This window comes from Pinus tabuliformis, chromosome 9 (genome assembly GCF_031772625.1).
Source record: "Pinus tabuliformis cultivar Carrire ecotype Pingquan chromosome 9, CPIR1, whole genome shotgun sequence".
In the NCBI taxonomy this organism is placed as follows: domain Eukaryota; kingdom Viridiplantae; phylum Streptophyta; class Pinopsida; order Pinales; family Pinaceae; genus Pinus; species Pinus tabuliformis.
The window spans coordinates 964,738,452-964,882,630 of record NC_142307.1 but is presented as its reverse complement, the minus strand read 5'-3'; the positions used below and the strand labels follow the sequence as shown (position 1 = coordinate 964,882,630).

General features: G+C 37.6%; 1 protein-coding gene across 2 annotated transcripts; it reads right to left on the bottom strand.

The window, feature by feature from the left end:
• Nucleotides 1-28,610: 28,610 nt before the first annotated feature.
• Nucleotides 28,611-125,959, bottom strand: LOC149151938 (putative proline transporter 2). 2 transcript variants are annotated; one of them, XM_089440144.1, is made up of 3 exons: nt 125,499-125,959; nt 125,199-125,423; nt 28,611-29,950 (listed from the first exon to the last, which is right to left on the bottom strand). In XM_089440144.1, exons 1-3 carry the CDS (start codon nt 125,518-125,520, stop codon nt 29,937-29,939), a joined length of 261 nt encoding a protein of 86 aa, XP_089296270.1. In that variant the 5' UTR covers nt 125,521-125,959; the 3' UTR covers nt 28,611-29,936. The 2 variants fall into 2 exon arrangements, with proteins under 2 accessions (XP_089296270.1, XP_089296269.1); XM_089440143.1 differs by lacking the exons at nt 125,199-125,423; nt 125,499-125,959 and adding exons at nt 34,180-34,414; nt 34,569-35,086.
• Nucleotides 125,960-144,179: the final 18,220 nt, after the last annotated feature.

The window sequence follows — 144,179 nt, the reverse complement described above, 5'->3', positions numbered from 1 at the left end:
AACACCTGTATCATAATGCCAACAATCTTCCCCTTTGGACTTGATGGCAACAACAACACCAAGACACTCTCCCCCTTTGACATCAAAGGCAAAGGTTAGACCAAGATATTCTCCCCCTTTGATATACATTATGTTGTCCATGCCCCCCCTAAGTACATGTTGAATTATCTGATTAAGCTCCCCCTTTGTACATGCTGAGATGCACTAAACCGTCCATGCTCCTCCTGAGAACATGCAGAGTCTGCAAAAATATTTTCCAAAAGAATAACATGACTCTATAACTCAACTATGTGAGTATTATCTTCCTATCATCAATGACTCATACATACATCAATATCCCAACCAAGTGGGGATATACCAAATGTTTATACATGACTGAAAATAGAAATTATTACATCATCCTTCCCATGCATAGTGGGGTTACAAATTAGGTATTTTCATGACCTTTACATCAAATGATATACATGACATTTATAACAAGGACCAACAATATAAGCAGGACCATGATAGTCATCAACAACTATCATACACCATATATGATCTACACCATCAACATTTGTCATCAGCATCAAGATCAACAACCTGTATATCTCCATCATCAAAAGAGTCACCTAAATCAAAACAACTATGTGGATCAAGCAAATGTAAGCATCTTCATGTTCCAAGATCTTCTAACATAATGCCAACAATGCATTATTAGAAGCATATGCTCCCCCTAAACCTGTGCCAACTGTTCATTGTCAAATCTGATCATTGCAAATATCAGTAAGAATCATCAAGGCATCATCATCAATCAGATATACATCAACTTTTTAACAGCTTATGAGGACCAACACATTTCCACATATCATCAGCAGATTGTAACCATCATCAAACAGAGCAGATAATTGATTGAACCATATCAAACCCCTTTTCCTGAGTCTGTCCCACTGCTTTTTCCTCAAACCAACATATACATGACTGTGCAGCTTCGAACTCGCGTATATACGCGACTTGTCTTCATGAAAATTGCATATGGGATTTAGAACACTGAAGTTTCACACTTTTAGCTCCCCCTGAGTCTGTTATGTCTGTACACTGTGTTATGCCACATCTTTCTTACTGTACTTCCTTCTTCTTCCATATCTTTGAGTGTGATGATGTTTTCTCCTTTTGGTATGGTGCCCAAAATTTTCTCCTGCATTCCTTTGCTATATGTCCAAACTTGTTACATGCATAACATCTTACATGTTTCATATTCCTTCTATAGCATTCAATGGCTTTGTGACCAAACATATTGCAATAAAAACAATATCCCTTAAAGTACCTGGAAGTTGATGATCTTTCTGTGTGACGGTCTTGAACCATTCTACTTCTGCATCTTGCTGCAACATGTCCAAAATTATGACATATAAAACATTCAACATTATTCATTAGAGGAAATAATTGACTATCACTTCCACAGTTAGGAGTAAAAGATTTTCTTTGAAGACTTTCTTTCCTTGGTTGTTGGTGGGGTTGACCTCTCATCTCCTTGTTGAGCATTTCATATTTTGCATTAAATTTCCTTGCCTCATCTTGTGAGCTAGATTCACCTTCAACAAATTCATGAAAACCAAGACCAGTTTTGATGGTAGGAGACCTTTGACTACTAATAACATTATCCAAAATCTTAGTATTGTCTTGAAATCGTAACAGTTTATCCTTTTCTTCTAATTTACCTTTTCAGATATTTACCTCACCCTGATATTGCTCTTCCTTTTCTAGATATTGCTTCTTCAAGAGTTCTTCAGTGTTTCTTCCTTCTGCCACTTGTTGTCTTAATTTGAGAATCTCATTTTCTTGTTCTTCATTTGCTTGAGGTAGTTCTTCATTCTACTTATTTTCAAGATCTTCTTTTAAAGAGAGTATCTTAGATTTAAGACTTTCATATTAACTGGATCTATCTTTAAGTCTCTTGATTGTTGTACTTTTTTCATTTACTTCATTTCATAATGATGTCACTTCATCCTGTAGCTTTTGACATTGATCTTCCTTTTCCTTGTATTTCTTCATTACTTCGTTTCCTTCCTCCAACTGAGCTTTTAGTCTAGTAACTTCTTCTTTGAAGGCACACTCCCTTTTGTTAAATAGATCTTGTTGACTTCTGATTTTATCTGCGATTCTTTTAACTTCCGCCTCTATGTTTCTTTCACGATCATTTCCAATATCTTCATTATTGCATGAACAAAGAAGAGTATCACTAGAAGACCAAAAATTTGTACCCGATACTTCATTTTCCTGTTCATCTTCAATCTGAGGTGATTCTGAATCTGAATACTTTCTTCCACCTAATGGCCAATTGTCTCTCCTGTTGTCACTGTTCCTTTGAGATGTCTTCTTCTTCCGAGGCACTTTCTTCTTTAGCTTCTTTCCCATTGTTTCTACAAATCTCCTTCAAGCAACCAATATTCTACCAAAGGACCTACTTTGATACCAATTGTTGGAAATAATACTAAGAGGGGGGATAAATCAATATTAGTCAAATCAATAACTTTTTCTTTTCGTACTCTGATTTATATACGCTACTTCAATGAAGGTAACTCGCATGTGCACGCAACTGTATTTAAGGCAACACGCATATATCCAAAAAACTTATGATTCAGTTAATTCATCAAATGTTGATCTTTAATCAGTGCATCAGTACTTCATTAACCATATAAACAGTAACCATGTGCATTAATAACAGAACAAACCATCACACATAAGAAACACACATGAACACCAAGATTTAAGGTGGAAACCCAATGCGGGACAAAAACCACCTATTGTTGTCTTCTTTTAATATAAGAAAAACCTGTTTAAAATCTTGTACTGGTGAAGACTCATACCATTACACAAACACCCACCTATAGAAGGCTACAATCTTCTCTCGTTCTCCAACTTCTACTGGAAGGGAGCTACAACCCCTTGGCTCTTGTACTAACCAATCTATTTACTAGTGTTGAAAATAGCAACAAGAAATGATAAAAATAGAAATGCTAAAAATATCATTGCTATAAATAGAATTTCAGGATATACTCCAAATCTATTGAAAATAACATCAAAAAATGATAAAAATAGAAATGCTAAAAATAACATTTCAGGATATATTCCAATTTTGATTTGTCCTTGAATCAAAATTGAGAATTAAAATACGAATTTAGTCTTAGCAGTTGTTTGAAAAATAATTAATTAATTCATATTGAGTTAATTAGTTGGAGAAAATCAAACATGAAGTCTTTGTGAAGACATGCAACAATTATCCCTTTGATTGAGGAAGTTATCCCTTAATTAAGGAGATAAGTATGAGTTGTATTTGATTTGAAATTAGTTAGCTCAGTTAATTGAGTTAAGTCTAGTTAAATTAGTTCCAAACAGTTTGTGGAACTAATTGTGAGTTTAGTCAATTAATGCATGCAACTAGTGTTCTCCAGATAACTAAATATTCTCTCATAAATAACTCATGCTTGTCAGTTTAGACAAAGACCCAGTTGATATTAAAGGAAGGGACAATGTACTATCAGTTGCAAGAATTTTGCTATAAGAAAATCTCTTACATGCAGAAGGAATTCATTCCTTCAGGATTGCACAGTTACTACAGAGGTCAGAGCAGTGTGTGAGGTGAGAATCACACAGGTGGGAGCTGGAGGACCCAGGAGAAACTGCGCAAGGAAATAGGAGGCTTGGAGGACTGAAGGAAGGCATATGTGTTGTCTATTCTATCTATGAGCAACAGTGAGGAATTGTACTGAGAGCTAAAGCTTTGTGTAATCTTGAGATATTTCCACTTGTATGATAATACAGATAACGGGGTTTTTAGCTGAGGCTTTCCCCGAAGTATTCTTTTATGTTTCATGCGTGATTGAATCTTCTTCTCTGTTATATGTGTTCTGGTTGATCTTGCTCAAAATCGATTACGCTTCTACAAGTTTGATAGTAGAAGTAGATCAAGTATTTTTCTTTAGTACATTGCATAATCAGTTTAATCTATAGTGAGAATTTCTACATGGTATCAGAGCTAGCTGATCTATATAGAAATTTCTACATGGTATCAAAGCAAAGGTGATCAAAGCAGAGAACATTATACAAAGAAGTTCGAAGTTCGAAGGTTAAAGTTCTTGATTGTAGGTACAGAATCAATTTCTTATCACATCTCAAAGTTCACCAATGGCTTGAGACTCGAGTATGCCTTGGATGGCAGCTTAAATTACATAGCTTGGAAGAATCGCATGGAAGTCGTATTAGAGGATAATGGTTTGAAGGACTTCATTGATCAAGAAGTATTGAAGCCAGCAGCAGCTAATGCCCAAGAATTGGCGAAATGGAAGAAATGTGTGATGAGAGCGAGGAGGATTCTTCTGGAGGGAGTTTGATACCATATTGTCTCGAGTCTCCATGGGAAGGAGACACCATTTTCAATGTGGAATACATTGAAGGATCTATATCAAAACAGTAGCGACCAGAGGAAGCTAGCTCTGAAGGACAAGCTTCAGAAAATCAAGTGTGAAAAGGGCGACACGATCTCTACATATCTGAACAAGCTCACCACATGCAGAGATGAGCCTGGAAGTGTAGGAATCACGACAGTTGATGATGACATGGTGAGTCTTTCTCTCCTTGATCTTCCTAAGAGCTGGCATAGCTACCAAGACTCAGTGAATGGAAGAGAGAAACTGCCAAATTGGGAACGACTGTGGTCGGATCTGATGCAGGAGGAGATCAAGAGGAGCACCAGAGATGGTTCTTCATCCAAGGAGGATGAAGAAAGTCTGGCCCTAGCGAGTAAGGCAAGGAAAGGGAAGGAGAAGGATTCTCATTCCAAATAGATTTCTTCCCATGGTGGGAAGAAGATTGACAAATCTAAAGTGTGATGTTTTAATTATCATGAGGTGGGCCATTATGCAACTAATTGTCCATTGAAGAAATCTAAGAAGGGATCCTCGGAAGGATTTGAAGGTGAGGCCCTAATCTCTCAGTTCGAATTGGATTTTACCCTCATCGCATGCATGGTTTCATCGATGATGGGTTGTGGTTGGTTTCTTGATAGTGGAGCCTCATTCCACATGACTAGCGATAAGAGTTTATTCAGTACCATGGAGGAGAAGGACCTCCAGATGTGCATCGAGATGGGCGATGATAAAATGTACCATGTTTCAGGTGAAGGTACGGTTGTGTTTCAGAGGGAGCATGGAGCTCCTCTCACCATGACTGATGTGAAGTATGTGCCTGGACTAAAGAAGAACTTGGTATCGATTGAGATGATGGAGGACAAAGGCTACGATGTTGTCTTCAGTAAGGGAAAGTTTTTCCTTAGACACATCACCATGGGTCAGGTGAAACAGATCGGTTCGCGGGTACAGACCCTGTATACTCTTGAGGTTCAAGATGCATGCAAGGCCTTGAGGAGCAAGGCAACTATTAGAGACTTGGTGGTTGAGAGGGAGAGTACATTACCTCTCAACATGAAGCCTCAGAAGAAGTCTCAGACAATTGTCGAGGAGCCACAATTGCTGAAGCAACTTCAAGAGGTTGTGGAGTAACCACAACTGGAGAAGCCGAGAGGAGATCAAGTGGAGGCATCCACTCATGCAGAGATCTCTAGTAGGGGGAAATTTCAATCCAAGTGGGCAGAAGGATCACATGTGGCCATACCTCCAGGTGTGAGGTGGGACGATGTGAAGAGATAGTCCCAAGAAGGTTGAAATAGGGGCAGGATCCTTGATGTACCCAACCTCTTTGACTAGACCTTGCTACGGGAGCCCTGACGAGGAGTAGCAAGACTGGCTGAGTGGGTAGAGACTGATGTAGATGGAGCGGCAGAGGGAGCTTCAGCATTAGAGGGTGTTTCTAGCCCAACAGGGAGGTCAGTTGGAAGATCAGTTACTTACTTCTCAGTAACTAAGTTGCAGTGCAACAGTGGGCAACACGATGCAACATGATGAGAGGAGGTGCAGTGCGGATGCATGCTGGGAGATAGGATCAGCATTAGCACGGATGCATTAGGAGGAATCAATGTGATTGATGCAGTCAGAGATCAAATTAACAGAGGCTAGAGCAGTCAAATACTGAAGAGCACAAAGGTGCAGAGTTTTTAGTCAATAGAGGCAATAGCAGTCAGAGACTTTGATGACAGAGGCATCATTTTGATTCAGGTTGGATATTTTTTTTGTTTCTGAGTTGCTTGAGCAACAACACTAGTGAGAAGTGTTTCATGCAGAACATTCCAAAGGTTCAGGATTGGGATCGAGTTGAATTCCTTTCTTGTTGAGAGGGAGTGTTGAAAATAACAATAAGAAATGATAAAAGTAGAAATGCTAAAAATAGCATTTAAGGATATACTCCAACTCTGTTGAAAATAGCATCAAGAAATGATAAAAATAGAAATGCTAAAAATAGCATTGCTATAGATATCATTTCAGGATATATTCCAATTTTGATTTGTCCTTGAATCAAAATTGAGAATTAAAATTCGAATTTAGTCTTAGCAGTTGTTTGAAAAATAATTAATTAATTCATCTTGAGTTAATTAGTTGGAGAAAATCAAACATGAAGTCTTTGTGAAGACATGCAACAGTTATCCCTTTGATTGAGGAAGTTATCCCTTAATTAAGGAGATAAGGATGAGTTGTAATTAGTTAGCTCAGTTAACTGAGTTAAGTCCAGTTAAATTAGTTCCAAATAGTTTGTGGAACTAATTGTGAGTTCAGTCAGTTAATGCATGCATGCATGCAACTATTGTTCTTCAGATAACTCAATATTCTCTCATAAATAACTCATGCATGTTAGTTTAGACAAAGACCCAGTTGCGATTAAAGGAAGGGACAATGTACTATTAGTTGCAAGAATTTTCCTATAAGAAAATATCTTGCATGCAGAAGGAATTCATTCCTTCAGGGCTGCATAGTTACTACAGAGGTTAGAGCAGTGTGTGAGGTGAGAATCACACAAGTGGCAGCTGGAGGACCCAGGAGAAACTGCGCAAGGAAATAGGAGGCTTGGAGGACTGAAGGAAGGCATATGTGTTGTCTATTCTGTCTATGAGCAGAAATGAGGGATTGTATTGAGAGCTGGATAGCTTGAGAGCTAAAGCTTTGTGTAATCCTGAGATATTTCCACTTGTATGATAATACAGATAGCGGGGTTTTTCACTAAGGCTTTCCCTAGAGTATTCTTTTGTGTTTCATGTGTGATTGAATCTTCTTCTTTGTTATATGTGTTCTGGTTGATCTTGCTCAAAATCGATTAAGCTTTTGCAAGTTTGATAGTAGAAGTAGATCAAGTATTTTACTTTAGTACATTGCATAATCAGTTTAATCTACAGTGATAATTTATACATGGTATCAGAGCTAGCTGATCTATAGAGAAATTTCTACAACTAGTATGTATACGCTAACCTACAGAAGGTTCCAACCTTCACTCATTTTCTAGTTGCTACTAGAAGGGAGCTCCAACCCCCTAGCTCTTGTACTAGCCGATCCATTTACTAGTACGTAGGTGTCAACCTACTGAAGGCTCCAACCTTCACTCATTTTCCGGCTGCTACTGGAAGGGAGCTCCAACCCCCTGGCTCTTGTATTGGCTGATATGTTTACTAGTACGTAGGCACTGGCCTACATAAGGCTATGACCTTCTCTCTTCCTCCAAGGACCACGTTTCATAAATTTTCACACTGGATACTCCTGGAACACAACACCACAATTTAAAGGTCTCGTTTCATCAAATTTTCATACTAGACCCATCAACAACATTGAAGCTCAAAATCATAACTGCAATACAACCATTAAATACATCTGCATCAACCAAACACTAAAACTCAATCATCACTCTCTGAATCAACCACAACTGAATCAATCAATCACTAAAAACCCATCATCACTGAAGAAAATCACAATCAATCAATTTGAACATTCAGAACACTGTCCTCAAAATACAGTCACTAGAACACAAAGCATAACCCAGAACTCTGCATCAACAACCAAAACCAACTGCAAGTTCAAACATCTTATTTCATAATGTATATGCTACTTCGATGTGTTGAACCAGCGTGTATACGTGCTTTTACCAATGCGAGCCAACGTACAGATCTGCAAATACTAACTTAAAACTTCATAACTATTCCAAACTTTAGTCATACCCAGATCATAACATTTACAAAATAAAACATGTGTCAGCATTCAGATTTAGACTATCCATGATCAAACCACATAATGATAATTCATTTTAGGCCTTATGATCCTGATCCATCATCCATCATCAACCACATAGGTGCATCCTTAGTTCAGATCAAGCAAAGCATCAAAAGCCCATAACCTACATATTTGATCTAACACTTCATAAGATATTCAATACTTGCACACTTTGGCCTAATGATATTCTCCTCCTTATATAGTTTTAGGCCTTTCTCAATACCTTGGACCAAAACCACTTAGGACCAATACCTTAGACCAAATACCTAGGGTCAATACCTCGGACCAAATACCTTGGATCAATACCTTGGACCAAAACCACTTAGGACCAATACCTTGGACCAAATAGCTAGGGTCAATACCTCGGACCAAATACCTTGGATCAATACTTTGGATTAATACCTTGGACTAAATGGCTTGGACCAAAACCTTGGTTTTCCATCCCATACGCGCTTTTCCTTCTGTGAGAGTGCATGTATATGTATACACTCCTTTTTTTTTGTTAACCCGAGTGTATACGCTACTTGGACAAATTGAACCAACGTATACTTCTTAAACTACTCTCTTTCTTCAATCTCTGGAGTATGATTTGTAATCCTTTGCTATTAACCTGTTGCACTGTGAATTGTCATTTGAGTGAGTTACCATCAAGGACAACACTTGTATCATAATTCCAACACTTATTTGGTGGTAGATTAATAAGGAAACCACATGGTGAGGCATTTAATTTTATGACTCCTCATTCCAACAATTCATTCAACTATGACTTCACTTCATCTTATTCTAATATGGTTTGTTTCTATAATTTTATTGTGTCTTGTAGTTCGAATCCTTCTTGGGTGGAATTCCTTTAAGCTCCCAAAACACATCTTTGTATCCCTATATAATATTTTCCATCTATTACTTATGTTCTTTCTTACATCCTCCGAAAGATGCCTTGACATTTGTTGACTCAATGCCTTTTTAATTATGTGTCAACTTTAGTATATACTTTTTTCTTGAGTTTATGAATCTCTTAGCTTCATCACCTTTCGTTGCAAAGATATTAAACTTCCCATCATATGAAATGATGAGAAAATATTTATCATGATTGAGCAAGAAATGTTGCTTTTCCTTTCTCATAAATATGGAATCTCTAATATATATGTAAGGGCCACTAAACATTACTCCACAAACATTAGAATGTACTATATTAACATCCATTTCATCAATAAATTCGCACTAAGAAAAAATCTATGATTACACTTCTTGGTGAATCTTTACTCTACATCCTTTATCACCCACCCCAAAAAGGTATGGATGAGGTTGATCATGTGTATTTAAATCAAACGTACTTACTAGTCCTTTGTAATGAGGTTTGCTTGTCAACCAAAATCAAATAGTGCATTAACCTTGTTCTTCTTGATATGAGTTTTGATATGGAAATTATTTGTAACCTCCTCCTTTTTATGATGGAGGTTAGTCAATTTCACTCATGTTTCCATTATTTTGTGTAAATTTTTATCATCCATGTCCATGCTTCCTTCTATATCCTTCCTAACTTCCATTGGAGGACTATTCTTCTTTAATTGCTCTTACTTGTGGTTCTTGGAATTTAGCTTTAGGTGTAGTTTCCAACATTTTTCTTCACTGCGATTATTAATATTGTAATGGTCATGGTGATTGTTAAGGTCCTCAATCATAGTTGTTAAGGTCCTCACTAATGTGTAGTGGAAGTATCCTTCTTATTTTGTTTCCCTTCTTGTTCTTGCACTTATTAGAGTCTCCATGCAAGCTTGGCTACTTCAAACCATCTCACTCATTTTTCTATATATATTAGATTCCATAAACTAGATTTTCACACATGCATGATCTATGGATTTGGGATTAAATAACATAACTTACCTTGTTATGTGTTATAAAGGTCACCTAGGTACTTAATGACTAGATTAGGGATACTAGAGTTTATCCTCAACTAAATGGATTTTTACTATAATCTTGTATTGTACTCTTGTATAATATGTCAATGTAATTATCAACAATAGTGCCACCAAGTATTGTGGTCCTTTTCATATCTTGATAGAAACAACCATCCATAATGTGGCCAATAGCATGGAAACACACACATCCAAATGGAATGTGCATGTAATCTAGTAATTTTTCATATATTCCCCCCAGTTACTATCTCCAAAATCTTGAAAATCCCTTGTAATAAATCAAATTCAATCAAGACATTTGTAATCTTCTATGTAACACAACGAACCCCTTAGGTGACTTTATAGAGGTGGGGTATCAATTTTTTTCTCTTCATGCAACTACCTCGGATTTCATTTACAATGTCACCATCATAATTTTCTCATCGAGAGATTTCCAACGATATAAATTTTACATCATTTTGAGATCTAAGTGCAAATATATGTCCCTCATAATATTTTCTAGTTCATAACCAATTAGAAATCCCACACTTGACACTTGGCAGAAACATGGCAATTCCTCCATGTGTCACCATCATATTATGCCTCATCATTAGTCATGTGGTCGAGATGAGGTGGTTGTTCACCCAAGTGTCATCATCATATTATGCCACCTTTGCAAGATAGGCATGTTAATCACCAAGATACATATAAATTTGGGTTGTTCATAAATGCCTCTTTTATAAAAAAAATTGGATCCCTAATATTCCAAAATTTCCTAGCTTTTTGGATACATTCGAACTCGGGCCCAAGCTCAGTCCATGGCCAACATTTGGATCTGGATTTTTGTTTAAGCCTCTTTAATAAAATATTTGAAGTTTTGGATATTTGGATCTTTAGATATCTGGAACATCCACCATTTAGAAGCTCTAGATAATATACATTAAATCAAGAGCCAAATTTCTAAATTCTCGGGTCCCATGTCATCATCACCACATAGCCTTTTTGTCAGAACATGTCATCTTTTCAATGTCAAGTGAGTCAAACTTTTGTTCCTCGGTTATCTATATTTTAAAATCTTTTGGATTCATCCAAATATACAATCATACTAATTGATTCAGATAAGGGAAAATTCCAAAAGGGTCATTTAACAAACTTCCATATTTCCGGTCTTCCAAATTCCATGTCATCATCCACTAGAGATGGTACCTCGATTTTCACATCAACATGGCCATGTCCTAGATTCCATGTCACTATCCCACACAAGTGATCCCACGTCAACTTCTTCTAACCATATTGCCACATCAACATGACATGTCAAGCTACCACGTCAATAATGAAATGTCAAGGTGACATGCCATCACTCATTCACCTCCTACTCTGACAACAACTTACCACATTGACTTACATGTAACTAGCCACATGCCTTGGCCAATTGGCATGTAGATCTGGGATTTTGTTTGATCACCAACTACAAGTTTTCTTAGGTGCTTGAATATTTGAATACCTGGATGCTAGGATATATGAATATTTGAATATATGGAACATCCTTGCCTTCGCGTATTCCACAAGGTGTCAAGTGCAATATATGTAACCTTAATATAAAGGCTAATCCACAATAGGTTTCGTCAAATGAGATTCCACCAATCCAGTCATCTTCCAAAAGCTGCAATTTTATAGGATTCTTGGATTTAACAGATTATGGATTTGGATTTTCTTAGGTGATAGGAAGGCTCTGAAAAAATGGAAACTAACAGATTCCAAATATTTGATATCCATATTTTGTTTATATATGGGACGGAAACCTCAACATTTGACAAACATGTTAACTAAAATACTTCAAATCTCCGTTATGTGGATAATGTTTCATGACGGGAAGATCTATAAATTAATGAAAAAAGGAAATCACCATATTTCTTTGTTAGTGGCTTAACAAATAAAGTTGGATGTTTAATTATCCAAATATTTAAATAACATGAACATTTGCTCCTTATTGGAATTTTTTCAAGCTCCTAGCCCCTTTTCGGTTAAGCCATGGTCACAACCCCATCAACCAGGGAACCAAAGGTTGGGGATAAATCGTCCAATGACCAAATTTTCAAAGATCGGGCTTTAATTAGGTAATTTATAGCCAATTTATGAGGAAAAAATTGACTCTGATAGGGAAACTACCATGATTAATTATTCTAGGAATGTTGAGATCTTCATCATCCTAGGAATGCAAACCTTCAATCCACAACCTTCTACTAGGAATTTTTTGTAAGGAGTCTAGAGGCCATAGGCCACTTATTCATCTTGCTTAACTTGAAAAAAAACTTTCCATTCAATCTCAGTTAAACAATAATGAGGCTTCAAGCCCATATCCATTTCAATTGAAGAGGCCATCATTATGGTTGTTCTCCGTAGGAAACCGGTTCCTCACACAGCTCTTATTAGTTGATAATCATTCCTACAATCATACATATCATATACAAATTTATGATAACTTAAGGCTTTTATAGACTATACAATCAGTTTAGGTACAATTCCATAACTGAGCCACATCAAGAATTTAATACATCATGTATAAGGTTTCCAATCAAGGAAAAACCTCTAAATCTTCCCACCAAAGAGGGGAATGGCCTAGCTATTCATCATTAGTTATTTACATAGAAACTATTTTCAATGCCATTCATTTATAGGGTTATACAATACCAATTAAATACGATAATTGATTATAATAGTTTTCTTAAGTTTATTAACAAGGCTTTTTGTCCTTAAGGGTTAGATGTTCTGTGAAGACTCTTTCCACTAAGTCTTCACTCTAAGGTCAATCCCTACTCAAGCTTTTGGGTCCAGTTCATCAATGGAACTCACTTCTCATGAGTAGCAAATTTAACACATCCTTTACCCACCTAGAGTTGGCCCATCTCCCGAGCAATTTACTTAGTTATGCTCTGATAGATGTGCTCAAAAATACTTACAAGCATGCACAAAGTATATATATAACATGAGGCATAATTAACTCATAGTATACAATCATACAAGAGAACATAAGATATACACGTACATTTTGCATTATATGAAAAAATTGAATATGTATTTCCTGCAATGAACCACCAACTGAATGCAAACCTCCAACGTTCTTCCAAACCATAGCCTACACTGCTCATATTTTCTTAACAACTAGTAACCCCCTAGTTAGGGCCATAACTCCACAAAGGTAAAGGATCACCTAGAATCTACTACAACAAGTAGTTGGTACTATACAAGTACTGGGTCAAATGTCGACTTCAATAGCCTTCCTAACCACAATCTCGCATATCGCACCTTACATACCTAAGACAGTGCACTCTTCCACTTCCTTTGAAGTCCATCAAGCTATGTTGATGTGCATTATGAGTCAATGCCTCTATAGTCCATTAAGACATGCGACTACTCAATCTTATCTTTTAAGTGAAAAATGGTTAGGAAGTCACAAAATAATTGTGGCTCTAGAAGTTTCAATTATCATTGGAAGTCTTCCAAGCACCCCTCGGACCTCATCCCAGGCATACCAACCCCAATCAATTTCCCGTCCAAACTCCAATCTCACCCAAGAAGATAGAGTTAACCTAGTTACATGGTTTAATGGCTATTTAAGGTCACGAAATTTCAATGCATGTATGATCTCATAGCTCAACTATTCTTCACATCTCCATCGATTGATAAAGGATCGTCATGTACCACTAGAAAACCCCTCATAGAAGGTATTGAGATATCGATGCAATCATACCTAAATGTAATCAACTTCCCCAGTATAGTGGGAAACCCGACTCGTGTGTGCATGTATTTTCTTTTCCAAGTGGCGCATAAGGGACTCGCTCCCCTTTCTTTGGACTTGGGATATCATTTCCTTCAAGGCTATGGTTTCATTCATAAAGTGAATTTATGATGGTTTAAACATTTCATAGGCTTAAGAGCCATATCATGTTTCTACCCTTCACCTTCCCCTCTTATATTGTTAACACCCAACATACTTTTTATGTTAGGTGGTATGTGTTTGTGATGTACTTTTATCATAATGCATATGATTACATTTAAAAAGTTAGGCTCACTTTCCTTAGAACAGGTATCCATAGGCATATATGCCCCAAAACAAATAAATAAATAAGTAAATATACAAGTGCATTGAAGCCCAACACAACCTAGCTCACCAACCTAATAATAACATCTTGAATACATAGAAGGGTCATCCTAGTGATGCTACATTCCTCTCCCCCTTATTTATTTACTATCCTCAATGCATTATTTACATATGTAAAATTAAACACATTAACCTTGAGCTATGTTCTCCTTCCAAGTACATCATTGCATCCTTTTCATTCCCTTGGTCTTGAGTTGCTCTTATTTGTATGGTTACTTTGAGCTTTACCAACTCCCTCAACAAGATTTTTTTTTCTTTCAAACATCCTTATGGTTCCATTCATAAACCATATTCAACCTCTTAGCTTAGGCATGCCCTTCTATTCATTGTAGTCCTTCAAGAAATCCATTATTTTCCAAAAAATCTTGGAGTTTCCTCTCCTTTCTATACATATTCTATGGCTTAGGAATCCCCTTCTCTTAACTACAGTCGTTTGGCTAATCCATCATTTGCCAAGATGTTATCATGAAAGAAGAGTGTAATTTTCTATCAAACATCCAATGGTAATTATTATGTAGCAATCCTTTGCAAACATAGGGTATAGTGTCATTAATGTGGCATTTTCCCAAGTTTTCTTGCTTTCAACCATCTCAGTTTAGGTTATTGTCCTCTTGATAAAGTTCCATGTTATCGTTTGATATTGGCTACCTTAACCGGAAACTCTCGTTGCTCTTGACTACAACCCTCGCAATCTTCTCACAGACATGAGTTAGTGATCAATTCACTATTTCAATTGTAACAAAAACATTTTCATATACATTTTTCACATAAATTCAATCATCTTTGCGGTTAACAATGCTTTTTATTATAAAATGTATTAGTCTACGCAAGTATATGTTTTCCATCTGTACATTTTATACTTAGTCATACATATATATCGAATGCAGCATTGCATTGTTTTTATTGTCAACACACCATTTCAGAGGTATGTATCTCACCATGGTGTATATAGAAGGTTTTATTATCACTTTGACACCTCATCCACACACTTCCCTACTAACTTCCTACTACTTGCTTAATTATGTGTATGCCTTCCTCTTCAACATAGACACAACACCAAGGGATATTATTCTTTGGTGCTCTTTAGTGATGGCAACATGGTTGTGGCGCAAATATCAATTAAAAGCAGGGACACCTCTGGATATTGGTGTACAGTGCTATAGCCTTTCCATATCCATCCATATATTGTTTCATACATGATTCAACTAGTTGATAATAATTTCGTAGTTACTTATGTTAGTTGAGGCATTCAAGTATTTATGCATATAGTGTATTTGATATAATCAATAGTCATGCATACACTTTGTATGATATCACTTATTACTCGGTTATGAAATCATTTTCTTCAAACTTGAGTCCCTTAGCTAATAATCATGGATTGAAGTGCACAATGCAAATTATATGCAATTCTTGCCTCAAGCAAACCCACACATTCCCTAAATGCATTTTCAAACAAAAAATTCTTAAACATGTGAGTGCATTACTAACTTACCGAGTTGTTCTCCATTATGGGAGCTCTCATATGCACAATTTGTAGGAATTGTATCATTCCCTAGCTACTGGTAGCTTACTTCTTAATCCATACTCCTAGTATCCATGTAACAAATTCATACTAGTAATAACACAATATTAAAATTATAACTCAACTTTGAAGGAATTCTTACCGAGATCCTTAAACTTATCAATCATTGTAACATGGTTGATCTCTATACTTACATGACTGCCACCGCCATTTTTACTTAGTCGAGAATTCTTTCAAGGAGTTCACTTAGCTCCTTCCTTGGCTTTCCTTGCCAAGCATTCTCTTGTTATTTTCCTTAGATTTTTTTCCAATCAAGAAACTTTAATATCATTTTCCTGAGAATAGAATGCATCCTTCCTTGATGCGCAATTTCATGATACATAAGCTATTAGTCAATTAATGAAAACATGTTCTTTAGCTCTTCTAAATTAATGGCCAACATATCTTAGTTACATGCACTTCATTCATCCATTCAAGCTTTCAATCCTTCCAATGGTACTATCATGCCTCAACAATCTAACACTCTTAGCCCAAGGCTACTTCAAAATTTAGCCTTCTTCAATTTTAAAGACAGGCCTCACAACCATTACATAAAAAAAAAAAAATCAAGAGAAACTATGGTTTCCTTAATCTTTCCCATAATTGAGGATTCTTCAATCCATTTATTTGCATTAGCTTAGTCAAGTTTATCTTCATTGATTCTTATCCAATTATGCCCTCCTATGCAATTGTAAAATTAGCTCAATAGTGAACTTGCAAGTTCATCTTAAACTTAGCATATTAAACCTATGAAACAATCTACATATATATATATATATATATATATATATATATATATATATATATAGAGAGAGAGAGAGAGAGAGAGAGAGAGAGAGAGAGAGATTATTTATTTATAGGCTTGCCAACCCAAAATATCTCTTAATTAGCCGAGGTGAGCCCTTCCCCTTGCACTCCTATTCATACTAGTTGCCTTAATATATGTTATATCGTTATATTTTTATTTGGCCCACATGACTTAAAGAAAAAAAAAATTAGATAAGCATCTACAACTTTTAGCATTTGCCAAACTCTATCTTCTTGCAAAGTCCTTTCATAGTCCACCCAAGGAACTAGTTTACATGCAACCTTCTTAGCGCAATCAATCTGATCCTACATCCTTACTCAGTTGGCTACCACAATCAACTCTATGCAAACCTTACACTTCATAAGGGATTCATTCAAATTTGAATCCCAAGTTGCATGGAAACTAGTTCCTTAGGTGGAATATGAAAGGACTTTGCAAGAAGATAGAGTTTCACAAATAATAAAAGTTGTATATGCTTATCTAAAAGAAATTGTGCTTTAATTCATGTGGGCCAAATAAAAATATAACAATATAATATATGTTAAGGCAACTAGTATGCATAGGAGTGCAAGGGGAAGGGCTCACCTAGGCTAATTAAGAGATATTTTGGGTTGGAAAGCCTATAAAGAAATACTCTCTCTCTCTCTCTCTCTCTCTCTCTATATATATATATATATATATATATATATATATATTTTTAATTTTTTAATTTTAGATAAGCATATACAACTTTTATCATTTTCCAAACTCCATCTTCTTGCAAAATCCTTTCATAGTCAACCCAAGGAACTAGTTTCCATGCAACCTTGCTTACCGCACTCAATCTGATCCTACATACTTACTCAGTTGGCTACCACAATCATCTCTATGCAAACCTTACACTTCATAAGGGATTCATTCAACTTTGAATCCCAAGTCATCCCCCTTTTTTCAAGGATTGGAAATAACATATCTCTTATCTCTTTAAATGGATGGACTACAACCTTACCATAACTTCATATAATTTACCTCCCATGTAACATTAGAGCATTTAACCCTTAACCTTATCAACACTTACTATGTTTCTCTACATGCTCCTTTAAGTGCAATTCTTGCACCTACGTCAGATCCCACTTCCCATTAATACCTCAAGTTCTTTCTAATATCAAGGGCAATTCTAACATGCCCTTCTAATGTTTCACATCACTCTCACATCCTTACCATAGGGCTTCCTATTTTAATTTCAAGCATCTTCAAGGCCTTTGCATTACCATAATGGAAATTCACTAAGGAACTCACACCAAGAGACCTTCTTCTTCTATGTGGAGACTAGATATACATAGAGAAGTCTCACTCACTTTCCAAGTGATCATTTACACTAACTCATCCAAGAAGATCCTTATCTCCATTAGGCATAATTCTTTAATAGTGTTAGCTTCCCACACTTGACCTTGCTGGAAATAGGCCTTCCTATTGCTCCATACTCACATAAGTATTCATACATTGTCCATGCATCTCTATGTTATGCATCATACCAACTTTCAAAGGTACCATTAGGTATGATGTGCATACATTCATAGAAATAGACACATATACCCTTATACATCACTTTACCCATGCTTTTCAATAATATTTCTCTCTTTTATCAAGAGAGTCTTCTCTCATGCACTTACCCCTGTGAGTACCACATACCACATAGCCTTCCACTGAGGCCACTAGGCATTGTCTAGACTACCCAAAGCATAACAAGTAAACCTTATGCTTGCTTCTTGACTCAGCTCATCTATGTATATATCCTTATGCAATTTAGACAATCATAAACAAGCACAACCTCATTCCTCAACTCCCTTGTTCCATGTTACGCATCATCCCTTATCCTCTCTCTTTAAGGCACCATGCCTTATCCATCAAGGTCACATATCCTAGAGTTAAAATTGTTGAAGAATGTAACTAGTTTCGGTCTTCATAACATGATGTAATTATTGTACTTGTCAAAAGAAAGAAAGAAAAAAAATATTTTAAAAGAAAATTGACTTATCAAAGCATGGGTTTCATGCTTGGGTCATTGGTCAACAGGTCAAAGCACCCATTGTGTACTCTAGGATTTTTGTATTGAGTCAAAGTCAAAGTCATGATGTAAAAGACCCATTGGGGCTCATGTAACAAGAAAAAGGAAATTTTATTTTATGTAAAGAAGTGTCTAGAGTCCACCAAAGATCAGGTCATCCAGCCCTTCAAGTCGGCCTGGAGGATACCCTTCCATCCCACAAGAAGCCTATATATAAAGAGGAGTTCGATCTCCATTAGACCCACACTTGGATACATCTAATATAATCTTAGGCAAGAAAGGAGGTGCAAGAGTCTTATAGGCAACCAATGAAGAAGGAAGAAAGAGGATCTCATGTTTTTCTGAAGTGTTCTCTCCTATATGTGAAGTTATGTGGAGACTAGGATTTCCAGAGGTTTGAATCTTGTAGAAGCTAGCAGCAGACCTTGTTGGAAAAGCAGATCTCTTGGTTGGGTGGTTGGCCTAATCTTGGCGAGTTGGTCTTGTGTCTTGGAAGCCTCCTTTTAAGAATATTCTATAAGAAGAAGAAGCTTTTGGGTTTTCCCCTATTGAGGGGCTTTTCCCTGACCGAATGCCTAGATTTGGTGTCCATTTGTCTTTGATGATCTTCATTTTTTTGGTAGTTGTTTGATGATAAAGAACAACATAATAACAAGGAGAAGAAGAATGAAAAAGAATGTCACAAGCAACTGTCAAAGTTAAGAGAAATCAAATTAAATAAGCCCTAACTAAGCTGCCCTAGATTTCTCAATATGAATCAAGGCCTTTTTGACTCAAGACCTTCCCCTTTATCTCAACATTAGCTTCATCATTTCAGGTCGTTGCATCATTGATCAAATTTCCCATTCTCAAGGGAATATTTCTCATAGCCATATCATCCTTCCATTGATATCATCTTCCAGGGATATCTAGCTATGGCCTGTGCCATTCTACCTTCTCATAAGAAACTATGCCTTAACCTTCTAAAGAATTCACATTCTTTAAACAAGGTTGCTAGGAAATATCCCCATTTCCCAAGTCTCCTATAAGTCGTATCTCATGCTCCTACCAAGCTCATACACATTTCTCAAATGGGATCCACTTATGCATAGCCATATCTTAATAAGGCATTTCATTGAGATGTAGAATTAGAGAGTGACCCACAATATTCATTTTTGCAGTCCACTTATTGAATCAAGAACATGATTCATTATCAAGAATAATTGTTAAAAGACAACGCTGCACTAAAGACTAATAAATACAAAAGAAAAAGGAAGTCACAAAAAAATGAGAAAACCGAAAAAAGTAAACACAAAAAACCAAATATATAGAATTTGAAGCCCTAAAACAGAAGGAAACAAACCAAAGAAAAATACAATATATGTTATTCAAATATAATTAGTATTAATAATGATACAAGTAAAGTAATTGATACTAATATTATCATAATATAAAACATAATGAATATATAGTATTAAAATATTATAATGTTTCTATACACCATATTATTAATAGTACTATAGTATTCATACTATAATATATTAATATAAAGTAAGACTATATTTATTAATATTAATATACTAATATATCAATACAATAATATATACTAGAACTATAATATATATTACTATAATGAAGTATTATTAGATAGAGTAATATTATGTGATATCAGCATAGATCCATCATAATTTCAGAATTCTAAATTTATCATGTGTTAAAAGGAATCAAATCTTTGATTTCAAGCTTCTGTGATCCATCTTGTTTTCAAGACTACTCTTTCGGATTAATCACATTATCAATTTTTTGGTTGATGTTTCGAACCAACAACAGTAGCTGTTGGATCAAAACGTCGACAAAAAAATAATAATGTGATTAATCGGAAGATTATTCTCGAAAAAAAAGAATTAAATCTACTGAGATTTAATCCTTTCTTCAAGTTCTACACTCGAAAGAAGGTTTGCATCTCAAAGGATTTGACCCTCTAGGAATGTGATATATCTAAAGTTATGATGGATCTATGTTGGTTTATAACCAATATTAAAATATTTTTTTGTTATTAATATTTTTCTTAAATGCTACATGAGATCCATGTACAATAGGGAATGAATTATACATCTATCTCATACAAACTATGAAAATTGCTTCTCTTCCCAAGAAGATTTTATTTTATTTTATTTTTTATTTTTTTATTTTTTTTTTTCTTTTCAGTTGCTTTATAAGCTTTCTCTCATACACAAAGAAAGTTGATGTTGAAGTATTTTATTTATGATCAAAATTGAAATATTGATAATTCGTTAATATTTTTTCAATACCACTTATCAACCCATCACCCTCATAACCCTCTATTCAAATGTGAAAAAGACTTTGTACCTATTTCCATTATAATTTTTTTATTTCCAACCTTTTTTATATATGTTTTAATTTAAAATAGATATAAAATATTGTGTTTTTATTAATATCTTTTTAATTGCCCCATATCAAGGCCATGTTGAAAATGTAAGGAATTGTATATATCCCTCATATTCAAAAGTACACTATCCAAATAGTATATATATATTAATTAAGGTTTTGTTATAAATATTTTTCCTTAATCCATGTAGAGTAATGAACAAATTACACAACTACGTTACATTGAATTGTAAATAGCCTCTTTTTTAATTAAAATAGTGACTTCTCCATTTTCATATTCAAGTTTAGAATAGTTAGGAAGTCTTAAAAATTTGTGCCTCTAAAAAATTCCAATTTCCATTGTAAGTCTTCCAAACACTTTTGGTATAGTGTCGACTTCAATAACCCCTAACCATAATCTCGCATCTACTACTCTGCACAACCCAAGATAGTGCACCCGTTCATTGTCTTTGTAGTCCACCATGTTATGCCACTACTCTTGACCTTCAAGTGCAAAATAGTCATGAATTCATAACATAATTGTGGATTCGAAAGTTCCAACGTCCATTGGAAGTCTTCCAGACACCCCTCATGCCTCACCCTATTCATTTTAAATCATGAGATTTATAATTTCCCTCCTAAGTTGCACATTAAACCATTCCTTTTATCCATAATTTAGCCTTTTTATCTACTATTTCTTCATTTAACCTCATTTTCTTCCATTTACATGCCACATTTATCATGGTTCGATTACCAATGAAAAATGGGTCTTTAACAAGACACCATTTTTTTAGGTTTAAAAGAGGATCTACATAATCTCTTGTCAGCAACACTTGTTGCAAAAGTTTCTCATTGACAACAACCACTATGGAGTTTTTCATCCACAGTTAGCCACTAAGATGGAAATAACTTTTGCTACAAAGTCTTTCTGCAATTGTGTGAGCTAAAGAGGAAAGGAAACATTGTTGCACAATCTTTTGTCAATAGCGATGTAATGTAAATTTGTAATTATTTACTTTTTACGACTAGGTTATATTAATTATTTTTGCCACATCAGCCCTACAAGATTTTACTAATGTCATTTCAGACCACTCTGTCCATTATGCCAAAATATAGGTTGTGATTCAATAGTTAGTTCAACAATTTGAGTACTTGACAATCAATTAGATAATTATCGGTTTTTGAACCAAAAAAATAATATTTTCCTTCATGTAACGAAAGAACCACAAAGAATTAGCTAACATTTGCATAAGTAGTTAGAAGTTTTTGGATAAAAGATAGAAGAAATAATTTAAAAGGGTTTGAATGCTTTTCTCATGATTTTCTGACGCAGGGTTACCCCTGCTTTACCCACAGTATGCATATACAAATTCATAATCACATTTGCCCCAGGAATTTAACTCTCTAAGGAGTCCAATCTTCAACCATCAGTGGTTAAGGCCCCTTTATCAGTTTTAATGCTAAATGATTTGCTAAAACCCAACATAGCCTAACTCTTAGGCAAAATCCACATATCGGGAATTAAATCTACCCTCAAGCCTTCATTAACCCTTTTATTAAAGCCTTCCTCAAATATCTCTTATCGGGACTTTTAAAACCCTTCATAACCTTTATAAAACCCTTAAGCCCTCACATTAAACCTTCATCTTATAAACTTTGGTTAAAACTGGACTTAACCGTAAAACCCTTCTATCGGCGCTTTAATCCTTTGTAATTCTCTTATAAGAGAATACACGTAAAAACATGCACCAACATACCTTTTTCACCAAACATAAGCCTTTGCACATTTCCCAAGGATTGCCTTTATCACAATCGCTCCTCGCAAGTTACTGTGGTCATACCACATATATACTCTTAACACCCCTCCGACTTCGATATGCGACTATCAGAAGCAGTTAAACAACACTTAAGCCTTAAAAGACTCGGCCCATGCACTTTATAGAATACAAAGGAAATACACTAAAGTTCCGCTCCGAACCATATAAGCGGATCTCAAAATTTATACGTCCGCACTTATATTTATCGTCGGGTCCGCCACGCTTCCACTGCGCTGCTCCTCCTCCGATTCCCAATCGCCGATGCCTCTGATCTATCGCATCTCCGATTTGCCCGATCTCCAATCGGCCTCATCGCTCATCGACAATATCGCAATATCGCTATCGCTCTGTCCCTCTGCTCCTAACTTTTGCGATATGCGATTACACCTCAATCGTCGATCAGGCTCGCGATCCGACGGTTGACGATTAATCACATGATCGCAATCGCTTATTCCCTTCGGCCTTTCGGCCGATGTTATATTCCTTCGTCTCCTCTGCGATTGGATCTGGTCCATTGATCTTAAAGATCCAACGGTTGCTATTCAACGATACTTCATTCTTTCGTCTGCCTCTTTACTTGGTTTTCGCCGTTTCTTCAATGTTTATCGTGGTTCTTGGGGTTTTCTTCGAGTTCTGATGTTATGAAACCAGCTCAAGAAAAGATAGAAAAGATAAATCCACGGCTTATAATTCAGCCTCTTCGAGGGGGCAACCTCCTTTACATTACATAAATGAACAATTCTTGGATGATACAAATGAAAAGACCTCATTTCTATATATAGGAGTCTAAGGGGTCATAACATAATCAAAGCCGACATAACAATAATAATGTAAGGGCACAATAATAACAATAGTGGGCTTCTATGGGGCATAATAGTAACAATATGGGCACTACATGGGTACATCAATATAATAAGTGGGTTATACTAATAACAATAAGGGGTTACACTAGTAGTATAGGGGCCTAACATGCCCCTCTCCTTCAAAAAGCGTTGTCCTCAACGCTTGAGTAGTTCTTGATGCTTCTGTATAAAATTCTTGTCCTCCCATGTGGAATATTCAGCGGGTAAGTTCTTCCACTTGATGAGATACTATGAAATTGATCGATTTTGTAGCTGTCGGGTTCTTGTTTCTATGACTGTTCCAGGTTCCAATATGATTTTTCCTTCCTCTTTAATTTCTGGCAATATTGTTTGAATTGGGATCTTTTGCAACTTTTGAATAAGTGGCCATACTTCTTCGTCCTTCTTCCATTCATCCCTTGCTTCGTTTATCCAATCTAGTTGGATAATATAAATAGCACAAAACAATGCTTCCACATCCTCATCCTTGAAGAGTCTTCCCATTCGGTAAGGTCGCCATTTTTTAAGTGCCTGTTGTTTCGTTTGATTTTGCACCGAAGTGGCGTTATCCTTTAAAAGTTGGAGAACTTGTTGTTGATGCTCGATGTGATCTTTCACTGCTTGAACCTTTTTCTTCTTGATATGTCCTTCTATCTCTAGAGTTTGAGGAGTGGTAATTTCTTTCAATCCTTTACAAGATATGGTCGGATTTATTTCTTGATGCTCGATGTGATGTTTCACTTCTTGAACATTTTTCTTCTTTATATGTCCTTCTATCTTGATAGTTTGAGGAGTGGTAATTTCGAACAATGAATTACAAGATATGGTTGGATTCATTTCTTCTTTCTCGATGTGATCTTTCACTTCTTGCACCTTTTTCTTCTTGATATGTCCTTCTATCTTGAGAGTTTGAGGAGTGGTAATTCTTGCCAATGCTTTACAAGATATGGTCTGATTACTTTTTTCTTTCTCTGGGGTGGGGTCCTGGCGTATATCTTTTTCTTTTGTTGTTTCTTGATCATTTTCTTCCTCCTCTTCATATTCTATGTAAAATAATTTCTTCTTAGCAAACTTATGACCTTTAATGCATTTGCTATCACAATTGTAACAAAGCCCTTTTTCTCTTTTTTCTTCCAATTGTTGTGGTGTAACCCTTGTAGGTTGTGGAAGGCTAGAAGAAACAACACTTCCATCTTTATAGTTGTGAGGGGTACACTTCCTGGTTTCCATAATTTTGCTTTCCACTATGTCACAAAACCCTTTTACTCTTTCCAATTGTTGTGGTGTTGCTCTAAAGAAGGTGTTGCTCTTTGTATCCTCATAATGTGCTATCATTTCCTCCGTGAAAATTGACCACGTAACAAGTTGTTTACGAGAACAAAGCCCTTTGTACCATAAAAATTGATCTGGTTCTAAATATGAAAATGCAATACATACCTTTTGTAACAGTTGTACACCATGTATATCAAAATATTGCTCCATCTGAAGTATCCAATTTACCGGATCCTTGCCATCAAACTTCCTCATCTTGCTTTTTCTTGATTTTAGGAGCTCTACCTTGAAATGACTGTAACTCTATACTTTCGGATATTTAAGTTCTGAAATTGTGACCTGTAGTAGCCCTCTGTGTCCTCTTTCCAATGCCACTAGTCTGATCCAAATTGGATTCTCTAAGAAAGAGTTATGCACAATCTCCCAAGATGACCTGATTATAGACTAGTTCAGTAGAGCGAACTTGTACGACGTGCCACGAGTCACTGTTTCAACCTTTGGATCTGAAAAATGCATAAAATAAACTACAATCCGTTCTCTTTCTGCACCTTCTTACGAAATTTCAATCCGATCCCCATAGAGAAAGTTATGACGATTTTCCCGAGGTCACCTGTTTTGAATGTAATTCAGGAGTCTGCAAAAAGACCAACTTCCTCAGATCATATCTCTGCAAATATCGCGCGAAAAGCTCTAAAATTCGCACCTAAGGTTCAGCGCGATTTCTTCTCAAATGGGTTTTTTTTGCGACTTCTGAAACGTCACAGAAAAAAAGTTATAGCGAAAATGCCACGATGACCTATTTGGATCAGCGAAACCCTAGAATCCAAAGCTTTGATACCAAATGTTATGAAACCAGCTCAAGAAAAGATAGAAAAGATAAATCCACGGCTTAGAATTCAGCCTCTTCGAGGGGGCAACCTCCTTTACATTACATAAATGAACAATTCTTGGATGATACAAATGAAAAGACCTCCTTTCTATATATAGGAGTCTAAGGGGTCATAACATAATCAGAGCCGACATAACAATAATAATGTAAGGGCACAATAATAACAATAGTGGGCTTCTATGGGGCATAATAGTAACAATATGGGCACTACATGGGTACATCAATATAATAAATGGGTTATACTAATAACAATAAGGGGTTACACTAGTAGTATAGGGGCCTAACATCCGATCCCTTCACTGTTTCACTGCGCACTTCCTCTTGAGCTTTGGCTTTGATCCTTCTAATGGATTCAACGATCCATTACGCTCCTCTGTCTCTTCTCCTCCTCTGTGGATTTTTCTCGACTCTGCCTGCACATATTTGTATTACGCAAATCTCTGATAACACATAATTCATCATCTAACACACGAAATACACATTTATACAGATTCGAATCAATCTCTGGATCTATAAACATAAACAACGATTACTGAATGAAATCTCTGTCTCTCGAGCCTGATTCTTCTTTACAGTGGCCTCTGTTTTCTCATCTACCCATAGGCTTACAATCACACTCTCCCTGGCTGGCTGGCTGGCTAGCTAACCTCTCCAACCTTTCTCTTTTTTTCTTTTCAATACATCATTAGCAGTTTCTTTACAGTTGAGGAACTGTTCCTCAGTTACTTTTCAGTTGTTCAACAGTTTCTTCAAACTAATTCCTAACTAATCCTAATCCTCTCATGTTCTCCTACATTCGAGAACATTTACAAATATGTCTCACAATATCTAATTAATTCCTATTCTCATTAAAATCACTCATAAGCCTAAATATTTACATTAATTCAATACTTAGGAAACCAACTTCCTTAAAACACAAGACCCCCTATGTCTACTAAAATACAATGATATTGTTGGGTTGAATGCTCCTGCATCATTTTCTCTTAATACAAAGCAACTACTTGTTCCCCAATTCCTCCGTGAGCTAGTTGAGCATATAAGTGTGTAATAGCTCAACTCATTGTAGAGCAAGGGTCACTTTATAGCCATGTTAACTCATATATTTTTTTCCTCTATCTTTTTTAGTTGCGTATTTATTTTCGTGATCATGTGACTTTCTATAAGTACATTAATCATGAAATCTAATTTATGTTTCTTGTATATTTAGGACATATTTCCCCTTAGAAGCATTCCTTGAATTGAATTTTATATATATATATAGATATATCCACTAGGTTATGTGAATTCTAAGATGACTGGCACGCCTAAATATGGCTTGAGTAGCCACAACCCAATGGCATATAAGCCCTCAAAATCACCCAGCAATCGCACCCGGTGATTAGATTTCTACCCACTAAGTTTCAAACTGATGTTTCACCATGGAATGCCTTAACAAAGCACACTGTCATTGTTTGCTCTATGCCCCATGGGCTTTCATAATAGTTTTAATCTCAATTACTGATGTTGGTTTTTTTTTTAATATTGTAGGTATAGATTCAATTTCTACTATAATTTTAGCTTTAAAACTTTAGTTGTAAATTAATTTATGCTACAGTAATAGTAGTTATGTTTTGTAATAATTGTTGTACTTCACTTCTAGCAATAAGTTATTAGTTGATGTAATTTAATTTTTTACTAGTTATTTCTTATTGGAGTTGTTGTAATTGATTTATGTGATAGTAAATAGATTATTAAACTAGCTGATTAAATTGGCTTCAGAATTATTTTAGAAGTTTATTTGCTTGTTAGTTAGTTAACATTGATAATAATATGCCATCAAGAATTTCTATCTACCCTGGTACATATTGTATAAAAATCTCAGACTCCAAATATGCATATATAGTGTGTAGTATTTTTAAAAGCTTATAATCTTGGATTGACATTTAAAATAAGGTTCTGATTTTATATTGTTAGATCCTTACACTTTTTGGTGTTGTGGCTGGGAAAATGTCAATTTTAGGGATCTTTTGTTTGATATTGGTCTTAGCGTTTACTCAAAAATGAATGAGAAGAAAATAAGTTAGGAAGATTTCTTCCTAAAAACCCCTCCTAGATCAATTTCCAATATAATTTTAAAGCAATATGGCCCTACGTCAACTTCCAAACCGCGAAGGACGAATATCAAACCATAGAACAAGAGTTAGTTAGAGGAGAAAAAAAGGCAATTATTAAACATTAACTCCAAAATTAGATTTCTGGGGATTTTCGGGTACTAGAGTAAATTCTCAATCCTATGACTCAAGGAGTAAATTCTGTGATAGGAAGGAGGTTAAGGAAGAAAGCCATGAGGAAGAAACGCAGAATAAGGCATTGGGCATCGTAGGAGAGAAGAAGAACCTTAAGGGAAAGCATGTTTTCACTTTTATGTGTATTTTTGCATCTCATATATGTTTTTTTTTAAATGGGGGTGGCTAGGCCCCTGAAGAATCATTATAGGCCAACTGTACAAATTTATACATATGAATACATCTGAATATATCACATCAATCAATTCTGAATACATCACATCATTCAAATTGACAAATCATTATAGGCCAACTGTACAAATTTATACATATGAATACATCTGAATATATCACATCAATCAATTCTGAATACATCACATCATTCAAATTGACAAATCGCTGCACAGCAGCATCGCAGATGGGGTTCGAAACTGGGCGGGGGGCGAATAAGCCGCCGGCCCCACCGTTAGACCATGCACTCGCGTGCAGCATCTCATATATGTTGCACTCATGTTTGGGCATCTTTCTGTATAGCACAAATAATTCATCCCTAGGACACTTCTTTAGGATTGTTTTTTTCTCTTTTCATCATTAGCATTCTGGGTCGGCGTTTTGGTTTCTTTTGATCTCCTCTTTCTCTTGTGATCTCAATAATGGCCACATGGCATTTGAGTGTCAAGAGTTGTAGAAGGAAGAACTTGCACTGCTGAAGCAGAATCAGCGATAATTAAAGGTAAAGTCACTGAAGTGGGGGAAAGCATGGATAGAACCTAATGGTGAAGAGAGTGTTGTTACGGTTCAATGAAGTAAATTACCAAAGAGCCAATAGAAAAGAAAAGTATTTTCAAAATAAAATGCAAGAAAATTACGGAAGAGCCAAGAGTATTTTCAAAATAAAATGCAAGACAGGAGGCAAGTGTTACACTTTAATATTGAATTTGAATTGTATGCCTCCACCCAAATGTGGCAGCACATTAAATTTAATTTCTACTCAAGTTGTACAAAAGTTGACTTTGAATTGTATGCTTCTATTCAAATCCATGTCTTGGTTGTAGAAGGGACAATGGGCTACAATGCATGAGCAAAGTATGAATGATTTTCATTATAGGGGTATAATAATAATGTTTTGTGTAATGTATTGCTCATGGATGCCGTGTCATTTTTTTGTTACAGAGACCATTGCAATTTGATCGAATGTTGTGCATGACGGAAGAAACAATACACACCAGATAACCAAGGATGGAAGGAAATACATTGAATCCTTTGAAGATGAAGAGGAGACCAAACAAGTGATGTTGAATACGTTGTTGGCTTGTGTGATGGAAGAAGATGTTGCAAAAGCAAGGAATGATGTGGCAGAAGCAGTACAGTTGAAGTGAAGTGCAATTCACATAATGTTTTATGTGTTCATACTCTTGCAGGTGAAAAAAGCGTGCAATAGACAAGAAAAGAGATGTCGCTACAATGAAGGTGCCAGCTGTGAAAAACAGTCACCAACGAAGATGAAAGAAAAACAGTGATGGCAGAGAAGAAGATAGAGAATAACTTGAGCAGCAAGCAGAGTGGGAGGCTGGGAAGGACACGCTGTTCACCAAGTGGGAGTTGCAAGCAGTTATTGGTAAAGTGGTTAAGATAAAGAAGAAGAAATCTACAAAAACGAAGAATAGAGAACAAATGAGTGGAAAGAGAATGAAAGAGATGTGGTGGATTCTTGTGGCAGAGATTGACAGAGGAAGCATGCCGACTTGTAATATTTGTGCAACAATGTTTTGAGCAAGATGCTCAAAAGTTTCCAACCAGGAAAGTCTGACACAGGGCATCTCTTGTCAAGTGAACAATCCTGCACAACACCCAAAAAAAAAATTGTTATAAGTTAGATGTACCAGTCTATGCAAATTGTTCACAACACCAAAAAAAAAAAATTGTTATAAGTTAGATGTACCAGTCTATGCATGTTTGCCATAATTTAAGTAGATTTGTCTTCCATTAACAATAATGTATATTTTTTGGATTGAATCATAAAACTTAATCCCATGGAGAGTTGATGCTAGTGAACATCAAGAAGAATCTTTTACAACTTCCAAGTCATTTATGCCATGAATATTTTAGCCCATGCTTGCATTTCTTTAAGCCTCTGAATTTTTTTATCTAACTAGAAAAAATGTTGAAAACAACCAAAGTGCCAACTTGGCAAATTACCTGTGTAACTAGTGGTGAGTTGGACGATTCTAACATCTGGGTGTTGTAGATGGAATTCCAGAATATAGATTTGTACCTTTAATTCTCCTTTGGCATACTTTTAGACTAGTCCTGCGTGCATGTGAACATGCCCTCCTGGCTATATTTGTCAATGTGTCAATATTGGCAGTTTTATGGTATTTTTGAACAGCAAAATTTTTTCAGCTGCATGTGGAAAGGTGAGCCATCCCTCAATGATAACTCATCAACTTGAAAAACTTGATTTGGACCTAAAATGAACCATGGGGCATGCATTTAGGTGGAGCAAGGCAAAAGTGGTTAAATCTGTGTCCAAGGGTAACTTGGCAGACCAAATGCGTGCATTTTATAATGAATTAAAGATTCTTAGATATGGGTTTTGTAGCTTGAGTTCCAGAAGTCATTCCTGTACCTTAGGATTCCACATGACAACAATCGAAGGGTGTTTTCTGAGGCCACTGAGACTGGTTTGCACTCTGTTTTTTAAGCCAGAAATGAAAATTTGGATAACAGTTAGACTTTTGAGGCATGGAGGTGGCAGCTAAGCCTATCAAAGGATGTTACAAGATTGATAGAGTGCCAACGATGCATTCTAACGCTACATGAGTGTATTTCGTCTTATTATGCCAATTTTATTCAATGAGGGTTTGAAGTTATTTCCAAATCATAGGAGTTTGTAGATTTCTTGATATAATTTTCTTATGTAATGCCAATAAAGGATTTTGTCATATATGCGTTTGGTATTAAGTTAAAAGTTAAAATATGGCAGCTAGAGGAGTTCATCTCTTTCTTTCTATAAATGGAGGTTGCTAAGAAGATCAAAGAGGGTTTTTGCTTTGAAGAGTAGCCTGATCAGAATGAGGCAGTTGTGGAAAGCCAAATGCTGTAGAAGAAGGTGCACAAGGGAAGCTGAAGTGTCCCAACAGAAAACTCATCTGTTGTTGCTGTTAGAGAGAGGGAAACCCTCTGTCATGTAATAAGGCCTTGAGTGGGTATGAATATCGAGAGAAACAATTTTTCATTTTCTTTGCATTCTAATCCTTAATTTCTGAGAGGAGTATTCTTTAAATTATTGCTGTAAGCTGCTTTTGCCATATAAATTCTGATCTGCAAACCCTGGGGTTTGCATCAGGAAGTAATGACACAGCAGGTTTCACTTGATGAAAGCAGATCTATGACAAAAGCTACGCTTTCTATTGCTATAAGCTTGTCGTTGATGTATGTTTCAAGTTGATATATGTTTCAAGTAACAATAGTGGTCCTGTGACAAAAGCTCTGGCCCTTTGATCATGGGAACCTTGACCTTATTAAAAATCTGCATATGTCATGTCTTCGAGGTGTGGTCAGGAATTGGAAAGACCAATAACAAAAATTAAACATGCCATCTCAAGAATCCATTGAGCATGCGATTTTTCTTTTGGCTTTCATATGGAGTTATTCAAGTCCTTAGCTCGAGAGTCGATATAGATAATACAACACAACCAAAGGTCAAAAAAGAATCTATTCCAAGAAAGCATTAAAAAAAAGCATAAAAAGCTCAACTGATTCTAACTTGTTCCTGGGAAACTTTTACCTAAATGCTTGTAAGCTGTAAGACGTTTGGCAGCAAAGCCAACTAAAGTATGATTTCCTAGCAACCTGATTCTGAAGAACATTAAACAAACATAAAATATTAACATCATGACTACTATTATTCTAAACTAAAGGAAAATAAACTACAAATCAATAATACAATTGGGCAAAAATATTAGTATCATGACTACTTGGAATTGAATATGGTAAATTAAGTGCAAACGAACTGCAAACCAATAATAGCCCCAAGGGATAGTTCATCTGGTCGAGTTCTTGTTGCTGAGTACCTCGCCTATCGGGAGGTCACTGGGTCAAATCTCATCGACGCCCTTCGGGTTAGGCCTTGCTAGTTTGACTGGTAGGTAGATCCCTTCAGGTTGATCTACCTGAATTTTTCCATGGATGTAATGGTCACTCAATGTCCATGAACCACCTTTAAAAAAAAACTACAAACTAATAATACAATTGGAATTTAGGAGATGAAGCTTGACAAGCCTGGCCCTAGAGCTCACAGTTAATTGGCATCTTAGTTCCCTGGATTCGAGTGAACAACCTCTCACTAATAACTATGTAAGAAAAATCCCGATTGGTTATTATTAGGCTTTAGCTAACAAATTTCATCCTGAACCTGACTTAGTCTCTGCCAGATGAAATATCTACGAAGTAGAGGCAAAAACTAACTTGAAACCCTAAACTAAAACCCCCACATTTGCTGTAATTGATTGTATTACTCAAGATGCCATACATTGAGAAGCAATTCAGTTCTAGAACAAAAACCTGAAATCCCAAATTACGGAAATACCTAAGAACAATTTATTACAAATATGCATTCTGTGTAATAATTAAGGGGTGGCACTCCCTAACTAGAAGTCAATAATTCAACTCCTACAGAATCACTCCACATCCACATCATAACGCATCCCTCCTCCCATGAGCAGAGATGTATCTGTGAACGAAACCTGGTCCCTTTCTCCTTTCTAATTCTCAATTTCTTGTAACTCATTTTCTAATAACATCTATAATCTAGCTATGTTTCTTGTAATTCATTTTTCTTAGCATCTATAATTTTGTAATTCATTATTCCCTAGCATCTACAATCTAGCTATATATAATTATATAATTATTTTACAGACAATAGCATCTATAGATTTTAAGAATTTCCTGTGTTTAAACTAATATAATTTTTTTATTTCAGATCATTTGTGTGTCGATCTATATGAATTTTTTAATTCCAGGTTATTTGTATATAACTACCACTAGTAAAGATCCATATCAATCTAGGATGTGTGATGCGTCAAGAGGTCTCAAATTCGTGAGGTTTGGCACGTCACAAATTTTGAGACTTCTCAACAGATCAGAGGTTCTAAGTTCACAATGAACATGTATTAGCTCAATATATTTTTTAGAGTTATGTTCAAAGTTCATAATGAGCATGTACTATTAGCTCAATATATTTTTTAGAGTTATTTTTTTTAATCCAGTTAAATGAGGTTATTTTTGGGAGTTTGGCAATATGATTTTGGATAAAAGTATGAAGTTTTGTCATTTAAATTGTATTTTTAAATAAAATATAATTTCAGTATTTTGAAAAACATCTAAAACACTTACATTATGTAGACTTAATAACGTGAAACTATGATTTCAAACATTTCTGACCTGATCTACCAAAAAAATCTGCAAAAAAATATACTAAAAAATTACCTCATTAGATTACTGATTTGTTATCATCTTTATTCTTATCATATAAAGAGATAATTATATTATAAATTTGTATAGAGCTCATGTGAACCTTGCTCACTGATAATTGTACATCAGCTACAGTCAGGTATCATATTTAGGGAGTAGTCATAATACATATACATTTTGGATTTATATAAAATTAGAATCAGTCTAAGTCCATTAAACCAGAATTAGCTAAAGTCGGATATCATATTTAGGGAGTAGTCTTATACATTTTGGATTTATATACGATAAGAATCAGTCAAACCAATTAAATCAAAATTGTAGGTAAAAAATTAAAACGTCCAATAATTCCAATGTTTTAATGATCAGTTTGACTCCAATATATTCACTGTGATTCTTAAAACTAGTTTCTATCTTTGAACAATGATAATACCACATTAGTATGCTCAAACTCTAAAATATATTAGTAACATGAAAAAGCAATGAGTAGCAATCCTTCATTCATTAGTTCAGTCACTCCTGTTAAACAATGATAACATAGAAACATAAACAAGCACAATTTGTGATGTTGAAACAATTCAGGAATCAAAAGTGTACCTTGTTCGCCATTAACAAAAGTCAAGAAACATTCTATAGGCATGGCGATCTTGAGAGTAATAAGAATGAATCAATGTATCAATCTTGAAGCCCAGTTTCTTATATAACGAAAGAGCATCCACACGCAGAGGGTCGACATGAAGGCTTAAGCGTTGAATATTCCGTGTTCTGCATTTCTCTATAGCTGTCCTTAGCAGTGCTTCTCCATAACCCTGCCGTCTGCAACTTTCCCTCACTGAACCAAACAAAAAAAGTCACGAAAATACCCATTAATTTGCCTGAAACCCATCTTGCAAAAAATACCCAATTGATAAATTCAAATCCCTTCTGTATTTTCAAATCCTTATGTCCATACCACCTCATTTAAATAAATAAACGGAATTTCATACCAGCAAGCTTGTTGATGGATCCCAACAAGCAAGAAGGCCATGAATACATCACATAGCCCGCCACCGTATTATTGTCTGCAGATGGTTGTGCCGATTCTCCAGTAGGGCAAATAGCGTATAGCAACCCACAATTCAGTTTATTCAATTCCTGGAAGAATGAAGATGCCATGGACTCGTGCTTGGGAAAAATGCTTCTCTCCATTTTCACAATTTCGTCTACAACAACACCCTCACTCTCATTCTGTTGATGTATGTGAGCGACCTCGGCAATATTCTTCTTTCCTTTCTTACAAATGGTGTTCTTCTGACCACGATTATTCCATCGAAGCTCTTTAATCACCACCATTTCTCTGAGTCACCGATCGACTAGAGCTCCACAACTTTTTCACCATCATTAACCATCTTCGGATTGTTGCTTGCGTTCAAATATAAATTGTACTAGAGACCAAAAACGTATTGATGAGCTTATTTTGTTGTTACAGCTCGAGATACTAGGGTTTTTAATCAATCTGTCCACGGTTTCTAGGGTTGAATGGACAAATACTACAAGTAAATAATATTTTCTTAATATTTTATTTTTAATTGTAATTTTTCATTATATTATATTTTCTTTTAATAATAACAATAAAGTTAGATATCATTTTTGGGATTCAACTACGGTGACGCTCACAGGGGTGAAGAAGTGGGATTGAAACTGGTGAAATAAATCACATAACATCAATCATCACTTCCGGGGCTTGCTGAAATAAATCACATAACATCAATCATCACTTCCGGGGCTTGCACCCGGTAACCAGGACTTCCCGGGAGGTCACCCATCCCAGATCTCCTCTGGCTCAAGCGCGCTTAACTGTGGAGTTTTCCCCACAATCAAGCCCACTTAGCTTGCTACCCCATTTGCAAAACCTTAGCAAGTATTGTGCCTCATGAACCATTCAAGTAGAGATCCCTTCACTCTTTTTGAATTTAAGTATAGGGGGTTTACGCAGTGCATTATATATCATTTTTGGGATTCAACTGCGTTAAGTAAGTCATTCACGTATGACCATTTCCATGAGAGGTAGTCGTAAGTGACTAATTTCTCATTATTTGAATAGTTGACCATTTCCATGAGAGGTAGTCGTAAGTGACTAATTTCTCATGATTTGAATAGTTCACTTAGCACTCATTGCATCGGGTGATGCTCACAAGGGTGAAGAAGTGGGATTGAAACTGGTGAAATAAATCACATAGCATCAATCATCACTTCCGAGGCTTGCACCCGGTAACCAGGACTTCCCGGGAGGTCACCCATCCCAGAGCTCCTCTGGCTCAAGTGCGCTTAACTGTGGAGTTTTCCCCACAATCAAGCCCACTTAGCTTGCTACCCCATTTGCAAAACCTTAGCAAGTATTGTGCCTCATGAACCATTCAAGTAGAGATCCCTTCACTCTTTTTTAATTTAAGTATAGGGGGTTTACGCAGTGCATTATATATCATTTTTGGGATTCAACTGCGTTAAGTAAGTCATTCACGTATGACCATTTCCATGAGAGGTAGTCGTAAGTGACTAATTTCTCATGATTTGAATAGTTCACTTAGCACTCATTGCATCGGGTGACGCTCGGCCCTAAAGTTATAAACCAAATTGATATTTAAATAATATTTTCTTATTATTATTTTTTATTTTTTTTCCATTATATTACATTTTCTTTTAATAATAACAATAAAGTTAGACACCGATAGACCTAGCACCCGCCGCGCTTGATCCAGCCTCGGCCCTGTTGGCCGCCTTGGTGGCTCCTGGCGCGGACTCACCCCTGCGCGGTGTTCTTTTCTGGATCCCTCCCCGATCTATACCCCTCTGCGCGGTGTCCCTCCTTTCTCTGGGTTGGATCGTGGACTATGAGAGTTGAAGCCAGGGCAAGCTCGCCCCATCCGAGCTAAGCCGTCGGTAATATGGATCCGTCAACGCCTCAAGGTTCTGCTGCAGAGGCGTTCATTAAACTGCTGGAATCTCTCCCAAAGAAGAAAGCAGTTGAAGCCGCAAAGTTTGTTAAGCGTTTAGATGATATTCCTGAGATCGAGCTCCCTCCTGAGGGGCCGATTCAGGTTGCACTCTCATTGTCAGAGAGAGCTTTGGTCGGGCAGTTCACTGGACTCTGGCCCTCCCCCAAAACCACGGAGAGCTGGGTAGCAAGGAATTGGGCACCGCTGATCAACCACAGAGTCACCTCATACTTCCTAGGGAAGGGTTTCTTCCTCTTCGAATTTGCTGAAAAGGAGGATAAGGAACTGATATTCCGCAATGGACCCTATTTCATGGGCCCTCAAGGGCTGTATCTCAACAAGTGGACGCCTGACTTTGATCCATCAGTCGACGTTCCCACAGCCGTTCCAGTGTGGGTTAGACTGCCCAATCTGCCTATGCACTGCTGGAACTGGGAATCTCTTAAACACATTGGGAATACATTGGGCAAGTTCATAGACCGAGCCAACAACAAAGATCAATTTGATTGCGCTCGAATCTGTGTCGAAGTGGATCTTGAGGTGGGTCTGCCTGAGGCAATAAAAATAAAGGTTGGAAACTGGGTGCACCTCCAAAAGTTGGATTATGAGCAGCTACCGTTTAAGTGCAGAAAGTGCCATGTCTATGGCCACTTTGCCCGTAACTGCCCAAAGAATAGTGAAGGGGAAAAAAACAAGGAGGAAGGATGGACACAGGTCAAAAGGACCAAAAATGCTCATAAAAACCCTAGACCAGGAAATAAGAACGACAAGGTCCCCCAGCCAGGCCCTGCGACTCAAGCTTCCCCCATGGAAGATCAAGGTAACAAATTTACGTCGTTAAGCTCAGCACCAGAAGATCCTAAAGGAATAGAGAGCCAGAAGGAAGCATCGCCCCACTTGGAGGTCCCTTCGGGATCAAAGCAAGCTGATCCTAGTCCAGACAAGCAAAACGACATACCCACAGAAGATGCCGAGGAAGAGCAAGGATCGGAGGACTCAGAAGAGGAAGGTGAAATAGGGGATTCACACTCCTCGCCTAGAAGATCATTGAGAGGCCGCAAATCAGCTCGCGAGAAAAGAGAACAGGAGACTTATAAAGACAAACTTCAAGGAAGCCAACCAACCCTCGAGAAACTCTTGGCAAAAACTCCGAAGATGACTAGAAATCAGCACCAGAGCTCTAAAGGAGCTCCCCACTCAAAAACCAAGTGATGAAGATCGTCTCCTGGAACTGTAGGGGTATGGGGAGCAGAACAAAAGAAGAAGCCGTCAGAAGCCTGATAAGAACTGAATCTCCTGATATACTCCTCATCCAGGAGACTAAAATGGAGGATAAGTCCTTCCTCCACTCAGTCAATAAACTGTGGAAAAGAAGTGAAGGGCAAGTTGTTTCAGCCCGCGGTGCGTCAGGAGGACTGGGCACCCTTTGGAACGCAAATAAAGTTTCAAAAATCAAAGAAGTCGCCAACACCCATTGGTTGTTCACCAAACTACAACACATGGATTTAAATGAGACCTTCTGCCTCTTCAATGTGTATGTTCCAACCAGCGCAGGTGAGAAAAAGAGCTGCTGGGAATCCATCAGAAATATGGCAGACTCGGAAGACTTAAAGAATGTCATCATCGCAGGGGATCTTAATCTAACCCTCTCTCTAGCTGAAAAGCGTGGAGGAAGCATTGTAAGGGATCCGGCGCGAGAATGGGTTGAGGATCTGCTTCAGGATTGGGACCTGATTGACATAAAACCCTCGTCGGGCAAATACACCTGGTCCAACAAAAGACTCGGCCCGGGGCACATCGCTGCAAGGTTAGATCGTTTTTTTGTACAAAGTTCTTTTCTTCTCCTTGGATTAGATTCTAGAATGCATATTCTTCCATGCAGTGTTTCAGACCACAGACCCATCAAGCTCGATCTGCTGGCACACATGAATCAAGGCCCCATTCCTTTTAAATTCAGCCCCCTCTGGGTTAAAGAACAGACCTTCATGCAGCTGGTAAAAGATACTTGGAAGCAACCAGTCAATGGTTCTGCCTTCTATGTATGGGAGGAAAAGCTCAGGAGAGTGAAAGCTGCTTTGAAATCCTGGGCCAAATCCCTTCCTAACCCAGCAGTGGAAAGGAAAAAGATCCAAGAAAGCCTTGAGATCCACCATATGAAGTCGGAAAATGAAGAAATTACAAAAGAAATTTTAGATAAGGAAGCTGAGCTACAAGGAAAATTTCTCAAGGCAAGTCTGGCTGAGGAAGAGTACTGGAGGGTCAAATCCCGTAGGCTTTGGCTTAAGGCTGGAGACAGAAACTCCTCCTTCTTCCACAAGCAAGCCCAAGCCCGGAAAAGTTTCAACTCCATCTCAGAAATCAAGGAAGAGAATATAAGCCATAAAGACATGCAAAGTATAAAAAAGGCAGCATACCTTCATTTCAAAAAGCTGTATAATGAAGAAGAGGGACAGGGGCTTGCATTAAATACTGTGAACGAGGTTCCCTCGCTGATCACTACCAATAAGAAGCAGTACTTAGAAGCAGAAGTCACCAGTAATGAAATTAAAACAGCTCTCTTCGCAATGGAGCCAGATAAGGCCCCGGGGCCGGATGGCTTCACAGCTAGATTCTTGCAGAGCTGTTGGCAGATAGTGGAAAAAGACTTGTGCAGAATGGTGAGGAAGTCTCAAGCATGCCAGAAAATTGGGGGAAGCACCAACTCAGCTTTCTTGGCCCTTATTCCTAAGGAAAAAGGTGCCAGCTCCTTCTCCAGATTTCGCCCTATTTCCCTCTGCAATATAGGCTACAAGTTGATAACAAAAGTTATTGCAAACAGATTAAAAACCATCCTTCCTGACATCATCCCCGAGAATCAGGGAGGCTTCATCCAGGGAAGGCAGATTGTTGATAATTTTATTCTGGTCCAAGAGGCGATTCATTCAAGTTTGATCTGGAAAGAGAAAGGAATGGCCATTAAACTAGACCTCGAAAGTGCCTTTGACAGGGTAAGGCACAGATTCTTGTTTGAGGTCCTCCACAAATTTGGCTTTGGACTCAAATTCATCAATTGGATCAAAGCTTGTATCAGCGAGCCCTGGATTGCCCCTTTGGTAAATGGGAGGGCAACTGACTTTTTTAAAGCCACTAGAGGGCTGAGACAAGGATGCCCTCTCTCCCCCTTGCTCTTTGTCCTCCAAGCTTCTGTCCTAAGTTTCCTTCTAATAAAAAAGCAGAATGACCAAGAAATAACGGGACTGAACATTGCAAGAGGTGTAAAAAACATAAACCATGCCCTTTTTGCGGATGACTCTCTCCTGTTGGGCACTGCCTCCTTGTCCACGGCTAATCATTTCAAAGAAGTGTTGGATGCTTACTGTGAAGACTCAGGAAGCAGAATTAACAAAGGCAAATGTCACATTTACTGCTGGAACTCTTCCCCCAGATTCCTCCAAGCTATCTCCAACTGCTTTGGATTTGCAGCCTCCTCTTCCTGGACCTCTTTCAAATATTTGGGGCTCCCTGTTTTCCAAAAAAGGGCCCTCAGCAAAGATTGGATGCCGTTATTGGAAAAATTCAAGCTCAAAATTCACACCTGGGGATTCAACTGGCTCAACTTGGCTGGAAAGACAGTGCTGGTCAAAGCTGTCTTGAACAGCCTTCCTACTTACCAAGCTGCAGTCATGATGGCACCTACAGGTATTATGAGAAAAATGGAGGATTACATCAGGATTTTCTTCTGGAAAGGTGGGAAAGATAACGAGAAAAAAATTCCCCTTATTAACTGGGACACAGTCTCACTGCCCAGAATGGAAGGAGGTCTCAACTTCAAGAATCTCAGCAAGCAAAACATTGCCTTGGGTGCAAAACTCCTGTGGAGGATTATAGCTCCAAAGCCGGGTTGGGCTCAGGTTGCGATGTGGAGGAAATATTTCAGTGGACAGAGAACCCGCTGCCTGGACAAACCCAAACCAAAAACTGGAATGCTGGTCCACAAACTGTGCATCAAAGCGGCCCCCTTGATCAATCTCCACGCGCACTGGATTCCTGGAAATGGTAAGCGCATCAGCATTTGGGATGATCGAATCATGGACAGTGAGCCCCTCTCTGAAGACCGCTCTCTGCTGATGCTGAGAGAATGGATGGACAGAGCGGGCCTAAAAACGCTTTGGGATATCTCTCAATGGGAAAACGGCAAATGGAAGAACTGGATTGACATCGAGGTACCTCACAACCTCTCCAGCGATCTCGTCTCCCTCCGATCCCTCTTAGCAGGCAAAGCACCTTTAAATTCCAGGAAACCCGACATCAGGGGATGGGGGCCATCATCTGGTCGATACACAGTGGCGCTTGGTTATAAACTCCTCTCCCTTCGACCTCACGTTCCCCCTGATCCGAAGCCATGGCAAGGGATATGGTCGCGGACCTCAATTCCTAAAATTGATGTTTTCAGCTGGCTTTTATGCCATCAAAAGATATTGACAGACGACAGGTTGCGCAGAAGAGGTTACAGCGGGCCATCCCGCTGCTCGTTATGTGAAACTGATGAGGAAAATGCCCCCCACCTTATGCTCCGCTGCAATTTCTCCGCTGATCTCTGGACCGAGGCCTTAAAACCATGGAATGCTGGCTTCGCCTTGCCAAATCGATGCGCAGACCTGTTTGCTAATTGGAAGTCAAGGTTTCCAGGAGGCTCCCTTCAGAACGCCCACATTAAAGACGCCTGGCTCATCCTCCCTAAACTCATTTGCTGGCATATATGGCTGGAAAGAAACCAGCGTATCTTCAGAGACAAAAAAAGTGACCTTAAGATCATATGGGAAAAAATCAAATGCCACCTAAGAGACTGTTTGGGCGATCAGCTGGACAGAGCAGATTTAAGTGACCAAGAAGCTGCATGGGGCGCTCATCTTCATCTCAATTTCACTGATATTATCAGATCCCCTCCTCTCCATAAAAATTGGCAAATTCGACTGGATGCTGTAGATTTTACTGAGTTTTGCAGCAAGAAGGCAAGATACATTCTCTTTTTTGACGGGGCAGCAAAAGGCAACCCTGGCAGATCCGGTGCAGGTGGAGTAATCAAAAATGCTGAGAACAAAACTGAACTAAGATTTGCCTGGGGCGCGGGCTTCAACACAAGCATCCAAGCCGAAGCTCTGGCTCTCTTTCAGGGCCTCAAACAGCTCATATCCTTGGGTATCAAAGATGCAATTGTTTTTGGGGACTCCCAATCCATCATTAAGATCATTGTTGACAGCTCCCTTCCTACTGATCTAAGGCTCTCAAGATTGATGAACAGAATTAGAACTCTTATTAATTCCTTTCAGAACCTGGAATTCTTCCATGTAAAGAGAGATAACAATAAAGAAGCCGATGCTGAAGCCAACAAAGCGGCTCCCCTCTCTCCAGGAGTCCTGCTAAGAAATGAAGATGAAGGTTGGGATCCCATCCCTTGACTATTAGTTTAAAATGTTTTACTGTCTTTTATTGGAGCAGTTTGTCTATTTATGTAAATCAGGAAAAATAGAGAAGACCAATCGTATGATAGTCCAAAGAATTCGCAGACTCACTAGGGGGGAAATCATCTGGTTCCTATCCGAAGAGAAATTTGAATTCTGTCTATTTATTGTAATCTGCAATGAGGCATTTTTCGCCGAGAATTAATACATCACCTAACCGTTTCTGTCAAAAAAACAATAAAGTTAGACACCAAATTGGTATTTAAAGTTTAGAAAAGTGTATATACCTTATCTCTACTATCCTTATTGGATTTAAATTTTTGGTTTTTTACAAAGAAACATAAGTTCTTAACCATTAAAATGTGATGTGATACTATTTATAATGATTTCAATATTAGATGGTATTCTCCAATGGTTTAGCCCCTCTCTATTAAGTTATAAGTAACTTTGAATTGAATTTGAAACAATGATAGGAAGCTTATTGTATTTCATGTTAGTTATATTAGGTTTTTGCATTGTGTTTTTTTATTATAGTGATACTCTCAATGGGTGAAAGACCAACTTTTAAGAGGAGAATTTGGAAATGGTATATTTCTTTTAATTTCAAGATTATAAACTCTAAAATACTTATAGATTTGCTCCATTTTCCTCCAAAATTATCTCTAAATGTTGCAACCTTTGCAAACTCTAACTTCACATCCACATATAATCATTAAAGTAACAAATACACACACATGTATATATGAAAAAGAGAGAAAATGTGTTATACAATAGTTTTTGAGATAAAAATATATTTTTTGCATCTTACTATTATATGTAATATAAACATATTCACATTTTTTAATATTATTAGTGGCATTTTAATTTATTGTGTGATATATATATATATATATATATAGAGAGAGAGAGAGAGAGAGAGAGAGAGAGAGAGAGAGAGAGAGAGAGAGAGATTGATTTTAAACTCATTACCCGGAGGGAAGGAGAAGACTATTGAAATTTGGCCTTTGAAAATATGAAAGCAATGGCTTAACTTCCACTTTCAAGTCTATTACTTATAACTTATTGTTTTATTAGAATATCCTAGTTAGATATACAAAAATGTACAAGCTTAACATCAAGTGTTTCTTATGAATTATTATTTTTGTTAATAGCTTAATCAATTTTCTTAAATGTCTCTCATTTTTTTCTATAACATGCATATAATAAAAGTAAACATAATATATAGATATATATATATATATATATATATATATATATATATATATATATTATGACAAAAAAAATGTGGTGCGACTATTAATAAATGCATTATTAACATTTTTACAGTTGCTCATTCAAAGAACTTGATTGGTTTTATATCCAAAAATTTGGAGGATTATTGTGTGCTATGTTATTATTAGAATTAAATGGCCTTACTTGAGTTGTCTACACTCCTCTTTTTGAGTTCACTATAATAAGTGATAACTTGATATTCATTATAAGTAGTAAGAGGTCAATGCTTGTGAATGTGATTTCATGGCAATCATCGATTAAATATATTTGTGAGCTAAATATTTCTTCGAGGGGGCTCTTGTCAAGGTCAATGCCCCTTTATATGACCCATGATCCCTAAAAAAGAGTATAGGCCAAAGGAAATGTTTGAAGTCCTTGAATCATGTCATTAGTGAGGTGACGCATCCCTAGTGTGTTAAACATGAAACTCTATCTCACTCTTGGGCCAAAGATTCTATTTGAGATGACCATCTTGTTTTCTAGGAACTCGTGCTTGGTTTCTTATGAATTTGGACACTTAGGAGTTAGTTAAGATGAGATTGATCTAATGTGTTTTTAGGTAAAAGTGTGTTTCATAGTGTGTTTTTTTAGTATGGATTAGCTGTATTGTAATTGATCATTATATGTTTTAGACAGAGAGTGATATCATATTCTTGTCAATACCAACAACTACTGATCAATGGCTTAACAACTGATTGGTCCACAATCTCTATTTAAAAAACATAGAGGGTCATTGATGATGATTGATTGTGAAAAACTCTCTTATGTACAAATTTTCTTTTGCATTAATAAAATTGCCTCCATTGGCCACATTGGCTAGGACCATGGGTTGTTTCCTTCTTACATGGTTTTAATAATACAAAAATATTGCCATTATGATCTTTTATCTAGTTGTGTAAGTGGTTACTTAAGGTGTTTGTCCTATATGGAATACCTTGTTTTCCTGAATATGGTATCAAAGCCCATTTAAAGAGTTTCTCTCATTGTTGAGCAAGATGTTGAGCCTATGTTGTCACATTTCTTAGATTTGTTACTTTTGTGCAATTTTGGGTTGAGTGGACTATTCTATTGTGACTAGAGTGCTACTTTCAATTAAAATCATTTTTCATTTCTCTTGAAAAGGTTTCCATTTGCTCAAGATATGACATTTTTTGTCATATTTGGAGATATACACTTTGAATACGCACTTTTAATTTATTTATTTATTTTTTTCTTTTTATAGAGTTCATATTTGAATTTTCTATTTTTTATTCCTAGTATGCAAATATTTACAGTCTACGTATGTTCTTTTTCATCTGCTTTGTGCAATATCAGGAAATCAGAATTAGGGTGGAAAGTGTTCTCTTTATTGCATATGCTCTTTTCCTTACACATTATGGAATCTTGGCAAATGAAAAACAGAGAGAAAACTTGCATTTTCTAGGTACTCTAATTAATATCTAACCCCATTATAATTCAAAAAATAGTTTTCAAAATCTTATTTGTTTATTCATGCAACCATGTTGAAGTTGTTTTGCAAGCAAAATCAAGCGTTTTGGGGTCATCATTTAGAATGAGGCAAAGAGTATTTAAAAGAAGAAGAAGAAGAAGAAGATATATCCCCATTCATTAAAGATCATACATACTTTGCGCTAGCTTACTTGGTTGAAAGTTACTTTGTTTATTAAGGTACCTTGAGTTCAAATCTTTCTTTTTTCAAGCTATTTTTTGAAAAAAACTTCATGCATCTTTAGTTATTTCATAACTTTATTGTAAAGTGTATTTCACTTTAAAATAATCATTATAAAGTGGTTGTAATATTCCCTTTTAATTACTCTTTGCATGCAACTTTAATTGATAAAGTAGTTTCATTGTAAAAGTGATTCCCAGTGGGTCATTTTATAAGTAACTTATTTATAAAAATAAACTAATGTTTGTAACAATCTCGTCAAAATTTCATGTAAATAAAGTTAATAAAGGAAAAATAATAACCAAGGTCATGGGACACTTATTCCAAGTTGAATGTTGGGCAAGACATCCTAGTGTGGGTGTTCATGTGATTTATTATAGCTAAGGAAATTGGCAAAGGAAATGGCAAAGACTTTGGAAAGACATTAATTGACATTTTATTTATGAAAAATTAGGAGAAAAGGCAGGTGAAAGGTCACATGTTACATGTGAAGAGGAAAATGAAGGATAATAATGGAAAATGAAGAAAATAGAGGCCTTATTGATAAAAGGCTTTTGAGGATCAGTTCACAACCTTTTGTCAGTTCAGTTTTGGAGCTCTCTCTCTATTCTTTCTCTCTCTTACTCTTGTACACTTAGAGTTTTCTTAGAGCACTTCAACATTGGATCAAGGGAAGCAAAGATCAAGCAAGGAAGAGCACGATCAAGCGGCTAAAATGGGATTGCTTGTAGGTATCGAGTTGCATGTATGATTTCCTTCCTAGTTTTGGCATGCTTGCTTATGCATGTGTGTTCTTGGTTCTCTTGTTGTCATGGGCATGGGTTTTTCCAAGTGTGGCAGTGTTCTTCATCCTTGCCTTGCCATTTTCGGATAGCCATGGTGTGATGGGTTCTCTTTTATTTGGTTAAGCTAGATTTCTGGATGGTTTCAAACTGAGTGAGGTGGTCTTTGAAATAAAGAACACAAGGCCTAGGAATCCCTGGACCAAAGAAGGTGGGTTTGCGGTAAAGTCAGATTTTGTGTGCCTAGGAATCCTCGATCGGTGAATGGAGGGATATACGGTAAATCCTAGAGGTGTGTGCCCTCGATCAGGCCTAGGAATCCTCGACCAATGAATGGCGAGATATATGGTAAAGCCTGGAGGGTGGAGTCTTGATTAGGCATAGGAATTGTCGACCGGTAAATGGTGGGATATACGGTAAAGCCTAGAGACTAGGATGTAGGAAAATTCCTCATGGTGTAGATGGAGGGATCCGGAGGCATTTATGCTTGTTTAGGGCATAGTGATCTAGTGGGGATTGCGATAAATCTCGAGGAAACCTGGATTGGTTCTGTTGTGAGTCCCACATTCATGCTTGGAATATGGCACGAGGATGATTGGTTGAAAGAAATACTTGGTTCAGCCAATCTACGGTTAGGTGGTTCGTGGAAGTCCTAAACCTGGTTGGCTTATGCAGTCATTAATAAGAGTTCCTTCTCCTTGGTATTTCATATGTAAATGTATTGGTTCATATGTGGTTTTTATGGTTGTTATATCCTTGTTACTTATGTTGGTTATGAGTATGTTTTATGGCAGTCTTGATATATGGCTCTCATCGTGTTTTGATTAGTAAATGAATGAACAATGAATATATGACCTAATATATGATAATGCAGCTAACGTGATAAGGCATCAATGCTTCTTTACGAGTATCAGATAAGTATGAGACCCCTGTGCTCAGATATGTTGTTGTGACATGTAGATTCCATATTTGTGACATGGTTGACAAAATGCATGTCATGGCTAGTTGGGTTCCAGTCAACTCATTGATCAAGTGCTTGCATTAGTAACCTTGTTTCAGTGTTATTTATCATTTCTGGAGGTTTCATGAAGTTTTGGGTAGTGGCCTGAGTCTTGGGCCTGAAAAAGTGGCTCATAATTTGGGGTTCTTAGCTTTGAATTGGTTGAAAAAGTCCCCAGTTGTTGGCATGCCTTGTTGGGGGAGCAACTAGAAGGCCTCAATCATATGCATGGCTTGTCATGGGAGAGGCTAAGGCTCCATGTCAGTAAAATTTCAAGTTGCCTTAGGGGTTAGTGACCTGGAAGGGTTGTTTGGCTCTTGAAGGTTCTATAGCATGTGTGAACGGTCATTTTGCTTTAGTTTCATCAATTCCACTTCCTTAAATGTACATGGGGAGTTGAATCACATCATAGTAGCCTCTCGTCAAATGTTTACCCTAGTGGAATGGTTAGCTTGGGTAAATATGGGAGGAGGGTGTTACATAGTGGTATTAGAGCATGGTTCACCCCTCAGATTGGATGGGCGTTGTGTTGGTTATGCCTACATGTCGGTTGTATATGTGTTTTTGTGCTTATGGTATATGTGTTTGTGGTGTATGCATGGTGTTAGTCATGGTTGCAGTTGTGTCGCCATGTGAAAGTTGATAGTGTTGTTGTTGGATGTATTCATCCTAAGTGTATGTTGGTTATGCATTGGTTGTTCACATCAATGTTTATGTGTTGTTATGTCTGTATTAACATAGTGATAGTTGTTGTGGATGAGGCATGATATGTGGTTGGTATGGTCATGCATTGATAACTGGATTATGGTTGAAATGATGTTTATATAATGTTATGATTATGATTATACATGTATTATGCTAATCTAGTTGATCTTGCAGATGAGATATCCTCCCCAAAAATACACTGAGGTATGTTGATCATGTTATGTTTTGGTTTTAGCTGACATGGTATACTTGCAGGAAAGAGATCAAAGATAACTCGCAAGATGGTAGACTATAGTTCACGAGATTCTCCCTATGAATCAGATGAGCGGCATGGTGTTGGGCACTCTTATGACTTAGCAGACACATTAAGAAGCTTGAAGGTAGAAATAAGAAGTTGCAAGGAAGATAATGACATGATCATTCAAGCACAGGAGAAACAAGCAGAAGTCAATGCAATAATCCTTGAGAGTTTGTTAGAGTTGTAGAGACAGGTACCACATCAGATCAGCCATGGGTAGGAGGATAGGACTAATGGGGCATATGGTGGTAGTTGGGGATGTTGGGGATGTTGGGAAGAGCGTTCCTCGTATCTATGCAACGTTGGATAATACGCAGGCATATCACCAAACATCTACTATTAAGATGGACAATAAGCTTTGTGATCAAGTTTTTTCTATTTTGATTGACCTTGGATCTAATTATAGTTATGTTAATCCTAACCTGGTGGATAAGTGTGGGTTGAATAAAGAAGTGCATGCATAATCTTGGTTAGTGTAGTTGGCTACAGGTACAAAGAAAAAATTTCATCACTTGGTACATTAGGGGAATTTTGAGGTCTAAAATGGGCCTCCTAAGGAAATTATAAAATAATAGTGGATATATTAAAATAATATTAGATTACATCATCAAATTTTAGAGTGAAAAAAGAGAAAACTATTTTTTCAACTCATATTTTCAAATTATCTCCCTATGGGTTTACTCAAACTTTAAGTGGCAAAACTCATTGGATGTCGAATTTGATTCCTCATCCAAGGAGTACCCATGTTGCATACTTTCGATGGACCCTGCTACATGAAAATGAGAAATACATGAAAAAATGTGATTGCAATCATGTTTTTCATGTATTTCTCATTTTTCGTGTAGTAGGGTCCATCAAAATTATGCAACATGGGTACTCCTTAGATGAGGAATTAAACTTTTCATCCAATGAGTACTACCACTCGAAATTTGAGTAAAACCTTAGGGAGATAAGTTGAAAATACGATTTGAAAAAGTAGTTTTATTATTTTATTATTTTTTAATCTTTTTACTTTTTTACTCCAAAAATGGTGAATCGTCTTCCATGGCTGACATCATCATCTTGAATCCTATTGGTTCTTATAAATTTTATTTTGGTTGTACGTTTTTCTTAGTAGACCTATTTTAGACCTCAAAATTCCCCTAATGAGAGCTTGCACATTCGAGTTGAATGGTATTCCTACCTCAGCACATTTGGATGTATTGTCGTTGGGATCATATAGTATGTTTTTGGGTATGGACTAGTTGTATCTTCATAGGAATAAGGTGGATTTTTATGACAAATCCATTGAGTGCTTCGATGACAATGGAAAATAAAGAATCTTACAAGGCAAGAAGGCAACATCAGTTAGAAAGGTGATAGTTATACAGGAAAAGCGCAGTCGCAAGAAAGGAGGTGTGTTATTTGCAGTGCATATTTTTAGCGATAAAGGTAAGGAAGATGAAGATGCAGAGGTATTGAGTAGGTGCTCGATCTTGTAGCAACTTCAAGATTTGTTTCCAGCTGAGATTTCAGAGTTGCCTCCTCACATGGAAGTGGACTTTTCCATTGAATTGGTACCAAGGACAACACCAACATCAAAGACACCGTACATGATGAGCACTCCAGAGTTGGTAGAATTGAAGTTGCAGTTGAAGGAAATTCTTGACAAGGGGTACATTAGGTCAAGTGTGTCATCTCGGGGTGCACCAATATTGTTTGTGAAGAAGAAGGATGGGTACTCTCAGGTTATGCATTGATTACAAGTAGTTGAACAAGGTAACCATCAAGAACAAGTATCCATTGTCGAGAATTGATGACTTGTTTGATTAGTTGAAGGGAGCAACAATGTTCTAAAAGATTTATCTACGATATTGATCTAGAGGATCAAATTAGTGCTCAAAATTAAAAGTGTCTGACAAAGCTCGAAACCTGAATGATTGGATAGATTTAAGGGATCTGAATCCAATGCAATTCATTTCACTCAAAACCGATATCGTATGCTCCTGATATTGTGTTATGATCGAATTGCCAAATAGTTAAAATTTTAAAAGTTGGATTGCAAGTACACCCAGTCAGCAATCTGTACATTGACTGGGTATTTTACTGGCCTTAACTGTGTATTTATTTGGGCTAGTCATTGGATGACAAGTGTCATCATATTATTGGCTCGTGTATGATGGTTTTTATTGGTCCATTGGTTGTTGTGTTGGACCAATGAGGGAGAGCCACGTGGGCCCATCGATGGTTGCCACGTGGCCACCACTCATTTGTGTAAAATTTTGGTATGAGGCCAAACTGCCTCCACAAGATTCGAAACTGCTACCAACAATCTATCAGCAAAGCCCTCCACCAGCCTGCCTATCTTGTTCCTTATTAACCTATGATCACGAATCATATATAAAGTTTAATGGTGGCTCGTTTGGGGGAAGGGCCAGGCTAAACCTTAACTCGTGGCCACACCCCACGCCCATGGGACTGTGACGGAGGGGGCATGGGGGTAGGGCTTATCCTGACCCATAGTCATGACACCCATGCAGATGACCACGATGGAGTGAATGGGGGGCCAGCCCCAGATCACCAGACATCTCATGCAACTAGGAGCGCAATAATATTCAACCTAACCCTTGACGGATGTTAACCAAACCTAACTCCAACTACAATCCGAGTGCGGGTTAGAAGTGGCGGGATCAGTTCAAACCAACCCCGCATCCAACGACCCATAATGCGCAACATGGCACATTTTTTTATGGTTCATGGGCCGAAATAGTGCATTTAAGGGTTTAAAAAATTGCACCCGAACCGACGGAAATCTCGTCAGTGCGGGGAAAATTGTTGCTCCACATGGCCGCAAAAGGTGGATTTTTTATAATAGATAGCAAGTCGGTGCAAATCAGAGGACAGTTAGTAGGAAAATTGTTCTAAAGCATAACTCAGTCAATTTTTTTACCTTTTTGAGTGCAATAAGAGCCTAACTAGGGGTTTTTTACTGTTCTGGAGCCATTAGAGACAATATTTTTCATTATGAGCATTGTAAAGCCATGAAAACACACTTTTGAGCACTTAATGAAATAGGCCATGCATTGGAATTTGGACCAAGAGATGTAGCCCATGAGAGGGGTGAACTTCTTTATCATGTGTTTGTGTTATGTGTTTCAAATATGGTTTTTTGTCTCTGTTTGGCTATAAAATTTGGTTAAAAATCACTTGTTTATGTGTTTAGTAAATTGATCCATTACCCAAAAGACATATAAAGTTTCACTTGCAATTTGTTCAAATCTTCAAGTTTTCAATTACAGATCATTTTGGTATCAGAGCAACAGGTTATTGTGAAGGTTTGATTTGTTTACTAGTGTTTTTTGGATGCTTACAAGGTTGAAGCTTAAAAGAGGAGAAGGAGAACTTGTGGAGCCAAGATCTCAATTTTTTTCAAGGAGAACAAACACACCTCAAGCTTCAATAGTTATGGCACACAAATAATGTCCTGAAGGGATATTTGAAGATGAAAAAACTTTTAGAAAAGCATTCTTTGAGATGTCTGAAATGGTTAAGGTTCTTTATGAAGAGAGAAATGCAAGGTTGTATGGAGAGAGCTCAAAACCTCCAAAAGGAGATGGAGGAAAAGGAGACAAGCCTCCAAAAGGGAATGGAGGGAATGGTGACAAACCACCACCTTCACCTCCATCATCCTCATCCTCATCTTCATCTTCATCTTCTTCTTCTTCTACCTTTTCACAAACACCTCCAAATTCTCCAAAAGGACATGGAAAAACTCCTTTATTTAAGCTTGATATTAAGTTTGAATTTCCTATGTACAATGGAGAGGTAGATGCTGAGAATTAGATAATTGGGTTCGTCAGATTGAAGTGTATTGTAGGATACAAAGAATCAAGGATGATGAGACCAAAATTCAACTTGCTTCTCTTATATTGGAAGGTGCAACACTTATTTGGTGGTAAGCCAAAACTCAAGAGGACATGAAGAAACATGGTAAGGTTTTATCCCCTTGGAATAATTTTGTTGTTGCAATAAGAAGGCATTTTTACCCATTAGCATACATGTAAAAGGCTATCATGGATTGGAAAAGCTTTCGAGAAACTAAGGGGCAATATGTGCAATCTTATATTCAAGAGTTTAGGAAAAGAGCTTTGATTTTCGGTATAGATTTGTCCTCTCAAGATACTTTGGTTAATTACATTGGAGGATTACATAGCTACCTAAGACATACCATTCTCATGTTTAACCCTACAAACTAGATGAAGTTTGTGTACATGCAACTCATTTAGATGCAAGAGGGAAAATGTTTCTGAAGAAACTAGTGAGAAGTCATTCAAGTATGGAGAAAAAGGAAAAGGGGAATTTAAATGCAAAGATAAAAAGAATGTTGCAGTCAAGAAAGAAGGAGAAAAGATCACATGTAAACATTGTTCTAAGGCCATGATGAAGACCATTGTTGGAAACTTCATCCTGAAATGAGACCCAAAAAGTTTAATAACAAGGAGAAAGAAAGATTGTTGCAACTACACAACAAGATTTAGGTTTTGATTCTGGGGATGAAACAAAGATCATAGCCATGGGTTTGAAAGGTAAGGACATTGCAAGTACTAGTTCTTCAAATTGTCTCAATGATACTCAATATGAAAAACAAGAATAGAGCTTTTCCACATTAGAGTCATTTCAAAACATACCAAGATAGATACATTGTTTGATAATGGTTCACAAGAAAATCTTATCTCAGAAGACATTGTCAAGAAGTTGAATTTAGAAACCATTCCTCATCCTAAACCTTATCCTTTAGGTTGGGTGTGTGAGAATGCAAAATTGTAGGTGACAAGGAAATGCATACATATATTTGCAATCATTGCAAACTTTCTTGATGAGGTTGAACTTGATGTAGTTCCACTTGATATATGTGGTATTGTTTTGGGAAGTCCATATCTTTATGATAGGAGAGCTATTTTTCATCACCATGAGAACAAATATCATTTGTTCAAGAATGGGATTGAGTACATTTTTAGAGCGCATAACAAGAAATTGAGTTTATCTCTTGTGAATGTTGGAAAAATGAAGAGGATTGTTAATGCTAGTCAGGATTTTACATTGTTAATGTTCAAGCACAAAGATGTTGGGAAACCTAAAGCCTTTCAAGGATATGAATCAAGTTTGAAATATGATTTCATTGAGGTTTCTAATTCATGTGATAAGATGTTTCAGGAGTCTAACAAGTTTCCTCCTAAAAGAGGTAAACAAAATGAAGTGCAATTGCAGTAGGATGCTTCATTGTTGAACATTGGTGTGAACAAGATGCCATTGTTAAAGCATGAAAATGTCAAAAAGAAAATACAAAGACTATTTGACAAAGAGGACATTGGTCCCAAACATCTTCTTGTGAGTTTCATAATATTTTGGCTTTGAGAAAGAATGGTGCATGGTGATGGTGATCACATTTGGTGAAGAGTCGAGCCAAAAACAAGGCTAGACATGCTAAGCATCATTATGGCGACAATGTTCAAGGTGAAGTGAATTTGAAATTGAATAAGTTTCCTTTGATTGAAGACTGAGGAGGGAATGTTCAAATTCCTTCAAGGGAAGTTTTATTTTCTGAAAATCTTGGGAAATTGCAGCAAGATGTCATCTTTAACAGTAAGAGAAGGATTCTAAAATCAGGGAAAGTGATGTACTTTCATGAAAATCTCAAAGCGAAAAAAGCCAAGAAAATCTAAGTGGATTAAGACTAGAAGGGTGAGGGAATTGTACCCTCATCTAATTGTTGACTAAAAATGAGCTTTTGGAGGTCCAAAAGCTTCCAATGGGGAGGAGTGATCCAGGGGATCAAATTAGTGCTCAAAATTCAAAGTGTGCGACAAAGCTCAAAACCTAAACGATTGGATAGATCTTGGTGATCTGAATCCAATATAATTTGTTTCACTCAAAACCAATATCGTATGCTCCTAATATTGTGTTCTGATCGAATTGCCAAACAAATAAAATTTTAAAAGTTGGGTTGCAGGTACACCTAGTCAACAATCTGTACACTGACTGGGCTTGACTATGTATTTATTTGGACCAATCATTAGATGACAAGTGTCATCGTCTTATTGGCTCGTGTATGGTGGTTTTTATTGGTTCATTGATTATTGTGTTGGACCAATGAGGGAGAGCCATGTGGGCCAATTGGTGGCTACCATGTGGCCTCCACTCATTTGTGTAAAATTTTGGTATGAGGTTGAACTGCCTCCATAGGATTTGAAACCGCGACCAACAGTCTGTCAGCAAAGCCCTCCACGGCTTGCCTATCTTGTTCCTTGTTAATGTATGGTCACAAATCATATATAAAGTTCAATGGTGGTGCGTTTGGGGGAAGGGTTGGGTTAAGCCTTAGCCCATGGCCACACCCCACACCCATGGGACCGTGGAAGAGGGGGCTTGGGGCTATGGCTTAGCTTGACCCTTAGTCATGGCACCCATGCAAATGACCAAATGGAGGGAATGGGCGGCCAGCCCCAGGTCACTAGACATATCATGTGACCAAGAGCGTGACAATCATCAACCTAACCCCTGATAGATGTTAACCAAACCTAACTCCTACTACAGTCCGAGCACAGGTTAGAAAGTGGCGGGATCAGTTCAAACCAACCCCGCATCCAATGACCCATAATGCACAACATGGCACGTTTTTAACAGTTTGTGGGTAAACATAGTGCATTTAAGGGTTCGACAAATTGCACCTGAACTGGCGAGAATCTCGCTGGTGCAGGGAAAAATTGTTGCTCCACGTAGCCACAAAAAGGCAGATTTTGTAGAATAGATAGCAGGTGGGTGCGAATGGGAGGACGGTTAGCAAGATTCTAAAGCATAACTCAGTCATTTTTTTACCTTTTTTATTGCAACAAAAGCCCAACTAAGGGTTTTTTACTGTTCTGGAGCCATTGGAGACAACATTTTTTCATTTTGAGAAATGTAAAGCCATGAAAACACACTTTTGAGCACTTAATAAAAGAGGCTTTGCATTGGAAGCTGGACCAAGAGAGGTAGCCCAGGAGAGGGGTGAACTCCTTTATTATGTTTTGTGTTATGTGTTTCAAATATGGTTGTTTGTCTTTGTTTAGCTGTAAAATTTGGTTAAAATTCACTTGTTTATGTGTTTAGTAAATTGATCCATTACCCAAAACACATAAAATTTCACTTGCAATTTGTTCAAATCTTCAAGTTTTCAGTTATAGATCAGATTTGGATATCATCAGGTACACATTCAAGAAGAGGACATCTACAAGACTGCTTTCTGGACCAGTTATGGGCATTATGAGTTTGTTGTAGTTTTGTTTGGTTTGACTAATGCTCCAGCTACTTTTATGTTGAAAATAACAGCAAGAAATGCTAAAAATAGAAGTGCTAAAAATAACACTGCTATAAATAGCATTTTGGGTACCAGTGCTGGATTGAGCAACGAGGAATGAAAAATGGAAGTGCTAAAAATAGAATTGCTATTTTTAGCAGTTTAGGATGGATTCCAATTTTAGTCAGTCCCTGGACTAAAATAGGAAGTAAAATTCGAATTTGAACTTAACAGCTGTTTGAAAATAAATTAATTAATTCACCATGAGTTAATTAGTTGTGAAAAATCAAACATGAAGTCTATGTGAGGACATGGAATAGTTTCTCTATTAATTGAGGAATTTATCCATCAGTTAAAGAGATAAGGATGAGTTCTAATTTGAGTTGTAATTAGTTGGCTCAGTTAACTGAGTCAAGTCCAGTTAGATTGATTTAAACAGTTTGTTTAAATTAATGTGAGTTCAGTTAGTTAATGCATGCTTGCATATAACTGCCGCACTTCAAATAAATGAATATTCTCTCATGAATAACTCATGCATGTCAGTTCAGACAGAGACCCAATTGAGATCAGAGGAGGGACAATGTACTATCAACTGGATGGATTTTTCCTATAAAGGAATCTCATCCATGGAGAAGGATTTATCTCCTTTAGGATTGCACAGTTAGATCAGAGGTTAATGAGTGTGTGAAGAGGCCAATTCACACATGTGGAAGCACTAGACCCCGAGAAAAACTGCGTAAGGAAATAGGAGGCTTGGAGGGCAGAGGAGAAGGTTTGTGAGAGGCCTTTGACTGTCTATGAGCAGCAGAGGGATTATATTGAGAGATGGTTGGCTTCCAAGCTAAGGGTTTGTGTAATTCTGTGACTATTTTCCACTTGTATGATAATACAAAGATTAGGGTTTTAGGTTGAGGCTTTCCCTGGGTTTTTCTTCTATGTTATGTGTGATTGATTTATCCTTATCAGTTATATGTGTTCAATTGATCTTGATCAATTCGATTAAGCTTCCACAAAGTGTTGTAGAAGTAGATCTTGTATTGTGTTTTAGTATATTGCATAATCTGTTGATCTACATTGGGAATTTCTACATGGTATTAGAGCAAAGGTGAACAAGGAAGAACAATATACAAGAAGGGAGAAGTTTGAAGTTTGTGATTCCTAAATATAGAAATCGAGTTCTTATCACATCCCTATTTCACCTATGGTGTTCAGTGGTTTAAGACTCGAGTATGCCCTTGATGGCAGCTCGAATTATATAGCTTGGAAGGATCGCATGGAGGCAGTATTAGAGGATAATGGTCTAAAGGACTTCATTGATCAAGAAGTCCCCAAGCCGACTGATGCTACTCAACTAGTGGAATGGAAGAAATGTGTGGCTAGAGCAAGGAGAATCCTTTTGGAGGGAGTTCAAGATCACATAGTCTCGAGTCTCCATGGGAAGGAGACACCATTTTCAATGTGGAAAACATTGAAAGATCTATATCAGAATAATAGCGAACAGAGGAAGTTGGCGCTGGAAGACAAGCTTCAGAAGATCAAGTGTGAAAAGGGTGACACGATCTCTATGTATCTGAACAAGCTCACCACATGCAGGGATGAGCTTGGAAGTGTAGGGATCACGACAACTGATGATGACATGGTGAGTCTTGCACTTCTCGGTCTTCCTAAGAGTTGGCATAGCTACCAGGACTTGGTTAATGGAAAAGAGAAACTGCCAGATTAGGAACGACTTTGGTCAGATCTGATGCAGGAGAAGATTAGAAGAAGCACCAGAGATGGTTCTTCATCCATGGAGGATGAAGAAAAATGCGCCTTAGTGAGTAAGGCGAAGAAGGGGAAGGAGAAGGATTCTCTTTCCTAATCCAGTTCTTCCCATGGTGGGAAGAAGTTTGACAAATCGAAAGTGTGATTCTTTCATTGTCATGAGGTGGGCCATTTTGCTACAAATTGTCCACTGAGGAAATCCAAGAAGGGATCCGAAAGGATCAGAAGGTGAGGCACTGGCCTCATAGTTTGAGTTGGATTTCACACTGTTCGCATGCATGGTTTCATCCATGGTGGGAAGTGGTTGGTTTCTTGACAGTGGAGCTTCTTTCCACATGACCGGTGACAAGAGTTTGTTCAATACCTTGGAGGAGAAAGATCTCCAGATACTCATAGGGATGGGTAATGATTAAAAGTATAGTGTCTTAGGTGTAGGCACGATTGTTTTTCAGAGGGAGCATGGAGCTCGCATTACCTTGATCGATGTCAAGTATGTGCCAGGACTGAAGAGAAATTTGGTGTTGATCACAATGCTGGAAGACAGAGGCTATGATGTAGTCTTCAGTAAGGGAAAGGTTTTCCTTAGACAGATCATCACTAGACGGGTGAAGCAGATCGGTTCACGAGTCAAAAACCTGTATGCTCTTGAGGTTCAAGATGCATGCAAAGCCTTTAGGAGCAAGGAAACTGATGGAGACTTGGTGGTTGAGAGGGAGAGTACATTACCTCTCAACATGCAACACCAGAAGAAGTCTCAGACGATTGTGGAGGAGCCACAATTGGTGAAGCAGCTTTAGGAGGTTGTGGAGCAGCCACAACTGGGGAAGCCGAGAGGAGATAGAGTGGAGGCATCCACTCATGCAAAGACCTCCAGTAGGGGGAAATTTCGAGCCAAGTGGGTAGAGGGATCACATGCATCCATACCTCCAGGTAGGAGGTGGGGCGATGTGGAGTGATCGTCCCAAGAAGGCTGGAATAGGGGCAAGATCCTTGAGGTACCCAACCTCTTTGATTCGACTTTGCTACAGGAGCCCCGATGAGGAGTAGTAGGACTGGCTGATTGGGTAGAGACAGATGCGGATGGAGTGGCAGAGAGAGCTACAGTGCAGGAGTCCTAGGACTGTTTAGAGCTAGCAAGCTGCAGCAATGCGAGAGGCACATGAGTGTTGCACTAGTGTAGGATGGCATAGAGAAGTGTGCAATGGTACGAGATGCATGGAGTGTTGCAGCAGCTCAGAGGTCAGAGAGGGAGCACTTGTCGGTAGCAGGTAGAGCTTCAGCACCAGAGTATGTTTCTAGCCCAACAGAGAGGTCAGTTGGGATTTTTTTTGTTTCTAGAGTTGCTGGAGCAACCACACTTGGGAGAAGTGTTGCATGCAGAACATTCCAAAGGTACAAGATTGGGTTCAAGTTGAATGCCTTTCTTATTGAGAGGGAGTGTTGAAAATAGCAACAAGAAATGCTAAAAATAGAAGTGCTAAAATAGCACTGCTATAAATAACAGTTTGGGTACCAGTGATGGATAGAGAAACAGGGAATGAAAAATGGAAGTGCTAAAAATAGAATTGCTACTTTTAGCAGTTCAGGATGGATTCCAATTTTAGTCAGTCTCTGCACTAAAATAGGAAGTAAAATTCGAATTTGAAATTAACCACTGTTTGAAAATAAATTAATTAATTCACCATGAGTTAATTAGTTGTGAAAAATCAAACATGAAGTCTATTTGAAGGCATGCAACAATTTCTCTATTAATTGAGGAATTTATCCATCAGTTAAAGAGATAAGGATGAGTTCTAATTTGAGTTGTAATTAGTTGGCTCAGTTAACTGAGTCAAGTCCAGTTAGATTGATTTAAACAGTTTGTTTAAATTAATATTAATTCAGTTAGTTAATGCATGCTTGCGTATAACTGCTGCACTTCAGATAACTGAATATTCTCTCATGAATAACTCATGCATGTTAGTTCAGACAGAGACCCAGTTGAGATCGGAGGAGGGACAATGTACTATTAGTTGGATGGATTTTTCCTATAAAGGAAGCTCATCCATGGAGAAGGATTTATCTCCTTCAGGATTGTGTAGTTAGATTAGAGGTTAGTGAGTGTGTGAAGAGGCCAATTCACACATGTGGAAGCACTAGACCCCAGGAAAAACTGCGCAAGGAAATAGGAGGCTTGGAGGGCAGAGGAGAATGTTTGTGAGAGGCCTTTGACTATCTATGAGCAGCAGAGGGATTATACTGAGAGCTGGTTGGCTTCCAAGCTAAGGGTTTGTGTAATTCTGTGACTATTTTCCACTTGTATGATAATACAGAGATTGGGCTTTTAGGCTAAGGCTTTCCCCGTGTTTTTCTTCTATGTTATGTGTGATTGATTTCTCCTTATCAGTTATATGTGTTCAATTGATCTTGCTCAATTCGATTAAGCTTCCGCAAAGTGTTGTAGAAGTAGATCTTGTATTGTGTTTTAGTATATTACATAATTTGTTGATCTATAGTGGGAATTTCTACATTTTATGTGCTTGATGAATAGTGTGTTGCGTCCTTATCTGGACATGTTTATTATTGTATTCATTGATGACATCTTGATATATTCTAAGAATGAGGAGGAACATGCTGAAAATTTAACATTGGTATTGAGATTGTTGAGAGAACATCAGTTGTATGCTAAGCTCAATAAATGTAGTTTCTTTCAGGCATAGGTAACTTGGGGCATGTGGTATCTAAGGAAGGTATAGCAGTGGATCCAGAAAAGATAAGAGCTATCATGGAATGGGCAACTCCTTGAAATGTGGAAGATGTAAGATCATTTATGGGGTTAGCAGGTTACTATAGGAGGTTCATCAAGAACTTATCTTGAAGTGAATATCCCATTACATCACTGCAGAGGCAAGGTAAGAAATTTTAATGGACAGAGGAACGTGCAACAGGTTTTGAGAAATTAAAGTGGTTTTTTGACAAATGCGCCAATGTTAAAGATTTCATATCCGGACAAAGAGTTTGTGGTATGTACAGATGCTTGCAAGAGAGGACTTGTTGGAGTCCTTATGCAGGAAGGACAGGTGGTATTATATGAATCAAGGAAAATGAATGAGCACGAGCAAAATTATCTGACATGTGATCTTGAGTTGGCAATGATCATTCATGCATTGAAGACGTGGAGGCACTATCTTCTTGGTAGGAGGTTTGTGTTGATGAGAGATCACAGTGGACTAAGGTACACGTTTGATCAACCAAACCTGAATTCCAGGAAAGCTAGATGTTGGCCACAATCAGTGAGTTTGACTTCGATATCAGGTACATCAAAGGTAAAGAGAACATGGTTGCAAATGCTCTTAGCATGAGAGTACAAGTAAATCATATAACAACTATAAATTCATATGGGATAGACTTACAAGATTGGATCTTACAGGCATCACAACAAGATGACAGGTACATGGAGCTTAGGTGATCAGGATATGGACTATCGTCTCACAATAGATGGGTTTGTCAGATTTAGAGACAATATATATGTGTCAGACAATAACGAGATCAAGAAGCTTATCTTGAGGGAGTTTCATGCTAAACCATATTCAGGTCACTATCATAAAACATTGACAGTGGTGAAGAAGTTCTATTATTGGCCAAATCTGAAAAAGGACGTGGTAGAGTTTGTGGCTAGGTGCTTGGACTGTTAGCAGGTAAAGGCAGAGTGTAAGCATCCAAGTGGATTACTATAGTCAATTTTGATTCCAGAGTGGAAATGGGAGGTCATTTCTATGGACTTCATCATAGGTTTGTTGAGGAAATCTAGATAGCATGATTCTATGATGGTTGTGGTAGATAGGTTGATAAAGGTAACACACTTCTTTCCAGTGAAGTCTACTTATTCAGCTAATGATGTAGCACATGTTTTCAATAGAGTTGTAGTGAGGCTACATTGTGTTCCAAGGAAAATTATGTTAGATGGCGATGCTAAGTTCACTTCTAGATTATGGAAAGAGTTGTTTGTAGGTATGGGTACAAAGTTGGCCTTTAGTACAACTTATCATCTACAAACAAATGGATAGGAAGAGAGGGTCAGCAAGATTTTGGAGGACATGTTGAGGATGTATATGATGCATCAATAGAGGAGATGAGAGGATTACCTTTTGTTGGTTTAGCTTCCTTACAACAATGGGTATCAGGAGTCATTGAGGATGATTCTGTTTGAGGCATTATATGGGGGGAGTTGTAATACTCCCATCAGTTCGATTGATCCAGTGAACAAGGTGTTGATAGGACCAAACGTGTTGGCAGAGATGGAATAGGAAATGCAGGTAATCAAGAAGAATTTAAAGGCATCACAGGACATGAAAAAAATTTATGCAGATCAGAATAGGTTGTCTACAAAGTTTCGGGTTGGGGAACAGGTGTACTTGCACATCAAGTTGTAGAAGAGATCCTTGAGAATTTGATCATGTGCCAAGATGGCACCTAGATTTTGTGGACCTTTCAATATTCTTGAAAGGATTGAACCAATAACCTATCGACTTGCATTGCCTATGACAGTGAAAGTCCATGATGTTTTCCATGTGTCATTGCTTAAGAAGTATGTTAAAAATGTTGATCATGTTATTGACAGGTCTATATTATAGGTGGAGCCATAAGGATAATTCCAACCAGAACCTCAGTGTATTTTGTAGAGAAATATGTGCATGCTCCGAAACCAAGCAATCAAGAAGGTTAAAGTGCAATGGAAGCGATTTGGGTCCAATGAAGCTACATGGGAGATGGAAGATTAGATGCGGGCTATGAATCCTTCTATATTCATTGGTTGAGCGAATGTTTTTGGTATATGTTTTGGTGTGATGCTTTGGTATATGTACATATGCATATGGATATGAATACCACCATGACTTGTGTTATAAAGCTCCAATAAGTGGTATGGGTGTCATGTCATTATGGTTTTCATGTTGTTATGTTGTTATTTGGTTTTCTTCTCAGCAGGTTGATCATTGTAATACCACAACGAGCTAAGTTATAAATCTCCATGGGCAGTATGTTTTTCTTTCATTGGTTTTGTTGGTTGTAGGTGTCATTGAACACCGACGACAATCTTCCCCCAAGGGGGAGGGTTCTATAACAACCCTTGTCAAAATTCCATGTAAATAAAGTTAATAAAGGAAAAATAATAACCAAGTTCATGGGGCACTTATTCCAAGTTGAATTTTGGGCAAGACATCCTAGTGTGGGTTTTCGTGTAGTTTATTATGGCTAAGGAAATTGGAAAAGGTAATGAAAAAGGATTTGGAAAGGCATTAATTGACATTTTATTTACGAAAATAATGGAAAATAGGAGAAAAGGAAGGTGAAAGGTCACAGGTTGCATGTGAGGAGGAAAATGAAGGAAAATAATGGAAAATGAAGAAAATAGAGGCCTCATTAATAAAAAGGCTTCTTAGGATCAGTTTGCAACCTTTTGTCAGTTCAGTTTTGGAGCTCTCTCTCTATTCTCTCTCTCTCTCACTCTTTGACACTTAGAGTTTTCTTGGATCACTTCAACATTGGATCAAGGGAAGCAAAGATCAAGCAAGGAATATTAGGATCAAGCATATACAAATGGATTGCTTGCAGGTATCGAGTTGCACATATGATTTCCTTGCTAGTTTTGGGATGCATGGTTATTCATGTGTATTATTGGTTCTCTTGCTACCATGGGCATGGGTTTTTCCAGGTGTGACAGTGTTGTTCATCCTTGCCTTGCCATTTCCGGATAACCATGGTGTGATGGGTTCTCTTTTATTTGGTTAAGTTGGATTTCTGGATGATTTCAAAACTAAGTGAGGTGGTCTCTGAAATAAAGAACACAAGGCCTAGGAATCCCTGGATCAGAGAAGGTGGGATTGCGGTAAAGCCATATTTTGTGTGCCTCAGTGGGCTTAGGAATCCTCGACTAGTGAATGGCGGGCTATACGGTCTAGAGGTGTGTGCCTCGCTCAGGCCTAGGAATCCTCGACCGGTGAATGGAGGGATATATGGTAAATCTTGGAGGGTGGAGTCTCGATTAGGCATAGGAATCCTCGACAGGTGAATGGAGAGATATATGGTAAAGCCTAGAGAGTAGGAGGCAGGAAAATTCCTCGCGATGTTGGTGGAGAGATATGGAGGCATCCATGCTTGTTTAGGGCCTAGTGATATGGTGGATATTGCGGTAAATCCTCAAGAAACCTGGATTGGTTCTGTTGTGACTCCCACATTCATGCTTGGAATATGGCACAGGGGTGATTGGCTGAAAGAAAGATTTGGTTTAGCCAATATACGGTTGGGTGGTTCGTGGAAGTCCCAAACCTGGTTGGATTATGCATTCATTAATAAGAGTTCCTTCTCCTTGGTATTTATTATGTAAATGTATTGGTTCATATGTGGTTTTTATGGTTGTTATATCCTTGTTACTTCTGTTGGTTATATGTTGGTTATGAGTATGTTTTATGACAGTCTTGATGTATGTCTCTCATCATGTTTTGATTAGCAAATGAATGAACAATGAATATATGACCTAATAGATGATAATGCAGCTAATGTGATAATGCATCAATGCTTCTTTATGAATATCAAATAAGTATGAGATCCGTGTGCTCAAATATGTTGTTATGATTTGTAGATTCCATATTTGTGACATGTTTGACAAAATGCTTGTCATGGATAGTAGGGGTCTAGTCAATTCATCGATCAAATGTTTGCATTAGTAACCTTGTTTCATTGTTATTTATCATTTCTAAAGGTTTCATGAAGTTCTGAGCAGTGGCCTGAGTCCTGGGCCTAAAAAAGTTGCTCAAAATCCAGGGTCATTGGCTCTGAACTGGATGAAAAAGTCCCCAATCGTTGGCATGCCTTGTTATGGGAGCTACTGGAAGGCCTCAGTCGCATGCATGGCTTGTCATGCGAGTTTTTGAGGGTCCATATCAGTAAAATTTCAAGGTTCCTCAGGGGTTAGTCACCCGGAAGGGTTGGTTGGCTCCTAAAGGTTCTTCAACATGTGTGAAAGGTTAGTTTGGTTTAGTTTCATCAGTTCCACTTCTTGAACTGTACATGGGGAGTTGAATCACATCATAGTAGCTTCCCATCACATGTTTACCCTAGTGGATCAGTTAGCTTGGGTAAATATGGGAGGAGGGTGTTACAATTGTCTACTTATCATGTGGCACTTTGATCACCTTTTATGCCTTGTTTTAAAAGGGGCATAACTTTCACATCCAAAGTCTATTTCTAGTGCCAATTTTTTTAAACAATCTAGTTTTTTTAGAGTTTTCCAACAAGATAGTGATTTTCATCTTTTGAATCCATATTATCTATATATTTAATATGGATACTACAAGTGAAATTTTGCTTACTATTAAGAACTACTTCTCATGGAAATCCCATATGGAGGATGTAATAAAAGGTAGAGAAATGGGATAATAAGAATGATGAAGCATTGGGATAAATTGGAGTTTTCATTTATCCTAATTTATTGTTTAATGTTCAAGGAATTATTTGACTTGGATGAATATTGGAATAAGCTAAATAAATCTTCTGGCCAACATAATTGTTGTTCTCATTTGCCTTGATGTCATTTGCTTTTCTTTGCAGTGATTTTAGTTGATTATCTTCATTTCCATGGTTTTTACATTATTTGAGAACTTCAACATATCTATTAGGTTATTTGTCGTTAACTTTCTTAATGCATGTCTCTCCTCCATAATCAACACCAATTTTAACAAGGGGAGATCTCTAAAGACTTAGGATTTCATCCAATTTCTCGGATCCTTTAACAAATCTTAGATTCAGGTTGAGATGATTTTGGTTCTTTTCTAATTATTTTCTAATTAAGACAACTTCTTCCTCTATCTTCTCACATTCCTTCCCTTCCTCTTTTAGTTGTTCTAAAAGAGTGCCATGAATCATCTTGGCTTCCTGCAACTCCACCTTTAGAAGAAGAAGTGGCGAGTCTTCAATTTTATCCTTTTCTTTTTCATATTTCATCAACAACTCTTCCTGTTGCTTGTTCCTTTTCCTGATCCTATATATTTCTTATAATAAACTAACTATTTCTTCTTCCATATCTACTAAAACTTGTTCTTCATCTAATTCATAATCATATTTCCCCTCATCTTTGGTTTCAATATCCATGAGCATGAAATCATATGTTCTTTCTTTATCAGAAGGTTGCTCATCCTCATCCTTTGAGGATTTATTGTCATCTTGGGTATAGAAGCTCGTCTTCTTTAATTTTCTTTCCTTCTTGGCTCTCCTATACTTACCCTTTTCTTTATACTCATATTCATTATTTTCTTTCTTATGTGGGCATTTAGATGCATAGTGACCTAATTTTCCATAATTTAAACATTTGAAAGGCAACCTACCTTTGTATTTGATGAACCTTCTCTTCAATATGATGACAAATTTGGCTTCTTATTCATCAAATCCATATCTTAAGTCTTCTTGATTGTCTCTAATCTTCTTATCAGAATTGAAGGTTGCTTCCCTTTATGTAGATCTTCCTTTTGTAGTTCAAATTTCATAGGCAGTTAATGTTCCATGTTGTTGATCCATTGTAATGTGTTGATATCTTGCATCTCCTCAATAGATAATACTTTTGCATTGAATATGGTAGGAAGATATATTAATTCCTTTTGAACTACTATGGAACCATCCACAATTTCATCAAGACCTCTTATAGTGTTAAATATTTCACCTACATGAAGAAGGAATTTTGTTATGTCCTCATCCTCGTTCATATTTAGTGATCCAAATTGCATTCTATAAATGTGGAATTTAGCTTTCTTTACCTTGCTATCGCCTTCATAGTGATTCTTCAGCTTATCCCATATCTCCTTGGATGTGTTGCAGTGCATGACTTTGACAAGTTCAAATTCAGATAATCCACTTAGGATTGCATTCATTGCTAAAGAATTATAAGAAAAATCATGCTTCTCATATATGTTAATCAATGCAAGAGGCTTTTCATAGCCATCCAATGTTGCATCCTAGACATTTGCACCAAGTGACATTAGATAATTCCTCATTCTTACCTTCGAGAATGCATAATTTGTTCTTATGAATGTAGGAGCTTTGTTATCAAAATTTCCATTCTATTTTTCCATGTTTATGATTTATATCTACCTTCTAGTTGTTATACTGATATTTAAGGAACCTACTCTAAAACCAATTGTTGGAAACTTGCAAAATACTGAGAGGGGAGGTGAATCAATATTTTATAAATTTTAACAAATATTTAGCCTAGAAAATACATTCAACAATACAACAGTGCACCAATCACATAAAGCTTGAACACAGGATATTGACGTGGAAACCCATAGGGGAGAACCACAAATATTTTTTTGATTTTTAATGTAAATTCAAGTACCTAGTTCAATTTATATTATATTTTATAGGCACCAACCTATAGGAAGCACACCTCCCTTTTTATTTGCAACCACCCACTTGCTGGAAGCACCAACTCCCACTTGTTTGTAGGAACCAACCCCTCGATCTTTACAAGCACCAACCTGAAGGAGACTCTAATACTCTAATATGAAAGCACCTAATTGCTTCAACCACCTATATCCCTCTTTCATACATTTTCAGATTCACATCAATGTCACCTTTATCATAAAATCATACTAACAACAAATTTTATTCTCATATATGCTCTAGACATCAATTCTTTATATGTTCTTCAAACATTATTTTTCACAGAAACTCCAAATATCTCATATTATTCACCTTCATCCTCTATTTAATACATTTCAACACTTGTCTCAGATTTGTAACCATTGGCTCATGACTTCATCAAATTTGCATTTTCTCCTTTATGTGGTATCTTAAAAAATCAACAAATTTGCATTTACACCATTTCACTACACATATCTTCTTGCTCTCACTCCAATATTTCAGATTTGGCGCTTAGATCTATACCAACTGACACACAACATATCCATCACTCCTTCATAGTGCTAATCTTTTCTTTTTTTGATTCTAACAATTGTGCCTTTACTTGTGCACTAAGTTCCTACTTGTTGATTTGAATTTATAGTTTACTACACTTGCTACCATCGGTATTTATCCATGGTTTTCATTCATGGCAACATGATTTGACCTGAAAAGTACCTTAGTTATTCTACTCATTGACAACATTCACACTATTAATTTATAGGTGAACAACTTGAATTCAGGTCCATTTCATTTTCACTTATAAACACATAGGTCCAACACTCGATCAATTTTGACATAATTTTTTAATAAATTTGGTACCCAAAAATCTAGTTATGGCTCCCCTAAGTGTTTAACACCTAGCCCCATGTGACCTTAGTGGTGACTGCAGGATTAACAATGATTTCTATGTTTCCTAGATTACCACATGTTAGAGAAGACATGCCTATAAATACATGCCTCTCATCTATGGGTGATTTGATAGACGTATACTTCGATTACTAGTGATCATGTCACGTTAGTTTCCATGGATTATTTCTTGTTTTTCGCTCTTTGCTCATTGGCCAATGGTTACCACACCCTCCAACTGGGTGGTATGATAGACTAACACGTCACTTTTCATTGATCTTGTCCTATTAATTGTCATAGATTGTTTCTTGTCTATAAATCACTGCTCATTGACCCTATTTAGTGGTTGTTTGCAACACCCTCAAGCTGAGCAATCCGATAGGAAGAAAATTCACTTGATAGCGATATTTCTCATTAGTTATTGTGGGTTGTTTCCTATCTACTTCCCACCTCATTGGCCACATTTCACAAATGTTCACAACACCCTCCATCTGAGAGGTCCAATATTGTCCCATTACTTATTGCACATATTTTCCCATTTGTCGACCACCGCTCATCGATTGCATTCACTTATCATTTACAACACCCTCGAACCAGACAGTTAAACAACAAATGCTTCACTTAATTTCAATCTTGTTTGTCATTACTTGCAACAAAATATTTCCAGTGTGTTGGCCACCACTCATTAGTTCTATATGTTGATGTTTACAACATCCTCAAATTGGGCACTATGGTGAGGGACCCATGTCCCATCTCATCTACCACATCATGTATACATGTCATCTACTACAACCAATAAGAACTCGCCACGTTTCCCCTCGTTGACATGTGCTTGCCATGTGTCACTTGTCAAATATCCACTTGGACTGACAAAAATGTCGAATTCACATGCCATATGTCACTACCTTGAGGCTACCATGTTAGCTTCTTTAGCCATGTCATTATCACTGCCACCTATGCTCCATGTCATTTCCACATGTTATCCAAAAAACTTGGGGTCCACCTACAATGTTATATCTAGGAAACCACTAGTATCACACAATGAACCATTCCTATTTTTAATGCAGAGCGAGGGGGGTATCCTGCAACCAATCACAAGATTCCACATAACTGATAATAAATCATAATGGTTTCCACTTTGGGGGGGATACCTTCCTATAAAATTTTGGATAGGCTCGACCCCCTCCTATCATAGATCTTCCTAAGCTTTCTGATTTGACAATGTGACTAGTGAGATATTTCTAGTGAGTGCTAAGCTCACAAGCGCTTATGGGTGGGCTCTCTATGACTTGAGACTAATGACTAGGAAACTAGATTATCGACCTTTGGCTCTCTCCCAATGTTGTTAAAATCGCGATAATATCACAATATTATCATTTTATCGCGATAATTTCCCACTGTTGATATTATTGCGAGTACTACTCGCGATTTAAAAAAAAAAAATTGCGATTTTTTCCGATTTTATCGTGGATCATCGGGGCAGTGAGGTTTTATAATAAAATTTTCATTTTTTTGGCATTTCATTTGCACAGTTAGGCGTGCGGAGGGCAGAGGAGCGTTGGAGAGGGCTTGGAGATATTGCTTGGAGAGGGTTTGGAGATTTTTCAAGTGCTTAGAGGAGAAAATCAAGAGGAGGAGACCGATTATCTCCATAGAAACGGTATGGGGACCAATTTTTTTTTGTTTTCATTGTTTTTAAACATTGTTTTTGTATTTTTTCATTGTTTTTGGTTGGGTAACTTGGTATGGGCACCAATTTTTTTTTGTTTTCATTGTTTTTAAACATTGTTTTTTTTTTCATTGTTTTTGGTTGGGTAACTTGGGTTTGGAATGGGGTTTATGAAATTTGCCCAATGTAATTTTTTTTTGTTTTTTTGGTTGGGTTTGGATTTTGGAATGGGGTTTTTGATGTATTGTTTTACTTTTTTTAGTTTTTTTTTGTTGGGTTTGGATTCTGGAATGGGGTTTCTTAAAATGTATGTAATTTTTTTTAGTTTTTGTACAATGTAAAAATTAAAATACTAAATTGTAAATTTGTAACTTGTAAATACTAAATTGTAATCCTTATTTTCCCATAGGTTCACAACTTCACCGAAACACCATTCAAGTTTTCAACTTCAAAGTTCAAAAACAAACATGCCAAGGAAATTGGATCCTTTCTGGGAATATGGTGAACCTAAAGCTCTGAATGATAGACTAAACTTGACTTGCAAGTTGTGTGGCCACCCTATGTTCGGGGGGGTGTACAGATTGAAGTATCACCTTGCACAAATCCCTGGATTTGATGTGGGGCCTTGCACAAATACAAATTCTGAACTCATTCAAAGAGCCATGAAAGCATTGGAAACTTTAGACCAGAATAGAGAGGCCAAAGAAGAAATGAAGAGGAAACTAAAAAAGTCAGCTGAAGCAAGTGGCACTGGTTATACTGTAGGATCAACCAATCTGGTAGCTGCCACATCACTTTTTGTTCCTCAAACCACACCTGGTTCACAACCATCTATCAGTTCAATGCTAAAAAGAACCGAGAAAGAACAAGTTGACAAGTTGCTGGCAAAATTTCTCCTCTGGAGTGATATTCCTTTCAGCATTGTAAGGAATAATCCATTTTTCCAACCTACTGTTGATGCTATTGCAAGTGTTGGCCCAAGGTACAAAATCCCTTCTTATCATGATTTTATAGGTCTTATTCTTCAAAATGAAAAGCTTGATTGCACCCAAAGATTGGAGGATTTTAGGGCATCATGGGCACAAATAGGATGCACTGTTATGTCAGATGGTTGGACTGACCAAAAGGGGAGAACCCTTATAAACTTCTTGGCTAGTTGTCCCAAGGGGACTATGTTTATCAAATCTATTGATGCATCTACACAAATCAAAGATGCAAGAACTTTATGTGATTTTCTAGATGTGTTTATTTTGGAGGTGGGTGCAGAAAATGTTGTCCAAGTCATAACGGACAATGCTGCAAATTATGTTGTTGTTGGCAGGATGCTTATGGACATGCATCCTACTTTATTTTTGACACCTTGTGCTGCACACTGTGTTGATTTGATGTTGGAGGACATAGGGAAAATCCCCTTTGTCAAAGACATTGTTGACTCATCCAAAAGCATTACAAAATTTATATATAACCATACATCTGTGCTTAGCTTGATGAGAAGATTCACCAACAACAAAGAGTTGGTGCGCCCCGCCATTACATGGTTTTCCACTAGTTTCATATCTCTTCAATCCCTCTTGAATTCTATGTGAGATGTGAAGAGAATGTTTCTTTCAGAGGAGTGGCATGCTTTGCTAATGAGCCACAAACCAGAGGGAGAGGCCGTATTGAAACTAGTTTCATACCAGGAAGACTTTTGGGCAGGAATGCAGGAGGTGTGCGCCATTACTGAACCTTTGGTAAAGGTTCTTCGGTTGGTTGATGGTGAGAAGCCCATAATGGGCTATTTGTATGAGGCCATGGATAGGGCCAAAGAAGCCATTCGAGCCTACTATGATGATAAGGGAGATGATGGGTTTCAGAGACAACTCGTCCTATGGGAGTGATTGACGAGCGATGGAACAACACACTCCATCGTCCCATTCATGCTGCTGGGCTTTTCTTGAACCCCACATTTTCTTACGCATGTGGGTTTGTATTTGATGCTGAGATCATGGATGGATTCTTATCCCGTGTCCAGAAGATGGTGCGATCTCTAGCAGAACGTATAGATATCTCTAAAGAAATTGAGACATATAGGATGGCAGGTGGCACATTGGCTTTGAGATGGCTGTCACTGATAGGACGATTAAAATGGCAGGTATTTTTTAGTTTGTAACTTTGTTTCAAATTTCATTGTCTCTTCAAATTCCATTTTTTTCTTATCTTTATTTAAAAATTTATTTGTAATTTTGTTGTAGATGCATGGTGGAGAATTTATGGTGGCAGGGTACCCCTTCTGCAAAAAGCTTTCCATTCGCATCCTCAGCCAAACATGTAGCTCCTTAGGATGTGAGTGCAACTGGAGTGTATTTGAAAAAATACAAAACAAGAAGCGCAACAGGTTAACACTTAAACATTTAAAATATTGCAAATTTCCAAATAAATTTTTGAATTCATTAAACAATATTTTTTTTTAATTATTAATTATTATTTCATGATATTTGTACAGGTTGGAGTCCCAGCGACTTAATGACATGGTCTATGTCTACTACAATCTTCGATTGTGGGTGAGGCAACTTGAGAGGACACCTGATGTGGAGGCCATCTCATTGGATGGGATTGACACCACTGCTACATGGAGGGTTGAGGCGAAGAGACCTCTCATGGAGTCTGCTGATGATTGGTTAGTGCAGGATATAGTGGAGGGGGAGGGGGAGGAGGAGGAGGAACAGGAGGGTGAGGCAACTTGAGAGGACACCTGATGTGGAGGCCATCTCATTGGATGGGATTGACACCACTGCTGCATGGAGGGTTGAGGTGGAGAGGCCTCTCATGGAGTCTGCTGATGATTGGTTAGTGCAGGATGTAGTGGAGGAGGAGGAGGAGGAACAGGAGGAGGAGGTGACACCACCTGCCCCGGCTACCCCTGCCACCAGTAGAGGATGTGGTCTACCTCCTATAGCTCCTACTTCTAATTCTTCAGCTTCTAGAGCACATCAGACTCCACTGCCAACTCCACCAGCATAGGCACCAGCATCTACATCCAGAGGGAAAGGGAAAGCTATGGCATTTTCTCGCAAGAGGGGCAGAGGAAATCAATAGGATTAGACTTTAGTTATTTTCTTCATTTTATTGTATATGACATTATGACATGATGAGATACATTATTATATTTTTTGTTGATATTTTAAGGCTGAGTTGGGACTCAGGAGTCAGGACTGAGTGGAATAGTAGAAGAAAACCCATCCAATGGAAGTTCCTTTGTCGCTGCAACTTAAACACCTTCTCATTGAAAATTTTTGAATGAAAAGGGATGGGCTTACCACATTGCAAAAAGATTTCGCCCATGTTATAGTCACATACAACAACTTGAAACTTAAATGATTGTCTCAAGTCTGGAAAAGCAAGAACTGGAGCTATACTGATCTTTTGTTTTAAAGCATCAAATGACTCTCGTTGTTTGCCTGTCCACTGGAAGACTTTTTGCATAACTGCCAACGAATGCAAATGAACTACAATAGAAGAAAAATTAACAAAAAATATCCTCCAATATTGGGCTGCTCCCAAAAAACCTCTTATCCAAATGGCTATCTTGAGCCTGCTTGTGCAAATTACGAGTAGAGCAAAGGCATCTACAACTTCACGGGGATGTATGATTCCTTCACCCGTGTCTGCAGGAATGGAGTCAATGCCACCACAAACTGTTACGGCTTCATTCTTGGAGAGGTCTAACTTCAGCTTACCTTCTCCACGTCCCATTTAGACTGCCAAAAAGCCTTTGGGAACCTGAACACACTTGGAAGAACCAATTTCACAGGTCAAGTATATCAAAGAAGTTTTATCCAACATATACTTTGACATCTTCAGAAACAAATGTTCTTGACGACATCAAGCATTTTTTTCTCACACATGACATGTTCATAATGAAATTTTCTGAAAATTAAAATGTCATCCAAATAGACTATCTTGTCCAGAAATGGCTTCAACACATCTTTCTTCATATGTGTAAAAGTAGCAGGAGCATGAAAAAGACCAAGAATCATAACAAGCCATTCAAATAAACTTTATCTAGTTTTGAATGTCGTCTTCCATATATCTCCTTCAACAATGCTAATTTGATGAAAACCACTTCTTGAATCCCATTCAAGGAAATGCTTACCATTCTTCTTGGGTGCCAAAACAAGAGGTGCACCACACGGTAAAGGAGTAGGCCAAATGATCCTTTTATTCAACAATCCCTGGATTTGCATATTAATTTTTGCGCTTTCTATCACTGACATCCTGTACATGCCAATGTTAGGAAGAAGACACTTTTTCTTCAACTGTAACTCGGGTTGGATTCCCCTCTTGGGAAGTAATCCCTTTGATTCCTGAAACATTTCATCAGGTTGGTTAACGACGTCAACCAAATCAGTTTTCAAATTTGGATTACAACCATCAAATTCTTCATAATTCATATCATTCTCGGGTTTGATCATGAGAAGCACAAGATTCTTGCTCAAATTCACCAGTATTTTTATTTGCCCTACATTAACAATCGAATTATTTATTTTTTTGCTGTGAGTTCTCACAATATATTCTACTCCATTTTTGAATATGTGATATTTGTTTTCATGTCAATGGAAAATAACTTTTTTGTCATAATGGTATTGGTTGTCCAAAATGATGCCATGAATATCTAACGGCACAACGTCAAGCTCCACTTCATCTATGAATTTTGCAGTGATTATGAATTTCAGTTTACACTCGTAACCTGCAATTGCGCATTATCACATACCCATCCAAGTGGATATGGTTTATGATGTGGAACAATTTCCAGATTTAAACTCTTGACAATGTTTTATGAGATAGGATTGGCTTGAGATCTGCGATCGAAAAACGTATCAATCTTGTTATTTTTGGAGATCACCCCTATGTGAAACAGTTCTATTATCCTCTTTTCATTTGGATTTTCATTTTGCGCACCTAAAGAACTAGTGCTGACAATGGAATCCTTTCCTTGAAACCCCATGGCTGTGATTTTCGTTTCATCACCCGATTTAGATCCCAAATCCTCTTGAGTGGTTGTAATTGTATTTTATTTTCTTTTGTTGTTGAATTTCTTTGGTTTCACTTCTAGATGAAGCTTCCAATAGTGAGCTTCATCGTGACCCTCTCTGGAACAATTTTTACATATTGTTTTATCTCCTTTTTTAATGGATGCATTTTTCTTTCCTTTGAAACCCTTTTCTTCCTTTTTACCCTTAAAGATATTTTTACTACCTTCTCCTGGGGTGTTTTTCCCTCTTGCCTCAAGATGAGTGGCTTACACACACATCATCTAGATTACTGGGTTTAAACATTAAGATAGTATGCCTAAGGTAACTTTGTAAACCCCCTATGTACTTCAACAATGTGTCCTGTGATTGCAAATCTACAAATAACATCAAAGACCTTTTTCTGAATTATTCGGTGTAATCTTGCACATTTTGACCTTTAAGCTCTCTAAAGTTATGCCAATTCATGATGGATTTCTGCATATAAGCTAGAGGGTAGAATTATATTTTGACTGCAACAATGAAATCATTCCAAGAAATAGAGATCTTACCATTGTTTTTAATCTCCTCTTGGGTCTTTTATTCCCACCATACTAGTGTTGCACCCTCCATTCTCAAGGAAGCTAACTGAATCTTTATGTCATCCTCTTGAAGGTTTTGAATCCTGCAATATACCTCCAACTAACGAATCCAATTATCAAGCTTCTCTGCATTCACTTCACCGTTATACATGGGAAACTTGAATTTAACATCAAGTTTAGAAAAAGTGATTTACCAGTTCCTTTTGAATAATAATGATGAGTATGAGTAAGAGTTGTATTAATGGAAGAGTGTGAATATGCTTGTGAAGAAGAATATGAAGAAGATGGTGTAGAGGGTGGATGTACCTCCTTTTCCATTACCTCCTCTTGAAGAGCTTTCTCCATTTGGAGGTTTGGAACTTTATCCTTGTAACTTGCTATTCATCTCTTCATAGAGGACCTTCACCATCTTTGTCATATCAAAGAAAACATTATGAAGGTCTTCTCATCTTCTCTGGAGTCTCAACTGCAACCTGAGGCTGAACTGGTGTTGGAGATTGTGGCAACCTTTCTCTTCTTCCCCTTGACCCAACTTCAGGGCTTCCAACCAGCTTTCCTTCACATCTTTTGAGTTTTAACCTTGCAAGAATGACATAAAATTGCAAACAATTAAATCCTTCTTTCAAAAAGCAAACCTAGTGCTCTGATACCATATTGATCTGATTTAGAATATTAGTTTGCAGTGCTAAGATCTTCCTCAGATTATAAACAAAATGCTTTCATTGTACTTAAGGATTCATGAATTTTTGCAAGCGAATTGAAGAGTTTTTTATGTTAATTTTATGAGCAATTTAACATAAATCAGAAACTAAACAAGAGCATAAACATGTACAAAACATCATCAAAAACACATTATAACAAGCACATGATAAAGGAGTTCACCCCTCCTGGGCTACGTCTCCTTGGTCCAGCGTCCAATGGCTTGGATCTCTCTATTATGCTCAAAAGTGTACAAATATGTGTTTACAATGCTCAAATGCTTTTGAAAACTACTCCCAAGAGTCCAAAATGTCCAAAAATGGCTATCTAACCTCTTTTTGCATCCAATTTGGTGAAAAACTAAAGACGTTATGAATTCCCCTTGTTTTCCCATTATTTGTTCCACAAATTGCTCCACATCCGACATTAACCCACAATTTCGCTCCAAAAATCCGCTAACAGAGCGAGAATTTTTCCGCACGGTAGGCCATAATCCATCGGCATCAACTGTCCATCGCAAATTGCAATTTGTGTAGTCCTGCAGTCTTATGGACTGTGAACTAGGTGGGAAATATGCGATTGCGATTTGGCGGACCCGACGAAACTCTTAACTCGAGCTTATAATTGTATCACATCCGAGATCCTTTTGCAATTGGCAGAGTACTGAGGTCATGTATATGCGGGACTTTGCAATGTGTTGCGATTTGCAATTGCGATATCACATCGCAACCCAAACGTGTCGGGGCCAATTCTGTAGTGTCGTGCAAGATATGCGATCGCATCACAACCCAATACCTATTGAGGGCCGATTCTGTAACACCTCCCTTTGCTGATGTGAAATTTGTGAAATGTGGGGACCAATGGCGGATTGCCACTTGGCACCTCTCGATTTTCTGATGGAACCTGCCATGTCATCCAATCCTGCCATGTGAGCAAGTCAAACCTGAACTTTGACTTGCTCTAACTTCTGCATATGAGCTCGAATTTGAGTATCGTTCACACCGTTGGATTTATAATGACGAGCTCTTCGATTTGAAGCTAAGTTTATCAAGATTCTGACACTGAGTTTTGAGCCTAATTTTGAGCACCTAATCAAAACCATTCCAGGATAAAAACCACTAAATCTTGTTTTTTTATTGATGTAAAAAGAAGAGCACCTACTCTATTACATAAATATATTTGCGAGTCACCACTCATAGGAAGCATCAACTCCCTTTGTTTTCTTGTTAACACCCACTAGTAGGAAGCACCAACTCCCTCATTTTATAGACACACCCACTAGTAGGAAGCACCAACTCCCTCATTTTGTAGACACCTGATCAACTTACTAAAAGCACCATGTGAAGCACCAACTTCATGGATTTGTTGCAAGCACCAACTTGCAACTCCTTGGATTTATGCAAGCACCAACTTATAGGAGGCACCAACCCCTAAGATTTCTTCAGACACCCACTAGAGATGGAAGCACCAACTTCCTATATGCAGGCTCCAACCCACACTCAATAAGGAACTAATGTTCTTTGTAGATGGAACCTACTCTGTCTGATATCAACTCATACCATGATGCACTCTGTCCTCTGCTCACTTTGCAGCAACACAATGCAGTCATTCCTCTGCTCTAAAAAACATACACTCAAATCTTAGCTTTCTTCTTTGGCTCTGGCCCTTTTGGCCTCTTTCCTCTACATATACATTCTCAACCTCTTCTTTGCAACACATGCTCACTCAACCTCTTCCCAGCAATCCTCACACAAATATTTCTTCTCTTAGCCCTCTTCTTTAGCACATGCACACTTTTCCTCCCCTTAGCAGTGCACTCACTCATAGAGCTCTCCACACAACTCATTCAACTATGCTGCATTCCCCCACATTGCTCAACTGCAATCTTGGATTTTGTTTCATTGCAACACAATGCTCGATGTTTTCTTTGTCAACCATCATTTTTCCATTCACGCTACCCGAGTGTACTCCTGCACTTGACACTCCTTCCTGTTGTTGCATCTGATACATAGGAACTGCAGCTTCATTAACCACTAAGAATGGGATCTGTTCTATGACCCATTATTTTTGCATTAAACACGAGGATGGGCACCTGAGTGTTCCCATGCTGAGACATAAATCGTCAGTCAATTTGCACGCTCCAACAAGGCTCTTGTTCTTTCTGTGAACAAATCTCTTGTCCTTGAGGCTTCGATCTTCATTCAATTCCCCGTAGCACACAAGCAAGATCAGGGATGGCTTGTCTTAGCTCATGACATACTCCATTATTTCACCCTGTGCAACTGTGGTCCCGTCTGTTCTTCGAGTCAAGAGTTTCTATAGTTTCGATTGTTCTAGTGACCAACTCTTTTGTGCGCATTTACTTGGCTATCATGGGGTTCTGCTAATCCAACCATGGCTATGGACAAATATGACATACCTATCAAATCTCCATTACTTCTCTCCAAAGATGCCAATTCATCCATGTCTACATACCCAACTTATGGTGAATAACCTAGTTGGCGTATCTTCAAAATATGACACATAATACCAATGAGTTGTCAACTCATCAATAAGCTCTTCTACACCCAACCATCTTTTCAATTGAATTATTCATAACTTGTAGGATAGATCAGGGATGACTTGTTTCATTGAGTCAGGCCCAGTAAATTAGCCCTACAAATCATGGTCCTTGCTTCCTTGTGTCTCTATTCTCTACAGTTGCCATTAATACTGGAAATAACTATGGTGCTCTGTCATAGTTAGTGAACTCACCAATAACACATGAAATCCATGCAAAACTAACACTTGGGTATGCCTTTCACCGCTGGCCGATAGGTCGGAAGGTCGTGGGTCGACTCGCTTCACTTCTTATGCATTTTTGTTTGCCTCTGGATTCATAACTAGTCCTGGAGGCCAAATAATTCTTTAACATTGAAAAACAAAACACCACAAACCTGACTCTTGGGCACACCTTTCAATGTTGGTTGGGGATTTGTGAGTCAACCCACTCTGTTTTCTTGCACACCTACATTTTCCTTAACCCCGAATTTCCTGCAGGCCTGACTAAAGCCCTTTTCTACTGCTCTGGGCTCATTTGATTGATTCAATCAAATACATGGGAAAATATTTATAAAACTACCTGTTGGCTCCAACTTTGAGGCTTGCCACATCATCAGTTTATGTCATGTTGACATCATTTGGGCCACGTGGCACCTTCTGTATGGTGACACGTGTCCCATAAATTTGGCCCATTATGCCACCCCATAATGGTGACTTTCGTACTACCACGCCATGTTGACTTCATTTTCTATGTTGCTTCTAACTCATCACAGAGGCAATCACATTTTGCCAATTGTTTACCTGTACTGAGTCCCACATTGGTCGAGAGGTCGGGAGTCAGGACTTTGTTCTCCTACTGAACTTGCTGTAATGCTCGACCTCTGACTTAGATATGGTCCCACACAGGTTCGGGGTCGAGGGGGTCATGATGTTCTCCTACCAACTTTGCTACATGGCCCCAACCTTCGACTAGGCTCGACTTCCGACTAGGCTCGAACTTGGCTCAAAATTTTCCTAAGTACTAAGGAATTAACTTTTCTATCTACAAATTTCAACTTCCTATAACTCCTAATCCATAAGGCCTTTTCCGAACTTCAACATACCAATAGAAATCTCTTTTAGAGCACTATCTGATTAATTTCTAGATACATCTGAGCTAGTCTCCTAAGGCAAAATATCCTCCAATCTTGATACTAATAACCACCATAGTCATGTTTTTATGTCTTCTTCAATAAGCCTTCTATTATTATGATTCTCTACAGAACACTGTAGAAACCATGGGACTACCCCTGGGCTTATGCCAACATCTTCTTCCACCAAACTCAATGCTACTTTGATTGAGATTAATGCCAACACACTTACTGCCACCATCAGGACAATGCCAATTTTCCAAAATTTTCCTATTGTGATCTATGAGCACTTGTACTAGTTATTATGGCGATGTTATGGCGGATTTTCCATGGTTTCTATCCTGATTCTATGATGTATTCTATTTTTTGTATTTATAATACTTTTTTGCATTTCTATCGAATGGTCCTTTTTTCCATCCATAATACAACAATGAAGAGGTGCGGTCTAGGTCATTCAAAGGGAAATCAAAAGGGAGGGGAAACATATCAAATGACCATTTCAGAGAAGGCTCAACATATCGGGGGCTGATATCATATGGGAGACCCGAAATTTTGGGAGCCAAATTTGAGAGAAGGGCCAAAATGAAAAGGAAAGCATTGAAATTTGGGAGGCGATTGCATCAGAAATTGATATTGGAATAATGGAAGGAGGGTATATCAGGGACCAATATCGGAAGGTTAAACACCAGAGGAAAGAGATTTCGTAAACCCCTATTTAAAATGTTTTCTAAAAATTTCCGATCCGATGGAGGCAACATAGAAAAGGCAGAACACCTAGGTGTTATGTTGAATATCGGAGTTCCAAAATTTCAGACACCTATTATAATTGGGTTTTTGAAAAGACTCCAATGAAGGGGCTTTGATGTTATGTGGCACTGGGTCATGAGAATTCAAAGAACCAAGGGTCAAAGAACAAATATAAAGGGAGTTAGGCCCCCGACAAGAGCTCGAAGGCTTAAGCACCCAAGTGCCCAAACCACTGGTCATGGCACCCAGTCCTATGGGGGAATTGAGATAAGAGGGCTAAAAGAGTAAATTATCATGGGTATGCTTTTCATTTAAAGTTTGAGCATGTTTAGGGGTGGATTGTCATCTATCTCTGCCTAAACAACCCTCGAAAGCATTTCGGGGGGTTGGGGGGGTAACCTTTGTGGGCGATAGACAAGCACTACACCCTAGAGTTGAAAAGTCAGAAGGGTGGCTCCACTAATCCAACGTCCCATATTGATTCCTGGGCTTAGCTATTGGATCCAACCTCCTGTTCTTTTACCCACTGGAGGATGGTGGGGACCATACACCACGATTATTAGTCCGTCAGCGCCAGTATCAAGCGAGCGATGAATTTAAAAGGTAAATGGTAACCTCTCCACCCTTGTTCTTGTCCACTTATCATATGTCACCACCTAATCCCCTTCTGCCATGTGTCCCTCGTGATGTCATCCCACGTCAAATGACCGTTGACCCCTCTCTGCCTATAAAAACCCTTCCCACTCCAAATTTTTAAATCTTTGTCTCGCTTTCCCAGTGCAAGCTCCTCCCACCATTCTTCTGCTCTCTAACATCATTCAGTTACTCAACTGGGTCTTGACTTCCCTCCAACGTCATTTTTAGTTGTCGCTAGGACTACTAGGTCATCGATTTGTCCCCTCCACTCGCAAATTATTTGAATACTCATTAAAATATAAGAAGGAGGTTCCCAAGACCCCTAAAACTTGGGAAGCCAAATCCTCATCTAATGTTGAACCTCTCATGGACACTAAGGCTCAAATTTCAGACCCTCTTTGTTCTTTCCACTTGTCTGTTATGAAACCAGCTCAAGAAAAGAGAGAAAAGAAAGATCAATGCCTTAGAATTCAGCCTCTTCGAGGGGGCAACCTCCTTTACATTACATAAATGAACAATTCTTGGATGATACAAATGACAAAACCTCCTTTCTATATATAGGAGTCTAAGGAGTCACAATATAATCCAGCCGACCTAACAATAATAATATAAAGCCACAAAAATAACAATAGAGGGATTCTATGGGGCACAGAAATAACAATATGGGGGTAATAGGGGCACAACAATATAAATAAGGGGTATAACTACAATAGTAATGGGGTAATCACTAGTATTATAGGGACCCAACATGCCCCTCTCCTTCAAAAAAGTGTTGTCCTCAACGCTTGAGTAGTTCTGGATACTTCTGCATAAAATTCTCATCCTCCCATGTGGAATCTTCAGCGGATAAGTTCTTCCACTTGATAAGATACTCTGAAATTGATCGATTTCGTAGCTGTCGAGTTCTTGTTTCTGTGACTGCTTCCGGTTCCAATATAATTTTTCCTTCCTCGTCAAGTTCTGGCAATATTGTTTGAACTGGGAGCTTGTCGCCTATAACCTTCTTTAAACATGAAACATGGAAAACTGGGTGCAATCGAGAAGCTGCAGGAAGCTCCAATTTGTATGCCATAGTACCAATCTTTTGCAACACCTTGTACGGACCATAATACTTTGGTGATAATTTATTATCCTTCTTAGCTTGCTTTAGGGACATTTGCTTATATGGTTGTAGCCGTAGGAATACCCAATCACCTACATCAAAACTTCTTTCACTGCGATGTTGATCTGCCTGTTGTTTCATTCTATTTTGTGCCAACACGAGGTTATCCTTTAAGAGTTGGAGGACTTGTTGTTGATGTTCGATGTGATGTTCCACTGCCTGAACCTTAGAATTTTCTCTTAAATATGATGTGATGGATGGTGGTTGATACCCATAAAGTGCCATAAATGGGGTCATTTTTGTTGCTGTATGGAAGGAAGTGTTATACCACCATTCAGCCAGAGGCAACCATTTGACCCATTGTGTCTGTTTATCAGATACAAAGCAACGAAGATATCCTTCCAAACATTTGTTTACTATCTCAGTTTGCCCATCAGATTGAGGATGATAAGATGAGCTATGAGCTAACTGAGTACCAAGACAAGAAAATAATTTTGTCCAAAAATTTCCAGTGAAAATGGGATCTCTGTCACTTACAATAATCTTTGGGTTTCCATGTAGCTTTTGAATTGTTTCCATAAATGCAGTAGAAACTGTACTGGCTTTAAATGGATGTGATAATGCACAAAAGTGTGCATACTTGGTAAGTCTGTCAACTACCACCATGATGACACTCTTTCCCTCAGACTTGGGTAAACCTGTGATAAAATCCATTGAAACCTCCTCCCAACGTTGGCTTGGAATGGATAAAGGTTGTAATAGACCCGGTGTCTTAATTGTTTCAACTTTATTTTGTTGGCAAACCAAACATTCCGCCACAAACTTTTGAATATCTGATTTAAGGCCATCCCAAAAAAATTCCTTCTTAACCCTGTGGTAAGTTTTTAAAAATCCTGAGTGCCCTCCTAAGGGAGAAGTGTGCAATTCCATAAGAATCTTTTGTTTTAGCTGGGAATTCTTACAGAGGTATAAGCGATCTTTGTACCATAACGAATCATTTTGTCAGCTAAATGTATCAGAAGTACTGGAATCTTGTTGTAGCTTTCGAATAAGTGCCCACACTTCTTCGTCATTCTTCCATTCCTCCTTGCTTCGTTTATCCAATCTGGTTGGATAATAGAAATGGCACACAACAATGCTTCCACATCCTCATCCTTTCTTGAGAGTGCATCTGCCACCACATTTTGCTTCCCTTTTTTGTAGATGATTTCAAAGTCATAACCCAACATCTTTGTGACCCACTTTTGTTGCTCTTCAGAGGATAATCTTTGTTCTAAAAAGTATTTAAGGCTATCATGATCCGTTTTTACCTTGAAGTGTCTTCCCATTAGGTAGGGTCGCCATTTCTTAAGTGCATGGAGTATTGCCAACATTTCCTTCTCATAAATAGCTTTGCTTAAAAACTTTCCCTTGATTGGACGACTTTCAAAAGCAATGGGTCTTTCATCTTGCATTAGAACAACACCAATTCCATTTCCTGAAGCATCACATTCCACAATAAAGGTTTTTGTGAAGTCCGGTGTAGCTAAGACCGGTGCTTGGCACATTGCCTCTTTAAGATGTTTAAAGGCCTTTGTTGCTTCCGGAGTCCATGAAAATGAATCTTTCTTCAATAATGTTGTTAGAGGTGCTGCTATTCTCCCATAATTCTTAACAAACTTGCGATAATACCCTGTCAACCCAAGAAATCCTCGCAGATGCTTTATGGATGTGGGGATTTTCCATTCCTTAATGGCTTTAATTTTGCTAGGGTCTACCTTAACTCCTTCATGAGATACAATATGACCCAAATATTCCACCTCCTGGACTCCAAAGAAACATTTGGATCTTTTTGCATATAATTGTTTCTCCTCCAATAGTTGTAGCACCCTGTCAACATGTTCAACATGATCCTTCCAAGACTTGCTGTAGATTAGTATATCATCAAAAAATACTAACACAAATTTTCTAAGGAATGGTTTGAAAATTGAATTCATCAAACCTTGAAATGTTGAAGGTGCATTGGTAAGGCCAAAAGGCATGACCAAAAATTCATAATGACCCTCATGAGTTCTAAATGCTGTTTTCGGAATGTCTTCAATCTTCATTCTGATTTGATGATATCCCGAACGAAGATCCAACTTGGTGAAGTAAATTGATCCATGCAATTCATCCAGTAATTCATCAATGACAGGAATGGGGAACTTATCTTTAATAGTGAGCTTGTTGAGCTCCCTATAATCTGGACACATGCGCCATGATCCATCCTTCTTGTGCACCAATACTACTGGAGCTGAGAAAGAACTTTGACTCGGTTGAATTATACCAGCCTCTAGCATTTCTGCAACCATACGTTCAATTTCACTTTTTTGGACATAGGGATATCTGTACGGCCTGATGTTTGGAGGAACACTTCCTGGAATCAGATGAATAGCATGATCATGATCACGCATAGGTGGGAGACCTTTGGGAGTCTCAAATACCTTGGAATGATTGTCCAGGACTTTTTGGAGATCTGGAGAAATAGATGATTCCAATGTGGAAACATCTAGCGAACATAATTGTGCAATTACACCTCTTTGCTCCTTTTTTAGAAGCTTTGTCATGCCATTAGAGCTGATTATCTTTCCTGGTTTCCCTGCAATACCCCTTAATTCAACTTCCTTTCCTTCCACAGAAAATTTCATGAAAAGTTCTTGAAAATTAAAAGCTATTGTACCCAAGGATTGTAGCCATTGGACTCCTAGTACAACATCAGCACCTCCCATTGGAATGGAAAGCATTGGGCTAGTCAATACATATTCTCCCATGGATAGCTTGATATTATGGCACTTTCCAGAACAATTTATTGTTCCTCCATTTGCAATCATCACTTGACACTCTGGTGCTGGATATAGGAAGCAATTCAATTCTTTTGCTACCCTACAATGAATAAAATTGTGGGTGCTTCCTGAATCAATCAACACTATTACCTTTTTCTTCTTGATTTGTCCTTCTATCTTGATGGTTTGAGGAGTGGTAATTCCCGCCAATGCATTACAAGATATGGTCGGATTTATTTGTTCTTCATCTAGGCTTTGTTCCTGGAATATATCCTCTTCTTTTGACCTTTCTTGCTCCTTTTCTTCTTCCTCTTCACAATCTATGTAGAATAATTTCTTCTCAGCACACTTATGACCTTTTGTGTATTTGCTATCACAATTGTAACAAAGCCCTTTTGCTCTTTTTTCTTCCAATTGTTGTGGTGTCAACCTTGTAGGTTGTGGAAGACTATGGGCAACAACACTTCCGTCTTTATAGTTGTGAATGGTATGCTTCCTAGTTGCCATAATTTTGCTTTCCATTTTTCTTGCTAACCTGAATGCCTTCTCTAATGAATCAGGTTCCCAAAGGCGCACATCATGTTGGATATTATCCTTTAAAGACCCTATGAACACATCAATCCTATGCTCCTCTGGAATATCTTTTACCCTTATGTTCAATTTTTGGAACTCCTCAATGTGCTCCATTATTGAACCCTTTTGTTTGAGACTTATCAATTGGCTAAAAAAAGTGTTGCTTTTTGTATCCTCATAATGTGCTATCAATTCTTCCGTAAAAATTGCCCAAGTGATAAATTGTTTACGAGAACAAAGCCATTGATACCATACAAACTGATTTGGTTCCAAATATAAAGTTTCCATACGTACCTTTTGTGTGTTTTGCACATTATTGAGATCGAAGAATTGCTCCATCTGTAATATCCATGTGGCGGGATCCTTGCCATCAAACTTCCTCATATCGATTTTTGGAATATGGTGAGTCTTCGATCCAACATTAGAGTCTATGGAATCATGATTAACATTTCTTTTGTTCTCATCATGAGTTTCCTTTAGTACTCTTTCACCCTTAGTGACCATTTCTTGTAGCAACTTATTCATATTTATCTTCAATTCTTCCATCTTATCATCCATGCCATCAATTTTAGCGTCCATGCCATTCACCTTAGCTTCCATGCCATCCATCTTAGCTTCTACGCCTTTCTTTAAACAGTCCATCTTAGCTTCTACACCTTTCTTTAAACCATCCATCTTAGCTTCTACATCTTTCTTTAAACAATCCATCTTAGATTCTGTTCCTTTTTGTGCAAGGGACAGTTGTTGCACTTGGTCTTGTAATTTTGATATATCATGTTGCATTTCTTCCTCTTCTTCATGAGTCATGCTAGAGCTTTCAGGTTCCTTACTAGGTGTTTGCATTTTCTTTCCTCGGGGCATCAGTTACCGATAATAATGCTCTACTATGCCCTTTGAATTCCTTCAAAATAAATTTTCAAACCAAGCTTAAGCAAAAATTTAAAAAAATCTACACACCTTTTTTCACTTTGTAGGAGCTTGATATTGCCTCTGATGTATCTCTGTACTTCCCAATCATCTAGTTCTGTAATTGTGACCTGTAGTAGCTCTCTGTGTCCTCTTTCCAATGCCACCAGTCTGATCCAAATTGGATTCTCCAAGAAAGAGTTATGCACAATCTCCCAAGATGACCTGATTATAGACCTTTCCAGAAGAGTGAACTTGTATGAAGTGCCACGTGTACAATTTTCGACCTTTGGTTCTAAAACAGATATGCAAGAAACTACAGTCCATCCTCTTTCTGTACCTTCTTATGAAATTTCAATCTGATCCCTAGAGAGAAAGTTATGACGATTTTCCCTAGGTCACCTGTTTTGAATGTAATTCAGGAGTCTGCAAAAAGACCAAATTCCTCAGAGCATATCTCCGCAAATATCGCGCTAAAAGATCTGAAATTCGGACCCAAGGTTCAACGCGATTTCTTCTCAAATGGGTTTTTTTTACGACTTTTGAAACGTCACAGAAAAAAAGTTATAGCAAAAATTCCACGATGACCTGTTTGGAGCAGCGAAACCCTAGAATCCAAAGCTCTGATACCAAATGTTATGAAACCAGCTCAAGAAAAGAGAGAAAAGAAAGATCAACGCCTTAGAATTCAGCCTCTTCGAGGGGGAAACCTCCTTTACATTACATAAATGAACAATTCTTGGATGATACAAATGACAAAACCTCCTTTCTATATATAGGAGTCTAAGGAGTCACAATATAATCCAGTCGACCTAACAATAATAATATAAAGCCACAAAAATAACAATAGAGGGATTCTATGGGGCACAGAAATAACAATATGGGGGTAATAGGGGCACAACAATATAAATAAGGGGTATAACTACAATAGTAATGGGGTAATCACTAGTATTATAGGGACCCAACATTGTCGCACCTCCGGTTCAACTTGTATGGCCACCATGTCTACAGAGAGGACCCATTCTATATAGTTGAATCGAGGTTGTACTATCAGATCGCCTCTTTTATACATAACTTCCCCAAGTTCGTGTCTTGGTTAACTGCAACTTATATAGAGGAGAATAATTGTTTTGTTTCCCCCATTGGAGCCAAAATCCTAGAGGTAACCCCAGAGCTAATCCAGAAGGCTCTAGTTTACCCAAGCTCCCCTGAACCCCAACAGTTCATAGAAACCACCCTGGTTTACAACTATACTACCCTCCCAACAGTTGAACAATAATATTTTTTGCAAATGGTCTTAGCCCCTAGCTTACAGTCCTTGCCCATTGCTAATAGTTTCCAAATAGCTATATTTTCTGAGTCTATACATCCTATCTTGTTTGTGATTTCTCACCTGTTTGGAGATGACAATGCCAATATGGCCAACAAATCATACCTAGGGTTTCTTAGGGAGATGATGCAGCCAGGTCATCTATTTGACATACATACTTACTTGGCTGAGTCCATAAAATTCTAGTTATGCCAGTTTTCCAACACTTCATACTTCAAGCACTATTCTCTGTTGTTCTACCTATTTTTGTACACCCATGTGGAGGAGTTTGAATGCCTGGGCCTCAGTCTGGTGGCCCCAGACAAACAAAGGAAGTTTGTTTTTGACAGGGACGCTGTTGTTAGGAGGAAACCAAAGAATGATGGTTATTCACAGTTCATTTCCTCCTACATGACCATTTACAAAAAAATTATTTATAATGTGTCCCCTCTAATAATTCTCCCTTAGCAGAAAGCAATCCTTAAACTGAGCAAGGACACTAGCGTGGGAGTTTGGTACTTGTTTGAGGATTACATAGAGATTTAGGTCTATGGTGTGAGCTTCCTCCATACCACTTTCCTATGTTCATACCTGTGAGGATATTCACCCTTGAGCTCATTAGAGAGAGGCCTAATGTGGGCTAGGTCAATTTTGTCCCAGCCAAGAAGGGATATATGTTCAAGTTGGGAAAACATATAACACCTTTTATTGTTAACTCCAAACATACCTTCTTGGCAACTGAGGAATTGCTAAAACAATTGAATTTTGACTTGGGATATGTTTGGCATTATAATCCTCACAGGGTCATTACAAAGAAAAGAGAAGGAAGAGGTTTAGCAGTTGAGACACAAATTGAAGATGTCAGTCAGCGAGCATGTGCAGTATAAGGAACTTGCACAAGTGGAGGTGAAAGCAATCCTAGAAAAGGAGCTGATAGACAAAAATAATGAGGTGGTGGATCTTAAGAAACAGGTGGTTCAACTTCAACTGAGAATAGACACTCACATATGTAATGTGTTGATGCTTGAGAACCCTCAAAATCCCACAAAACAACTCAAAAAGACCCTAACCGAGCTCCAAATCTTGGAAGGAGAGCTCCAGTAGGTGAAAAAGAATTTATACACATCCCAATGAGCCCTGTCACAAAAATAAAATCAGCTTGAGATATCGAAGACTAATGCAGATCTGATCAGCAAAAACCTATAGGCAACCAACCAGGAGATTGTTGAGCTCAAAGGCCTTCTGAAAGGAAATATATTTCTCGTGCAAGCTAATAAACTAGTCTGGGATGAAATTATAGTAGAGATGAAAAAAATTTGGGTGTACATAACTTTGATGGATGTACAAAATATCGCAATCAAGGACTACGAGTTATTCATCCTAACTGCCGAGGAAGAGGGTGAAAAGAACTCCCATATTTCCAATAGGTTCATTTAGAATGTAAATGAAAGGCCACTCAGTGAGTTGAGGCCCATAGATGTGGTGGATAGAGTATTTTCTATCATGGAGATCTCCAAAGTAGTCCAGAAGGAAGAGGCCAGAGCAAAAGCTGAAGAATTCCTAGACATAGTGCTGAAGGATGTGGTTGCCTTCAATGTTGAGTTTGATGAGAGAGTTAGAGAAGGGTTTCCTATATTCTGGGATCTTGTGGGAATGTTGGTCCCATGGGCACAATATAATCAGATGTTAGTGGAGGCCAATAGCAAGTTGAATTCCTCCCATGAGAAGACTACCACCCTTAAAGGTAAAACAATGGTTAATTATATCAGAAATGAATTTCGGCTGTTAGGATCGATGAAGACCTTGTTCCACCCTTGGTTGAACTATATAGGGCTCACAAATCACAAGGTTTCATATTAGTGATTCTTTCATGCTCCTCTACTAGCTCTGACACTATGGAAAAGGTGTGAACAATTCGTCAATCCTCCTGCGCTCCAGATCATCGACCCAATGACGTTGTCTCTAGAACCTGTGTATCATAGTTAAATATATTGTTGATTGTGTCGAATCATGAAACTTTTATATTTTCTGTTTCATGTAAATATTATGTTTTCCAAGACTCAATACTAGTTAGTTAGGATCCGACTAGTACATTTGTGCCATTAAAGCACGCTGATATTTTGTTATGATGATTCACTGCCTAATCAAGAAAGAATATTTTGTAAAGGGTTCTCCCTCTAAGGCACTACAAAAATAGTTTTATGATACAAAACCAAGGGTTTGGAATTTTTGTTTTCCAAGAGAGAAGCTCTGCAAATTGTCAATGCAATGCATGTTCTGTGGAAGACTAATGAATTGTTTTTGGTGATTCCGGCTCATATGATTGTCTAGTATGTATTCTTTCTTGTGTTTGTTCCATATGTTCTCACTCTTCTTCTCATATTACATGTAATAGTAGCTGTTGGATATGTTTTCATGGATTTATGGATTCATCTAGGTCTAATGTTGATTAAAGATGCCTATAAATGATGTGAATGATTATCCTTAAAAATGCGCTCCATGTATCTTAGCACTTCATTTAAATTTTTTTCTCATCCACTTCATGCTGAACTTTGATGCACTAGATTCTTATTTTAAGGCATGTGCATTGGTTTTCTTTCCTCCTTGATTCTTTTATCCGATATACTACAAATGTTTGTTAAAAATACTTGTTCATGTATTGTTGGCCATTGGAGTCAAATATTAACGCACATGTGAGTAATATTTTGCATTCGACTTTGTATTTCTCCTCTTAAGGAAGGTTATGAATCAATTTCATCTCAAATATGTTAAATATTGAGGGTAATAAAAAATATCAGTAGATCCTTAAAGCACTCATCAAGGTGTCCTAGGAACTCATCTCTCTTCAACCCAGAGGATGCCTCTAGGAGCTACAACACTATATATGGATCTTCACATGTTTCTATCAATTATTGAATGGTTGATGAATGCATGGGCTAACAAGTGTTATTAAAACTAGCCATCGAGGGCTTGGAGCCTTCGTGGTGATTCTTAGATGAAAATTAGAAGTTTATGACTAGATATGCATTCATCAATTGTAGCTGACAATTTTACCATATGCTTGATGAAATTTCGGATGTGGATTAGGCATGTCTAGGTCAAGTTCTTGCTTGAGTTTGAATGGATATCATTGTCACCATCTCTTTTATGATTCTAGAAAGTTGCAAGGAGTTTTGGGAAGTGGTCTAGAGCCTAGCCTAGGAAGGTGGCTCAGATCTCGGGACCGTTGGCACTGAACTGCAGGATTTTGGTCATAATTGCATGGAATCGTTGTTGTGTGTGCGGTTGGAGTTTCATAACCACACTCTTGCCTTGTTGTGCATGCGGTTGGGGTGTTAGGTAAGAACAAGGGTTCCAAATTAGGGACTGATCACTTGCGATGGTTGTTCAACTCTTGAGTGATCTACAATCCCTGTAGGATGTCAGTAAGTTTTCAGATTGTAGGCCTCACTTCCTTAACTAGAACTTGAAGGTTGGGTCATGTCATAGTGACACTCGACTCATGTTTGCCATGGAGAGCTTGTGAATTTAGGTAAATGTGGGAGGGGTACTTATAGGGTGGTATCAGAGTGGGTTGTATTCTCTTAGGGTGATATTTGATACCACATGGTGGTATCAGAGCGAGGTTGTAGCATTGGACCTCAGGGTAGATGATATTGTTATGCATGCATGCTAGTTTCATACATGCATTGCAGTGGCTATGGTTGTCATGTATGAAGTCAGTGTTACAGTTTGTGTTATCATGCATGATGTCAATAGGTTGATATGTTGATTTCAATATATATATATATATATATATATCGTTCAAATTTGGACTGATTTGTGCAGATGAGATAGCCTCCCCTGAGATACATTGATGTAGGATTTCGATTATGTCTATGTTTGGTTTATCTAACATGGTATGTTTGCAGGAAGAAGAAGGTTAGAGAAGACGAGAATAATGGTGAACTACAATTCACATGAATCTCCTTATCGATTAGTTGAGCAACAAGGAGATGAGTATCCTCTTGATTTAGCAGATACACTAAGAAGTTTGAAGGAAAAAATCAAAAGTTGCAAGGTAGATAATAACAGGCTAATTGAGTCTCAAGGACTTGCCAGAGATAAGGAAAATCAAGCATAGGTCCATGTAGTGATTCTTCAGAGCTTATAATATTTGTAGAAGTAGGGACAATTGAGGATCATTTATGGACAGGAGGAAAGGACAAATGGGGCATATGGCAGCAAGTCTCGATCAAGATATAGGTTGGATAGGGATGACACAGTCAAAGGCAACAGATGTTTGGATACACCTGATAGGAGAGGGCGTGATTATGGGTTTTATTCTAGTTCTGGTTTAGAGAGACATCAAAGTCATCACTACCATCATCCTTATAGGAGGAGTGAGAAGCATTACTTTCCATACGTGTTCAAGAAAGCCAAGACTCCTACTTTTGATGGGCATGTGAGGAAACTGGAAGATGCAGAAGCATGGATGCTTAAGATGAAGAAGTTCTTAACATTGCATGATTATACAGAGAAAATGAAAGCTAGGATAACTATTTTCTATCTGAAGGGAAGATAAGACATTTGGTGGGAATATGTGAAGTGTGTCAGAGGAATCAAGACAAAGGAGTTAATTTCGAAATGAGTTTAAAAGACTCTTTCAAAAGAAGCACTTATCTGAGAGGTATTATGATGGAAAGGCCAAGGAGTTCTATGAGATGAAGATGGGATCCATGACAAATGAAGAGTATACAACTAAGTTTCTGGATCTATTGAGGTATGTAACATATCTTAACCATGGGAAGACAAAGGTCCAAAGGTTCATTAGTGGACTGCCATTAGAATTTAGGGATCAAATTGAGTATGATGAGCCTCCATCATTAGAGGAAGTCATCAGGAAATTGAAGCATTGTTATGAGCATTTTTAGCACAAGTATGAGCCTAAGTGGGATTGGAAAGGTAATTAGAAGACTAAATGAAAGTGGGATAAGAAGTGAGGAATACCTCATGATGCATGTGGTAAGGAGAATGTGGCACCTTATAATAAGTTGAATGCACTTGACATAGGAAATGGATTTCAGTCTAAGGAGAAGGAAAATGGTGATGGAAGGAAGCCTTCGTAGTGTTAGACTAGTGGTGGAGAGCATCACAGGAGAGATTTTCCATAGTATCAGGGTGGTGGACCTTAAATTTATAGTGCTCAGGAGGCACAGGGAGTTGGGGATGTTATTCAGAGTATTCCTTGGATCTATGTAGAACTTGATAATAGGCAAACAAACCATTAGGCATCCATTCTTGAGATGGAAGGTAAGATTTTTGATCGAGTTGTTTCCATTTTGATTGATCCTAGATCTAATTATAGTTATGTTAATCCTAACCTAGTTGATAAGTGTGGCTTGAATAAAGAAGTGCATGCAGAGTCTTGGTTGGTGCAGTTGGCTATAGGGACAAAGAAAAGAGTTTCATCATTAGGTGATAGCTTGTGCATTTGAGCTTAATGGTATGTCTACATCAACACATCTAAATGTTCTTCCTTCGAGATCATACAATATGATTTTGGGCATGGACTGGTTGTTTATTCACAAGACTAAGGTAGATTGTTATGACAAGGACAATACTAGGGGGGGTGAACTACTATTGTAGAAATTTTTATGGCTTGAATAAAGAAGTGCATGCAGAGTCTTGGTTGGTGCAGTTGGCTATAGGGACAAAGAAAAGAGTTTCATCATTAGGTGATAGCTTGTGCATTTGAGCTTAATGGTATGTCTACATCAACACATCTAAATGTTCTTCCTTCGAGATCATACAATATGATTTTGGGCATGGACTGGTTGTTTATTCACAAGACTAAGGTAGATTGTTATGACAAGGACAATACTAGGGGGGGTGAACTACTATTGTAGAAATTTTTACCACTTTAAAAACTTTCTTTTACTTGTGTTAGAACACTAGGATACCATAAAGTGCTTTCACAATTAGTTTAAATAATCATGACAATATATAATCTCAGTAATCAAAATGGAACACACAAAGAATAAATAAATTGTCAAAATTTATTTTTAATTCATTCACATGGAAAGCTAAAACTTCTTGTTACAATTCTCTAGAGACAACCATTAGGAAGCTACCACTCCCTGATTTTTTAGCTACAACAGAATGGAGCTACAACCCCTATTTTTTACTAGAAACCACTAGAAGGAGCATCAACCCCTGATTTTGCAAGCTACAACTTGCTTGACACTCACTGGTTCATTTTTCATCCATTTTCACACTAGAAACAATGAATGCCTTCTCTGCTTTCAAAGTAAAAATGATTCCATCAATCACCAACACCTTCAGTAATATTTGAGCACTGAGAAAACACCAGCAACTTCACCACAACTCGCCCAAAAAACTCACATCACTTCTTTGTTCATCTCTCTTAACCATTTTGCTCAAGCTTTCTTATAAAGAATTTGGCTGATATTTTTGGCCTTTTTGCTTTTCTTGTATTGTTGCATGAATATTTTTTTTCCCATTCCTAGTTTATTTTGGTCGTCTGACTGTGTTCACCATGTTCTCTAACCCTTATCATCCTTTTCTTCCACCTAAACTAAGTTATTTCACTTATTTTAGCTTATCCGGTCTTTTATAGGTTTTAGCAAAAGTTTTTCTATTTTTGTTTGTTGTTAACTTTGGCTTAATTGCCAAAAGCACTGCCAAACTTATAGTTCTACCAGATTTAGCGTTTAGCACCTTTTCTCAGGCCATTTACCTATTTTTCTGCCACAGGACTAGGTCTCTGTGACCACTGTCTAGGCCTTTAGGGGCTAGGCCGCTTTTACATGTCGGGGGTCGAATTCCTTTGTTTTATGCTCCATGCCCATGGTCTTGTTTCTATAGGAAACAACCACAGGTCAGGGATTAGTTCGTAGCCCCTCTATCTCGATGCATTTTAAACTTGTGCTTCTTTATATATCCTTTGGGTTCTATCCGTTGGGTCAACGTGTCCCGTGGGGATCATCCACCTGCTCTTTGATTGGTTGTTATTATCCTCTGTGTCTCGATGCCTCTTATCTCTCAATGCTTTTGCTTTGTGTACTTTAAAAATCCTCTGAGCTAGACCTTGTGGGCTTAGTTATCATGTGGGGTCCTCTCAGCCTTCATTTAATTGGATGCCACCTACCAACCTATTAATTTCGATGTTTCCTGGTTCTCTCTTAACCAAAACTTCCTCTCTATGCACTCTTAACAACCTATCGTGCTCCAACCAGTAGGATGATGCCATTCTGACGCCATATTTGCTACATGTCAGCGTATGATTGGTGACACGTGTCACTCAAAAATAGGCCCTTTGGATGACCAAAAAATCCAAATATACATGCCTTGTGTCCACATCTGGTTGGCCGATGCTGACATCATCACTTTTTCATTTGGACCAATTGTATGTTGCCACTTGTCCTCCTGTCAGAGGAGAGATAAAGGGTCCATTAAACTTGTTCTTTCACCTAATTTGCTTTATAAAAATTTAAATAAGTCTTGGCTCGTCTTTTATTTCCACATTGATTGGTTGATTATTTTTTGTTTCATGGATTGTGCATCCCCCCTCTATTTGTTTGTGATTTTTTTTTTTTTTTTGGGGGGGGGGGGACGAGTGCATAATGCATCACCAACATTAATCTCTGATTGGTAGTCTAGGAAAAACTACCCTTTTCACAACCCCCCCTGCCATTTAAAAGTAAGCCAATGGACCCACACTCAATACCTCCAATGTGCCAGTGGGGACACATGGCACCCAATCAATATTCGAACTTGTACACCTTTTAAATTTCGTCTTACATCATCCTAGTTATTCTATTAAGCAATCCTTAATTTTCTTTGCAGTACCTCTGGGCCAGACCTCCATGGGGATGGTGTCAGATGTTGGCGTCATCTTGCTCCATACATTTGAGCCATGGAATATTCTTTTGCATACATCAAGGACCATTTCATTGTGATATAATTTGATGATATGACCATTTTTCCTTTAAAGGAAGCAGACCAATTGGGGAATTTATGGACAGTGTTTTCAAGATATAAAAAGTTTGGCATATATATCAATCCAAAGAAGTCATTTTATGGGATTGTGGAAGGAAAGTTGTTGGGCTCCATTGTCTCTTCCCAAGGAGTATAAATCAATATGGAAAGGGTTAAGGCTATAAACACCATTCCCTTTCCTAGGATGATCAAGATCTCTTCAACGACTAGAATTAACCAAGACCTTTTACTTCTGTGATGTTAGCAGAATTGCATATGACAGAGCATGAAAAGCCACATGTGTATACTATAAAGAAGATGAAACATAACGATGACCATCAAATCAAGAGCACAAAATCATTGATAACGGAGTTCACGCAGTGTGGGTTACGTCTTCGGGCCCTGGTGTCAAGAGTCGGGAGGCCGCTCCATTAATGCTACAAATGATGATGATGTACATGGTATGTTCTTTGTCATTACAAGGATGAATACCCTCAACCAGAGTGGCATGTCTCTCCACGAGACATTCTGAGGAAATCTCACTCATATGAGGAAATCTCACTCATCTGAGAAAATTCCCTCAACAAGGGTTGCATGTCTCTTCACGAGACATTTTCCCTATAGGAACTATCACTCAAATGGGTCTTCCTTCAGTATGACAAGCTAATAAAATCTCACAAAATGTGGCATACAAATATCCCTCAACATAATAGTAATCAGGGATCTCATCAACAAAAACATCATCTAAACAATCAAAAGAAAAGTATGACATAACTACATCATATACCTCGACTTTCGGGGATGGTTGAAAAATGCAAAGCTCATTTGTTGAAATGCACTGCATCGTTGAACTCGTAGTAAGCAATCGTGTCAAATGACTATCAAATTTGCCTCCTTTGACACCTCCAAATTCTGGACCCTCGGGAATCGTGAAGACTCCCCCAAAGATGAATATGGCCAAAAAATTGACTGCTCGGATGAATATTCTGAGCACACCACTGTGCTCCCTGCGAAATTCTATGAAAAATGACTATAAAGTTGACAACATTCTTCCTTAGTAAAAAAATCAATGTCCAAAGAATCTTTAAGATTCTACAAGATTCTCCAAAGATTACTAGCTGCTAGACATCTACATTTATGTTAGATGTATATTCTGACTGCACGGTTGGACTCCTGGTGAAAAAAAGTTGTAAAAAAGATTATCCACTTGTCAAATTATGTCATTGGCATCTTTGACCCTCTAGAGAACCTTTTCCGCATCAAATAATATTCCCTACACAAATGTCATCTCGAAAAGCGTGCCTACATGGTTCCACTCCGCTCTGCAAATCTTGGTTCCACTCGGTGCTCCTCCATTGGTCTGCTCCAATCCACTTCCGCCCAGGTATAGCTTTATATGTGTTTGCATTGGCAAAGTAAATAATGAGCACCCTTGTGGGCCGTTGGTGGATGTTGGAATTAGGTTGGTGGAGGTTGGAGGTTCTAACCATGTGCTTGACCAAAATATATGTTATTTAATATTTTTTTTGTTGTAACCGTGCATTCAAACTTGGAGTGGTGATGGTTTTTATTAACACATATAGTGCTCCGTTTTTTACATAAAATGGTAACGATTTGTGGTTGCACTAAAAGCGATCTCTAGAATGTTCGTTATCTCCATGCCTTTTAATATAACCATTCGTGAATAACACAACCTCATTTGACTATTTCGAATTTTATTATTCGTTGGTTTGCATTACCATTTTCCATGTCATATATTAAGCCACCACTTTATTTAATATTCGTTGGTTGGCATATGGTTTAACCATTTTCAAAATTTCATACTTTGATTTTGATTTTGTTTATATGGTTGATTTTTTTCATACTTTGAGTTTGATTTTGTTTATATGGTTAATTAATTTATTATTTATTATGGTTTATTTTAATAAACACTTCATATTTATATTTAATATATTTGTTTTGTCTTTTATGCAGGGTTAGGAGGCTAATGATAGGGTTCCATATGTTAATGGCTTGATGGGTTGCCATGAACACTGTGGGTTCCAACTTTTGATGGGATGTCATGTGGAACACTGTGGACCCCACTTTTTCCTTGTCTTATCAAATTTTAAAGAGCCATAAATTGGTCATACAGACTCGTATTTGAGTGTCGTCTATGCCATTGGAATCGTAATGACGAGCACTACAACTTGGTATTGGTTTGGCTACATTTAAAAGACCTTGATTTTCAAGCCTTTCTGGAGCCACCTACGACCTCATGTCTTTTCTGGAGCCACCTGGATCATAGGCACAAAAAGACCATCCAATAATTTTGTGGTAAAAGAAACATCTTTAGAAGGGTGATTCCAGCCTTTGTTGAGCTCCCCAATCACATGACAATTATTTTCAAGAACGGCATGAGAAAGGCTCGTTACCTCTCGCTAAGGCGGGGAGCCTAGCAATTTATAGATGCAACAAGTCTATTGATGTAACAACGCTGTTGAAAATCCCAAGTAAATAAAATCTAATAAAGGAAAAATAATAACCATAGTTATGGGACACTTATTCCGAGTTGAATGTTGGGAAAAATATCCTAGTGTGGGTGTTCATTTGGTTTATTAAGGCTAAGGAAATTGTCAAAGACCATGGCAAAGGCTTTGGAAAGGCATGAGGCATTAATTGGCATTTTATTCATGAAAATGATGGAAATTAGGAGAAAAGGAAGGTGAAATGTCATAGGTTGCATGTGAGGAGGAAATTGAAGGAAAATAATGGAAAATTGAATAAAATAGAGGCCTCATTAATAAAAAGGCTTCTGAGGATCAGTTTGTAACCTTTTGTTAGTTCAATTTTGGAGCACTCTCTCTATTTTCTCTCTCACACTCTTGAACACTTAAATTTTTCTTGGAGCACTTCAACTTTGAATCAAGAAAAGAAAAGAAAGAAAAGAGGAAGCAAAGATCAAGCAAGGAAGAGCAGGATCAAGTGACTACATCAGGATTCTTTGTAGTTATCAAGTTGCATGTATGGTTTCCTTGCTAGTTTTGGAATGCATAGTTATGCATGCGTGTTCTTGGTTATCTTGATGTCATGGGCATGGGTTTTTCCAGGTGTGACAATGTTTTTCAGTCTAGCCTTGCCATTTTCGGATAGCCATGGTGTGATGGGGTTCTCATGTTTTGGTTGAGCTGCATTGTCAGATGGATTCAAAACTGAGTGACATGGTCTTTGAAAGAAAGAACACATGTCCTAGTGATCCCTAAATCAAACTATGGATTGCTATAAAGCCTTGGCTTAGTAACCCCTGAACTTGACTGTGGGTTGCGGTAAAGCCAAATTTTGTGTTACCTCTGTGGGCCTAGGAATCCTCGACCGATGAATGGCGGGGTATACGATAAATCCTAGAGGTGGGTGCCCTCGATTAGGACTAGGAATCCTTGGTCAGTGAACAACAGGATATATGGTAAAGCCTAGAGGGTGGAGTCTTGATTACGCCTAGGGATCCTCAACCATTGTATGGCGGGATGTACAGTAAATTCTAGAGACGAGGAGACAAAAAAATTCCTCGCAATGTGAATGGAGAAATTTGGTGGCATCCATACTTGTTTAGGGTCTAGTGATTTGGTTGGGATTGCGGTAAAGCCTAGTTATATTGTTGAGGGTGAGGTGGTGTAGCCTCAGGAAGCCCTAGTTGATTTTGGTTATGAGCCCCACATTCATGCTTGGAATATGGTACGAGGGTGACTGACTAAAAGAAATATTTGGTTCAGCCAATCTATGGTCGGGTGGTTCGAGGAAGTCCCATACCTGGTTGGCTTATGCATTCATTAATAAGAGTTTTTTTTCCTTGGTATTTCATGTGTAAATGTATTGGTTTATATATGGATTTTATGGTTGTTGCATCCTTATTATTTCTATTATTTATATGATGGTTATGAGTATGTTTTATGACAGTGATGATGTATGGATCTCATCATGTTTTGATTAGTAAATGAATGAACAATGAACATATGACCTAATATGACCTAATAGATGATAATGCAACTATTATGAGAAGGCAACAATGCTTCTTTACGAATCTCAAATAAGTATGAGACCCCTATGCATAGATCTGTTGTTATGACGTGTAGAATAAATATTTGTGACATGTTTGATTAAATTCCTATCATGGCTAGTAGGGATCCAATAAAGTCTTTGTTCAAGTATTTGCATTAGTATCATTGTCCCAATGTTATTTTTCATTTATGAAAGTTTCATGGAATTCTGGGAAGTGGCCTGAGTCCTAGCCCTAAAAAAGTGGCACAAAATCTGAGATCGCATGCTCAGATTTAGTTGAAAATGTTACCAGTCGCTGGCATGTCCTTTCTATGGGAGCGAATGGAGGGTCCCATTTGCATGTGGGAGTGACTGAGGCTCTAGGTTAGTAAAATGTTAAGTTGCCTCAAGGGTTGGTCACCTGGAAAGGTTGGTTGGATCCTGGAGGTTCTGTAACATGTGTAGAAGGTCAGATTGGTTATGCTTTATTAGTTCCACTTTCTTAACTGTACATGGGGATTTGAATAAGATCATAGTATCCTCTCATCACATGTTTACCCCAACAGACTGGTTAACTTGGGTAAATGTGGGAGGAGGGTGTTACAATTGACATGGTGAAATGAACGACAAGTGTTATGACTTTAATTGCTCGCGTGGCTCCACGAATGAATAGGAAGGAGGAAGGGTATGAAGAGTGTGGAACCATTGGACAAAATAAATCCCTGAACTAAATATTCCCTCCTAGATGGCTTTTCAAAGTTCTATCGTGCGATTTTAAAGGAGAAACTAAGCCCATATATATTTGGCCACACTCTCACGTTCACATTATTCGACAATTGAGAAGGAACCTGAAATGAGAAAAGTCAGAGAGAAACATAGATGAATAATATTGCCTTATGAAGCCACTGTCTCTGGTCAATTATACATCTCCTTCTCCTTTATACTCAGGTTAATCATCTACCTCCTTCTCCTCAATAAAGGTTAGATTTCTTGTCATATAAAGGGAAATCCCTTTTGCATCCTTTAGCTAGCTACAACCTAGACTAGATATGTGAAAGTGTGTGAGGGAAGTATGAACTCACTCCCCTAACTAATTCAGACCACTTGATAGATCTATATCCCCTAGCTTGGTTTGAATTTGTCCCTGCCCCTTATCCCCCTAAGCAAGGGCCAATCTGGCATCTCTTCGTGCCGAGAGTGACTCACTCAACCAATCAACTTCCCGGTTATTAGACTATCTATTTGTAGGTAGATAGTGCAACTCCATGACCCCATCTTGTACCAAGCTTGTGACATAGTGGTACTTATTATTTATATGCTTTTTCCTAGCATGAAACACCGGGTCTTCCATCAATCTTATGCAACTTTTATTGGCACGATGTATTCATGTAGGTCTAAGTGGTCATTCAAACAAGTTTGATAACAACTTCCTGAACTAAATTTCTTCCCAACAGACTTCACTTGCAGCAACATATTTAACATCACTACTCAAATAAATTGTATCCTGCTTTCTTCTCATCCATGAGACCATGGAATACCCTAGGTTAAAGCATCCACCTATTGTGCTTCTTCCATTTGTCTCAATTCCACCCCAATTTGAATCTGTATATCCAATGAGTTGGATTTCTTTACCAGTATAACAGAGGCAGTGATGTATGGTTCCACGCAAATATATTAGGATATGCTTAGCAGCAATCCAATGATCATTTTTTGGCTCCATTTGAAACTGACTAAGGACATTTACTACAAAACAAATGTCCGGTCTTGTATTTACTAGATACATCAAGGACCCAATCAACTAAACTGCTATAAACAGCTGACTGGGTCCATCTGAAACTGACTAAGGAAATTTACTACAAAACAAATGTTCGGTCTTGTATTTACCAGATACATCAAGGACCCAATCAACAGTTTTTAACAAGTAGGATCCATAGGACTAGATTCTGAACTCCACAACTTCTTTAAATTCATAATCATGGGAGTCATCATAGGCTTGTTATCCATCATGTCAAACTTTTGAAGTATCTTGATCACATATTTACCTTGTCCAAGATATATCTCACATGGATTTTTCCATACTTCTAGTTCCATGTAATAATGCATAATCCCAAGATCTTTCATATCGAACTCAACTTCGAACTGCTTCTTGCATTCCTGAATCTAGTGCTCTAGACCTATGACTAGTAGATCATCCACATATAAGAGTATGATAACTACTTCACCCTAAACCACCCTGATATATAGGTTACAATCTAGAGTATTCTTGGTAAAACCAAGTCTCAATAGGTATACATCCATTCTTGCATACCAAGCTTTAGGTGGTTGCTTTAAGCAATTTAGAGCTTCATTCAACTTGCAGACTTGAGTCTCCCTTTGATTTATTTAAAATCCTTGAGACTGCTTAATGTAAACCTCCTCATCAATGGTCCCATTTAGGAAAGTTGGCTTAACATCCATTTGATGGATATTCCATTCCATAGTAGCAGTCAACAAAACAAGCGATCTTATTGTTGCATATCTAGCTATGGGAGAAAATGTTTCCTTGTAATCAATCCCTTCTTTCTGTGAGAAGCCTCTTTCTACAAACCTTTCCTTGTATTTATTAATGCGCCCATCTACAATGCACGTTATCTTGTAAATCCACTTTGAAGCGACTATAGATTTGTCACTTGGCCTAGGGACAATTTCCTAGACATCATTCTTCATTATGGACTACTATTCTTCATGGATAGCATTCCTCTACTCTTGATGTTTAGTTGCATATTCATAGGAGGAAAGTTCCACTTCAATGAGCTTTTTCATATATGAATCATACCTGGAATACCATTTTGATCTTTTACTTTCCCTAGAGATCCCTAATGTCGTATGTCCTTCTACTTCTTGTAGAGCAGTTCTCAACCAATTTGGCCTCTTTCGATTTTTTGTAATGGTTACTTTTTGTATAGGCTCACTAGGACCTTCAAAATCTTCTTGAGTAGATTTCTAATATTGACCATTATTTTCCCTTGACATATCCTCAAAGACATGTATCTCTTCTTCATCAGAGTCAACAAGAACATCATTTGATTTCTTGTGAGCTATACTTTCATCAAAGATGACATCCCTGATTACTTAAATTTGATGACCCTCATTAATATAGATTATATACGCCTTTGATAAAGCACTATACCCAACAAAGATTTCCTTTGGACTAGTAGGATCCAAATTCTTTCTCTTTTCCTTGGGTACATGAATATACACGAGACACCCAAATATTCGAAGATGATCCACACTTGGCTTAATTCCTGTAAATGCTTCTTCCAAAGTCACGTTGTTGAGAATTTTGTGAGGACTTCAGTTCTACAAGTAAACAATTGTCATATATGCCACTCCCCATAGGAATTAAGGGAGATCTTAATCATGTAGCATGGCCCTGACACATTATTCAATAGTTTTATTCTTCCTTTCATCCACACCATTCTATTCGGGATTATAAGGAGTGATAAGCTTCCTATTGATCCCAGCTTCCTTGCAGAAAGCTATTAGCTCTTTGGAGGTGTATTCTCCACCATTGTTTGACCTCATAGTCTTGATCTTTCTCTCAGTTAGATTCTCCACTTCATTATTGAACTCCTGAAACTTTTTGAATACCTTGTACTTGTTCTTGAGAAGGTATAACCATGCCTTCCTTAAGAAATCATCAATGGAGGTTACATAATATTGATGCCCACCAAGAGACTTAATTGTCATAGGTCCACATACATCTGAATGTATGAGATCTAACACTTCTGTAGATCTAGTATCACTTCTTGCAAATGGTTTATTTACATTATTGCCTAGGGCACATCCCTTATAGGTCCCCGTTCTGGCCATAACACCCCCACCCATATTTTTTTTTGTGGAAAAATAATGGGGACCATCCTTCTTACATGTTGGAAAACTCCTTTCCCGGAATCTTGGTGACTAATGACTTTTCTGATATTTACTGTTGGGCTTTGGAGCTTTTGATGATTCGGGAATTTATTATGTTTTGGCCAATCTTCCTTTATGGTCACCGTGATTATCATTTTTATGGTTGGATTATTTCCTACCCACTACATTCACGACGACATTGGTCATGTAAAGCAAATGTGGCACCTTTCATTGCCACATCCCCTCACTATTCACATTGTGTCGCATTGGTTGTTTATCTCCTATACTTGGCTTGACACCTGCATTGATAAGGGGATCGATTATTAGTCAGTGTTAGGACTAATATTAATGAATTAGAAACATATACATAATAACATTTATTTAAATTTCAATACGATTATATCAAATCATGGCATAGTATAATAATTTTATTATATTATAATATAGTATTTTTATTATAGTATTAGGATAGTGTTAGTTAGAATTTTATTGTAGATTAGATCAATATAATATTAGGCAGCAACTAACATAATTTTACTTAGGAGACATATATTAACACATTAATATCTAAACATAACATTAATATTAGAATAATATTAATACCTAGATAACATAGTATCATAGGATTGATACTAACTTAACATAACATAGAGGATAAATACTAATACATTAACATTTAATATTGTCTTAACATAGGATAAGTAATATTAGGTTAGATTGACCTCAAGCTAGTATTCAGAGAGTGGCTAACTGAGCCATAACTAGTCGGAACCACCATCCCAAACAAAAAAGGGTATGATTTAGGGCCCTGACTGGGTGGTCTCCCATGATGTTGATGAAGGTCAGTTCTAGCCATCAACATTTTTGGCGCTATAAAGAGGGCCACAACTAGATTATCTGTGTGGAGTTTTTGGTTTTAAAGTTTTTAACTAACTATGGCTCCTATATGTATTCCTACTTTAGATCATGTTTTTAGCTCACGAAACCCTACAAGAGACATACCCAAGGGACAACTTGAATCCTTATCTGAATTGCAATATGATGGTGAGAGTTACATTTTTTCTTTAGAGCATGTTGATCAGTTTATACATAAATGTATATGTTTTAACATCACTAATGACAATGCAATTTGTAGGTTATTTACTCTCATGCTTCAAGGAAGGATACATGAGTGGTAAAAGATTCTACCAACTAAGTCAATTCAAGCATGTATTTTTTTGGGACATCACAATTATAGTTATGAGAAATTGTGCTTAGAATTTGATAACTTGACAATCTATGAAGATGACTCTGTTAGTGAATTTTGTGATATATTTATAGTCATTTTGCTACAGATTTTTTCATGATGACTTACCCCCTAAGAAATTTTTGATAGAAAAAGTTATCTCCATTATTCAAGAACATAATGAAATAATCACTAATGAACATAAAGATGAATCTCCTTCAACAAATCTTGATCCTACAATTAATCCTATTGAACCCTCAAATGAAAATAATAATCTTCCTCAACCATCAACATCAAGAGAAAATATTACATTTGAAAGTGCTTCTACTGTACCACCTTATGTTTGTGATAATGAGTCAAGTTCAATAGAATTAAATTATAGGGAGCATCAAGATTTAATGAATAATCATGATGATACTTATTCTTCTGAAAATGAGCTAGGTTCTATTTCGACAACATATGACACATTATTAAACCAGAAATCATTTAATGAATTGTCAAGAGAAATTCAAAATGATGATTTATTTTCTAGTTATCATTATTTCCAACATAATCCTAGCATGAGTTAACCTCTTGGAATATTTACTAGTTCAGTTCTTAAGAATGAAATATATGATGAAACTCAAGTGGTATCCCTAAATGATCAATTACTTGTTGATACTAGTTTAGGAACTTTTACTCATCCTTTTCATGACATTCAATACTACCATGATTCTAATAAACCATGGGAAAATGATGCGATCTTTAACAATTATCTCGATATTTATGAATATAGATCATTTGTTTCAATCATAACATATTTTCCTTATTCATTTCTAAGAAAAAACCTACTTACTTTCATGATGATTGGGATCATTAACTTTTATTACATGTTTTCGATAATCATTAATATCTTAAATTTGAAACTCGTTGTGTTATAAATTGGTTGATACAATCATCTGATGGCCCTTTTACCTTTGTAAATAATCATGGGTTTACCAAATGCCTTAATTCTTATGTACATATAATATGTCCGTTTAAGGATCTTCCTTATTTTTCTCTTCATTATTACAATCAATATCTCACAATGTAAAACACGGTTTTTGTAAATTCCTAGAAATAATTGACGTTAATACTTTCAATATTTTACAATTTGAAGATTCTTACAATAGGATTTTTCTAATTATCGATGTCTTTTATGTTTGTTTTTAGGAATTAATATGTATGCCGACTTTATGATTTTTGTACATATTTTAGCATTGGTTTGGATACTTTTACTAATGTATGTAATGTATATTTGTGTAGATAATAAAGAGCTTGCTTGGTTGAATTGAAAATATTTCTATACCTAGTCATTTTTCCTATGTAGAATTAGATTAGGAATAGATTAAGCTTAGTGTAGTTTAATAAAGCAATTATGGTATTTTAATGAATAGGAATGAGTCTTTACCATTCATTCAATTATCATCTTGCTTATAGTGGGTTATCATTCGTTAAACTTTTATATCATTAATGGCAAAAACCATATAATAGGATGTTAACTTGATATACTACTCATTTTTATTTCAAGGTAATTTAATTGCATTGTGATTAGAATTTACATTCTAAATAAGCGCTTAAATAATAAAAGAGATTATAAGACAAAATTTCAAATTTTGGCATACAATATTATTTCATGCATTCTATTCATATGACAAGATTTTTATTTTGTCTTGTGAAAAATCCTTGTAGTGCATTGCTTAGCATTTAGATTTAATAATTTCATGATTTTCAACATATGGAAATTTGGAGGAAAATGTAATTTGTTTTTCCTATAGAACCTCCGTGAGAGGATGACAAGATATATAAGGTAAATCGTATTCATATTCGTCTAGGTATGTGTACATGTCGATTTTCATCTACCATTAGTTTCAACTTTTCTTTTCTCCTTTATTTATATCTTGTTTTGTTTTTCCGTGTGTAGGTCTTCACTAGTTTGATTTGAATATTTGATTTTTATAGAAAATTACATCCATCTTAAAATATAACAGTTGTGAAAAACAATCATCATAATGCATTCAATGATTTTCCTTTCCCTCTTCCAATTTTTCTTCTTATTTTATGTATACTCTTTTGAAACTAATTGTTAGTCTTATTCCTAAAATTGATCTTTAAGGCTTGCAAGTTTAGTTTTCAAGCAAGTTTTGTGAAATAAAGAAAATTCTTACTAAAGCACTCAAATGTAAATCACAACCATGCTTTGGAATAAGAGCCTTATTAATAAATCTCTTTACAAGAATATAAGTTAAGCCTTTATATTTTGTTTTGCGAGAATTTTCTTATAGTTCATTCTTTCATTTCTTTTTGGCTTCTTGTATTTTTCATAGTTTAGCAGGGTTTGATTTTACTTTTTCCTTTATTTCACTATTTTTTACCATTATATTTTGATTTTGATTTTGATTTCACTTTCTAATAAAGGGGATTTGTTGGTTTAACGCCAATAGTGATTTAAGGGAATTTTTACTGTGCCATTTAAATGGGTTTTCATTTACCTTAAAGGGGAATCTTTACTGAATTCTGAGTCCTCTCACATTAAATCTTTTCTGTGGAGGAACATTTATCTTTTCCAAGTGATAAGGTTCATGTTTTCAAGGAAAGGTATTGACTTGAGTCTAATTCAATGAATCCCATCCTTCCCACCTCTTCACTAGTTGTAGGGAAAGATAAGGGAGTCTAAACTTTATAAGTATCATACCCATTACCTTAAAATCTCCCGTACCACCCCACCCTCTTCATCCAATTGCTTAAAGCAATTCTCTAAATAAATTTTACCAAAAGGGTGGTAAAAGAAGGTTGAAAGCACATATGTGTGGGAAGCATAAGTGAACTCGTCGGGGTATTGAACGGGCTTGCTGGTAGCGGGGCTATGCTTGTGTAGTACTAAGACAACTTTGTTGGGGCTATGGACACTCACTGGAACTGAAGCGATGTCAGGTAAGGGAGACTATATCAATGGATGTATACTTTCCTTAAAACTTCCTATTTGTACCTCTTTTTTCATTCACATGAGGTAAATTTAAAATTAATTATTTTCCTCAAATTTGGATTCATGGTTTTAGACTTAGCTTGTTTCAAATACTTATCTTTTTAAGAATTTCTATTGCTTGATTTATTGATGTGGTACCCATGGGAAATGTTTTAATGTTTGCAAATTTCACGGAATCTATCACTTCAACCTTTTGGTAAATTAAACCCATTTCCTTTGAAACTAGAGATAACTGCTTCTTCCCCATGAGTCACCATTGTTGTGGCCACAACCCCACAAATATTTTTGTTTTTGGGAAAAATAATGGGGTCCCTCCTTCTTACACGTTGGAAAACTCCTTTCTTTCTTGGCGTTTTGGTGACTAATGACTTTTCTGATCTTTATTGTTGGGCTTCGGAGGTTTTGATTATTCAGGACTTTATTATGTTTTGGCCTATCCTCCTTTATGGTCATTGTGATTGTCATTTCCCTGGCTATATTGTTTCTTACCTGTCACATTCATGACGACACTAGTCGTGTAAATGTGATGTGCCACCTTTCGTTGTCACATCCTCTCACTATTCACATTGGGTCACATTGGTTGTTTATCTCCTATACCTAGCTTGACACTTGCATTGATAAATGGATTGATTACTAGTTAGTGTTAGGAATAATATTAAGGAATTAGAAACATATACGTAGTAACATTTATTTAAATTTCAATACAATTATATTAAATCATAGTATAGTATAATAATTGTATTATAGTATTAGGATAGTGTTAGTTAGAATTATTTGTAGATCAGATCAATATAATATTAGGTAACAATTAACATAAGCTTATTTAGGAGACTTATATTAACACATTAATATCTAACATAACATTAATATTAGAATAAAATTAATACCTAGATAACATAGTATCATAGGATTGACACTAACTTAACATAACATAGAGGATAAATACTAATACATTAACATTTAATATTGTCTTGACATAGGATAAGTAAGATTAGGTTAGATTGAACTCAGGATAGTCTTTGGAGAGTGGGTAACTGGTCCCATAACCAGTTGGAAACACCATGCCAAATGAAAAAGGGTCTGATTTGGGGCCTTGACCAGGTGGTCTCGAATGATGTTGATGAAGGTCATTTTTGGCCATCAACAATCCCTTCATGTTCTTCCTTCAATTCGGGGATGCAATTGACCATTTGACTTAGAGATGGAAAAATATTATAATGAAGGTTTCCATGCCTTCTATGCCATAGTTCAGAGGGAATCACATCCAAGTGGACTAGAGCATGAGATAGGGATGTAAAATGTCTATATAATGTCTACTCACAAATATAAGTTACCTTAGAATCATTAATACTAGAGCCCTTACCCCAAACAAAAACCTTGCCAAAAAAAAAAAACCTCCGTCACCCTTATCCTCTAGAGAAGAAATAGAAAGTTAGCTTTTCTTCGAATATGGAACATATAAAATATTATTGAGGTGATTTCTTCCACCAGACTCGAGCTCCAACGAAGTATATCCAATGACTTTCACTGGATGACTTTTCTTATCTCCAATTTCAATTGAACGCGAGGAGTTTCCTTTAGATAGGGTTTGAAGTTGTTGCATTCTTTCATCATATGTTTGGAGGCACCACTGTCAATAACCCCTACATTCTCATCCTTGAAAGTGTTGAATAAAGCAGAGAAAAATCTTCCATCTACTACTTCCTTTGCAAGCTTGGAGATGATCTTCAATATATAATACTTGATAGATGTAGAAAGATTTCAAGAAACTTGAAACCCTTTCTTATAACCCTTTCCATAGTGCCAACTAAGATGTGATCTTCAGTCTCCTTCTTGCACCATAGCTTTGATACCATGTTGGAAAATCTTGACACTTGTGTATTATGGATGATTTTCCTTAAATTAATAATTACTTGTGATATGTGTTGGTATTTTATTAATTTATTATATCTTTTTTCATCAAGCAATTACCAAAACAATGAAGATCACAACAAGAAAACAAACAAGATATAGAATCCAAGCTAGGGGAAAACCCCTCCAATAGGAAAATCTAGAAAAATGCTTCTGCTTTTCTTTATATTTGCTTAGAAAGGGACTTCCAAGACTCAAAGAACAAATCCAACAACCCTACCAAGCACCAAGTCAACCCCCAATAAGATCTTCCCCAAGGCAGCTTCCAAATTTTGACCTACTGCAACTTTGCCCCAAAATTTTGGCCCTTCAACTGCTTCTTAGAATTTTGTCCCTACAATTTCGTAGCTTCACAAACCCTGGAAGCTTCACACCTATGGACAAGAAAATATAACCTTCCAAAGATTTCAACTTCTGCTCCTCTTATTCGTCCTCCCAGCTACTCTTTCTCTTCTTCGCTATTTCATATCGAACTTGAGATGAGTGAGTGTATCAAATGAAGTCGAGTTCCTTGTATTTATAGCCTTCTCGAGGGATCGAATAACCCTCTCTTAGGCCAACTTGATATGATATTGGGCCGACTTCGTCTCAATGAGATACAAAATGGATTTTTCTTGATAAAATAAATATCTTTCTTTATTACAATGAGTCCAAATGGGACTATGACACATGACCAATATTATTTTTTTATCCTAGAAAGACCTAGAAAATTTAAAAGCATGAAAAACATGCTTTTGACTCAAACTTTAGTATGAAACCCATACTCCAAAATAAAATATAATTTATCTTTCTTTATAAATAATATACAATGTCATGATTACAGCTAGGTCATTCTGAAGATTGAATCTAGTTACAATTTTCAACATGAAGACCCCTAAGCTATTGATGAAATGCGACCCTCCTTCAAAAACCTTTGATTGATCTTCCAATTCGAGAAAATAACTATAAAAATTCCTCTGGTTCCTTCTTCCAACTCCACTTCACCTTTTGGATGCCATTTTTGTTGGATCTAATTGTTGAGAGCTTGTTATAATGTAAAAACTATAATGAATTTATAAATAAATGCTTGATATTTCATATAATGGATGTAACTTTCTATTTTGATGGATTTCACCTCATATTTTGGATCTTTGAAAACCTTTGGAAATCATTTACTTTGTAATTTTTTCTATTAGACTACACCCATTGGTGGTTTGTTGCTAGAGGGTCCCCCAACACTTGAGCCTGGGGCTAATCATCATTGTTCCAAGACTGAGTCTACAACCTCTGAACCCCCAATTCGATCTCTTGAAAAAACTGTTTTGAAGGAGGGGTTTGTACCCCCTTCTTTCCCCACCATGAGCTTAGCTCCTCAACTCCACAAGAATGGAGCTTGCCTCCTACAATGAATATATATTTTGTAATCTACACCACCACTCATCTACTCATTTTGTAGACTAAACTTTCCAAATTCAAACCCCCATAATATTAATTAACATTTTTATTCTTTTTTGATCATGCCTATCCTTATGTTTTTCTTATGGATACTTTAGTGCCTCATGTACTTGCAAATGGATACCTAATATTCTCAACAAATTTATCTACCCTTAAAAATATCCTATGAGATCCTTCCTCACTCCTTGTTATCCATATGGAATATCCAATGGTAAAGGTGGCAATATCCAAAGCAAGTTTCAAATGAGGACTTACCAATAAAACTGTATACCACTATGTCATAAGAGTGTTGTATGTATACCAAATGTTTTCTATGTCTTTGGATTCTTCTAATTGTAACACCTCATAAGCTACAAAAAATTCCTATTGATTACTCTTTTTTTCCCATCTATCTATGGATGGAATGTTTTAGACCTCTTCAACTTTATGTCCATCTTCTCCCACAATGTAGTTCGAAATGCACTAATAAATCTAGTGCCCTTGTCTAGAATAATGTTCTGTGATATCCCAAAGTGCACATAGATATGTCCAAAGAACAATTTTTCTTCTTCTCTCCCATCGATGGTCTTCTTATAAGGCATGAGAGCACACATATTGCTAAACTTGTTAATTACTATGTAGGTGAATCATGCCTCTTCCCAATTGGTGGTAAACCTTCTCCAAAGTCCCTAGAGATGCTTTCCCAAGGACGAATGGGTACATGTAAGGGATGGTACAAACCCTATTTTCTATAATTTAAGTTTTTGGTATAATAAGTAATACAAACCTTTATGAGCCTAGCTACATATTCTTGCACATTTCTAGGCTAGTACACATACCTCTGCAAATCGTCAATTATCTTCCCTACAGCAAAATGTCCTACAACCTTGGAGATGTGAGTCTCTATGATTAGCTATAATCACTCACCTTTAAGAACATACAACTTTTCCACCCTATAAAGTAACCCATTTTGGAGATGTTAGTCAAATATGCTATCACCATTATCTACATGACTCTTGCCCTATAACTATTGATACACCTCCCCAAACTACTCATCTTTCTATATGCCTCTCTATATGGATCATGGGTGAAAGGTTCCGTGTGCATAAAAGTTCCAAAAGCTATAATTATTTATGTGGGTGGCCTTTAAAGCATGTCGACCAACTTGTTTGTGCTTCCCTTCTAGTACTTCATCACTAAATGAAACAACCATAAAAACTACATCCACTTACAATTTTTGGTCTATTGTAACTTACCCTGGCTTGCAAGTACTGTAATGAATGTTGATATATGAGGATGGTTGTCCCATCTCCCATCAAAAAGTGTTTCCACTTCTTAAAAACTTGTACTAGGTCATACAACTACTTTTCATAGGCAGGGTAGTTGGGAACCACCCTATGAAACACTTTAGAATGGTAGCATATAGGCCTTCCTCCCTACATAAATTCTACTCTCATAGCATACCCACTTGAATTTGTATTAGTTCAAAGGGATTCTAGAAGTTTGGTAATACAACCAATGCTTGACTAATTTTCTTCTTCACCTATTTAAAGGCCTTCTAATGACACTTTCCCCACTCGAAAATCTTACCACTCAGTGATATGGTGTGGTGTAAGCACTATTGAAAATGAGGCTATGAATTTCCTCAAGTATTGTGCTACCCAACGAAAATCATGACCTCAAAACATTAGTTGGAACCAACCACTTTCATGATGGCCTCCATATTTACATGATCTATCTCGACCTCTCCTACACCAATAACATATCCTAAATACATTGAAGATTGTTGTGCAAAATCACATTTCTTGAGATTTTCTAATATTCAGTGCTTCTTCAATGTCTCTAACATGTACATCAAGTGTGAGATGTGCTCCTCCTAGGTAGAATTGTATACTAGTATATCATCCAAATAAATAATAAAAAATGAATCTAGAAAAGGGCACAATATGTCATTCATTAATCTCATAAATGTAGTTGGCACATTCATTAGACCAAAATGCAAGACTAACCACTCATACAATCCTTGTCTAGTTTTGGAGGCATTTTTTCAAGTATCTTCTTCTTCGACTTGAACTTGGTGATAACCAAATTTTAAATCCAACTTAATGGTGAATTGTTAAAAATAATGCAATAAATCATAAATCTTGGATAGGGGTATTTATTCTTTAATATAATTTTGTTCAACACCCTATAATCGATGCACATTCACTGAGTCTCATCCTTCTTAGGGACAATTATGATGGGTGACCCATATGGTGAGGTACTTGGTTAAATAACACCCTTCTCTAATAGTTTCTACAACTACTTCTTCACATCATTTTCTTCTAAAACAAACTACCTATACAACCCAATTTTTTGTAATGGAGACTCGTAATAGTTGGATCATATGATCCACTTTCCTCCTAGGTAGTAGCCCTTTAGGCTCTTGGAACACTTCACTATATGGTTGTAGCAGTTCTTCCAATTGTTTTGTCTATTCTTTAGTGCACTCCTCCAAGGATGCCTTTACTCTCATTGACTTTTCTATAGACTATTTTTCTCTTAGAAATAATAAAACACACTTCTTGCTAGAACTAATCATTTTTTAGCTTGGTGGGCACATACCAATGAAATTTTATACTTTCCTTTGTGTGCATTGATGATGAAGGACTTTCCTTCCTTGATGAGGTGATACAAGTTGGCTCTCCACATGAAAATTGCACCACTCCCAAACACCACTCGACATACATCAAGTGGAACTACATCCAATTCTATTGCTTTAATAAAATTAGCACTTACACAAAAAAATATTTTACACTACTTTGTTACCTTGATTTCTACAAGATTTTTGACCCATCCCAATGGATATTCTCTAAGATGATCTCAAACCTTCAATCTTAGTTTGTCGACCATCTGTTGCAATGATTTTTTCCAGTGATATTGAGTCAAATAGAGCATTAAATTTTGTCTTCTTGACCTATATATTTATATGGAAGAGTTTGTTCATCTCATTCTCTCCCTATTGTTTAAGGCTACTTAACTTCATCTCCTTCTGTACAAATGTGTAGACAATCTTTCCATTCATGCCCAAGTTGCTTTCTACCTTATTGCTCGAATATGTAGCTATAATATTTTTCTTCTTCCATCTTTCTTTCAATTCTTTTGGTTGAGATATGGATGTAATTTCCATCACTTCTCCTCTATGCAACCATCAATATTGTAGAAGGTACAGTGGTTACTAGGATATTTACACTAATGTGTTTTGGTTTCTATCTTCTTATCGAGATACAATTTGTAGTAATCTTCTTCCCAAGTGGGGCTTTATGGTATAACATGATAATTAATTTCTGAGATTGTTCAAAAAATATGGGTCCTCCTAATAAATTTATTAAGGTGGGATAAGAAATGCCACACGCCCAAAGTTTTATCTGTCATATATTACTATGGAATGTGAATTAGCATAAGAATATCAACACACCCTTTTATGGAAGTAGAAAATGAATAATATAGTTTAATTTCTTACCTATATGTGGGCCTAGAGGCTTAAATTCCTTTGTCTTCATTACCATATTTGTTCAAAACTTTATATTCGAGTCACTGGACATCCTTTAGAATTCGATTTTCTGACAATGCATATGGAACTAGATTTGCAATGAACACTTCCCAGATTTGTACATTATGGGCTGGCTTCTTGGAAGAGTCTTTAGATTTATAGAGAAAGGATCACTTACCAATATTTCCCTACAGAGTAACAACTATATATTTGTCTATGATAGGTGGTAATTGATTCAATAAATAGACCCATTGAAATATGTTATGTGTCAATATCACCTAGTAGTTCATTCTCTCTTTGACTAGAGAACAAAAATTTCATATACTAGAATGGGTCCCTCATTTTCTGTTCCTATGCTATCCCCACATTGTCCATTGTCTCTCATAGAGGTGCTAAAATATAGCGCATAGTGTGCAAGATGCACCTTCGTACACCATTGTAGGCCTTCAATCTTGTTCTCAGGATATAAAGGGGATTAACCTCAATATTTCCTAAGGAAAGTGTTTATGTTTTTTTAACGAAGGATAACCTAGTTAACAAATGAAGGCATTAATTGATTTATAACATAGAAAATTTATGCATGAATTCAATCTCTACTATTCACCCAAATGTGAATAGGATGTTGAATTCTAATTTGGATGAAATTCAAAAGGGGCACAACCAACAAGGGGTTGTGACAAAATTAAACCATAGGAATGATCTTTTGAACTATGGGCACCAAAATTTCATTAAGGTAGGAAAATATATTAGAAAGAAAAAATATGGGTGGCATGTAACTACTTTCCTAGAACATATTCATGAGATTGAATACCTATGGGAAATACAAGCATTGATCCATTAACTCATTTAACATTATATAAGACAAGAAATGATATAGGTAAACCAACATAGATTTCTTGAATTTATTATTGATTAGTGGCAATAACCTAGATTCTAATTTCACCATAAATCCAATAATTCATTAATCAAATGGTAGCTCCAATGCTGGGGGCTATAAAATTCATATATGAAACAACCATTATATTAGTTAAAAAATGCAAGAGTCGGGATTACAAAATCATTGTCCTAAGTTTCTTGTTTTCATCTACAAATCTTTTTATTCAAAAAATGCTTACAATAAGAATGCTAATGAAGGAGACGGGAAGTGGAAGGAAATGAAATCCATTTTCTATTGCAAAATTGTCATGAAATTGGCCATGACATCCACTTGAATAATGAGAAAGGGACCAATTAAGTAATCAAGCTCCATTATTGAAATTAGCCCAAAGAAACCACTTGAACTCTTGAAGGGAGAGCTTATTTGGAAATTAAGATGAAAGAAAAGTTTGATTAAAGAAGAACGCTGTAAATTTTTAAATATTCATAAAAAGTTTCAATAACTAGAAAAATTAGGAAAAATATATGCAATAACACTTGATTCAATGTAATTAATCATGCATTGTTCTTCTAAGTCATGGATTTTTTATTTACACTCCTTCACATATATCAAGGATCTACCACTCTTTATTTCCCAATAAGCTACATGTCTATTCACAAGTCATTGTCTCTTTCTTTTGTTTTTAAAAATAATTTATTTACATAAAAACAAATTCTACTTTCAAATAATTAATAATATTAACAACCATGATTTTTATTGTAACACAAATAAGAATTATTCATTTTAACATATTTTTTAAATTAAAAATTAAATATCTCATAAACACAATAAATAATTTAATTAAATATAATTTTCATATAAGACTTATTCCTTTTACACTTAATCTATATGTAAAAGATATATCAAGGACTTTTCTTCCCAATAATCCTTTTAATTATCATGAAATCATAAAATCCAATATAGAAGCATATTGAATACCCTTTGTTCATAATGTTTTAGAAAACCAATTATTTTTTTAATAATAAAATATTTTATAAAATTGACAAATTTATTGAGATTAATTAAATCTTTTTATATTATATATACATGTTTATCAAAAGTTTTGAAGTGTCATCACAGAAACAGTAACATAAAGCCTCTTATACAAGTTCTCAGAACCATGACAAAAACAAATAATAGTATAAAAAAACCAGACAAGAATCCAAACAAAAAGTGATAGAAGACCATCAGAATCGTGACTAAAAACTAATACTAAAAATTACGAATAAGAATCGTCCCGAGACTTTACTTTTGTTGACAAAATTAAACTTGGTTTAATTTAGCGGTATACATTTTTTTTATAGGATGATTGTGATTTTTGTTATTTAAATATATTTTTTAATTTGATTATGAAAATTGAATTTTTTTATTATTATTATAATTTAGTATTATAATAATCGAAAGGATTGGGAACCTTATTTCGAAGAGAAGAGGCAATTTTGGGATAAGGAGCTCTGATGGCGCGCGCACGTGAAGGTCTCGGCTAAGGGTTTCACTGGGATTGACTGCAGCACCGTCGCGGCTAGGGTTTCTACAGGTATTGCCCTCAGCATCACCGTCGCGGTCACTGCTCTGGGACACTCTAGCATCGACTCCACCATTGGATTCTCCACCCGTCGCTTTCGGTTACCGTTCAGGAGACAGTTATGGCCGACAATATGGAGCTAGAGGCGGTGGACTACTCGGAGGAACCTTCACCGGACAAGGTTATATTCGGTAACCCTAGTTTCGCTGCTAGCTCTCAGACCGCACCTTCTACATCAGCGGCTGCACCGGATCTGCCTCAGTACCCGCCCACCGTCTCGCTGCCCGGTCACTGCCCATCTCAGTCTATTGCAGGTACGAACCCTATCGACTCCCCGAATTTTGAGGTACCCCCGCTCTCGCCGGGCTCACTCCATTTTCTGGCTACACACACTCCCCCTTCGCCCTCATTTGATCCGCTCTCCTACCCACTCCTTTCGGCGCCATCACCCATCCCGCCGGTACCCTCTGCTGCAATACCATCATCTTCGGGAGCCCGCCCTTCCGGCTGCTTTGAAACACCTGCCGTTAAAGTCAAGCCCACAAAACCCTCTTCTCTGGAGGGTATTACAAATCCCCTGGTGGACCACCCGTCGGCACCTCGCACCAGCAAGAAAAAATCCAAGTGCATCAAGGCTACGTCTAAGGACATCACTATCAGGTTCGACGAATCCACGACTCTGAGCGACCTCATGGACATGGCTAACACTGTACTGGTAGGGCATGTCCGGGGTAGGGCATACTCGGCTAAACGGCTCACACAATGGGTGAAGGAAATATGGGGTGGTGTTCTATTCGACCTTCCTGTGGTCCATGTCCTCCCCAGAGGATGGTTTTCCCTTCATTTCTCTAAGGAAAGTCACACAAATCTGGTTCTGGCCAGATACTGGCATATTGAGATGGCCCCGGTCCTCCTCAAAAGATGGAGCCCCCTTTTTGATCCAGAACGCGAACAGATCGGAGCCGGACCGATATGGGTGCGCCTGCCTGGCCTCCCACTGCAGTTTTGGGCTGAAGAAGTCTTCATTAGGATCGGGAATGCTCTGGGTACCTACCTGGATTATGATCGCACATTTGTTGAATCAAGGAACCGAACCCTAGCGCGAATACTGGTTCATTTAGACACCCGTGATGGACTTGAAGAACAGATCACACTACAGTGGGGAAGATGTATCAGGGTGCATATTCTTGACTATGAAGAAGTCCCCTTCTGTTGTAGGCGATGTCACAAAGTTGGGCACCTCATCAAAGATTGTCCACTCATCAAGAAAGCAGAGGAATCTCCGAGGATTACACCGGCTCCATCCAGAACGACATCTCCTATTACTTCTCGACCTACCTCTTCGGGACTGCCCCCAGCGACAACCTCACCTGCGGTCGATCCTGGACTGCGGCAACCCTCTCCGCCAAGGACCAGGGCTCGCTCGGCAGCTGAAGCTGGTACGGTCTCGGGTACTCCTACACTCCCTATACTTTCTTCTTTTGATGTTATGAATGAATGTGGCTCCACCTTTCAGACCTCCATGGTTCATTGTGCATTAACATCCCCCCCCTCATTTGCACCACAGAACCTACAACTGCCCCTTCCTCCCCCCTGGCTAGTTCCCCCCAATCGCCCTCGGAACCCTCCCCTCCTCATACATATTTCCTCCGCTCCAGATCTCATGCCAAAGAGCCGCCCATCAGACCTTCGGGCCTGGGCATTGCGGTGCCAGAGGTTGGGACCTTGCCTACCAGGGGTAGAAAATCTCATCTTTCCAAGGCTATTAAGCAAGCAGGGGCAGAGGTTGTATCAGGTCGTCAATCCACCATTGACGGGGTCCTTAGAGCAGGACACACCCCGAGAGGTGTTCCCCCATGAAGTGCCTATCCTTCAATTACAGAGGATTGGCTAGTTCCTCCAAGAAACTAGCCATGAAGCAGCTCATAGAATCTGATCCTATTGATATTATCATGCTCCAAAAGACCCTCTGTTCTGCATATCAGATTACTCGAGCCATGCAAGCCATGACTCCTGGCTGGACCTACTCTGCCCTCGATGCTGTTGGCCGTTCTGGTGGACTGGCCATTGGAGTTAACCCACGCTCTATTAAAGTGGAATCGTCTTGGGGGGGATTAGGATATCTGGGGCTTGACATATTCTCTGCTGAACTAGGCATGAACCTCCGCATAGTCAATGTATATGCCCCCTGCAACCAGAGAGAATCGTACTGGCAGAAACTTCTACATCTTACCATTATGAGCGAAGACCGGGTTGTTATCGGAGGAGACCTTAATTTCTCTTTGGGTTTCAGGGAGTCATGGGGATCGGCGGCACAAATTGACTCCATTACTGACTTCATGACCAGTCTACTTGATCAATCAAACTTTGTGGATATCCCCATGCAGAAAATACTTCCCACTTGGAGGAACAGGCGGGTGGGGGACGCTGCACTAGCCCGTAGACTTGACAGATTCCTTATGAAGGATGCTCTTCTTCAGCGACTGCAACATTACAAACAATGGGTTGGCTCGGGAGGATGGTCGGATCACTCACCAATATACCTGGAGATTCAGGGTCCCTTCAAGAAGCCCAAAGCACCTTTCAAATTTAATCATACTTGGCTGAAGGACCCATCATATATCAAGATGATAACTGATTACTGGTCCTCTCACCCTATCAATGGATCAGAATCACTTGCTAAAGGATTCTGCAGAAATCTCTCGGATATTAAGCATCTATCTATTGTCTGGGCAAAGGAGAAACAGGCTCGAGACACCGCTCAACTAACCCATATAGAAGCTGAATTATGCTCTCTTACCGATGAAAGGGGGTTGGGTTTCATCACAGCAGCAGACAAATGCAGGCTGATTGAATTGGAGAATCAAAAAGCTAAGATTCTCAAAGAGAGAGAGGAATCCATAAGATTAAGGAGTAGGGCATTATGGATACAAGCTGGGGATGATAACACGAAGTTCTTCCATAGCTTCGCCAAGGGCAGGAAAGTATCAAATACTATCTGGAAGCTCCCCACACCAGAAGGAGAAATGGCAGACTCTTTCAACAAGCTCGCTCACCTGGGCATCTCCCACTTCAGGGACCTCTACAAGTGTCCCCGTGAAGTTAATCTACCTGATATCATCAATGTGGCAAATCACTTCCCGAGATTTGTTGAGGAAGAGGATGTGGAGGCTCTAAATGATCCGGTTACGACAGGGGAGCTTGAAGGAGTATTGAAGTGGTTCAAAAAAGATAAGAGCCCTGGCCCGGATGGATGGACCATTGAATTTTATTTAGCCTTCTATGATGTTCTGGGGCAGGACCTTCTGAGTGTGGTGGAGGAGAGCAGAACTACGGGATCCATCTACCATGCCATCAATTCTACCTTCATTGCTCTCATTCCTAAAACTGATGCCCCTGAATCCTTTGATGACTACAGGCCTATCTCTTTGTGCAATTGCCTCTACAAAATCATTTCTAAGACTATTGCCAATCGTCTCAGACCAATCCTCTCCAGGTCCATTGCCCCACAACAATTTGCTTTCCTTGAATCTAGACAGATTCATGAGGCCATAGGCCTGGCTCAAGAAGCTATACACTCTATATGGTCCAAGCACCTAAAAGGTATCCTCCTCAAAATTGATCTCTCAAAAGCATTTGACAGGGTCAGCTGGCTCTATATCAAAATGATCCTAATCCACCTGGGATTTCCTCACTCCTACATCTCATGGATCATGGCCTGTATCTCCTCCCCTACTTTCAGTATTCTCATAAATGGATCGACCTCACCCTTTTTTCATTCCGAAAGGGGCCTGAGGCAGGGTTGCCCCCTCTCTCCTCTGCTCTTCTTGCTGGTCATGGAAGGCCTAAGTCGTCTCATAGACTCTGCAAAGAGATCTGGAGATGTTCGGGGCCTTCGCATATCCGATTTATGTTTCCTCACACATCTGCTCTTCGTGGACGATGTACTTATCCTACTTGATGGCAGTGTTCGAGACTCTAGGTCATTTTCAAAGATCCTTCTACTTTTTTCTGCTGCTACGGGTATGCTTCCAAATCAGACAAAATCCTCTATCACTTGCTCCCACACTTCGGTACAGGAATCCCAGCTAGCTCTTCAGGGATTTCCCTATAATGTTCTCCCCCTGGATAGAGGACTCAAATATTTGGGATTCAAACTAAAACCTACCTGTCAAAGAATTGCTGATTGGGTGTGGTTGGTCGCTAAATTGGAAAAAAGACTCATTGGCTGGAGCTTCAGATACCTATCAAGGGCTGGCAGATTGGTACTCATTAAGTCCGTCTTAGAGGCTACCCCGGTCTTCTGGATGGCACTTGCGTGGATACAGAGGAATATTCTGGGCCGATTGAAACAACTGTGGAATCGATACCTCTGGAATGGAAATCATGACAAAAGAATATTTGCATGGATAAGCTGGAAGAAAATCACCTTGCCCAAAAAATGGGGTGGCTGGGGTCTCAAAGACCTACCCGACTTCGCTATGGCTCTTGTTGCTAAGATGGGTTGGTCGTTACTAACCAGTCAAAACCTATGGGCTCAAGTATCCTATCACAAATACATTTGGCCTCAGAGTATTTTGGATTGGGCTAGATTACCATCCTGGACAACGAAGGGATGTTCATCAATATGGAAGGCTCTGATTCACTCCCTTCCCCTCATCCGAGATAATCTAGTCTGGAGAATAAATGATGGAACGCTGGGCAGGATTGGCCTGGATCCATGGATTGATAGTGGGGGCAGACACATCCTCAACAGAGAACTCATTTCATTTCTACATGACCGTGACATCCGGAATTTTGCACATATTGCTGATCAACAGCGTACAGACATTTTCACACAAGCATGGAAATCGGCTCAACAACTTGACCTTCCTCCTCAGTGGCATCAGGAATGGCGTGATTATGTTCTTGCATTAAACGAATCCCATATTCGCATTAAACAAGGACCGGACGAACTTGTTTGGTGTAAGGCGGACAATGGTATCTACGCACCTAAGATTGGGTACAACGCTCTTATTATACACAGAAAACCTGAACCATCTCCGTCGTGGTGGCGTGACATTTGGAAGTTGAATGCCCCCCCACGCACCAGACTATTTTTCTGGTGTGTCCTCAAAGATATTATTCCCACGGGCGAACATCTTACTCACAGATCCATCTACGGACCATCCTGGTGTTCTTTCTGCAAAGCGGCATCTGAGACTTCGGTCCACCTTTTCCTACTTTGCCCAGCCATTCGCGCTCTATGGAATAACATCTCCTCTCATATTGGCTTTACTGGGAACTGGAGTGGGGATGACATTACTTGTGCGTGGTCAGCCTGGAATCGCTGCCACCCGGGCTCCAAGCTGCTTAACCTTCCCCTCGTGGCAACCTGGCATATTTGGTTAGCGCGGAATCGATATATATTCGAAGAACAGGCTGTGTGTTGGCCCCGAACAGAAGCAAACATCATTGCCGCGTATCAAGAACTACCTGACCCCCCTCCCTCTCGAACCAGGACGATTCAGCCACAGCCCATTATCGATAAATCGACTCCTTGGGCCTTTTTCGACGGGGCTGCAAATCAAACTGGCTGTGGGGGTGGATTTGTGCTGCATATAAATGAACACCATAGATTCTTTGTGAAAATGGGATTCGGCAGAGGATCAAATAATTATGCAGAGCTCTTGGCCATTCGAAATCTAATGCATTACTCTTTGACACATCAGTATACAAATCTTAATATTTTCGGGGACTCAAAGACTGTTGTTAATTGGATCAATAATGCCACTATATGTCATACACACACACTCAGCAATATATTATATGATGCACATACACTCAAGGCAGCATTTAATCATTTCTCCTGTCTTCACATATACAGAGAACATAACAGCGAGGCTGACAAATTATCCAAGGAGGCCGCGATACTTCCCAGAGGAGAATGGCTAATTGTGGAGCAGCAGGGGACTGAAGAATACAGATATTTCCACAGGCCGTACATAGATCAGAGAGAACAGCGGGACAACAGTCCCGGTAGCCGGCAGTAATATAGTTTTTTGTCTTTGTTGAAAACTGTACATAGATATGGATATCATACTTTTGCAAATAGATCCTGCGTGATCTCGAACAGGCTATACAGCCAGACTTATATATGACCTATCTCATATTTTTGTTTATACTCTGATAAATCACCCTGCGTGGTGGATTTTGTATGAACACTACAGCATATGCAAACTGCATCTACTATATGTAATTTTCTTAATATAATGGAAATTACGGATTTTTCCAGTGGAAAAAAAAAATAAAAATCGAAAGGATTATGATTTTTATTATTTAATTGTGTTTTTTATTATATAGTTAGATTTAATAATTAAAATTGTATATATTATATTGGAGTTGTTTATAATGCGATTTTTTTTGGAGTTTTTTGTGCTGGAACCCGGTGAAAATTTTGATGTGAAATCTTGTGCGTTATTTAAATTAATTTTTTGATTGTATATAGATTCAGCACCATGAAAAACTCCTAAGGAACTTCCGATTTCAATGAATTCTTGCCGGATTTTAGATAAATTAGACCGAAAAAATCCGCTGGGAAAACTTCCAAAAAATGACACTAAAGACAACTCCGATTATATTACTTAAATTTATATTCTAATAATTTTTTATCAAAGTTAATTAAAAAAATATTTATTAAAAATAAAGTTAATTATTATTACAATATTTATAAACTCAAAGTCACTAAGAAACATTATCTAAGCTCTTATTATCAAATTAAAATCAAAATCAAGAAAAAGAAGAAGATGAAGAGGACTTACTAAAAGCAAAGTTATTTATTTATATTTTATATGCATAAAGTTATTATACCGCCGTTGGCACGGTATAACATAACATATTTAGTTTTTTATTCATTTGTTATTAGTTTTGTTTTGATGAAAAAAATTTAAAATCTATCCAAAGTTTCACATTATGAAATTAAATTTATTATTTTAAAATAAAATTTATTTCTATTTATCTCAAATATGATTGGTTGAAATGTCTCCTCTCTTATTGTGTAATGATGACAAGAATTGACTTTTTTCTACTATATTATTAATTACTATGTACTATATCAATAATTACGATATACAATAAATATAAATAATTTGAAAAATAATATTATATATTAATTACTATGTACCGTAAACACAAATGGTTTGTAATTAAATTCAAAAATTCCATTTTCTCATAGGTGTAAAATATTGAATAGATCATTTTTATGGGTTTTATTTTTTAATTTACAAAAAATAATTAAAAAATCTAAATTTGAAAAATAACATGTGTACAATTTGTACAACTCTCATTATTTCAATCTATACTTTAATGACATGACATGTGTACTATAATATGAGCATTATGAGCATTATATAAACAAATTCACTATCATTCAATATTAAATAAATAATTATTAACTTGTTATCATCATCTTCAATGTCAATTATATATAACCTTTATCTACCAAAGAAATGTTTAATTATATTAAAAAAAATTAATAACAAAAGGGTTAAACAAATATTCATATAACTTATTTTACAAATTTATTATTGTTTCGAGTACATACAACATGATGATGATGATGATGGTTAACGTCCGCTGAGACCAAATAATGATCTATCGGAACATCATATAACACATCATATATCATATTATCCAAACTGTTTTTTTCATTGAACAATGCTTTAGTGTGTATATTTAATTTCACCAAAATTCCACTAATTTTTTTCTAAAAATCTAACCTTGAAAATGTTTGAATCTTTATTTCGAAGTTGGAAATAGATTCAACCCAAAATCTTAAAGTTGGCCTGGACCGCTATAATCTGAATTTCCAAAAAATTCTTTCAAATTCTCTCAAAATCATGTCAAAATTAATTATTTTCCTAACCAACTTGTGAACTCATCCATTATTATATTACCGCTATTATAGACCCACGATACATATCCACACTCAAACAGCATTAACACTACTAGCTAGCAGCATGAATATTGATGACCATTAAGTGTGCGATAACGCACATTCCACACATGTGGACTGCGTAATCTGACGTACCAAAAGCAGCATGAATATTGATTACCATTAAGTGTGCGATAACGCACATTCCACACATGTGGACTGGGTAATCTGACGTACCAAAATTTGATGGCAATTCTTATTTCATGGCCTATTGAATACTTAATGCTGTTTGACATGCAGGTCATTTAATTTTCGCTTTTTAAGTGAAAGCACGCCCATCGATAGGGATCTTAAGAGAGGGAGGGCGAAAGTTAAATGCCCTGCATGTCAAGCTGCATTAAGTATTCAATAGGCCATGAAATAGGAATTGCCAAACTTGATCGTCACGCCGTGGTTGGAATTTCGAAATAAATCTATGGTGTTTTTAATTGGGATAATTTTTATTTTTTTTTATTTTCCGTAGAGTTAGTGTTTGAATCGTTTTTTTGATATCTAAAATTTTAAAGTTTAACAATTATAACTTGGATTCACAAAAATTTTCACTGAATTTTATCTAAACATGACCAGAATTTCCATAGCCTACTAAAGCTAAACCTATTTTGATTAAATTTGATAATTTTAGATTTGCTATCAGATTTCATAGTTTCTTGATCACAATTGTAAGAGAAGAATTTTGGGGTATTTAGTTTTTAGATTTGCTATCAGTTTTCATAGTTTCTTGATCACAATTGTAACAAAAGAATATTGAGGTTTTCTATAATCAATTTTCCGAACTCTACATATAATAAATTTTCCAATTTTAAAATTGGATTGCTGAAATTATTATTAGGTTGAATTTTAAAATTGGATTGCTGGAAATTATTAGCTTGAATTTTAAAATTATAAATTTGGATTGCGGAAATTGAAATATTGTATTGCGGGATTTATTCGATGCATCCTTGCTAAGATTGGCCTTGATGGCAAATGCTGCAGATGGATTATGGCATGTGTGGTAGATGCAAAAAAATGCAGAGTTTTTGTTTACATACCATAAACATGACCAGCGAGGTCTCGGTATCGAATGTGTCGGACTCCTCCAGTTTCATGAAGGCGAGCAAGCATGTGATTTGCATAGAGGGATATAATGGCCGATACTACCAACCCCGCGGTGCCTCCTAACCATCCCAGGGGAACCATTACAACATATGAATATGCTAACACATAGGCACTGCCCATTGAAGTTACCAGAATGAAACCTACTTGGTACCATGGATCTGCAACAAGTTCAAAACGGTTCACTTCAGTGAAATTTAATATATTTACTGTTTATAGAAAGTGAATATATTTACCATCGCGATTCGCCGGTGGCATGATCTGTCTTGGATTCCTCAGGAGTGGGAGTTTCCATATAAAGAGAAAGCTGCTCCTCGCCCATTTTTGCTAATTTCTGCAACAACAGATATCAGCTGGTTTCTCCGTTGAAATCCGGGCAATCATCACAGGCCTTCTCCTCTCACTTCTCTCTGTTTCTCCCCTTCCCTCTCCGGCTATAAGTAGGTGCACGTGTTCTTAGATCGCCGGTCTCCACAACAAAGGAAAGTGGGGTCCCCACCTAAAACAAAGTTATTTACAACCCCTAATTGTGCCCTGGGTTATTTAATTTTCCAAAGGTGTTAGGGAGTTCAGTAAGGAAGAGAATAGATGCTAACTCAGTTAGCCCAAGAGTGTAAGTAGATGAAAGGAAGCTATCTCTGTAATGTTTCACTGAATTTCAATATAGTTCCCAGAATATAATATGTTTTGACTGACAGTTATTACCAAAGTTCTGGTCCACTGATACGAGGGAATCCTCATGCTTTCCTTCAGTTTGAAGGAGCCTGGTTTTTTATATGAGTAGCACATTATCTATTTGGATTCGCTCTTCAAGGCATTGGGCCAGGAGAGAATAGAATAACAGAGCCCATCAGATTTAAAGTAAATGTGCTTATATATATATTAAAATTTCTCCTAAGTGACATGTGTGGTCGATATTTAAAGTTGGCACTGAGAATTTGTTCTCACTCCTGGCCGACCTGCCGGCTTAGGGTTCTCAGCATTATTTCTGTAAAGTGAATAGCTTGGAATCAGTGATTAGCATAATGTTAATTTGTCCAAAATCAGGAAACAACTTTAAAGGCAATGGGGAATAACTTAGTTTCTTTGTCCAAAATCAGAAAACAACTTTAAAGGCAATGGGGAATAACTTAGTTTCATGTGTTTGATATTGAAAAAAAAAAACTCTGAATAACTTATCCAAATTTGGAAAGATGCACGTCTTTTAATGCTTATGTAATTGGAAATAACTTCCTAGGATAAGGTTGAGATTTACAAATGACAGAAAATATTGTTTACCTCCCAGGGCAATGCCAATTGGGTCGTGGTTAGCAAATTAGCAAAACAGTACTTGAAAAGAGTAATGGGAAACTGGCGTGTGTTGAAATTATTGCTTTTCACTGTATTTATGCTCCGCAGTGTTTTTTATTTACATATTTAAATTTAATGATATAAATTCTAATATGCAAAAATATTAAATATTTTATAATAATTATTTTATAATTAGATTTTAATAGTTCATCATAATTTTATAATTAATTTTTAGTTGTTTATCATAAGTATATTTGTATTGGGAATGTATTTTAAATTAATTTATATTTATTTTAATTTGGCGAGAAATTAAATTTTTTGTGATGCAATTATTTTAGAATGAAAAGAAATACTTTTTTAAACGTGAAAAAAAAATTGATCCATCTAGATATTTGCAGGCAGAATTAAGATAGATTTATGTTAATTTAGTTATTAATTATAATTATAATTAATATTTATTTTATTTTATTTTTATTTAATTTTACTAGTCAAAATGTTTATGGGACATGGCATGATATTACATCATCTATTCCATATTGGGCTGGAGAGTGCCTACGAAGCAATTATAATAATCTACAAATTCTAATTTATATTTAGGTAAAAATGTTACCAAATAGAATAAAAACTTGACATTCACTTGTACTATGCAAATGCACCACAAAGTGTTAGAATATGTATTTGCAATCTTTATAATATAAAAGTGCATTAGCCCCTAAGGTTAGTTCAATTTGTCTTGTTAAAGCACCTTTGCTATTCAAAGGTGGGGAGTTCAATTCTCTCCACACTCTTGGGGTCACGCTGAGCCCACATGAAGTGATGTGCTTAGTAGTGATCTCTCTTCGGTGAATATGTTTCTCGGTAGTGTACCATCCATATATATATATATATGAAGAATTATGCAAGCTTTTATCAATTGTATAATTTCAATTTTGGAGATATTTAATTGTTATGGACATAAAGAGGTTAATATCTCACTCACCTCTCCTTATAATAATCATAAAGGAGAGTATCACTCCATGGTTTATGTTGTCAGCTTGGTAGGGATCCCTTAGTGTACCATATATATATACTAAGAATTATGTAAGCTTTTATAAATTGTATAATTTCAATTTGAAATATTTAATTGTTAAGGACATGAAGAGGTTAATGTCTCACTCACCTCTCCTTATAATATCACTCCATGGTTTATTTTGTTAGCAATAGCTTAATCTAATCTCAGTGGAAAAAATTGACCCCATAACCTCCCAATAAAAAAGTGTTTTTAACAATAAAACTTTTACCAATTAAATTAACTCTAAAAATTAAATACATATAATATAATATATAAATTCTAATGAAAAACAAATTTTAATTTAAAAATTCTCATATTTAAACCAAAATTCACCTCTAAACCAAAATTCATATTGATAAATAATTATTCTAACTTATAAATTATTAATACATATATATCATTTGGGTTTAGTACAACTAGTTGTTAATTTATTTAAATCTATTTGTAAAAAAATTTAATTTAAAAAAAATCAAACTAAGATTCATCCCATTAATGGATTGTTCTAGCTTGTGAAATATTAATACACATATATTGTTTGGGGTTTAGTACAATTAAGTGTCATATATATTATTATGGTATATTATCAGGCATTTGGTTAATTTAATAACAATAAGTACATTATTTAAATCCCTATACACAAATTTACATCGGCCTATGGAATTTAGATAATTTTATAATTAACATGCGTGTGTCAATTAGAATTAATTTAAATGGTTGAGAAACTATTAGATTCCCTATCCTTTTTCAAATTTAACTTTGATAATTAATTAAAAAGCACATTGTTAATTATTACTTAAAAGTAATAATAACTTGATCAGAAACTGTCAATGTAATCTAAAGCGGGTATTCATATCTTATCCTAGTGGATTACAGAGACTTGTCGAATAAAATAAACCTAACACTTGTTTCCCACTGAGAACAAAATGCATCACTAACTCTGAGACAAGATGTCATTGGACTCGAAGCCTGTATGGATGATTTGAAGGCTTCTGTGTACAAACTCACTGTTTTAAGGACCAATCCTCCACTTTGGATCATCTCGCTCTTCCATGGAGATTTACCATATGTAGCCTAGACTATAATGGGTATAATGGCTATCAATGTGTTGTGGATCAATCCTTCACATTGGATAATCTTGCTCTTCCATTGAGAATTACTCACTTGACGTGACTATCAGTGTTTTATGGATCAATCCTCCACCATGGATCATCTTACTCTTCTATGGGGATAGGTATGAAACATAAGGTTTATTTTTTAATACATTAAAATGATATACACATTGTGATGGCATGGTTCATAATTAGTTAATAAAAAAGAGGAGTATAATTAAGTTATTAAGAGGAGTATAATTAAGTTATTAAGTTAAAGATAAAAAATACTCATCATATATATTTATTTAAAATTTATAAATATTTGTGATTTGATTTAAGGAGAGGAGTACAAGTCATAGATATCTATAGGTTTATTGGTAGCCTTATGTGACATGAGCTGCCAAGTTTTTCTGAATAATAATAATAATAATAATAATAATAATAATAATAATAATAATAATAATAATAATAATAAGAAGTTATTATTTTAAAAATAATTTAAAAATAAATAATTTAAATATTTATTGAAAATATGATTTTTTTAAATTAGAAATTTATATCATTACCTTTATTTATATTGGCTATTATCTTTGTAATAACTTTTTGAATATAATATTCTTTAATTTTAATTAAAAAAAAGGTTTTGAGAAGTAAATATCTCATATATTATGAAATTTGGAGTAATATCTAATACTTTATAAAAATACACATGTTATAAAATATATTTATTAAATAAACTCTCAGTGCACTCTTGTTTTCATTTTTTTTAAAGAGTTCAAAACTTAATTGCAATAATCCTTGATCCCATACACAACTTGTTGAGTTGGGCTAAAAAATAACTCAATAATAAAATTTTCAATGCCATTGATATCCCAAAATTGTGATTAGGTATCAAAGATGGAAGTCCAAATGTTGTTATCCTTTATCTCTTAGACCCTTTTGCCTTATTCTCCTCTGTCATGGCCTTCTCTAAAATTTCATTTAACTAAGAACATATGCATTGCTTAGTGTTTTTTACAATGACGAACTTCTCTTGAGATTTTCTTTCAAGCTCTCTAGCAATGTTCAACAACAATTTTTCCCGATCTTCCAACTTGTTGGGCTATAATGAAACACACTTTCGTTTTCTCTTCATTACTAATGTTTGTATATTTGTGGAATACTTGGTCATATGCATCTCTATGTTCTTTAATCAACTTCTCCATTGGAGCTATAATATCCTTAGGATTTTGAAGATTGCTCCATATTGAGAGGATCTTGCTTTCCAAATAATATAGCCACTACAACTGTGTCTTATTTCCGCATTCAATTCAAATTTAGCAAAAGACTCTATTGTAGCGGCTACAACCACCCTCCAAAATTTTGCCTTAGCTTCGTTTTGGAGCCTCCCTACCGACCATCCTTAGCAGAATGTCTTGCACTGTCAAGCACATCATCTTCAACTGTTTCACAGAGTCTTATCAGCCTGTGCATGCAATCTTGTTCCACCCCCTTCAAAGGCTTCTTTCCGGTCTTAGTGATAGTTGTTGGTTAAGCAGCTCCCTCCGAGAATTGCGCAATTCTAGAGGGGAACTAGTCTTCCCTCCAAAAATTGCACAAACCCAGCTAGGTGTCCAACTGGGCTCCAGAATTGCACAATTCCTCCTGACAGTCTTCCTCTAAAATATTGCGTAATTCATCCCAGGACAGTTTCTCAACCTAGAAATTCACAATTCTGGGAAGCAATCACTTGCTACTCCCAGAAATTGTGCAATCCCTCTTTGACAACTAGCCCAACAGCTAGCAGAAATTGTGCAAATCCAGCCAGGTAGCCTGTTAGGATAAGAAATTGCACAATACAGTCAAATAGGATTCCTTGAGAAAATTGCGAGGTCTGACCTAGGACAACTGCTCAACCTAGAAATTGCACAATCCTGGGAGACAGTTACCTGTTCCTCTCAGAAATCGCGTAATCCCTCTGGGAAAACCATCTCTACTCAACCTAGAAACTGCGCAGATTTTCATCCTAGGCTCATAAACCAATGCATGTGCCTTCAAGTTGACCGGTTCCCTTCGGGACCGAGCAAAACTGGTTTGCATGCATGGACTGCTTCTCCCAAGGTAGCTTGCAAAGGCATCCCTTGATTAAGGGATCTATGTTTAGCAATTGGAGGTTACATGCAAGGATCATTTCAGAAACCTCCCACCAAGTTTCGCTTTTCCTAGATTTGTGGCATGTGCAACACAACCTCGATTTTATCAAAACTCATCAACCGGACGTTGCAGATCTCATTCCTCACATTGACCTTGCAGCTTTGACATCCCACATTGTATCTAGGAGTCATCGGCACATTCAACTTAGCTGCCTCGGGGTAAGCCCGCTTTTCATGTCTTGCGTGACGTTTTTGTCGCTTTTTGTGTTTCGCCTTGTGTGGGTGTTGTCTGCTTGATTTCAGTGAGTGCTTATTGTCATTTTAATGCATTTAGCTTATAGAAGCACCGTTTCAGTTTTCGTTCGCATCTCACTGTTGTCGCATGCATGACACTGTTTTTTCACAAACGATCGCCATTGCGACGACTCGCTTCACACACATGCATGCTTTCCCGTTTCCTGAATCCTACACTTATCATTTGCATGTATGATCATTCACTCTTGTTTGCACTCATCTCACCATGCATCCAGAATTCTCATGTTTTCAGTCGCCCCTCGGCTGATCCGGGCTGCCTTGGCCCGGATTGTGCCTTGCCCGGCTATCACTGCGCATTTCTGGAAGCGAAGGCTCTTCCTTCCCTCCAGAAATTGTGCAATTATAGCCTAGCAATGACCTCCAGGCTTGCATTGCGTAATTTTTGGAGGCAGTGTCCTGTTGGCCCTAGAAACTGAGCAATGTAGTTTGCTAGTTGCATGTCACTACTAACTGAAATTGCGGATTGCATAGTTTCGGTCCTCAACAGGCTAGGCTGGACTATTCAATGTGTAGTTCTAGTAGTCATTCAGCCTCCTGATAGCCCGAATTATGCCTTGCACAGTTTTGGCAGTTAGTCCCTTGACCTCCCGATGGAAATTGTGCAACCTTCAAGATCGGTCACACAGGTATTTTGCAAGTCAGTGCTCAAGTTTGTTTTGGTTTTCAACTGACAGATTGATATCCATGAGTGTTTCTATGTCTCCAGACATCACAGGTGTTCATCTGTCTCTCGGCAACACAAGTACAATCGCTTTTAGGAGAGCAGAGTCAAAGGACACCATTAAGAGCACAACGTGATTACAACCAAGCAAGTGTCTATGAGCTTGCCTACCTATGAAGACATCAAGTTTTTTGTAGACAAGGACATCAAGATAAGATAGCAACAACATCACAGTGATTAGCACCATCAACAACAACAGAAGGCAACACATCCACATGTGGAAAGTGCAAGAGCAATGTTGTTGATAGCATAGAGGCGGAGCAAAGCTGCAAGTTCAAAATAGATCCACTCATGACGAAAGAAGCTTTGGATATTGAGACTATGAGGTGATGATGTGACACGAGCATCACACGAAGGTAGAGAAAGGAACATAGAAGGAGTTGCATGTGTTGAAGCAACAACTCAAGGAAGAACAGGAGCTGCACAGACGAGAGAATGAGTTACAGCAGGAACAGGTACAATAGGGGGCGCAACATGCACAGACAGATGAAATTGCGCCCATACAAGTTATAGATCCATCCCAGCAACTAGCATGGAGCAGACAAGGTGAGCAATGTTGTTGATCACATGTAAAGGAATTCAACAACATGGATGTCATTATGCGCACGTGTGTGATCCCACCCATTTGGCACACTCACTGAGGTGAAGACAAGAAGCAAGTCCAACTGGATCTGAACACGTATTTTGAAAAGTTGATGCGCACGACCACCTACACATTCTTGGAGATCAACGTAGACACTATGCATTAACATGTTGCCAGTCCGGTTGCACCCAGGACAACCATGCAGATGCTATTAGATGACTTTAATGGAGGAGCCATATCAGTGCACCTGGATGCAACGAAGGCAAGAGTTTGCTTCAGCAAGATGTCACCATTAAACGCACGAACACCATCACGGACGACCAAGCTTGGCATCATCTCACCACCTTCGACCATCACAATGATGTCAAAGAGTTTGTCTCACCACAACGGTCCAAGTGTCAATGACGTCTTACATGGCTTGCTTAAGCCATTTTGTCTCACTTGGGCACATGTGCATTGTAATGTAATGTCTTATCAAGTGGAAGTTCAAGTGTTGATAGTTAAATGTAACAACCATAGAGTAGTTGAAGATTCATGAGGGTAGATGAATGGTCACAAATGGGAACGTCAAGGGTTGCCCCACCATTTTCTATAAATAGTCCCTCATAACTCATTGTAAAGGCTTTTGATTAGCTAAGCTTCCAATAGGAGTTACTTTAATTAAATCTTGGACAATATTGTAATGAGCCTTGGCTTCTCCACTATGTAGAGCTAGTATATCTCTTTGGAGGAGCACACAGTTGTGGCTATAACATTCCGCTATCGAAACTAGTGGTTGGACATGGATGTATTATATAGCTGGAACTTACACTTCTTAATATAATAGAGCCAACATGTTTCATGCATATGTTGTATTGTATTTGAGCCATCTTGAGTACTCTAAATGATATATGTATCTATTTTCTTATGCATGCATGTGTAGTTATTTCTGTATATGTATGTATGAATCTTTCTGAAATGTGTTGTTGGTTTAACCATCACTTTGGATTGCTAACTAACTTTCCTTTTCATTCGCATCTCACTGTTGTCGCATGCATGACACTGTTTTTTCACAAACGATCTCCGTTGCGATGACTCGCTTCACACACATGCATGCTTTCCCGTTTCCTGAATCCTACACTTGTCGTTTGCAAGTATGATCATTCACTCTTGTTTGCACTCATCTCACCATGCATCCAGACTTCTCATGTTTTCAGTCGCCTGTCGGCTGATCCGAGCTGCCTTGGCCCGGACTGTGCCTTGCCTAGCTAGCACTGCGCATTTCTGGAAGCGAAGGCTCTTCCTTCCCTCCAGAAATTGTGCAATTCTAGCTCAACAATGACCTCCAGGCTTGCATTTGCGCAATTCTTGGAGGAAGTGTCCTGTTGGCCCCAGAAGCTACGCAATGTAGTTTGCTAGTTGCATGTCACTACTAACTGAAATTGCGGATTGTGTAGTTTTGGTCCTCAATAGGCTAGGCTGGACTGTGAATTGTGTAGTTACAGTAGTCAGTCAGCCTCCTGATAGCCCGGATTGTGCCTTGCATAGTTTTGGCCGTCAGTCCCTTAACCTCCCGACGGAAATTGTGCAACCTTCATGATCAGTCACACAGGTATATTGCAAGTCAGTCCTCAAGTTTGTTTTGGTTTTTGACTAACAGATTGATATCCATGAGTGTTTCTATGTCTCCAGACATCACAGGTGTTCATCTGTCTCTCAGCAACATAAGTACAATCGCCTTCAGGAGAGCAGAGTGAAAGGACACCGTTGAGAGCACAACGTTGATTACAACCAAGCAAGTGTCTATGAGCTTGCCTACCTATGAAGACATCAAGTTGTTTGTAGACAAGGACATCAAGATAAGATAGCAGCAACATCATAGTGAGTAGCACCATCAGTGACAACAGAAGGCAACACATCTGCATGTGGAAAGTGCAAGAGGAAGGTTGTTGATAACATAGAGGCGGAGCAAAGCTGCAAGTTTAAAACAGATCCACTCATGATGGAAGAAGCTTTGGATATTGAGACTATGAGGTGATGATGTGACACGGGCATCGTGCAAAGGTAGAGAAAGGAACATAGAAGGAGTTGCATGTGTTGAAGCAATAACTCAAGGAAGAACAGGAGTTGCACAGACGAGAGAATGAGTCACACCAGGAACAGGTACAACAGGGGGCGCAACATGCACAAACAAATGAAACTGTGCCCATACAAGTTATAGATCCATCCCAGTAGCTAGCATGGAGTAGACAAGGTGAGCAATGTTGTTGATCAAATGCAAAGGAATTCAACAGCATGCATGTCATTATGTGCACGCATGTGATCCCACCCATTTGGCACACTTCCTGAGGTAAAGACAAGAAACAATTCCAATTGGAGCTGAACATGTATTTTGACAAGTTGATGTGCACAACCACCTACACATGCTTGGAGATCAACGTAGACACTATGCATCAACATTTTGTCAGTCCAGTTGCACTCAGGACAACCATGCGCATGCTATCAAACGAGTTTAATGGAGGAGCCATATCAGTGCACCCGGATGCAACAAATGCAAGAGTTTGCTTCAGCAAGATGTCATCATTAAACGCACGGACACCATCACGGACGACCAAGCTTGGCATCAGCTCACCACCTTCGACCATCACAATGATGTCAAAGAGTTTGTCTCACGACAACGGTCCAAGTGTTAATGACGTCTTACATGGCTTTCTTAAGCCAATTTGTCTCACTTGGGCACATGTGCATTGTAATGTAATGTCTTATCAAGTGGAAGTTCAAGTGTCGATAGTTAAATGTAACAACCATAGAGTAGTTGAAGAGTCATGAGGGTAGATGAATGGTCACAAATGGGAATGTCAAGGGTTGCCCCACCCTTTGCTATAAATAGTCCCTCATAACTCATTGTAAAGGCTTTTGATTAGCTAAGCTTCCAATAGGAGTTACTTTAATTAAATCTTGGACAATATTGTAATGAGCCTTGGTTTCTCCATTGTGTAGAGCTAGTATATCTCTTTGGAGGAGCACACGGTTGTGGCTGTAACATTCCGCTATCGAAACTAGTAGTTGGACATGGATGTATTGTATGGCTGGAACTTACACTTCTTAATATAATAGAGCCAACATGTTTCATGCATATGTTGTATTGTATTTGAGCCATCTTGAGTACTCTAAATGATATATGTATCTGTTTTCTTATGCATGCATGTGTAGTTATTTCTGTATATGTATGCATGAATCTTTCTGAAATGTGTTGTTACCTTCCATGTTGTGATGCATCTTTGCTCGTGTGTTACCTTCTTAACTCTATGTTATCACAGGTTTCTAAGGGGCGCACTCACCTCGCCCTCCATGTGTTAGAACCTCTCATGCACCTTCCTTGACTTACTACATATGTCACACCCTTGCTACCAACAGGGACATCTTACTTGCCTTTGTGCGAAACCGCAGTAAAGACATTATTGTTCGACCCACTACTGGGACTCCTACACCAAACGGTCTAAGGTCTAATTGAGACCTCTTACCGGGGAGATCCCTTGACATGTTGGCAAGTCCATCACAGTCAAAATTTTGGCGCTAGAAGGAGGGCGAGATGACAAGCTAAGTCCTCACATCTATTTTGAATCTCTATATATCTATCATGACTAACTACAGAGTTTCTCTTCTGAAGTGTATGTCTTATGGAAACAACTTCATTATCTCAGAAAATCTCTCGGATAACTTGTCACATAAAGCATATGATGGTGGAGGCCACGTAGCCTTAGTTAGGCACCCAGCCAACATTGTAGGCTGATGCGAAAGACATGGAATATTTGAAGAATACATGACCCGCGCGCTGTTCATCTACGTGCTTCGAGGCCACCCAATGCATTGGTGTGCCACACCGCCTAAAAAATCTATGCATTCTCTTGCTCATCTGGTTGCAGAGCTAGACCGTGCTTTCAATCGCTTTATCTGTAAATCACTCAACCAAGAAATTATGAAATTACGAAATGCACCCGATGAATCCGTTGAAAAATTTTACACTTGCTTCTGTAATTTGGAATACTGATTTTCCAAAGATGAAATTGGTTGGGAAGTTATTTATGGAAGATTTGAGTATCTTCTTCACATATCCAATCCGCAATTCTTGAAATAATCCGAACCCTGCTCAACACATTTTGGTGATGGAGTTGCGCAATCACAGGCAGGCACAATTGTTGTCACAAGTGATTGTCCACCTTCACCTCATCAAACAGCTCCACCACTGCAGAGTGATGTGGGAGATTATGCACACACATCTATTGAACTGTCACATCCTGCCACCCCACCCACTCTTCATATCTGTGTAGATTTGGCTTGCAAGCCTATTGGTTTTCACGTGGATTCATTCATTCAACCTCCATCCCCGCATTCTGTTGATCCTTTGGATTGTACTGTCTTATTTTCTTCCATTCTAGACTCCTCACCTGCTGTGAACGAGGATCAAGTTGTTGACGGAGTTGGTGTTACGAAGCCAACTTGCGCCATCATTCATGATGACTGTGTGCAGGAATCTAAAGAAGAACCCACAGTTAAGGATGACTCCCTTCTAGCCATGCCTCATCCGATCTATCATAACATCCCTTGGGATTCTGCCACTATTGATTTCCCCTGTGAAAAATCATTTCCCGATGTTTCTGCTTTCGATCATTCACAGGACACGTTGGATGTCAGTTTGTCATTACATTGCAGAGAGGACACACCTTCCTCTGAAAATCTGTCCAATCTATCATCTGTCATTTCTAAAAACGCAGAGGGTGAACATCCTTGCTTCTCATCTACCCCTCTGCACAATTCATCAAATCATGAGGATGCTGACAAACATCTTGAATTTTATGATCTTGGTTGTCAAGATCCCTCTACTTCTTCATCCAATCACGATCTTGATTCAATTGTTGTTAATCTGTCTAAGAAACTGGTCTATGATGATCTATCAGTCGACAAAGTCGAAACCCCCAAGACTATCGAGGCACATTCAATACCAATCCAACACTCAAATTTCACTTCCTCCACTTGAACTACACGATCCCATCACTCATGCGTTGGAGGAATCTTACATAGGAAGCACACTTTCACAACATAAGTGGTATAAATTTCTCACATTTGCTTACATGTCACAGTCAAGAAAATGGATACACTCAACATCTACATGCAATGTAGCACAACACCATGGAAAGTCCACAAAGTGCATGTCATGCACTTTCACTCATTTTTGTTCTATGGACACCTGTAAGCTCAGAGTGTGTTTGTCTTCATCGTTATATATTTCATGTTTGCTGGTTTTCACAACTGTGTTGTTCACAAACCATGCCTTCACCAACATGGGTCGACCAATGCACCGGTGGCTGCATTGGAAATATCACTTCACGTGATCCGACCCATGCACTATTAGCTTAGGAGTAGGAGTAGTGTTTTCTTTTGAGTTGTTTGCTTGCATGCATGTTTGCCTCTTTCTTTGTGTGTTTTCTTGCCTAGTTGTTTGTTTGCTTACTTGTTTTTCATACACATTTGCTTCTGCTTCTTTCTTTTCTTTTTGGTTTGTTTGCTTGTTTATGTATGTAGGTTAGTTTCACATGGATCATGTGAGACTCTTGAAACAAGCTGGGTGAAGTAAAAGAGGACTAGTACAACTATCAATACTTCATTATTTGTTGTCCTGCCTATGTATGAAGAACTATTGCCTTCAGCCCATGATACATTAAAGGAAAATACCTACTGTCCGAAGTGAACCTTCATGAAAACACAACGCTTGAGCGCGAACTAGTATCACCTGCTCTAGTCAGTTGTTTTTGGATTAATCCTTGTCAACTCAGTCAAGTAGAGTAAGGTGAGGGGGAAAACCTTGATTTGGTGTTGTTGCCATCAAGTCCAAAGGGGGAGATTGTTGGCATTATGAGACAAGTGTTGTCCTTGATGGCAAACCACACTGATGAGAAATCATAGTGCAGAAGGACAACAGCAAGGAATTGATGATCATACTATAAGAAGAAGAGAAAGTTCATACACGCAGGTTCATTAAGCCCAAGTCGCGTATACACGCTAGTTCACTATATACCAAGTCGCGTATACTCAGGTTCGCTATATACCAAGTCGCGTGTACACGCTGGTTGGCTTCAGTAAAAGCGCGTGTATGTGGAAAACTTATCTTTGGTCCACGACGGTTATTCCTTGGAAGTTGTGCCTATGGTTTTGGACCTTGGTGTCTCGACGGACGTGTTGATCCCTAGTTTTGAAGATGATGGTATTGGATTTCTATGGTTTTGGCCCTTGGTATTGAACAAGGCCTAAGGCTATATAAGGAGAAGGAAATCATTAGGCAAGTGCATCTGAAAAGGCTTGAATATCTGATGAAGTATTAGATCCAGTATGCAGGTTATTGGTTGATGATGTATTGCTTGATCTGAGCTAAGGAGAGATCTCATCGGTTGATGGAGAACAAGATCTAAGGAGAGATCGGGATCAAATGGTTTGAAATGAACTATATTTATATGGTTGATTATGCGTATTTCTAGATCTGCATACTGACGCAATGTTATGTTCTGGGTATAACTGATATCTGGTACAGCTGCAAGTTATGAAAAATTATTTTTAGATCTGTACGCAGGTTGTCTTCAGTAAAACCGCGTGTATACGCGGGTTGCCTTCATTAAAGTAGCGTGTATCTTTTGGAGCTTGATTTTTGGGTTGCAGCTGGGTCTGACTGTTATTGCAGAGTTCTGTAGTCTGCACTGTGTTCTGGTGACTGGGTTTGACAGGTTTTCAGTGGTTCAGTGATTCAAAGATTGTTGATGCGAGTATTGGTTGTTTTGTAATCTGCTATGAAAGTTGAATGAATTGTGGTCTTCAGATTGTAATGTTGTGCTTCAGGAATATCCAGTCTGAAAATGTATGAAAGGTGGTACCTGAAGGAAAGAAGATTGTAGGCCAGCACCTACGTACTAGTATCTTAGCTAGTACAAGAGCAAAGGGGGTTGGAGCTCCCTTCCAAGAAAGTTTGGAGAACGAGAGAAGGTTGAAGCCTTCAGCAGGTTGTAGCCTGCGTACTGGTATAAGGCTGCACCAGTACAAAAGATTGTAAACTGAAGTTTCATATTAAAGAAAGATAGAGACGACTTGCAGCAGGTGGTTTTCACCCACATTGGGTTTCCACCTTATATCATGGTGTTCATGTGTGTGGCTTTTGTGTGATGATCTGTTCTGTTATACTGCATCTGTTTACTCTTAATATGGTGAATAATGACCTGATGCACTTAACTGAAGATAAAATAACTGAATTATAGGTTTTCTGGTTATACGCTGTTTTCTTTAGACACAGTAGCGTGTACACGCTGGTTCACTTAACTGAAGTAGCGTATATGTTTCTGAGCATTGAAAAAGTTTTATTGATCTGATAATACTGATTCACCCCCCCCTCTCAGTATTATTTCCAACAACAAGCACGTTATAGGTATATACAAACTACTTCTCTGAAGGAACAACCTCTTCTGATCTCAATAAGTCGGGATCCCTCTTCCGCCTCTGAAATGAATAAGTGCTATGCACAATTATGAAAAAATGAAAAAAATGAAAAATGAAAATGAACAAGGTGAAAGAAGAGAAAGGCTTCCTGCACATAGAGGTGATGCAATTAACTTTGCTGGGGTAGTGACCAGGCTCGTTGGCAGTGGAGCGATGCTTGTGTTCTTGTGTGACTCCGTTGGGGTACTGTGTAGGCCTACTGGTAGCGGAGCAACACCAAAGATGAAACCAAAACTCTGGCGACTATACTATTTGTGCACCAATATATCCCTCATCCCCGATTGAAACAACTGTGTTGGCTTGATTTGGAATGTGTGTCGACTGACCAAGGGCTTGGAAAATGCTACATCTTACAATCAAGCAAGTGTGGAAACTAAGACAAACAAAGAACTGAACAATAATTTCGGAGGTGTTAGACTTTATTTTCATGAACAAGGTCCATTCAGAGAGCTAGAGTTCAACTAGTGTGTCGCCAAGTGTTGTAGCAGCTACAACTACCCTCCAAAATTTTTCCTTAGATTCCTTTTCGAGCCTCCCTACCGACCATCCTTAGCAACATGTCTTGTACTGTCAAGCACATCAGCTTTAGTTGTTTCACAGAGTCTTGTCAACCTGTGCATGCAATCTTGTTCCACCCCCTTCACAGGCTGCTTTTCTGACTTTGTGATAGTTTCTGGTTAAGCATCTCACTCTGGGAATTGTGTAATTCTGGAGGGGAACCAACCTTCCCTCCATAAATCGCGCAAACCCAACTGTACACTTAGCTAGGCTCCATAATTGCCCAATTCCTCCTGACAATCTTCCTCACAAAAATCATGCAATTAATCCCAAGAGAGCTGCTTAGCCCAGGAATTGTGCAATTCTAGGAAGCAGTCACTTGCTGCTCCAAGAAATTGTGTAATCCCTTTGGGATAAACAGCCCAACAGTTAGCAGAAATTGTGCAAATCCAGTCAGGTGGCTTGCTGGGCTTAGAAATTGCGCAATACAATCAGATAGGATTCCTTAAGAAAATTGCGAGGTCTGACCCAAGATCGCTGCTCAGCCCAAAAATTGTGCAATCCTGGGAGACAGTCACCTATTCCTCTTAGAAATTGTGCAATCCCTCTGGGACAACCATCTCTGCTCAACCTAGAAATTGCACAGATTTTCATCCCAGGCTCACAAACCGATGCATGTGCCTTCAAATTGATCGGTTCCCTCTGGGACCGAGAAAAATTGATTTGCATGCATGGAATGCTTCTCCCAAGGCAACATGCAAATGCATCCCTTGATTCAGGGATCTATGTTTAGCAGCTGGAGGTTACATGCAAGGGTCATTTCAGAAACTTCTTGCCAAGTGTCGCTTTTCCTAGATTTGTGGCATGAGCGTCACAACCTCAATTTTATCAAAACTCATTAACCAAATGCTGCAGAGCTCATTCCTCACATCGACCTTACGACTCTGACATCCCACATTGCATCTAGGAGTCGTTGACACATTCAACTCAGTTGTTTCGGTGTAAGCCCGCTTTTCATGTCTTGCGCGACATTTATGTCACTTTTTGTGTTTCGCCTTATGTGAGTGTTGTCTACTTGATTTCAATGAGCGCTTGCTGTCATTTTAATGTATGTTAGCTTGTAGAAGCACTGTTTCAATTTTCGTTCGCATCTCATTGCTGTCACATGCATGACACTGTTTTTTCACGAACGGTCACCATTGTGGTGACTCGCTTCACATACATGCATGCCAAGGATAATTTTAGGGGCGAATGTTCGCCCTTTGGCGAAATTAAAGGGGTTTTAAATTTTTAGTGGGCGAATATTTTGTATCATAGTACATTTTTACAAATCACCTCAAATAGCCCACCTTATTTTAAGGGAGAGGGTAAAAAAGGTAAATTTAGCCCTTGAAATTAGGACTTACAACCTTCCATTCGCCCATTTTCAAGAATAGGTTTTATTTAAGTGAATCCATTCGCCCATTTTCAAGAATAGGTTTTATTTAAGTGAATCCTATGGGCCAAATACCATATTTATAAAAGAGGTATGGTAAATTAATAAAAATATAAATAAATGAGAGGTATGGTAAATAAATAAAACATTTTTTATATTTACTCCATAAGCCACCTTATATACATGTAAGGGTGTAAACAAATAAAAATATAAGTGGAGGTATGGTAAATAAATAAAACGTCTTTTTATACTTACTCAAAAGGCATGGTAAATAAATAAAAATATAAATAAACTAGACGTATCGTAAATAAATAAAACCTCTTTTTATATTTAGTCCATAACCCTTGTTCTATTTATGAAGGCTCAAGAAAGAGGTTTTATTTAAGTGAATCCTATGGGCCAAATACCATATTTGTAAAAGAGGTATGGTAAATTAATAAAAATATAAATAAACGAGAGGTATGGTAAACAAATAAAACATTTTTTTTATATTTACTCCATAAGTCACCTTATATTTACGAACACTCAAAAAATGGGTTATATTTATGTGAAACCTATGGCAAAAATACTAGGGACAAATACCATGGACTAGATTGTTATTAATACCATGCAAAAAACCATTATTAACCCTAATATTAGAATTAATAAAAATAAAAATGGCACATGGTATTGACCCATGGTATTCACCAAAATGGCACATGGTATTGACCCATGGTATTCACCTGGAATGTAGCCTATTTAAATGGGGGAATTAAACCAACATGTAGCCTATGCTAAGATTCACTAGGACTTTACAAAGTTTTATTATTTAGTGAAAAACTCGCCAAGATCTTACAAGATTTTATAATTGAGTAAAATATTCGCCATGCCTGGTGAGAGATTCGCCAAAAAATTATATATACATATTATATTATTGATAAAATCGCCTTTCATTTTTCCTATATACCATGGAGATTCGCCCATTTATTATATTTATAAATTTAGGGGGGTTCTTAAAATTTTCCCTGATGCATGCTTTCCCGTTTCATGAATCCTGCACTTGTTGTTTGCATGTATGATCATTCACTCTTGTTTGCACTCATCTCACCATGCATCCATACTTCTCATGTTTTTAGTCGCCCGTCGGTTGGTCTGAGCTGCCTTGGCCCGGACTGTGCCTTGCCTGGCTAGCACTGCGCATTTTCGGAAGCAAAGGCTTTGCCTTCCCTCCAGAAATTGTGCAAGTTTGGCGCAAAAATGACCTATAGGCTTGCATTGCGCAATTCTTGGAGGCAGTGTCCTATTGGCCCTAGAAACTGCATAATGCAGTTCGCTGGTTGCATGTCACTGCTGACTGAAAATTGCTCATTGCGCAGTTTCAACCCTCAGCAGGCTAGGATGGACTATGCATTATGCAGTTCCATCTATCAGTTAGCCTACTGACAGCCCAGATTGTGCCTTGCACAATTTTGGTAGTCAATCTCCCAATCTCCCAGTGGAAATTGTGCAACCTTCATGATCAGTCACATACGTATGTTGCAAGTCAGTCCTCAAGTTTGTTTTGGTTTTCGACTGATAGATTTCTTTCCATGAGTGTTTCTATGTCTCCAGGCATCACAGGTGTTCTTCTGTCTCTTAGAAACACAAGTACAATCACCTTCAGGAGAGCAGAGTCAAAGGACATCATTGAGAGCACAACGGGGTTGCAGTCAAGTAAGTGTCTATGAGCTTGGCTACCTATGAAGACATCAAGTTGTTTGTAGACAAGGAAATCAAGATAAGATGGTAGCAGCATCACAACGAGCAGCACCATCAGAAGCAGTAGAAGGAAACACACCCACATGCGGTAAGTGCAAGAGGAAGGTTGTTGATAACATAGAGGTGGAGCAAAGTTGCAAGTTCAAATTAGATCCACCCATGACGAAAGAAGATTTGGAGATTAAGACTATGAGATGACGGTGCGACACGAGCATCACGTGAAGGCAGAGAAAGGAACAAAGAAGGAGTTTCATGTGCTGAAGCCTCAACTCAAGGAAGAATAGGAGCTACACAGACGAGAGAATGAGTTGCTACAGGATCATATACAACAGGGGGCACAACATGCATAGACGTATGAAACTGCGCCCATACAAGTTATAGATCCATCCCAGCATCTGGCATGGAGCAGACAAGGTGAGCAGTGTTGTTGATTGCATGCAAGGGAATTCAGTGGCATGCATGTCATTGTGTGCACACATGCGATCCCACCTATTTGGCACACTCACCGAGGCAAAGACAAGAAGCAAGTCCAACTGGTGCTGAACA

Bases quoted from the DNA above. Each gene is read 5' to 3' on its own strand.
- LOC149151938 (XM_089440143.1), bottom strand. From the start codon at position 34,914: ATGGTGGTGATTAAAGAGCTTCGATGGAATAATCGTGGTCAGAAGAAC. The intron at 34,415-34,568 runs GTATGAAATTCC...TGTTTGGTTCAG, and splicing joins ATCCATCAACAAGCTTGCTG to TGAGGGAAAGTTGCAGACGG.